Source organism: Carassius carassius, chromosome 48 (genome assembly GCF_963082965.1).
Source record: "Carassius carassius chromosome 48, fCarCar2.1, whole genome shotgun sequence".
Lineage (NCBI taxonomy): Eukaryota > Metazoa > Chordata > Actinopteri > Cypriniformes > Cyprinidae > Carassius > Carassius carassius.
In genome coordinates this window covers 24,066,717-24,210,895 of record NC_081802.1, presented here as the reverse complement: position 1 = coordinate 24,210,895, position 144,179 = coordinate 24,066,717, and the positions used below count along the sequence as shown (strand labels likewise).

Below are 144,179 nucleotides of genomic sequence, written 5' to 3'. Positions count from 1 at the left end.
CCCCCTAAACCTACTGTATGATAAAATATTATTATTTGTCTGCTAAATTACTACTGTAACATTACAATAGATGATAATGATGTCGTTTATACAGTATTTTGAGTGAGTGTGAGCAATGTGCTGCTGCTGCTTGACTAGGCAAAAAATGACGAGCCCAACCATTGCCAGTCACGACTAACCGATTCATGATTTATTAGAGATTTAATTATTGAATGGCGGATTCGGAAATAATCGCAGATGGCCAGTCAGCGCCTGATTTCTACAGACACGCAGAAACGTGCAGGATTCATAGACATTGACATGACATTTTGAGGCTTAATATTCACAGACACTCTCATATCGCGTTTTGATTCAAGTGTACTGACCTACTTTTGATTTATTCGTCCAAAATGTGGCATATTGTGTCCGCGTTAGGATGAATTCCATTTTTATGACTCGATTCTATGAACCAGTCTGTGTTTCCGCATCACGGAGATTATGAGCCGTATGTCTTAGTGCAATTTGGGAAGGAAATAAGCTGAATGTGGATGTGTGTAAAATATTCAAATGTAATCCCCTTTGTAATCGTTAAAATTTTCATAAGTAACTGTAATTTAATTAATCATTTTTTCTTAGTAACTGTAACTGATTACAGTTACATTTATTTTGTAATTAAATTACGTAACGCCGTTACATGTAACTAGTTACTCCCCAACACTGGTAATGTGTGTATATATACATATTTCCCTGAACTACATTTCAGATGCAGTTAATATATTTAAATGAAAACGAAAGGAATCAGTGGTATTTGATATCCTATTTTATTTTATTGTAAATATACAGAGATGACAATAGCAGTAGCCAAGGCGAGCTGACTGATGTTATCAAGTACGCTGCTGTCAATCAAACAATCATGGGAGGGGCCTCCGACCATGTGACGTCACATGGTCAGACGACTCGATTTGAGAAAGGGCTAAACATTTAATGATATTACAACACTTTGTGGTATTTTAGCATTATAAGGTAGTTGTGTGTACACACACTGCCAACACACATTTCAGTTCAAACAACTTGTAAAAGTGAATGTAGCATTATATGACCCCTTTAAGGAAATATCACTGCTCTGCTTACATGCTCAGGCCAACAAGCTCAAAATTAAAGGCATTTTTCCAGTGACAAATGAGAACTGTTTCCAGATGTCTGACTTGCCTTGCTTTTGTCAAGTAAACAGCAGCTTTCATTTTCTTCTCAACTTCTTGTGTTGACATTTCTACTACACACCACCGTTCCCCGCGGGTCTCCAGCCAAATTTTCTGACAGCCCACTCCTGCCCGCTGACTGGTGCGGTCACACCGGGCCCCGCACTTAAATTTATGCATTTAGCAGACGCTTTGAGGAGTAAACGGACTGAATGAGCCCCCCACCCCCCAGCCGGGAACGCTCCCTACTTTGCACCGGGCCACGCATCAGATAAGTACGGCCCGGTATACACTTAAAGGCTTCTCTCTGGTGTGAAGCCTCATGTGATACTTGAAGGTATAATAAATTGTAAAATCCTTTCACACAGGTTGCGTTTGGGAGGTTTCACTCCCCAGTGAATTCTCCTATGCCTCCTAAGGCCAATCAATTTATGGCACTCGTTACATATAAAACTTTTTCTCTTTTGAGTGAATCCTCATGTGTCTCTCAAGGGCAGCTTTACCTGCGAAACTCTTTCCACACTGATCACATTTGAACGGCTTCTCTCCGGTGTGAACGTTCATGTGATACATGAGGCCCACCTTGTTTGTGAAGACCTTCCCACATGTTTTACAGATGAAACGGCTCTTTCCAGTGTGACTTATCATGTGGGAGTCAAGAGCTGTTTTATATGTGAAACTCTTTCCACACTGAGTGCAGGTGTAAGGCTTCTCTCCAGTGTGAAGTCTCATGTGGGTTTTAAGACTTCGTTTTTCAGTGAAACTTCTTCCACACTGTTGACATACCAAACAGTTCTCTCCCAAGTGAATCTTCGAGTGGTTATTGAGGCTTGCTTTACAAATGAAACTCTTTCCACACTGATCACATTTGAACGGCTTCTCTCCGGTGTGAACGTTCATGTGATACATGAGGCCCACCTTGTTTGTGAAGACCTTCCCACATGTTTTACAGATGAAACGGCTCTTTCCAGTGTGACTTATCATGTGGGACTCGAGAGTTTTTTTATACGTGAAACTCTTTCCACACTGATTGCAAAAGTAAGGCTTTTCTCCAGTGTGAACTCTCATGTGGACTCTAAGATGTGCTTTGTGAGCGAAACGTCTTCCGCATTGTTGACATACAAAGCAGTTCTCTTCCGAATGAATCTTCAAGTGGTTATTAAAGCTTATTTTACGAAGAAATCTCTTTCCACACTGATCGCATTCAAACGGCTTCTCTCCAGTGTGAATGTTCATGTGTGACTTCAGGTCTAGTTCTGTTGTGAAGCTGTTTTCACATTGTTGGCATGCAAAAGGCTGTGGTCCAATGTGAACTTTCATGTAATTTAGAAGGGTTTGTTTTCGATTGAAACTCTTTCCACACTCTTGGCAGGTAAAATCTCTCTCTCCGGTGTGAGTTCTCATGTGTACTTTCAGGCTTGCAGTTTGAACATAACTCTTTCCACATCGTTGGCAGGTGTAAGGATCCTCTTCATCGTGGATTCTCATGTGTACTAGAAGGCTTTGATATTCACTGAACCTCTTTCCACACAGTTGGCAGGTGAAACCCTTCTCTTCATTGTGGATTCCCATATGGGCTCTAAGGCTTTCATCTTCACTGAAACCCTGTCCACAATATTGGCAGGTGTAGGGATTCTCTCCATTGTGGATTCCCATGTGGATTCTAAGGCTTTCAGGGTGAATGAAATTCATCCCACACTCAAAGCAGGTGAAATAACCCTTAGTTTGTTTTTCTTCGGAGGAAGTCTTTTCAGTCTGTGGGCACCTAAAAGAGTTCCCTTCAGTTTTGAAATGATTCTTAGTTGGAACTGTCTCTTCTATTTGATTCAGTACTTCATGTTCCTCTTTCAGCAGCATCATGCCTAAGACAAAAAGACAAATAAAGGTTTACCCCAGTTTGATGACATAGCCACAGACATCAAAACATTTGTATACATTTAAAGAATTAAAATCAACATGGATAATCAAATCCAAAAATATGTACAATAGACGCCGTAGTTAGTAGATTCAATAATCAAAGTGTTTATTGTAATGTGTACAGAAAGGTAAAACAAGTTTTTGTTGTACAATGAGAATTTCATTCTTTGCTGTCCACAATGAATACCAAAACAAGTGCAAAAACTATGTAAAGAATTAAAATATAAAAAATAAGAAACATACACACAATAATATAGAAATATATAAAAAATGAATAAAGACTATACATTTTATATTTAGATATATAATATTTAAATATAGACAATGTAAATATAGAAATATAAGCTAGGTATGTGCAAGTGTTAAAGAAGATATGTTGTCCTGATCTAGAAACGCAGTTTATCAACTGCAAGCCGTTCTATTGGCCGCGAAAGTTTCACTCGTTCATTCTGGTTAGTGTTTACATTCCTCCACAAGCACACGTGAGCTCAGCTTTACAGAAACTCGCTGATCAGATCACAGAGACAGAACACCAACACCCAAACTCTGTTTTAATCATTCTTGGGGACTTTATTAAAGCCAATCTCTCCCGTGAACTGCCAAAATACAGACAGCATGTTACATGTCCCACCAGAGACAGTAATATACTGGATCACTGTTACACCACAATAAAGGATGCATTTCACTCTGTTCCACGAGCAGCTTTGGGACGTTCTGATCACTGTCTGGTTCATCTTATACCGACCTACAAGCAGAAACTTAAATCTGCTAAACCTGTAGTAAAGACTGTGAAGAGATGGACCAGCGAAACAGAGCAGGATTTACAGGCTTGGTTTGACCTCACTGATTGGAGTGTTTTTGAAGCTGCTACCACCGATCTGGACGAACTCACAGAGACTGTAACATCCTTTATTAGTTTCTGTGAGGATATATGCATTCCTACCAGCCCTTATTTAACATTCAACAATGATAAGCCATGGTTTACAGCAAAACTCGGACACCTTCGTCAGGCCAAAGAGGATGCCTACAGAAATGGGGACAGGGTCTTGTACAATCAGGCCAGGAACACACTGAACAAAGAGATTAGAGCGGCTAAAAAGACCTACGCTAAAAAGTTGGAAGACCAGTTTACTTCCAACGACTCTACTTCAGTTTGGAGAGGACTGAGAGCCATAACAAACTACAAGACACCATCCCCTTTCACTGAGGCTAATCAACGACTTGCTAACGACCTGAATGAGTTTTATTGTAGATTTGAAACCCCCAACACCCACTCTGACCATCTCCCTACACAACCATTAACACCTCCTGCAATCCCCCTCTCCATACCTCCTGTTCTTCAAATCTGTGAAGATGATGTGCGCCAGGTCTTCAAGAAAAACAAAAGAATAAAAGCACCAGGCCCAGATGGCGTTACACCAGCCTGTCTGAAAATCTGTGCTGACCAGCTGGCCCCCATCTTTTCACAGATCTTCAACAGATCTCTGGAGTTGTGTGAAGTGCCTTCCTGCTTCAAACGCTCCACCATAATCCCCATTCCAAAGAAACCCAAGATAACAGGACTTAACGACTACAGTCCTGTGGCTCTAACGTCTGTCGTCATGAAGTCATTTGAAAAACTGGTTCTGGCTCATCTGAAGGACATCACTGGACCCTTACTGGACCCCCTGCAGTTTGCGTACCGAGCAAACAGGTCCGTGGATGATGCAATCAACATGGCATGGCATGGCACTTCATCCTGCAACATCTGGACAAAACAGGGACTTATGTGAGGATCCTGTTTGTGGACTTTAGTTCGGCTTTCAACACCATCATCCCAACAACCCTCCAGACCAAACTGACCCAGCTCTCTGTTCCTAGCTCTATCTGTCAGTGGATCACCAGCTTTCTGACAGATAGGCAACAGTTAGTGAGACTGGGGAAATTCATGTCAAACAGCTGCTCCACCAACACTGGTGCCCCTCAGGGCTGTGTTCTCTCCCCTCTGCTCTTCTCCCTGTACACCAACGACTGCACCTCTAAAGACCCCTCTGTCAAGCTCCTGAAGTTTGCAGACGACACTACAGTCATCGGCCTCATCCAGGACGGTGACGAGTCTTCTTACAGACAGGAGGTTAAAGAGCTGGCTGTCTGGTGCAGTCACAACAACCTGGAGCTTAACACGCTCAAAACAGTGGAGATGACTGTGGACTTTAGGAGAAACCCCCCTGCACTTTCCCCACTCACCATCATGAACAGCACTGTGGCTGCAGTGGAGTCATTCAGGTTCCTGGGCACCACTATCTCTCAGGACCTGAAGTGGGACAATCACATTGGCTCCATTTTGAAAAAAGCCCAACAAAGGTTGTACTTCCTTCGCCAGCTGAGGAAGTTTAACCTGCCACAGGAGCTGCTGAGACAGTTCTACTCAGCCGTCATTGAGTCAGTCCTGTGTTCTTCAATAACTGTCTGGTTTGGTTCAGCTACAAAATCAGACATCAGAAGACTACAGAGAACTGTTCAGAATCAGAATGAGCTTTATTGCCAGGTATGTTCACACATACGAGGAATTTGTTTTCGTGACAGAGCTCCGCAGTGCAACATAACAATAACACAATAACAAAAAACACAATAAGGAATAAAAAATACAAAAAAATACAAATAGGTGGGGAAGGATTGACAATATACAAATTGACAATGTATGGCAGGTATATTAAAATGAGCATTTATGTATGTACATGTATATTATGTGGAAAAGTTTTAACTGTACGCTAAGTATGTGTGTTGGATAAATAAGTGTATGTGTATATAAATATAAATATAAGTAGTGTATTGTGTTCCATGTATGTACATGTATATTATGTGCAAAATATTTAAGTGTACGCTAAGTATGTGTGTTGGATAAAAAGTGTAGTGTATATAAATATAAATAGTGTAGTGTGTCCCACAGTTATTATCAGCTGTTCATAAGATGGATTGCCTGAGGGAAGAAACTGTTCCTGTGTCTGGTCGTTCTGGTGCTCAGTGCTCTGTAGCGTCGACCAGATGGCAACAGTTCAAAGAGGGAGTGTGCTGGATGTGAGGGGTCCAGAGTGATTTTAACAGCCCTTTTGCTCACTCTGGATAAGTACAGTTCTTGAATAGATGGGAGGGTTGTGCCGATAATTCGCTCAGCAGTCCGGACTACCCTCTAGTCTTCTGAGGTCCGATTTAGAAGCTGAGCTGAACCAAACAGTTACTGAAGTGCAGAGGATGGATTCGATGATGGTGGAGTAGAACTGTTTCAGCAGATCCTGTGGCAGGATAAACTTCCTCAGCTGGCGAAGGAAGTACAACCTCTGGTGGGCCTTTTTCACAATGGAGCCAATGTGATTGTCCCACTTCAGGTCCTGAGAGATAGTGGTGCCCAGGAATCTGAATGACTCCACTGCAGCCACAGTGCTGTTCATGATGGTGAGTGGGGGGAGTGCAGGGGGGTTTCTCCTGAAGTCCACGATCATCTCCACTGTTTTGAGCGTGTTAAGCTCCAGGTTGTTGAGAGTGTACCAGACAGCCAGCTCTTTAACCTCCTGTCTGTAAGCAGACTCGTCACCGTCCTGAATGAGGCCAATGAGTGTGGTGTCATCTGCAAACTTCAGGAGCTTGACAGAGGGGTCCTTAGATGTGCAATCGTTAGTGTACAGGGAGAAGAGCAGTGGGGAGAGAACACAGCCCTGGGGAGCTCCGGTGCTGATTGTACGGGTGCTGGATGTGTATTTTCCTAGTCTCACTAGCTGCTGCCTGTCTGTCAGGAAGCTGTTGATCCACTGACAGACGGAGGTGGGCACGGAGAGCTGAGTTAGTTTGGGCAGGAGGAGGTTTGGGATGATCGTGTTGAAGGCAGAGCTGAAGTCCACAAACAGGATCCTCACATAGGTCCCCGGTCTGTCTAGGTGTTGCAGAACATAATGCAGTCCGATGTTTACTGCATCGTCCACAGACCTGTTTGCTCTGTAGGCAAACTGAAGAGGATCTAGCAAGTGTCCAGTGATGTCTTTCAGGTGGGCCAGCACCAGTTTTTCAAATGACTTCATGACTACAGACGTTAGAGCCACAGGCCTGTAGTCATTTAGTCCTGTAATTTTGGATTTCTTTGGGATAGGGATGATGGTGGAGCGTTTGAAGCATGAAGGGACTTCGCACAGTTCCAGCGATCTGTTGAAGATCTTTGTGAAGATGGGGGCCAGCTGGTCAGCACAGGATTTCATACAGGCTGGTGTAACGCAATCTGGGCCTGGTGCTTTTTTCCTTTTCTGCTTCCGGAAGACCTGGCGCACCGCATCCTCGCAGATCTGTATTGCAGGTGTGGGGGAGAGGGGGGATGCAGGAGGTGTGAATGGTGAGAGCGCTTGATTGGAGAGGTGTTCAGGGTGGGTTGCAGGAGTTGTGAGTGGTGTGAACAGTTGTTTGGAGAGGCATTCAGGGTTGGTTGCAGGAGTTGTGAATGGTGAGAGCGGTTGATTGGAGAGGTGATCAGGATGGGTTGCAGGAGCTGTGAATGGTGTGAACGGTTGTTTGGAGAGGCATTCAGGGTTGGTTGCAGGAGCTGTGAATGGTGTGAACGTTTGTTTGGAGAGGCATTCAGGGTTGGTTGCAGGAGTTGTGAATGGTGTGAACGGTTGTGTGGAGAGGTGTTCAGGGCAGGTGATGGGTGTTCTTTCAAACCTGCAGTAAAACTCGTTCAGATCGTCTGCCAGTCGTTGATTTTCCACAGTGCTGGGGGGTGGTGTCTTGTAATTGGTGATCTTCTTTAGGCATTTCCACACTGATGCGGAGTCGTTCAAAGTAACTGAGTCCTTATTTTTTCAGAATAATTCCTCTTTGCCACTTTGATCTCCTTTTCCAGTGTGTATTTAGCCTGTTTATACAAGACATTGTCCCCCTTCCTGTAAGCATCTTCTTTGGCCTGACGGAGCTGTCTGAGTTTTGCAGTGAACCACGGTTTGTCATTATTGTAATTTAGTTGAGTCTTGGTAGGAATACACATATCCTCACAGAAACTGATATATGATGTTACGGTCTCTGTGAGTTCATCCAGATCGGTGGCAGCAGCTTCAAAAACACTCCAGTCAGTGAGGTCAAAACAAGATTGTAAATCCTGCTCTGCTTCATTAGTCCATCTTTTTACAGTCCTTAATACAGGTTTAGCTGATTTTAGTTTCTGCCTGTAGGTCGGTATAAGATGAACCAGAAGGTGATCAGAACGTCCCAAAGCTGCTCGTGGAACAGAGTGAAATGCATCCTTTATTGTTGTGTAACAGTGATCCAATATATTACTGTCTCTTGTGGGACAAGTAACATGCTGTCTGTATTTTGGCAGTTCACGGGAGAGATTGGCTTTATTAAAGTCCCCAAGAATGATTAAAACAGAGTCTGGGTGTTGTTGTTCTGTCTCTGTGATCCGCTCAGTGAGCTCACGTGCGCTTGAGGAGGGATGTAAACACTCACCAGAATGAACGAATGAAACTCCCGCGGCGAATAGAACGGCTTGCAGTTAATGAAGAGCGTTTCGAGATTTGAGCAGCACGTCTTCTTTAACACAGTTACATCTGTACACCACCGTTCATTGATGTAAAAGCATGTCCCGCCGCCGCGCGATTTCCCCGTTGATTCTGCGTCGCGATCCGCTCTAAACAGCTGAAAGTCCGGCAGATGGAGCGCGCTGTCCGGTATGGTGTCATTCAGCCAAGTTTCCGTGAAACACAGAGCAGCAGAGTGGGAGAAATCTTTATTTGTCCGAGAGAGCAGAAGCAGTTCATCCGTTTTGTTGGGTAGAGAGCGGAGATTTGCCAGATGGATGCTAGGCAACGGCGTTCGAAATCCGCGTTTTCTGAGTCTCACGAGCGCGCCAGCTCTTTTTCCCCGTCTGCGCGTCCTCTTGAAGCGTGTGATCAGCGCAGCCGCTCCGCCGACAAGAATGTCCAGCAAAACATCAGAATAGTCGAAAACCGGTGAAATATCGGGAGATGTGTGTTGCCGAATATCCAGCAATTCGTCCCTGGTGAAACTGATTGCAGGAATATAACTAAAGACAGGACAAACTAACAAAAACACAAAAACAACTGCAGAGCACGTCACGGAGGCAGCCATCCTGTATCGGCGCCACTCGCGGAGGATTGTGTCCTCCGCGAGGACACAATCCTCCATTCGGACTGCTGGATTCGGAGTCCGGACTCCATTCGGACTGCTGAAAGGATTATTGGTGCTCCTCTGCCCACCCTTCAAGAACTGTACACATCCAGAGTGAGGAAAAGGGCTCAGAAAATCACTCTGGATCCCTCACATCCAAGTCACCCCATCTTTGAACTTTTGCCATCTGGCGGCGCCTCAGAGCCGCAAATACCAGAACAGTCAGGCACAAGAACAGTTTCTTCCCCCAGGCAATCTACCTCAGGAACAGTTAAATGTTCCCCACTTACGCAATGAAAATGCACATTATCCTTATATTTATTTGTTACTCCTCAATCCTAGTACATCCCTGCATCTTACTCAATCCTATTCCATTATCATCTACAGCACAACTACTTATACAATTTATTTTTAAATATTTATTAATATTTAATTGTGTATTTTAATTTATTATATTTTTGTCTCCGTGTATTTGAAGTGTGTCACTAAAACACCTTCCTAGTGTGTGCAAGCATACTTGGCAATAAAGCTCTTTCTGATTCTTAAGTGTACATTGTAGTTTTTGTTGCAATATTGATTACAACTCTATGATAATAATAGCAGCAGCGTGCAAAAGAGGAGCAATTCAGACCAACTAATCTATCAGATAAATAAGACTAGTCTATGTCCTCTGGCTATCTGTTTAAAAGTCTAATGGCTGAGGGAAAGGAGTCCCTTAAGCTACTTAGAAAGTTGTTACTTTAAATACACTTTCAATATTGAGGAACTGGTTAATTACAAGTGACTTATAAATGTACCATATGTCATGCAATGAAACTCTTTCCACACTGATCACATTTGAACGGCTTCACTCCAGTGTGAACATTCATGTGATACATGAAGCCCACCTTGTTTGTGATATTGCATCAGATATGTTGTCAAAAATATCAATAATGATAAATATCGGTACTAAAATATCTGAACGGTACCAATACTAATTTCTCTAAGTATGGATACACCAAAACTAGCTGAGTGGCCACGTTCACTTCTCTCCAAAGACAGGTTGATAAACACCACACATGACCGCAGTGCCTGTCTCGTCTCATTTGTGCTGGTTAAACAGCTAAAGTGAATAGAAAGATGGCAAGTTTAAGTTTAGCACTCATATATTTTCACTCGCTGAACACTCTGACTGAGCATTTCAGAGTTAAGTTCATCTCAATGAACTAAACTAAACTAACTCTATGAACTAAAGTATCTTGCAAAATGCCTAAACCACCAAAACATCTTTCCAAAGACCGCGATGCTTCAGAGAACTATAGTACTAACAGCCAGCTAAGTACAACAGGCGTAGGTGCTAATGCTAGCCCTGAAGGAACTCCTCTCTTGATCACTGAGGCTCTACTAAAGAGTATTTCTGCGGAGGTTGCAGAGGAGGGACAGCACATCCTACGGTCTGTAAACGAGTCGCTTGGGAAACTTGAGATTAAAGTAGATAACATGATAAAGCGCATTGATGATGTCGCGGCTACGATAGCGGCACTTGTTGCTTACCAAACCGAGGCCGAAACACGCATCTCCCAGCTAGAGGGCGACATCGTTCCGATAAAAGATTGATTGGATGCGTTGGAGAAAGCAAACAAGGAGCTGAAAGACAAAGCATCTGAACTGGAATGTCGGCAGAGACGGAAGAACATCAGGCTGTTAAATCTGAAGGAGTTTATTGAAGGGAGTAACCCGCTCACGTTTTTCGAGGCGTTCATTCCCAAGCTCCTGCAGCTACCCGTCCAGACTATATCCATTGACTATGCCTATCGGGGCATTGGAGCACCTAAAGAGGATCGCCCGTGTGCTGTAGTCATCAAACTCCAACACTCCAGAGACGTCTTAAATATTACGGCAGCAGTGAAACGCCTTGGGAATCTCCAGTATGAGGGTCGGCCACTGCGCATTGTGCCAGATGTACCTCCAGACGTTCGGGCTGCAAGACGGGCGTTTAACACGGTCTGCGCTGAACTTATTAGAAGGAACATATGTTTCAGGATGGCTTATCCAGCTACCCTGTTCTTTAAGGCAAACGAAGCGCAGAAGTCATTCAAGGACCCAAACAAGGCCGAATCTTTTCTTTCAGCCCTCACTTGACTGGTAAAGTAAGCACTTACATGAGTTTTTTATTGTCCCAACCAAGTTCATTACGGACAATCATGCGCGAATGGGGCACAGTTTGAGTTATACAATATAAGTTACATCCTAAATGGAGAGTTGGTAACTGGTCATTGTGAATGTTTGGATGGATGTTGTTTTTTTTTTTTTTTTTTTTTATATATATACACAGGGTGCCCCAATAAAAAAAAGTATGGTCCTAGCTTTTCTGTATGGCATGTATTTCTGCAACCGAAATATAATTTTCGCTTACAACAATGGGTGTGATGGACATAAATTGTAGTACTGAATATGAGAAATTTGAACATTACCTCAGTACCTCTACTAATACAAGCTGTGATTATTACAACCTTGAAGATCTGAAACAAAATGACTTTTCCTTTTCTGTAATGCATTTAAATATAAGAAGTCTTAAAAAGCATCATGACGATCTTGTTGCTCTTCTTGCTAGCACAGGAAAAAGTTTTGATATCATCGGTTGTAGTGAAACATGGATGTGTGAACAAACCCTCTTAGATATTTATACAATCGATGGATACTCATTGTATTGTGTTAATAGGCAGGGTAGAATTGGAGGAGGGGTATGCATGTATGTAAACTCTCACTATTCTGTGAAGGAGTGTCATGATTTGACAGTTGATGATGACCACATTGATTCATTATTCCTAGAAGTTAAAATGGCGAGTGGTGCATGTATCATCATTGGAGTAATATATCGACCACCAAACTCTGACTATGAAACATTTAGAAACCACTTTGATAATCTCCTTTTCAGTATAAACCAGATGAATAAAAACAGTATTATTATGGGTGACTTTAATATTGACATTTCTAAAAAAGATACAAGGGAACAGATTTTTTAAACATCCTCTACTCCTCATCATTCTATCCTACTATTGATAAACACACACGTGTTACAGAGAGAAGTATGTCCAAAATTGACAATATCGTAACTAATTTGCAAAATACTGGTTGTAAATCGGGTGTAATATTTTCTGACATTTCTGATCATTACCCTGTTGTATTCTTTACAAATTGGATAAAAAGAGTATCTGATCCATGTACTAATAGGAAGGTAAAAGTTCTTAATAATAAAACACTTGCAAATCTAATTCAACACCTTAAAAGTAAAAGCTGGGATGAAATATACAATGTCACAGACCCCAATTATGCTTATAATTTCTTAATTGATGTAATAATCGATGCTATCAACTTGACTATTCCAGAAAGGATATTTAAACATACAAAGGAAACTCATCCATGGATCAACAAAGGAATTCTAAATTCTATCCAGAAGAAGGACAAACTCTACAAAAAATACAGGAAGAATCCAAATAGTACTAATAAAACCTTATATACACAGTATAAGAATAAACTAACTAGTTTAATACGAGACAGCAAAGCGAGCTACTTCTCCGATCGTCTCAAAACTGCCTCGGGGGATCAGAAGAAATCTTGTAAGGTGTTGAATGAGATACTTGGCCGTAGTAATATATCCTCAGTCATCCCTGACACTGTTGTGCCAACCCATTCAAATAATTCTACAATACAAGATTCACTACCAGATTTGTTCAATAGATATTTTGCCTCTGTTGGAAAGAAACTGTCTCAACAATTTGGTCCACCAGGGGGTGTCAATTATAGAACATACTTGAGGAATAATTATCCCAGTTCTTGCTACTTTAGACCTACCTGTAAAATGGAAGTTACTAACATTATTAATAAAATTAAATGCTCTTACACAGCTGATGCTGATGGAATCTGTAGTTTGATCCTCAAAGCTATAGTGAATGAAATAGCTGAGCCTTTAGCCTATATAATTAATTTATCACTACAGCATGGCATAGTTCGTAAACAAACTAAGGTGGCAAAGATAATACCAGTATACAAATCTGGGGATAAAAGTGATCTTCAGAACTATAGACCCATATCAATTCTACCAACGTTGTCTAAAGTATTAGAAAGGGTGGTTTATTCACGACTTGTAGATTACTTAAATAAAAATAACATTAGTATCCTCACAATATGGCTTTAGGAAGAACAGCAGCACAAGTATGGCCATTTTAGATCTTGTAGAGAAAATAAATGATGCTTTTGAAAGAAAAGAAGTCGGTATTGGGGTCTTTCTCGACCTTTCAAAAGCATTCGACACTATTGATTTTCAAATCTTACTTGGAAAACTGTCGCATTACGGGGTCAGGGGTGTGGCTCTTCAGTGGTTCAGTGATTATGTTTTCGGAAGACGGCAATGTGTGACCTCAAATGGTATTGATTCTGGATTGGAGAACATAGGATATGGAGTTCCCCAAGGATCTATTTTGGGGCCAATTTTGTTCGTTGTTTATATTAACGATTTTGTACATTGTTCCTGTGATGTTCATAAAATACTCTTTGCTGATGACACAAATTTGTTTGTATCCCACAAATATTTGAATCATCTTGAAAAACTCTTAAATGATAGACTAACAGAAATAGATACCTGGTTTAAATGTAATAAACTATCACTAAACATTAGTAAAACCTTTTATATTGTTTTTCGATCAAGTAGTCATAAATTAAGTGATTGTGACATTAATTTAAACATAGATGGTAAAGCTATTCAAAGAGTGAAACCAACAAAATTTCTTGGAATACATATAGATCAATTTATAAACTTTAAGGAACATATTAATGAGCTGGTTAAAAAATTATCTAAAATTGTGGGTTTGTTCTTTAAAGTGAGACATGTGCTCCCATTAGACATGCTTTTATCATTGTATAGGACTCTGTTTGAGCCTCATCTGATTTATTGTAATATTATTTGGAATAACACTTATCCTACTTATACTGAGCAACTCTTGAGATTACAAAAGAAAGCCATAAGAGCTATTTCATGGTCCACACGTAACTCTCACACAAATGCTCTATTCTATAGACATGGCCTACTAAAGCTTCCTGAATGTAACTTTTATCATAATGCATGTACAATGTTGTCAACAGGTTAAACATTAGATTATGTGAGCTCATTCCATTATATACATCTTCTCACACACGCACTGAGAGAGTCTTGCATACATGCAGAATTGACGCACTACATGTATGCGCTAAACAATATTCTTTGTTGTATTTTCCTTGTTTTCCTGTAAAAATAACGGAGTTCCTTAGTAGTGGGCAGAACTAAACGGCAATCTCATTGGCTGGTGCTCAGCTACTGAGCAAATCAGTTTGACCGAATGCAGACAACCTAATTAATATTCATAAATCCATTACCGATGAGTCAGTCTTTTGTTCGTTATCTGGCTGGGCTCGGTGTTCATCTTCAGTTCTCTCTTCACAGCAGTTCAGTCAGTGTACTGTTTGAGTAAATGAATTACTCCGGGATATTGGTTTGTTTGAACTCTGAGGGAGTGTCAGCCACATTAAACAAGTTAACAGCTTAAGTCATTTGTGGATTAATGGGTATTAGAGATGCGAACCGTTTAAAACGATTCAGTTCGATTTGGTGAACTGGTTCAAAAAGATCCGTTTACATCGAATGATTCGTTCGTGAACCGGATATCACAAACTGATTTGTTTTGAACTCTCTCACAACAGACACGGAAGAGAAGACAATGCTGAATAAAGTCGTAGTTTTTGCTATTTTTGGACCAAAATGTATTTTCGATGCTTCAAAATATTCTAACTGACCCTCTGATGTCACATGGACTACTTTGAAGCTGTGTGTACGGTCTACTGTCCATGTCCAGAAAGGTAAGAAAAACAGCTTCAATGGAGGGACTGAGAGCTCTCGGACTAAATCTAAAATATCATAAACTGTGTTCTGAAGATAAACGGAGGTCTCACGGGTTTGAAACGACATGAGGGTGAGTTATTAATGACAATTTTTCGGGGGAACTAACCCTTTAACAGTGTACTTACAGGTATTTAAAAAGCTGTGCCATTGTAATTTTTTTTACAGTATTTATATACATATATACAGTGCCTTGCGAAAGTATACGGCCCCCTTGAACTTTGCGACCTTTTGCCACATTTTAGGCTTCAAACATAAAGATATAAAACTGTAATTTTCTGTGAAGAATCAACAACAAGTGGGACACAATCATGAAGTGGAAAGAAATTTACTGGATATTTCAAACTTTTTTAACAAATAAAAAACTGAAAAATTGGGCGTGCAAAATTATTTAGCCCCTTTACTTTCAGTGCAGCAAACTCTCTCCAGAAGTTCAGTGAGGATCTCTGAATGATCCAATGTTGACCTAAATGACTAATGATGATTAATAAAATCCACCTGTGTGTAATCAAGTCTCCATATAAAGTATAGTCTCAGAGGTCCGTTTAAAGCACAGAGAGCATCATGAAGAACAAGGAACACACCAGGCAGGTCCGAGATACTGTTGTGGAGAAGTTTAAAGCCGGATTTGGATACAGAAAGATTTCCCAAGCTTTAAACATCCCAAGGAGCACTGTGCAAGCGATAATATTGAAATGGAAGGAGTATCAGACCACTGCAAATCTACCAAGACCCAGCCGTACCTCTAAACTTTCAGCTCATTCAAGATGAAGACTGATCAGAGATGCAGCCAAGAGGCCCATGATCACTCTGGATGAACTGCAGAGATCTACAGCTGAGGTGGGAGACTCTGTCCATAGGACAACAATCAATCGTATACTGCACAAATCTGGCCTTTATGAAAGAGTGGCAAGAAGAAAGCCATTTCTTAAAGATATCCATAAAAAGTGTTGTTTAAAGTTTCTGTCAAACATGGTGGTGGCAGCATCATGGTTTGGGCCTGCTTTTCTTCAGCAGGGACAGGGAAGATGGTTAAAATTGATGGGAAGATGGATGGAGCCAAATACAGGACCATTCTGGAAGAAAACCTGATGGAGTCTGCAAAAGACCTGAGACTGGGACGGAGATTTGTCTTCCAACAAGACAATGATCCAAAACATAAAGCAAAATCTACAATGGAATGGTTCACAAATAAACATATCCAGGTGTTAGAATGGCCAAGTCAAAGTCCAGACCTGAATCCAATCGAGAATCTGTGGAAAGAACTGATAACTTCTGTTCACAAATGCTCTCCATCCAACCTCACTGAGCTCGAGCTGTATTGCAAGGAGGAAGGGGCAAAAATTTCAGTCTCTCGATGTGCAAAACTGATAGAGACATAGCCCAAGCGACTTACAGCCGTAATCGCAGCAAAAGGGGGCACTACAAAGTATTAACTTAAGGGGGCTGAATAATTTTGCACACCCAATTTTTCAGTTTTTTATTTGTTAAAAAAGTTTGAAATATCCAGTAAATGTCGTTCCACTTCATGATTGTGTCCCACTTGTTGTTGATTCTTCACAAAATATACAGTTTTATATCTTTATGTTTGAAGCCTGAAATGTGGCAAAAGGTCGCAAAGTTCAAGGGGGACATATACTTTCGCAAGGCACTGTGTAAATATATATATATCAGTCTGGCGAGGAAACTAAAAGATTTACTAGCCAATGGTGATTCAATTGCCAAGGTCGCTGTAGACTTGTTATATTTATCTTTAAATAAAAAAAATATACCCCCTTAATATTGTGGCAGGTTTGATCCAAAGCGACTTACAAATGAGAACAATAGAAGCAGTCAGGTCAACAAGAGAACAACAACAGTGTACAAGTGCCATGACAAGTCTCAGTTAGTCTAGCACAGAACACAGAGCCAGGGTTTTTCTTTTGCTATATAGATCCCCGGGTGAAAAACAAGTACACTTCCATTATGTACTTAGTGCACTATTTTCACAAACTAATTTTGTTCTTAACATACTACAACAGGTCCTTTAATACTTAAGATCATCTAAGGAGAGCAGTCTCAGTACTATGACGCGATGTGACAGAGATGATGACAGTCACTCACCTGCTGGAGTCTGTTCATCAATCCTGACCTCCTCTCTCTCCTCTTTAATCATCGACATCTGCAGGACAACAGTCACATTCATGAACACACACCCCACATCTGTGAGAGACGGTTAGTGACCTCTCATTAGCTCATCAGACGGACTTACACTCGATGAAGAACTGTTTCTTTGTGTCTGTTGTTCTCGAGCAGCGGATTCAAACAGTCACTGACGAGCTTCTGACTCCAAATTAAGTTTCCAAAAGCAGACTGTTTTCTGTCACTACACGCCAGAGAGAGAAATCGTACGCATCATAATAATAAAATAATTACTGTACGTGCAGAGTTTGTACGTACTACACGATAACTCGGTTTAAATCGATTTAACACTGAAAACACAAACCTTTCCACAGACGCAGGCCGATGACGTCACGCCTCCGCGCCAAAATAAAAGTCGGCTTCTTCTTTTGAGCTTTAATTAAGTGAGAATAATACTATGCACTTCTATTGAATTGACTTTCTTTTATAAACGTTATGATATAGTCACATATGATTTCCCTCAATGTCCATCCGTTTTAACTCTTTAGTGACTGAATCAGATTAAATCTTTTGTTGAAGGTGTAAGCAGTTTCTAGTTGACTGCAGTAAATGCATTATGATCTATTCTCAGCCCAGGTCTGGTTTCTCTGAACAGATAACACACACACACACACACACACACACACACACAACACAAATAGCCTTAGATTGAACTAAACTGAGTTACATTGTCGTACTCCCCTAATGTATTCATCACGATGTGAGAACTCACTAAGAGTGTTTGAACAGAACAGATGTGTGTATGGTTTCTCCTGTTGTGAAGGACTCTCCATCTGATTGTAAACTAGTTTAATCACAGAGTGATTGGTGGCTGTTGCACGTGTTCTGATTTCTCATCAGCGTTACATAAAACACTTTTATTAAGAGCAGGGTCAGAGGAACGATGTGTTCAAGGGAATCAACCACAGCTTCTCAAATGATTTAGGTTATTTTCCAGAAGTCTGATTTCTTTAATCAGCAACATCCATCATTGATAAGACAGGTTCAGTCCCGATTCAATAATTCATAATTCATATCCTTCCCAATATCAGCAAAATGTTACACAAAGTGTGTCCAAATACATTTGCAGTATAGTATCAATAACACTCAGTAAGTTTCTGTTTCTATTTGTCGTTCTATTTATACACAGTGCTTAGGATGAGGACTGTGGGGTTTTCTGTTGATGACGACCGCGTGGACGGATCAGAGGAGTAAGTGTGGACCTCATCAAGCCTCCAGCACCACCGAGGGGAAATGGTCGAGCAGCACACACGGTTCTTAGGTTAACCTATATTACCAACTGTATTGAGCCAAACAATGCGCTCATTAAACGTGACTGGTGATGTCTGGATAGGCACGATATTAAATAGCTGTAATAAAGTACTGTTGCTAACATATTTATTCCAGTCCAGGTTTATATAAGGCTATTTATTAATTGATTTTTCTTCTTCTAACGTTAGCGCTACATATTATGACCGTTCTAAAAGCTTGGCTTTTATTTTGATAGGCCATATTTACTATTACTTCCGGATCACATGGCCAACGGTCCGTGTATATTTTGGTCATTTGATTTTCTATTTAAAAATAAATAAAGATAAATGAGAAACGGTTTGATTTTCGTTTTTTCGTTTTGTTTAAGAAACGGAAAACGAAAATTTAGCTGCATTTTTCGTATTTTTGTTTGTGGGTAAAAAATGAGATGATGCTTTAATATTTAGGCGACAGCGGCAAGGAACCAAAACTCCATCGGTGACAGAATGGAGAAAAAAACCTTGGGAGAAACCAGGCTCAGTTGGGGGCCAGTTCTCCTCTGACCAGACGAAACCAGTAGTTCAATTCCAGGCTGCAGCAAAGTCAGATTGTGCAGAAGAATCATCTGTTTCCTGTGGTCTCGTCCTGGTGCTCCTCTGAGACAAGGTCTTCACAGGGGATCTGTATCTGGGGCTCTAGTTGTCCTGGTCTCCGCTGTCTTTCAGGGATGTAGAGGTCCTTTCTAGGTGCTGATCCACCATCTGGTCTGGATACGTACTGGATCCGGGTGACTGCAGTGACCCTCTGATCTGGACACAGACTGGATCTGGTGGCTACGGTGACCTCGGAACAAGAGAGAAACAGACAAATATTAGCGTAGATGCCATTCTTCTAATGATGTAGCAAGTACATCGGGTGTTATGGGAAGTGTTTCCGGTTCCGGTTTACCTAATTAATGCAGCCTAAATGTATCAGCTAATTAAAAAATATTGCATGAATTTATCAATCATTCCTCGGTCCTGATCAAAACGACTAGATGTATAAAAAGAATCCAAGATTTGTACTCTCTAATTGCCAAGTTCATATATGATTTCACTGATTTCGGGGGGAAAAAACACATGTTTTCAATATAAAAAGTGATTGTGTACTGGATCTTTTTTACATTTTATCACAGTCTTGGGCATGTAAAAGATTTGCAACAACACTGGCTTTGATGCATTTTTAGTTTTTGTGCAGCATCAGATTCTAATTTTTTCTCCCTCCATTTACTGTTCATGGCTGTTTTTGCCCCATTGACTTCCATTATATAGAAATGTTTTGATTGCAAAGCCATGACACCATATAATCATGCATTCTTGATTGTTGGTGGTTTTTCCCTGTTGGGAAGAAGTAAAATTTAACATTTTTAGTTTATCACTAGGTGGCACCATTTACCCTTTAGATAGGCCTGTGCAAAAATAAAGAAGAAGCTTCTGGCTTGTATATTGAGTTATATGGAGTATAACAGCATATTATTGTGTGTGTGTGTGTGTGTGTGTGTGTGTGTGTGTGTGAGTGCAAGAGAGACCTTTGTGCGCTTACCTTGATGCGTCTGAGAAAATCAAAATATGCACCTCAGCTCTCAGAACTACATTGAGTAAACAAAAACAAATTAAGTGTATTCATGCACCTGCTGTCTTTTGATGGTGAGAAGTACGGACGGACTATGTGTGAAATGCTTGTCTTTTCTAGATGGTAAAGCCAGTTTAAAACTTTAAAACCCTTCAGTGATGCACGTTTCCATTTTTTTCTGTAAAAAATCTACTCTATAATTTATTAGGAACCAAAATGCAACAAAAACTTCAAACTGCAGCTCCCTTTCTCGTGTTGCTTGCTGCTCTTCTCACCATCAAATGAGCTGCAGGATTGCATGCAAGTGTTTAAATCCACTGAACTTGTTTTTGTTTATTCTGTACTTCTCACCACCATTAAAAGACAGCAGGTGCATAAATAGACTTACTTTGTTATTGTTAGGTAAGTGCACAAAGGTCTCTCTCACACACACACACAAACACACACACACACACTATAATATGCTGTTATACTCCATATAACTCCATATACAATCCAGAAACTAATATTTTTTTTTGCACAGGCCCATATAAAGGGAAAATGGTGCCACCTAGTGATCAACTGTAAAAGTTAAAAATGTTACACCTTCCCAACAGTGAAAACCACCAACCATCAAGAATGGATGATTTTATAGTGTCATGGCTTTGCAATAAAAAAATACTGCCACGAACAGTAAATGAAGGAGAGAAAATAATCAGATGCTGCACAAAAACTAACAATGCATCAAAGCCAGCATTGTTACTAATCTTTGACAAACCCATGACTATGATAAAAGGTAAAAAAATATGCAGTCCACAATCACTTTATATTGGAAATAAGTCATTTTGTATTTTTTCCCCCGCAAATCAGTGAAATCATTTATGAACTTGGAAATTAAAGAGTACAATTTTTTTTAACATTTAGTATTTTTGATCAGGACAGGTTGATTAATTTATACAAAAAAGAAAATGTGAAAAATGTATTTATCTAATACATTTTTACAGCAGTTTAGTGGATGTTTTCATCCCAAACATAACGAAAGGGTAGTGGTTTCCCAAGTTGTTCCGCCTGAAGCGTATACATGCTCAATTTACAGATGTTGGCGGCCTCTAGCAGTTAGAATGAATCATCCCTCCTCACTATCTATCGGCAGGGACTCTCTCTGCGAGGAGGCAGCAGGTGGCCAACTATGATAACCCATGGAGATTTTCCTGCAAGAAGGCGTTTGTGTATCCCAGCAACTGCCCGCTTGCTCCCTCACCGAAACCGCTCGTTCTCCGCTCTGGGATCCACTGCTTAACCTGTCCTGGGATGCCCCTGGGTAGCCCAACACGCCCTGATCGTCAGGTGAGAGACCAGTAAGATTCTTCACTGGATGAAACCTGTCACAAGCATTGCGTAACAAACATACCTATTTTTTGGACCCTGACAACCCTAATCCAAGTTAAATCAACTCTCGTTGAAAGTCTCCCGAGATCCCATCTGACTACCTGTTGTTCTGGGACAACTTTAGTAAGCAGGCAGCCACCAAGTTACCTCCCCATTAACCATGGGACTGCACGATTGACCTGCTGCCTGCTGCTATACTGAAAGTTGCTAAAGCCAAAGTTTTTTTAATTTTAAATAACCCCAGTGTAGAGAAAATGTCTATATATTAAAGTGTTTCACTTATTTATCAAAATTCAAATGTGATAGGTCTCCTCACTCTGAAAAACTTTGCCTAAAGAAACACTTCTCTCAATCAAATCATTCAATCCTAGGTTTTTCTGTTGAAGATGGTAATATTTATGTCTTTGTCTTTTAGATAAATTCTTGGGATCCTACGAAAACTTTGTACCTGGACCATATCCCACAAATAAAAGATGCCAGAATGCAAGACAGAGGGTGGAGACAATTCGTAAATTTCTGGCACATGCTTTTAAAGGGAGTCCCATTAGTAAATGAGAGTCCATTTTAAAAGAAGACGTTTTCTTTGGGTAAGTGTCAAAATACTGTCACATGTTTAAATTTTGGTGTGCATCAAGTTAAATTCTACTTGTATAGCATTTTATACAATATTATGGTGACATGCTTGGTTAGTTTTGTTGTGGGATTTCTATGTTGTCATGGAGATTCTATGTTGAGGGAATGACACTTTTCTTGTGGCCACGAGTTTGAGTTAACAAACCTGCATGACCAAAGCAGCCCATGATTATCATAGATTCATTTATTAATAATTATTTTAAATTAATGAATTATTATATTAATTATTATAGAAATTATTACACTATTAAATTATTATATTAACTAGCAACCACCCCGGGTACCCTAGCAACCTCATTACAACACCCTAGCAACAGAGGGGCGAGTTTTGCCACTGCAAGCACCACTCACATTTTCTTCAGGAAATGTACATTCTAGTTGATATACTGTTCTAGCCTGTACGCATGCATGAGGTAATTTGGATTTTTACATATTCCTTTAATAATTCAATTAGTCTTACATGCATGGAGTAACGCTTTTTGAATCCTGATAGTAAAGGTTTTATTTTTGTGAACAAAGAAAATATCACAATCATGCATACTAAATCATAAATTATGATGTGCTCACCGTACTTGATGTCTTAATTATGGAGTAATGACTGACGGTGTATCTATCTATCTATCTATCTATCTATCTATCTATCTTCAAACTCATCTATCTATCTATCTATCAATCTATGTATCTATCTATACTAAAACTCATCTACACTAAGTAGCCATTCAAAAGGCTCTTTTTACCGCCGCGGGTATCGCTGCCGCGGCGTCTGTAAAGTGCATTTGCAGCCTTTGACCGCTGAGTGGCGCTTTAACCACAAGTTATCAAACAAGATGATTAAAAAAAAACAGTACTGTTATACCTAAATGCAGCTCCGCAGTGAGTCAGTGTCATGGATGGAGGACCTGTTAATATTTTCCAGTTTATATTTCCATCTCGTTATGCCACTGGTTTTATTTATTTTTTATTTTTTTCTTATAGAACTTATTTGTAAATAGAGCAGTCACTGTCTGTGTCTACAGCGAAAAGTGTGTCTAAACGTGATGACATCACACTATAGTGTCAAATCATCTGAACACAGTGTCAGAACATTTCATCATAAACAGAACGAGCATCAGTTCACTGATGGGGATCGAGTCCAGTGCATCCATCACTGGGTTCTGTTGTCTTTTGTTGGATCGTTCCACTCGTGTCCAGTGTAGAACTGGCGTACATTTTTTATTGTTTTATTTTACAGCCCTGCTTGTTTTAATGTTTTTATTAAATATCTGAATTGACTGCATGGTCATATTATCGAATTATTTACTGCCATGCGACCTACAAAAGTAAAGCTTGGTGAGTCGATGTACGAGCATTGCTGCAGGTTGGTTTTCGGCGGATGTGCTGTGCTTGTGTTCCCGCGGTCGTCTTCATTTCGTCGGGTGAAACATCTCTCTCACTCCGCAGCAGAGTCTGTGAGAAGCAACAACTTCCCCTCCACGCGCTCTGATACCAGAAACATAACATAGCATATAAAATAATAATAATAAAAAATAACTGTTGAGTTTCAAAGTGGCTTAAGCTATTTTGTGTAAACTTTTTCCCCTAAAGCCTATCACATGCCAAACTAATAACATTGTAAGCATTACATCTTTAATTGCTGCTTTCTGCTGTGAAAATTTTGTTTGTGATGAAAATAACAGTATATTTTTGTCAGTTTTTTTTATCTAAACAGATTGATTAACTTCAAGATTTCAAAATCAGATAGCATGCTGATAATGTAGTAGCACTGTAAGATTACATTTGTTTGAACGCATTATTGCGAAAGCGATTGAGTGTGAATCTGTTTAAATCATGCTTTAACCCGAAAATAATCAGTAAAAGAAACAGACAAACTCTTAACATCCCGCCCGACTCTTGCAGTCAACCTTTTGATCAAGCTAAATATGTTTAACATGAATTCTCGCTGAATATGCAGTTATATTATGGGCTGTTGGCATGAATTGTACTCGAGATGGAGCGCTCTTGGAGCGAGTGAAAACCACAACGCTCATATTCAAGTGTTTGTGCAAAAATTATTAATGTGCATTAATGACAGGGAGGCGCCGTCTCATCACTTTAATTTTTTTTCCTGATAATGAATTTATAATTTTTTAATTAATATCATGTTGTCTCACATACATTAAAAATATATCTACAGAAAGCTTGAAATGTTTTTTAACCCTTGTGCGGCCCTCATTTGGGAGTCACACTCAGGGTATTCACGGTCAAAAGTGACCGGACACCTGAAATGTAACTTCTTTACCCCCCAGTAAATTCAGTGGAATATTTTTTTATTCAATAATATTTTTTTCTTTTTTTGTTTTGTATTTTGAGAACATTTTAAGGTACTAATTAATATTTATGCAAGAATTATGTACAATTTTTCTCATAGAAAAATAGTACATAATTTTTCAAAATTATTTTTAAATTAATTTTGTATTTCAGTTTAAAACAGAGACTAGGCCTTTCAAATACAATTTTTTCAAGATTTTTAGCGCCAGCTGGTCAGAGCAAAGAAAGAAAAACATGTAAGTGCATGGTGCAACCAGTTATTACCAGTATAGGAATCCATAGAGAGGCTTGTGAATTCCCTTATTGTTTTTAGACATAATTGCTTACTCATATTAAGTAGTGGACTTGAATATATATTAATACATTCTAAAGAGTACTTTTTGTATAGTTTTAGATATTTTTTTGTTAGAAATAATGATTTCATGTATAAGTTGCATTAAAGTTTTTGCATTATGATTAAAATCAAACCTGAACATAATGTTAGAAAGAGAACACAAGTAAGCATTTAACCTTTTCTTTCAAATAAAACAGTTTATGTTAACATTTTGCAATGAACATGTCTATTTTTGTAAAATGTCAATGAACTAACAAAAGGAAGGAATAGTAATCAAAAGGAAACATCAATAACAAACAAGCTCAAATAACAGGAATGGTGCAAAGGACCAAGCCTGAGTTTCTAAGTGCACTGACAAACCTAAGAGGCAGCGCTTGCTTCTCATTGTTGTTTTACAGACAGCAGGTCATAGGTGTGTGTGTGTGTGTGTGTGTGTGTGTGTGTGTGTGTGTGTGTGTGTGTGTGTGTGTGTGTGTGTGTGTGTCAGTGTGTGTGTCTATGTATGTGTGTGTTTGTGTACACCCGCGCGCATGTTCTTGTGTGTGTGTGTGTGTGTGTGTGTGTGCGTGTGCGTGATGATTTTAGATTAAGGTATGATTTTGTCATACCTTAACTGCTGTTAGATTTTTCTGCATTATGACTAAATTATTGAATGAATTTCACATTCTCAAAACTTTGCTCTGTGTAACAGACACAGCAGTTCATAGGTGTCTATGTGCAGTGTTGGGAAGGTTACTTTGGAAATGTAATAGGTTACAGATTACAAGTTACCCTATTTAAAATGTAATAGTAGTGTAACTTTTTTAATTACTTTAATAAAGTAATGTAACTAATTACTTTTGAGTACATTTTGATTACTTTTATAAATTTCTAATGAATGTTAATTTGCAACTGTTAATCATCTATAACCATTTTACACCATGCAGGTTTAACCTTACAGTAGTGCTCAATACTGTCAGACTTTCACCATCCTTCATCACTTGAATTAAGATGATCACATTTGAACACATCCACCACACAATCAGACTTTAGTACTGCCTTTTACTTAGAGATTGATCTGAAGTTCAAAGCAGATTTAAAATCAAAAGAAATAGTTTATAGATACTGTTTTTGAAACCAAATCTTTGCATAACTACAGGCATCTAACTGCATCTTACAATGGTTTGGGGAAAAATAGTTAATAAAAGCAAATTAATAAAATAAAAGCATATACATCAACTCAAATACGGTTATCTAATAAGCATGTGTCCTATTTTGTGTACTAAACTCCTGAAACATTGGTGTCTTTTTGAAACACTGCTGTCTCTTTGTATATGATATGATGATAGTTTCTCAAAATAAGTAAAAAATGCTCATGAAGTGACTGTTCTAGAGATTAATTTCCATGAGGGTTTACACAGTTCACTCCGGTCTCTCTCTCTCGCATTGATTACTCGGAGTCTGATCCAAACCGTTCGGCGGAGGCGCGGAGAGCGCGCGAGCCCAACCATTGCCAGTCACGACTAACCGATTCATGATTTATTAGAGATTTAATTATCGAATGGCGGATTCGGAAATAATCGCTTTAGTATATTCGGCCTGCAATTATACAATAACAATATTAAAGTAGAAGGCCAAATCGTCTGCCAGGCCACCGGGAATAGTCCCGGTTCTCCTGATGTCCAGTCAGCGCCTGATTTCCACAGACACGCAGAATGTGCAGGATTCATATTCAGTCTTTTTGCGGCTTAATATTCACAGACATCAGTCCATATCGGGTTTTGATTCAAGTGTACTGACCTACTTTTGATTTATTCGTCCAAAATGTGGCATATTGCGTCCGCGTTAGGATGAATTCCATTTTTATGACTCGATTCTACGAATGTGTTTTCCGCGTCTCGGAGATTATGGGCCATATGTCTTAGTGCAATTTGGGAAAGAAATAAGCTGTATGTGGATGTTTGTAAATATTCAAATGTAATCCTCTTTGTAATCGTTACAATTTTCATAAGTAACTGTAATTTAATTACTCATTTTTTCTTAGTAACTGTAACTGATTACTGTTACATTTATTTTGTAATTAAATTACGTAACGCCGTTACATGTAACTAGTTACTCCCCAACACTATGTGTGATTATGTATGTGTGTGTGTGCATCTGTGTGTGATTGGATGTGTCAATATCAGACTTTTGATGTTTAATAGTGTCATGCCTTCACTACTGTGCACTTTTTTTCAGTTTTGTGATTGATTTGTAGATTGTGTACACAAATATTCTCTGAATAGTTGTGTTTTTGTCTATTTCCCATTCATTTCCTATGGCTGGTCATTTTTGACCGAAGACCTTGAGTGTTACTATTTTTTTTACGCCCACTTAGACTGTTCGAATCATGCCCCCATTTCATGTCATTCCAATGAAGCTGTGATTTTTAAAAATTTTAAATGTAAGATATTCCGGTCAGAAATGACCGAAGACCCCACAAGGGTTAAACGAAAACGAATTGTGTAATCTGTGAATGTTGCATTTCTCTGTCGGAGAGAGCCAGTACTGTGAATTTCATCTTCCAGCCGACAAGAAAACATTTGTTTATTAATAAATAATTAAAATGTCAAATTTTTCACAATTATTAGGCTACTTCTGCATGTGCTTTGTGGCAAACTTAATGGAGGTGCTTGAGCGCGGAATATATTAAGATTTGATTATGTAAATTTAATATAAACCTCTGATTAGTTGAATATAACAAACGAACGACTAGAACTAGAAAAATCTTACGTGGGGGCAGACCATTTTTTAGTCTATAACCAAACCAACAGTCCTATATAAACCGGTTCAGCAACTTTGAAAGCCTCATAAGACACTGTCCATATGAAAGAGCAATTCACACCTTTATCTCGACCCCCACAATCCATGAATAACTAGCCAAAACCCAACCCCCTCCAGCTGAACAGAATTCGGTCTGTTTTGGCTCTGAGGAACGGTGTGTTACTGGGCTGAAATATGCCTTCACTCAGCAGCACTACTCTTTGTATTCATTATATTCTCGCAGCCCATATTATTATTTTCACAAGACCATAATGATAATAACAAATCATCAATTAATAATTAATCATTATTTTACGAAAATCATTGTAATTTGTGATCGTGGATGTTTGAGGAAGGCTTTAAGACCAAGCGGAATCCTCTGTTCCCGCCTCACAGCGCACGGGTCTCGAGGCTTCACTGTCTGCGGTTTGATTTTACTAAATCAGATTGAGGCGAATACAACTTATTGATCATGAGACCAACATTTAGCAAGCAGGAAAACATTCATTCTAACAGAAGAAAGACGAATTTTATTGAGCTAATGCTGTTAGAGAAAGAAAGAGAGAGAGTGAGGGAGAGAGAGAGAACCAGTCTAGGGCTATTATTAAACTTGGAGCTCATTATATTGAAGTACAAATCCAAACACCAGAAACGTTATGCATTTTATCAATAATGAAATGTTATGAAAAGTATGTATTTTATTTATTCACATGCTGTATGGTTGAAATAATATTTTAGTTCACAACTTTAAGTTCCGTTGTTTATAAAAATGCTTTCTTTATTGGCTAATGTTTCATAAACCTTCAGTTGTTATGCTCTAAAATCCATGCCATTAGTAATTTCACAGTATTTTTACCACCTAAAGGACTAATCTTTAAAGTCACAATTCTATAATGGTCAAAATTACTCAGGCCAATGGTATTTTTTAATGACATTATTTTATTATTATTATAATTTTTTTTTTTTAATAATTGTAGCCTACATAAATAGGTGAAGCAAAACAAATATTCGGATCGTCCCTTATTTTTCCCCTTGTTTTCTTAAAGAATAAACATGTATTTTCTACAAGAATAAACATGATAACATATTATTAATTAATAAAAATAATTTAAATAATTAAAACCCTTTTTTTAAAAACTTGAATTTAAATACTATTAAACTAACTTTTAGTTTATAAGTAAAAAATTATAAAATGTCACAGTGCATGTTAAATAGTCTAAATTAACTTGTGTTAATAATATAATTAGAACTAACAATATAATTCGATTTTTTTTACATGAAAACCTTTATATCAAACATTTTTAAATCGTCCACAGCTGAGCATCGCGGGAGGCTGATCTGCGCCAGAGCGCGTGAAGTGAATGTGATGAACAAAGTCATTTTCAGATGCAATGGAAAAAAAAACCCTGGATAGCCTAAATTAGGCCCAGGCTCATAAAGGACCGGGTCAATGAATTCCTATGTTCCCCAAGGAACTCTGTTCCCCACCGACGTCTGTACTTTTGAAGACACTTTCACTTAGAATACACTTGTTTTAAATACATTTAAAAATCTGTTAATATTATATGTTAGTAGTTGTATTTTATCTGGCGGTTTCTATAAAAAAATAAAAATAACATTAACATTAAAAGTGTAACATTAATGCTTAATGTTATACTGTCAGACATGCAAAAGAAATCTAATGTATCTCTTGCTCTGGCTACTGTGTATAGACCACCAGGGCCGTATAAAGAATTCCTAAAAGAATTTGCAGATTTCCTCTCAGACCTTCTGGTTACAGTTGATAAGGCGCTAATCATGGGAGATTTTAATATTCACGTTGATAATACAAATGATGCATTAGGACTTGCGTTTACTGACCTAATAAACTCTTTTGGATTCAAGCAAAATGTCACCGGGCCCACTCATCATTTTATTCATACACTAGCAGTAAGATCGATTCCATGCGATAAAACTAAATCTAAAGATGTCGTACCTCAAAGTGATGATGTTACAGACCATTTCCTTGTATCGTGCATGCTGCGTATCACTGATATTAACTATATGTCTCAGCGTTACCGTCTGGGCAGAACTATTGTTCCAGCCACCAAAGAAAGATTCACAAATAACCTGCCTGAACTATCTCAACTGCTATTTGTACCCATAAAATCGTAGTCTTGAACGCAAATGGAGAAAAACTAACTTGGAAGTTTTTAGAATTGCATGGAAAAACAGTATGTCCAGCTATAGACAGGCTCTAAAAATTGCTAGGGCAGAGCATATACACAAACTCATTGAAAATAACCAAAACAATCCAAGGTTTTTATTTAGCACAGTGGCTTAGTTAACAAATTACCAGACGACACCGGATTCAAATATTCCACCAACGTTAAATAGTAATGATTTTATGAATTTCTTCACTGATAAAATAGATAACATTAGAAATACAATAGCGAATGTAGATTCTACAGCGTCTAACACTTTAGTTTCATCCAAAGATAAACTGCAGTGCTTTACAACTATAGGACAGGAAGAGCTAAATAAACTTATCACTGTATCTAAACCAACAACATGTTTATTAGATCCTGTACCCACAAAATTAGTTGTTACCTGTAGCCGAAGAACCGCTTCTCAATATCATTAACTCGTCGTTATCTTTAGGTCACGTCCCAAAACCATTCAAGCTGGCGGTCATTAAGCCTCTTATTAAGAAACCAAAACTAGATCCTAGTGTACTGGCAAATTATAGGCCTATTTCAAATCTTCCATTTATGTCTAAAATTTTAGAAAAAGTTGTGTCTGCTCAATTGAGCACCTTCCTGCACAAAAATGATCTGTATGAAGAATTTCAGTCAGGTTTCAGGCCCCACCATAGCACAGAAACTGCACTTGTTAAAATTACAAATGACCTGCTTCTTGCGTCAGATCAAGGCTGCATCTCATTTCTAGTCTTACTTGATCTTGGTGCTTTGTTCGACACCATAGATCATGACATACTCATAGATCGATTACAAAACTATACAGGTATTCAAGGGTAGGCTCTAAGATGTTTTAGATCCTACCTGTCCGATCGCTACCATTTTGTTTACTTAAATGGGGAGTCATCTCATTTATCATCAGTAAAATATGGAGTGCCACAAGGATCCGTCCTAGGTCCCCTTCTATTTTCAATATACATGTTGCCCCTTGGTAATATTATTAGAAAATACGGAATTAGCTTCGACTGTTATGCTGATGATACTCAGCTTTATATCTCAACGAGACCAGATGAAACCTCTAAATTATCTACAGTCGTGGCCAAAAGTTTTGAGAATTACATAAATATTACTTTTCAAAAATTTTGCTGCTAAACTGCTTTTAGATCTTTGTTTCAGTTCTTTCTGTGATGTACTGAAATATAATTACAAGCACTTCATACGTTTCAAAGGCTTTTATCGACAATTACATGACATTTATGCAAAGAGTCAGTATTTGCAGTGTTGACCCTTCTTTTTCAGGACCTCTGCAATTCGACTGGGCATGCTCTCAATCAACTTCTGGGCCAAATCCTGACTGAAAGCAACCCATTCTTTCATAATCACTTCTTGGAGTTTGTCAGAATTAGTGGGTTTTTGTTTGTCCACCCGCCTCTTGAGGACTGACCACAAGTTCTCATTGGGATTAAGATCTGGGGAGTTTCCAGGCCATGGACCCAAAATTTCAACATTCTGGTCCCCGAGCCACTTAGTTATCACTTTTGCCTTATGGCACGGTGCTCCATCATGCTGGAAAATGCATTGTTCTTCACCAAACTATTGTTGGATTGTTGGAAGAAGTTGCTGTTGGAGGGTGTTTTGGTACCATTCTTTATTCATGGCTGTGTTTTTGGGCAGAATTGTGAGTGAGCCCACTCCCTTGGATGAGAAGCAACCCCACACATGAATGGTGTCAGGATGCTTTACTCTTGGCATGACACAGGACTGATGGTAGCGCTCACCTATTCTTCTCCGGGCAAGCCTTTTTCCAGATGCCCCAAACAATTAGAAAGGGGCTTCATCGGAGGTTATGACTTTGCCCCAGTCCTCAGCAGTCCATTCACTATACTTTCTGCAGAAGATCAATCTTTCCCTGATGTTTTTTTTTGGAGAGAAGTGGCTTCTTTGCTGCCCTTCTTGACAGCAGGCCATCTTCCACAAGTCTTGTCCTCACTGTGCGTGCAGATGCGCTCACACCTGTCTGCTGCCATTCCTGAGCAAGCTCTGCACTGGTGGCACTCCGATCCCGCAGCTCAATCCTCTTTAGGAGACCATCCTGGCGCTTGCTGGACTTTCTTGGACGCCCTGAAGCCTTCTTTACAAGAATTGAACCTCTTTCCTTGAAGTTCTTGATCCTATAAATTGTTGATTTAGGTGCAATCTTAGTAGCCACAATATCCTTGCCTGTGAAGCCATTTTTATGCAACGCAATGATGGCTGCACGCGTATCTTTGCAGGTTACCATGGTTAACAATGGAAGAAGAATGATTTCAAGCATCACCCTCCTTTTAACATGTCAAGTCTGCCATTCTAACCCAATCAGCCTGACATAATGATCTCCAGCCTTGTGCTCGTCAACATTCTCACCTGAGTTAACAAGACGATTACTGAAATTATCTCAGCAGGTCCTTTAATGACAGCAATGAAATTGAAAAAAGTTAATTTTCATGGCAAAGAAGGACTATGCAATTCATCTGATCACTCTTCATAACATTCTGGACTATATGCAAATTCTATTATAAAAACTTAAGCAGCAACTTTTCCAATTTCCAATATTTATGTAATTCTCAAAACTTTTGAACACAACTGTAAGCTAACAGAGTGTGTTAAAAATGTAAAAGATTGGATGACCAATAATTTTCTCCAATTAAATTCGGATAAGACAGAGATATTAATTATTGGATCAAAAAACACTACACAGAATCTTGTAGATTACAATCTGCAACTAGACGGATGTAATGTTACTTCCTCTACAGTCAAAATCTGGGTGTTATATTAGACAGCAACTTGTCTTTAGAAAATCATATTTCCTATTTTATAAAAACTGCATTCTTCCATCTTAGAAACATTGCCAAGCTACGAAACATGTTGTCTGTTTCTGATGCAGAAAAGCTAGTTCATGCATTCATGACCTCTAGACTGGACTATTGTAATGCACTTCTAGGTGGTTGTCCTGCTTCGTCAATAAACAAGCTACAGGTCGTCCAAAATGCAGCAGCTAGAGTCCTTACCAGGTCAAGAAAATATGATCATATTACCCCAATTTTACAGTCTCTGCACTGGCTACCTATTAAGTTCCGTATCAGTTACAAATTATCATTACTTACCTATAAGGCCCTAAATGGTTTAGCTCCTGCGTACCTAATTAGCCTTCTACCAGGCTACAATCCATCACGATTTTTTGAGTTCCTAGGATAGCAAAGTCCACTAAAGGAGGTAGAGCTTTTTCACATTTGGCTCCCAAACTCTGGAATAGCCTTCCTGATAATGTTCGGGGTTCAGACACACTCTCTCTGTTTAAATCTAGATTAAAAACGCATCTCTTTCGCCAAGCATTTGAATAATGTATCTTAAATTGTGAGTATAGTTGTATCTGATCAAATGTGCATTCTTATTCTTTAGCTTGGGTTAAACTAATTAATTTTTACTTTGTTGGAACAGCAGCTATGCTAATGATGTCTCTGTTTGTTTCGCTGTTTCTGCTGGGTTTTTACATCCTGTGGTAACTAGAAATTACACAAGCTCCAGTCTGGATCCAGAACACCTGAGAAGAGATGATGCTGACCCTCAGAGGACCTCAGATGATGCTAACCCTGAATCAACAAACAGAACTAACAAATATTGCTACAAGTGTGACTGCATCATATAATATTTATTAATTATAAATAATATAAATAATGTTAATTATCTGGCTGACTACGACTTGTATAAATTTTTCTACAAATCCTGTCATACGTGCACAAACTGACAGTCACCACTTACAAGCTATTACTAAATATAGTAGAAACATAATTTTCTGTAAAGATGCTTTGTAACGATTTGTATTGTAAAAAGCGTATATACAAATAAACTTGAATTGAAAACTTGAATAAAACCTATATTTCCCTCAAGACCTAGTCATGTTTTTGTGGTTGTTTTCATTTAAACGTGTCTGCTTCTATTTTAGCCAATTTATTTTCAATAAACTAAAACAAAAATAATAATAAAAAATAGAAGGAAAACAAATACAGCTCGTTATCAGACTGTAAAAAAATACATATGCAATGAAAAAAATGGGATAAACACGAAATAAATAAGTAAATAAAATAAATTGATATACAGTATATCCACTTAGCTTACCTGTTGGGTTTACCTCTCTCATTCTGGACACATCCAAATGTTTCCATATTCGTGATGTTGCGTATTTGCAGCTAAACTATTATTTATTAGGTAAAATATGCTTTGTGGTTCACGTGTGTTTCAGTATCGACGGAAAAATATTATAATGAGCAAAAATATGCCACAGTAGACAGTGCAATTCAGCATGAGCAGCGGTTTACAATGAATATGTGCGCGTGAGGCACCAGCGCATAAAACAGCTGAAATATACCATACTCGATTTTTGCTCACACAGTTAATTCATAATTGGAGACAGTTTGAAAAATCAAGAACAATAGCAGTTAATAAGAATTCTCATTTCGTTCCTCATATGGAACTTGAAGGATTTTATTTATTTATTTTTGCTAAGAGCAAACCAGAATGAAAATATATATTTTTTTAATCCGTGTGTGTGTGTGTTCCTATATATATATATATATATATATATATATATATATATATATAGGAACTGTGACGATCGTGACACAGGAGAGAGTAGATCCAATCGCAGATGTTCTTTATTAGGGTTAATCCAAATCGTTGTCAAACACAAGCCAAGGTCAAAACCAAAAAGACTGTCCAAAACAAACAAACAAAGGAAAGGGACAGGAAAGGGAACTCGGAAAACGAGGGGTCTCGGAGGACGAGAAGACAATCAAGAATCTCGGAGGACGAGAAGACTGGAAACACGAAAGGTAAGGACTCCATACTGACAACATGGAAAGAAAGGTAATTATAGGGAGGCTAATGACAATTAAGTGAATGCACCTGGTGCAATTAGCAGGAGAGCAATTACTGTGATGAACGGACAAGACTGGAATTCTAGTGCCTATGGTGAGCCCACTAGTGGACACCCAGGGAAACAGAGACTAGACAGCGTGACATTACCCCCTCCTCCATGGAGCAGCTGCCAGATGCTCCACCCGAACCCAAGGGAAGACCAAAGACACCAAAGACCAGGAGGGAGGTGGAGCGGCAGAGGACCAGGGGGGGGGACGGAGGGCCAGGTAAAATGGGGAAAACAGAGACAAGACGACCAGGTAAAATGGGGAAACAGAGACAAGAGAACTGCAACACAAAACAAGGAGTCCAGGAGGAAGGTGGAACGGCGGAGGATCAGGGGGTGGGACGGAGGGCCAGGTCCTTAGAGGGAAACAGGAAGAAAGACACAGACAAGAAAGCCAGGAGGGAGGTGGACTGGCGGAGGATCAGGGGGAGGGACGGAGGGCCAGGTCCAAAGGTGGAAAACCGGCAGAAGAACGAAAAACCCCCCCACAAAAACACAAGTCCAGGAAGGACATAGCGTGACGCCCACCAGTGCGGAGCAGAAGACCACCACATCCGTGCGGTCAGAACAGCAGCCCCCAGGGCGGAGCAGAAGACCACCACAACCTTGTGGTCAGGACGGAAACCCCCAGGGCGGAGCAGAAGACCACCACAACCGTGATGTCAGGACGGAAGCCCCCCAGGACGGAGCAGAAGACCACCACACCCGTGTGGTCGAAACCGAAGCCCACCAGGGCGGCGCCGAAGACCACCACAGTGGGATCGGACTGGCAGAAGAGCAAGTCTGGTAGGGCAAGTCTGAAACATAGAACATGAACATGTTAAGGGTAACCTCCGTGTCCACAACAGGAACAGTCGGGTGCTCAGAGAGTTCGACTGAGACATGACGAGTCTCTGGAAGTTCCGCAGAGGCGAGGAGAGACTCTGGTAGTTCAGCAGAGACATGGAGCGGTTCTGGTAGTTCATCAGAGACGTGGAAAGGCTCTGATAGTTCAGCAGAGACGTGGGGAGGCTCTGGTAGTTCATTAGAGATGTGGAGAGGCTCTGGTAGTTCCACAGAGAAGTGACGAAACTCTGGTAATCCCATGGTGTTTATACTGGATTCCAGAAGATCGGTGCTGACTTGACTCTGCTCATGAAGTTTATTGGTGACTTGCATTTGTTCATGAAGATCATTGGTGACTTGCCTTTGTTCCTGAAGATCACTGGTGACTTGAATTCTCCCGTGAAGAACCCTGGTGACTTGACTCTGTCCTTGAAGATCACCAGTGACCTGACTTGACTCTTGAAGGTCAACGGTAACTAGTCCAGACTCTGGAAGGTCAACGGTAACTAGCCCTGACTCTGGAAGGTCAACGGTGACTAGCCCTTACTCTGGAAGGTCAACGGTGCCTGACTCTGGAAGGTCAACGGTGACTAACCCTGACTCTGGAGGGTCCACGAGCACCTGACTCGACTCTGGAGGGTCCACGAGCACCTGACTCGACTCTGGAAGGTCAACAGGAACTAGCCCTGACTCTGGAAGGTCAACGATGACTGACCCTGACTCTGGAAGGTCGACGGTGACTAACCCTGACTCTGGAAGGTCAACGGGAACCTGACTCAACTCAGGAAAGCCCACTGTTGCTGCCATCTTCTGCAGTGGCTCCGGGCTGGCGGCCACCTTGTGCAGTGGCGCTGGGTTGGTGGCCATCTTGTACTGTGGCGCTGGCTCAGCAGACGTGACGTGAACAGTCTCTGGATCAACAGACGTGACGTGAACACTCCTGGGAATCTCTAGGATTTTGGATAGCATGGAGAAATAATCGAAAAAGGTTTCAGCGGCCATCTTGGGCATTGGCGCTGGGCTGGCAGCCAGTGACCTGACTTCTGACATCTTGCATCGTGGCGCTGGGCTGGTGACCACTTTGTGCTGTGGCGCTGTGCTGGCGTCAATCTTGCCTCGCGGCGCTGGGCTGACGGCCATCTTGTGCAGTGTCGCTGGACCTGCGGCCATCATGGGCAGTGGTGCTGGGCCGGTGGCCATTCTGCGCCGTGGCTCTGGGCTGGTGGCCATCTTGTGCTGTGGCGCTGGGCTGGCTTCCATCTTGCCTCGTGGTGCTGGGTTGGCGGCCATCCTGTGCAATGGCGCTGGCTCGGCAGACTTGTGCCTCCTCTCCCCTCTCCGTCCACAATGGTGAGACGGCGGCTCCCATCCGAACCCAGGGTCGACGGGGGGCCATAGTGGAGAGTGATGCCGGACCTCCTCTCGACCACTCACTCCTGAGCGACCTCCCCGGGTCCCACGAAACACGACCAGGCGGGTACCCTCAAAACCATTTCCTCTATCCCACTCAGTGGCTGGGGAGGAAGTATCAAAAAACATACTGTTGGATCTTAAAGATGGAGTACTTCTGTGACGATCGTGTTCAGTGAGACACAGGAGAGAGTAGATCCAATCGCAGATGTTCTTTATTAGGGTTAATCCAAATCGTTGTCAAACACAAGGTCAAAACCAAAAAGACTGTCCAAAACAAACAAAAAAAGGAAAGGGACAGGAAAGGGAACTCGGAAAACGAGGGGTCTCAGAGGACGAGAAGACGATCAAGAATCTCGGAGGACGAGAAGACTGCAAACACAAAAGGTAAGGACTCCATACTGACAACATGGAAAGACAGGTATTATAGGGAGGCTAATGACAATTAAGTGAATGCACCTGGTGCAATTAGCAGGAGTGCAATTACTGTGATGAACGGACAAGACTAGTGGAATTCTAGTGCCTATGGTGAAGTGCCTAAGGGGAAGTGAGCCCACTAGTGGACACCCAGGGAAACAGAGACTAGACAGTGTGACAGGAACACACACACGGATAAGAACATTTAAGATTTTTATTCTGGTTTGTTTATATATATATATATAATTAAATTAACTCTTACTTTAAATTTTATAACGGTTTTTAAGGATGTTAAAATGTTTTAATATAATGCTATTGATGTTTTACTTGTCCTTTCATCTTCGTTTACAAACCGTCATTTTATTATTAGTCAGTTCAAAATTCGTCACTTTTTGGGCGGTATGCGCGGCAGTAATGACCATTTAGCTTGTCCTCCTACTGTATATGTATATTTATAAGTTGCTCCTTTTTCACTTCTGTTAAATGGATAGTTCACCCAAAAATGAAAATTGTCATAATTTATCCAAGATTTTCCAAATGTATTCCTTGATTCAAATTTCTCATAATCTTAATTGATTTGGTCTAAAGAGAGAAGAATTAATGATTATTTTAATTTGAAAACTACATATAAATTAGCTACCACTGTGTTAATGACTTAGCATCATTCCAGGGAGTCATAAGTGTTTTTTGTTATAACTTGATGAACCACTGAAACGATTTTGGATATATTATTTTACATATTTCTACATAGTGTTGCTTTAAGGACATTTTTATGGTGGCTTTTAATCTTGCATCAAATAGTGAACTGCATACTGTATGCAGATTTGCATTTACAAATCACCAGCAGTAAATATTGTGCTAGTACTAGTACTGAACTACAAGCAGCAAGACAGTTGCAAGCCTTTGATTAGAGTTATGTAAAGCTTTTGATGGGACAGTTAGGTCCTAGAGATGTGGTGACAACAGCTGCGCAGAGGGGGCCCAATTAGATTTTTTTGTCATGGGTCCCAAAAGTCCTGGCAGCGCCCCTGATTTCATCCATGGGTTGACTGCTTCGAAGTGAATCAACAAAGTTGCTGAAAACTGCCAGAAGATCGGCCTCCCCCTGAAGGGGAGTCACGAGGTCTCCAAGGTGATGGGTGTCTCCATGGAACCGCAAGTTAAGAGAAACACACTTTTTGGGTGTGGAAGAGGTTTTATCTGGTTTCCCGGTAACACCCCTTTTGGTTGGATTGACCAATAACAAGGCATATAGTTTCAGCGGGAAAGTGTTTCTTTGTCTCAGTGACACCTGATTTGCATATTATGAATGGTGTGATGAACTGGTTATCTGGTAACCCAAACTATGGTACAAATAGTATGAAGCATTTTAGGCTCACATAGAAGAGATATTTAGCTAAGGCAAACTGAGAGGTTTAATTAGGTACCAAGAAAGATAGAATCATAAGGTCAACTAACATGACTAATCACAACTATGCTAATATGAGCTGGGAAACATACAAACACACAGGAATATATTGTATACATTTGTAATGGCTTACATTCCAAGTTAAATGCAAGAAGGTCTGAGTGTGTGTGGGTGTGTGTGGGTGTGTGAGTGGCATGGTGAGGTCTTTTCCTCTGCATGCTTGGGCCATTGACTGATTAAGATCTCTTTGAAGCTTATGAGTCCGAGCTAGGAATGTAGAGGTGTTCCTGGTGATGCTCAGACAGGCTCTTAAAGGTGTCAGTGGCACAGTTGGATGCAGACTCATTGGCTCTAAGCTGTGATTTACATGAGGTCAGTCAGTAGATTAAAAATCTTTCTGAATATTAGAATGAATGTGTTATCAAAATTTATTTTAAAAAAATGTCAACAGGTATGAAATATGATCAGTAAGAGAAAAACATTGTTAATGAGAACAAAAACTTGACTGCAGCAGGTAAGTTGGGAAATTTATTTTTCTGAATGCACATTTGGAAGGGAAATTTATTCAAAAGGTGGTTTACTAGGATTTTTCTAGGCTTGATTGTGTTTATGGGGTGCAGTCTAACATGTTCATGCTTCATTTTTTAATGACATATTATTTTGCATATAATTTACCTTTATTCCAAACAATCTGTCCCTTCTCTGACAGACGTCTCAATTTATTTCCTGTTATTATGAAGCCCCTCCCTCAGAAATATGTGATAGGCTGAGATTGGTCAGCTGGCTCAGTGCGTTGTGATTGGCTAAACCACTTTGAGCGCATCTGAACACCCGGCCTCTCTCAAACTCAGAATGTGCTCCTGTTGTATATTGTAAACAATGATGTCCTCTATATTGCTTATCAATCTGAGCCCAACTGAGATCCAGAGAATATTAATGAACAGGATTGTGCAGAACCTGTGCAAGCACAGCTTTTAATGGTATGTTTGTTTGATGTTGTCTCATACTTTTAGATACGCTGTTGTTTATAAATGCTACTGCTTCTGTTAGCTTTTAATATATAGTTTTATTCTGATTAAAGCTTTAAAGGGGTCATATGATGCGATTTCAAGGTTTCCTTTCTCTTTGGAGTGTTACAAGCTCTTGGTGCATAAAGAAGATCTGTATAGTTGCAAAGACTAAAGTCTCAAATCCAAAGAGATATTCTTTATCGAAGTTAAGACTCTGCCATGTTCCCCTAAAATTGCTCATTCTAAAACGCCCCACGTGTCTACGTCACTATGTGGGAAGATTTGCAAAACGGCGCTCAAATGTTCATGAAAAGAAAGAAGGCATAACTTCTCTCTCACCGCAGGCACCATTTCGCGGAGAAGCTGTGTGTTTCATTGTGAAAGTGAAACTACTTTGTTTGGTCTTCCAAAAGAGCACAATATCTGCTTCGTCATGCCTAGCGCTGATCCGTGCTCGTCGCTGAGGAAATACGTGGAGTCCAGCCCTGGGTCGTCACATTTGGTTGCCGCAACCCCGGCCGCTCCTTCGTCGAATCCCCCGGCCGTTAAAACACAGTATAAGTCATTATAATTAGTAATTATGTTCCCACTGGATGCAACAACTGCCTTGTTTGTAATGGGTTTATTTTTTTTGTCCTATCATGACAGTGTTCTGACTGGGACACACCATAACAGTACATGTTTAGGGGCGTAACATTTCCCTCAGATGCTTGAAACATTTGGCCAATCACAATGCACTGGATAGCTGGCCAATCAGAGCACCAAGAAGGCTTGTAAACATCTATGCATTTCAGAAGCTGGAGAAACAATAATGTATATGTGGAAAATAATGTGTTTTTTGAACCTTAAACCACATAAACGCATTTCATTACAACAAATACACAAAATAATTGTATTTTTAGCATCATATGACCCATTTAATACAGCACAATAACCATATGCATATCCATGTATAACGCTTCTCATTGCTTTGTGAAAATACGTGTATAAATGGAACAGTTTGTTGAGCTGATCTGATGATCTGAATGAGTGAGAGAAAGAGAGAGAGATGAAGAGCAGGGCGAGGCTAGGAACAGGATTGAGAACCGCTGCTTTATTTTTGTTTTTGAAACTTATGAATCCATTAGAATCATCAGGAGACAGAATAGCAATAGATATATAAACAGATTTTTAGGTGCATCCCAGTTTTCTCTTCCTCTTCTCTAAAACATGGCCTCAGCCCTTTTGTTGCCTGTTTCTGGGGGCGGGGTTTATCTGGGTTTGTGACGTTACGGACCTGGGAAGAAGTTTGCTGTAGTCCCTTACCCGATGTTGTTGTAGGCATTAAACTGCCAGTATTTTAAAAGATGATATCTCCGTATGCATTTAACTTCCTGCAACTTTGCAGATATTATTTATGCTCAAACAGCAACATTAGACACTAATATTAAAAAAGTGGAATCGCAATCAACCACCTCTTTAATGGGCACATTTCAACTTCTCTGTTTCTGCCACAGGGCCTGCATCCCAAGGTAACAAGGATATGCACAAGCTTCAGTCTGAATCCAACCCTTGTGAAGATCTGAGATGAACACCTGAGAAGAGATGATGCCAACGGTGGAAGACTTCAAATGATTCTTAATCTGGAACAACATAACTACTTAATTTTGCTTAATCGTAAAGAAGAATCCCAATTGGAAAGTTTAATCACTAAACATATTCATTGCATTTAACCCTTTAGGTGCCAAGGATTTTTGGAAAGATGCTGTATTTTGACATCAAGATTTCAAAAGCTTGTGACTAAGGGCTTAAAGATAGAGATCTACTTTAAATTAGAAAAATGTTGGGCATGACCGAAAGTTTATGTGGGGTGTAAATATATTCATCTAATTTGCAAATGATGACGCCATCGGGGCAGCTAACTTGAATTTCATCATATTAAGGAAATAATAGATATTGAATTGATGTTTGAATTTGGAAGTTTTTTTTTATTTTATTTTTATCCTCATTCCAATTGATCAGAAAAGAGAAACCCAACAATAAAACAGGAGAAAGTACTAAATTATTTACTAGTTGTTTGGTCCAGTCCTGAAACATTTCTTAATTTCTCAAATAAATTAAGCCACCACTGTCATCGCTATTTCCAGCCCTATTTAGATCCAGATCACCCCTTCTGCCTCTACCACGTCAACATTTCAACACCAATGGCTGTAAGTCTCAGGTCCAGACTTTAACACTGTCTACATGCTGCTGATGGTTCATAGACTTCTATCCATCACTGATGGCCTCCACAAATCCCTGTAGAGGGAGACCGTAGATCTGGGACATGAAGTTCAATACAAAAAAGCAGTCCACTACAGTCACACTCTCTTGAACAACAACGCACAGCTCAGCGTGCTACAGAGTTATATTCAAAGACAAAGGCCTTGTGTGAGGCAAATAACATTCCTTCCATAACCTTCTGAAGGTTTTAGAGGGAAACGGAACAGTTTGTCACATGACTTCATATGTGCACTGTACAACCCTTGCTTGAATGCCTGCTATCCTGACATGGTATAGGAGTTATGCAAATGAATAACACATTTGCATAAAGTGGGATTCAAATTCCTTGTTTTTCTGTCTTTAGGAGACGACTTTATTTATTGCACACTTTGCAGATTTAAAGATGACATATTTAAAAATGGAAAAATTGGATGTCCTCAAAAAAAAGACTGGAAATGACTACTGTAACCAGTAGATGGCAGCAGAGGAGCACTTATTGGCTCATTAGTTATTTCCACCACACCCTAACATTCTTCTTTCTATTGATTTATTTTATGTATGGCTTACTATTTATTATTTATTTGCTTTTTATGCTTCATTATATTCAAGCATAAAGAATATTTCCCTTCTTGACTATAAAGTGCAACGTTCCCTCAAATGCCTGCATAACCCACAAGGTGACCTTATTCCAGTCTAACCGGAGCCGAAGCCTGACGATTTGCTGAAAGCACACACATCCTGTTTGAGCAGTACGTGAGTTCAGACTAATTAAAGGGACTTTCCATAGGCATAATAGTTCTTATACTGTTCTATCCGCCTACACTAACCCTACCCCTTACACAAAACTTAATGCATTTTTAGATATTTAAAAAATAACTACATTTGGTACGTGTTCAAGCCATTTAAAATAGAGGGACACAGGAAATGTCCTCATAAACCACCTTCACATTGTCGCGCCTGACATACCCATGTCATCATACAGGTTTGTGTCCACATAAACCAAATCAATCATTGTGACATATATAGACGTCCGTTGATGTTCTACCAGGTTAATGATATTTTCTGTAAGCTAACCAACCCCTAAACCTACCGATCATACAAACGTGCAGAACACTGGATTCGCATCAACAACATTTTTTGGCTGATTTATGAGCCTTTTTAACTAGTGAGGATCAGTCAAATGTTTCACTAATGGATTGAAAATGTATTTGCAGGCACTCACACCACAGAAAACCTCCACATTTTTAGTTTCACTTAATTTGACCACATGGGAATATGGTTATCCCACAGATGGCAACATTTATATGAGAAGCAAACTCTTACAGAAAAACATGTTGTAGTTAGAATACATACTGCATTTCTTTGAAAGCGGACACCTTTACTACTCTATAAACCTCTTTTTAAATATATCAGAACCTCTCTGATGTGTTTCTATAATTGATCTGCAGGTAGAACATGAACGTTTTAACCTGCACAAGTTATGTGGTCTTCCATCTGCTCGCCACCAGAGCTCGCCTTCCTATTATATTGACGCTCACGCTACACAGACTGTTTCACATCATCCTGGACTACATTTCCCATGTTCCATTGCACTGATTACACCCTCACCTGCAGCCAGTCACACACACCTTTAATACCAGGCTCTAACCACGGTTCAGGGATGAGTATTGTTTGCGTGTATCACTGTGTCAGTGATAGCAATGTTATGGAGTCATTCCGAGTTTTGCATAGTTCCTAGTCTTGTTCTTTGCCTCGCCTTTATCTAGCCTGTTTACCCTAGCTTTGTATTTTAGCCTGTCTCCTCGTTTTGTCTGTTTGCTACCTGCCCCAGATTACCCTTTGTATTGCCTTCTCAGACTTAGTTTGTACCTCGCCTGGACTATTGTCTGTGGATTATCTGTTTGGCTTGCCCTTTGTATCGACACATGCCTGTTTACCTGACTACTCTTTGGTCTTGCCCTCAATGTACCTGTTTTCCATTGTCCGACCCTTGCCTGTGTTGACCATGTCTTTGAATAAAGCTTTGCAGATGGATCCCCATGCCTCTCATCTCGTTCCCTCCGTATCAATGACATTACACCCCAAAGACAAATAATCCCTCAGGATAACAAGAAGCATTGTTTCTGAAACATGATCTGACACTGAAATGAGTCTGAGAAACAGTGTTGAACAAATAACAGTGCTTCAGTCTCTGTAAGGCACACAAAGAAAAACAGTGCACACTTACACACACTCGTTCAAGTTACAGTAACATTATCTCTTTCTCTTTGTGACACTGTTGTAAGATACTTCTACATAGCCAAGAACAAACACATAAAATGAAACAGCCATTTTTGACCTTTAATATCTTTTCTTTATGAATACAGTACAAAACAGAGTCATGTATTGTGAACGTATCCAACATTATTAAAACCCTGTTTCATCTGAGTTTACATTCCAGCAATAAACATTACACAGTCAAAAGACACATTTATAAATGCATAAATTAAACTGCCACTCAAACATTACAAAAAACTCAAACGAGGTACAAAAAACAACTTTTAGTGTTGTTGAAGATAAGAGTAGTTCAATCTACTAAAACTGATTGGGGTTTGTGTCTTATGCTTTAAACATAAACTCCTGAGTTTGTCATTTTCAACAAGCGTGAACTACTAAGCAAACTACTGAGTTCAGCTTGTCAAAGGCCCTGCTTATAAACCGAGCGGCAACCTCCCACTCTCTCTCGTGAGGCCAATAAGGAAGTGACTAAAACTGCAATTCATTGACTGGCCGCTTGAGGCCGGCTGCAAAAGAGAGTCAATCCCATGGACTCCCCATGTTAAAATGCCCAACTTTACAGCAGAAAAAAAACATGTTTTCAGCCTGGTGCAAAAAATGATTTTGGTCTATATAGCTAATTTTGCCCTTCATGACAATTGTGAGGGGGGTGAATGTTTTTATAACTCATCCATTTAAATTATATTAAGCCTTAAAGTTCTGCATAATTAAGGGCGTGGCCACTTGAGTGACAGGTGAATTGCAACTGCTTTCACAGCCATTGCGCTAGGTGGGTGTGGCTTCAGCAACCAACTCCCGCCCTTTTGCCCATTTTCGATTGTCCGGGAGAGTCGCGCGGCAACGCGCTGCCAAGATTTGAGGATCAGAGTATGACTTAAGCAGTGACCCTTTCTCTCTCTATTCTTCCATCTATCCATTAAAGAAATATTTTCCTCTTTTTAGTCATTTCTAGTCAGACCTTAGATTTTGTTCTGTCCATCAAATCTGTGATCTGATCCTCTCTACACGAAAATCTCTCTCACACATCATTAATTGCCTGTAAAATCTTAAAATTTGGTAGCTAAATAATTTACTTAACTTTCTATAATTCATATCAAATCTATAATTTTTTCCAAACTAAACTCAATGAATTAGATTAAAATCATGTTAATTTAGTCCATATTATTGCGTTGTCACTTTACTCGAGCAGGAGCAGCACTGCGAAAGACGTAACGCTAAAACACGCGCAGCACTGCTGCTAATGCGCTGCTTGTGTGTGTGTTATTAGATGCTTCTACGGCTCCTATTTGATGAATGAGGTTATGAAGGCATGCCAGCATTGCTCGGGTTCGACTCTATCGTGCTCAACAGCGCCTCCTTCTGCTTCTCCAGTAGCGCTGGCAGCTGGCTTTTCTTTTCTGCTTCGTCGTCTGCTCTCTGGTTGAGCGGCAGGTAGGGCACCAGATGCAGAGCGCCGGAGGGCGTCACACCGTTCACACACGTGTAGAAGTCCTGAGTGGGCGGCGTTGTGGGGGCGGGGCTTAGGATCATGCTGTAGTTCATGCCTGGGACAGACGTGAGCTCTGGGTGGGCAGGCCCAGGGTATGGAGGGGGCGTGTCTTCCTCACAGTAGGGGGTGGGGCTGCGGCAGTAAGGTGCAGGAGTGCAGTTGGTCTGAACAGACTGTTGTCCGTCAGGGCAGGTGACGTACTGCTTGATTGGCCCAATCAACACACACGGTGTGATTGTCCTGATCAGCACATCCTCCTGTATACCGTCAGACTGGATGCTGCTGGGTGTCACAGCCGGACTCGTGTCCTCGCTCACATGGGAACATGTCTCCATGCAGTACTGTGGAGACCTATAGCCGTGAAAACTGGAGAAATGCTGATCGATCTCATCAATCTTCCCCTTCTGTTGTGACAAGAAAGAGCAGAAGCTGAAGCTTCAAATTAAGTTCAAAGTAAATCATTCAACATTGTTGTGCTAGTTGTCATAACGTTGCTATGCAGTCGCTAAGCTATGCTCTGATCTGAACACTAATAATAACTCAAACAGTGTAACTCTGAGCTGGTGTGTGATGTCTGACGGTACTTTTTGACCTTCAGCGGAGCGGGTTCAAGTCCTGGGATGCGCGGTTTGGGAATCGCTGGCAGGAAGAATGATTTAATCCTGCTGGAAGAACACAAGCAGTAAAAAAAATCCATGAGACAGTGATACAAAACCCACAGAACTTAGCTAAACAAGGACCTTCCATAGACTTCACTGACCTCTTGCCTCGTGGGATGTTCCCCAAAGTGAAGATGATGAAGATCATGATGGCGATGCTGGTCACAAGGATCAAGGCCAACATTTGATCTGAGAGACAGACAGAGACACACTTAGAGCAGCAGCTATCAGTCATGACAGATGGGTTGATATATGTGTAAGTGTTTGTGAGTACCGGACAGAGCTCTGCCGTTGATGGTGACGATGATGGACTCACTCCATACACTCCAGTGTTTGTTGCTGGTGGTGCGGCAGCGCACACTGAACTCATACCTTCCCACCGGCAGATCCAAAAACTCCACATGAGGCTCGCGCAAACGCTCCATTCCCTACAGACCAATAGAAGACAAGTTGTTTGTCTCCATTCCTGTTTCTTCCACAGTTATCATGAAAATAGAGACATGATAAGCAGACTCTGTGTGTATGTACCCTCCAGTTGTCTGGCTGAGCGAGGTTTCTGTAGCGCAGCTCGTAGACCAGCATCATCAGTTGCTCATGCACCAGAGACTCAATCGGATGCAGCCAGGACACTAAAACACTGCGGCCGACTTCACCGATGCTCTCGTTCAGCATGATGTATGTCAAGTTAAAGGGTGGGTCGGTCTCCACTGGGGACAAAGAACACGAGACTCATTAACAAACATGATGATGAGCAAACCTCAGGAGAAACCTAGAACAGAAGAGTTCACAAAGACACACTAAGCTGTGAAAGCCTGAACGTTTACAACCATGTAGAGGCCTAATGTAGGGTCAGTATTTGGACAGTATGAACAGAGAGCAGTAGTTTGATGAAAACTCTCATAGTGCTTGTTATATGCTATGAAGTATCCTTCACATCAATGCCAATAAAAAAAAAACTTTATTTTACAGAATAATCAAAGTATATAACCGTATATTAAACTGTATGTGTGAATGGTTGAATAAGAAAAATCGAGCTGAGTGCGAACAGTCTGCAGGTCTGAGCTGAGCTCAGTGGATGAAGCTAGAGAAGCTTTTTCAAGAGCTGATGCCAGCTTCATCATATCCTGATGTTTTAGAGCATGTGTAATATTTAGTGTAAAGCATCACCTATCTCGACCACGTCCAGGCAGTGTTTCTTAGAGGTGATGGGTCCCGTGTGCGTGTTTGCCGTCACGTTCATACAGTACATCTCCCAGACCTGAGTGTGTTTGGCATCGAAGAAGCAGCTGTTGATGCCGCCGCTCACGTAATCAGGACACTCCTGAGGAGCACGCTCACTGCGAGGAGACATGACGTCTGTTCACTATTCACAGCTACATGCTACATAACAAACACTAATCTGGTGAAAATGATGATAAATCAGAGCGAATGAATGTTACACAGATGTATTAAAGGCACGGTGTGAAATCTCACCCCATGGTGTACAGGAGTGTGTAGGTGACGTTGTCCTGATTAGCGATCGGATGCCACCAGCAGGTGAAGATCTCCATGTTGGGCGAGCGGCAGCGGTAAATATACGGCCTTTTGCCATCTGCGATGGAACAAACAAAGACTGAAGATCTCAGAGAAGACATCTATTGCAGCATAGCAGAGACAAATTACATGAAGCAACTACAGTGGAGTCAGAATGAACACAGAATGTATAGGTTGTACTGTATGTTAGCTTGCTTATTGTGCCCAAGAGCATAATTTATTTAAGCACATATGCCCTTATTAATAAGAAACTGTGCTTCTAACCTCAGGTCCAGAGCTGTAGTAGCTATGTAAGGTTGTGACACTGTTTGCTAATGTTCATTTAAGCAATATTTTTGGGAAACACAGAATCGTTGAACCATGATGGTAACAACGGTACTTGTGACCATAGTTGGCTAACGATGCTTTTGGGAATCGCTCCCCAGAATTAGGGCTGTCACTTTTAGTTTCGAAAATCGATTGCACTATTAATTTTAAAAGAACTAACCAATTAAAAAATATAGATGATACCAGCAATTTTACGCGCCTGTAAGACCCAGTGATGTTGAAAGCGACCTCTTATGCTGTGTTCACACCAAACGCGAATAGAGCGTCTGGCGCAAATGATTTCAATGTTAAGTCAATGTAAAGACGCGTTTACACGCGTCTGGAGGTCTCGCGGCGCGGTAGACACGAATTCGCCTCATTCGCACCTCTAGAGAGAGATTCTGAGTTATGAAAAGGACCATTGCAAGCTGACAGCGGCCGGCTTTTGTGAGGGAAAATTGGCAGTAATACCCCCACCTTGAGCAGCTGTACCTGAGTGTCCCTGGGACATCAGTGCGATCGGAGCACGTCTTCTTTTTGAACAGTTGTTTGAAATGGATTGAATCATTATTTAAAATAATCTTGGAGATTTATGAATTGCCTAACTCATAAATGCAGCCGGGTTGAAGCCTGCAGTGATTTTTCTTTTGTTATGGCAGCCGTCCCCTCTGCAGATATATTTTTCGAGCATGTTGCACTCCTGTTGCTGTTTGTTATTCTGCACGAAACTTCATGCCAATAAATAAGAAATATTGCTGACTTGTGTGTTTCCAGCGCTCTCTTTACGTTCGTCCGTTATTTGATGTTAAAAAAGGAAACGTCTTTTTTTTAGACATGGAAAATCGATTTTACAATCGATTCAATGAACTCTTATGTCTTAAAAATCGAAAGTGATTTTTTTCACAAAAGTGACAGCCCTACCCAGAATGGTGCCGAAACATCTCAAGTGTTGATGTAGATGTTGTCAATGATATTTCCAGCTCTTTGAGTTGATGTGGTAATTTCTTACCGCAATATCAAGCGTGAAGATAATAAAACGTTATGAAGAAGAACATCTTATTGTGCTCAATTACAGTTTTTTACAACAGCTTGGACGCATTAATACTTAAGTCACTTATTTACAACAGCAGTCTATGTGAGCTAAGCTGTGAATCATTGCTTTTGGCACAAAATACATCCCTTGAATGACTACAGCTTTGAAAGGACATCAATTAATTTGTCACACAAACAATGCCAAAATGATATGTACCTACAGCCAGTTAACATGTTTACATACTCTTTAAACAACAGTTAAACCTAAAGGGATAGTTCACCCAAAAATGAAGATAAGCCCATGATTTACTCACCCTTTAGCCATCCTAGATGTATATGACTTTCTTCTTTCAGACAAATACAATCAGAGTTAAAATAAAGTCCTGGCTCTTCCAAGCTTTATAATGGCAGTGTATGGTGGTTGAAAGTTTGAATCCCATAAAGTGCAGAAGTCCATCATAAAAAGTGTAATGGATGCCTTGTGAAGAGAAGCGATGCACTTGTGTAAGAAATGGGTCGAGCGGATGACATATTCTGGCACATCACTTTTTATAATGGATGGATACACTTTATTAGATTTCTACTGGACTACTGAACATCAACAGCCATCGTTTCAGATCACTAAGGCTTTCCAGTCTGTGTTGGCATGGACCTCACTGCTGAGAGACACTCATCTTCATAACCAGTCTACAGGATAGACGTCCCACTGCCACATCTACACCATTACCACTGTTTGCTTTAAAAACATTAGTAAGTGTCTTAATTATCATGTATTTCCAAGCTAATGGTTACTGGGGATTAATGTTTAAGCTCTTGTATGTTCAATTAATTTGGGAGCAGGAACCCCAATATGGAACCATACCGCCAAAGATAAATTGATTAATAAACTCAAGTAACTTGCCAAAGTGGTCCTGTCTGAACTCTGACTGGATTCATCTGAAAGAAGTCAGCTTGAGGGTGAGTAAATCATGGGCTAATTTTCATGTTTGGGTGAACTATCCCTTTAAGTTCGAAACCTAGCAAAACTGAATATGACAGCAATTTTGCTACATTTCTACATTAATACCACAATGACATACTGTAAATTGTAAATCATATATTGAAATACCATCAGAATAGTTAGCTTAGTCACATTCAAGAATCCTGATAGATTTACACTACTATTTTCATTTGATTCACAGTTATACTGTTCTGACCTGCTGAATTAAATGTGCTAATCAGATCATACTGACTTATTTAGCTACAAGTTTAGTTGCTGACAGCAAAACATTAAACACAAAACGCTCCATTAGTGTCTTCAGTGTGAGATTATGACATGTGCGCTCATGCTAGCAGCTACACACTCCTACAAACACAGACACAGAGAGAGCGCTGTGACAGAGGAATCAACACAGCAATGAGCAGCTAAAAATCATCTGAGAAGCTCAAACCGGCGATTTGAGATCTCAGATATACTCACGGTCCGTTTTCACATTAAAAAGTCAATATAAAAACATTTAATACATGATGCAAAGACAAGCTGCATACTAAGAGTTAGTAAGATAGTAGTTATGTTTAGATATGGGGTAGGTTTAAGGGATCTAGAATATGGACATGCAGAATGAGGCATTAATATGAGCTTTACAAGAACTAATAAACAGAAAATATGCTAGTAATAGTTAATAGTGAGAGTATGCCTAATACATTTACATTTACAGACATTTTATCTTGTAGTATATTCAATTTATTCCTCAAACGCCCATTACTTGGTCTTCAAAAAGTCTTCAAATTAAAATGTCTTAACTTTTCCTTCATAAAATCTGCACAAACCCTGTATTTACTTATTTACATCTCTCAACACACACACACACTCTCTCAATGTGCTATAGACATGCTTTAGCGGGTGAGTTAAGGACTCTGATCTGATGGTTTAGTGTTTACTAAGTGCTTTATTTACTTACATCAGTCTGTCATCATATGTTGACGTCACTCATGAAAGATAAACCTGAGGAAAGCTGAAAACCAGAGCGGATCAGGCCTGATGAAATATGATCAGAACTACTAGCCCTTTCTTTCACACAAAGGCACAAACAGATCGTTTTGAACAGTGTGGGGAAGGTTACTTTGGAAATTTAACAGATATACAATATAGTCAATAGTGTATTTATGTAAATAATTTAATTTGATTGCTTTTGATTTACTTTTCTAAATTAAAATTTCTAACTAATTGTGAATAAAATAAATAACTGTGAATTACCCTGAAACATTTAAAGCAGGCAGGGTTCATCTCTTGAATTAAGATTAAATTAATTCATTTAAAGCACAGCCGCCACAAAATCAGACTTTAGCGACACTTTAATTTGAGATCGTTCTGAGGTTAAATACAGATTTAAAATAAAAAGATAAGCTTTAATAGCTATGATACTGTTTTAGAAATCAATTCTTTAGATAGCTATGACGGGAAAAATAAAGCATATACATAAACCCAAATATGGAATAAAAGTGTGCTACTCTGTGTCCTAAACTCCTGAAAAACTTTAGAGCAATCAATCTGATTTATGAAAGGAATCAATCATATCTGTATGTGTGTGTGAAAATATTCAGATGTAATCCTATAACCATTAACATTTCACAAGTCACTTTAATTACACATTTTTTCTCAGTGCCTGTAGCAGATTACAGTTACATTTATATTATAATTCAATTACATAATTCAGTTACATTTAACTAGGTACTCTATATTTTTTTAAAGTTTTATATTTGAAATTAGGAGTTTATTGAGGAAAAGCTCGTAGTTAATGGTTTGTTAATAGCGTGAATTAGACCTTAAAAGAAAGAGTGAACAGATTTTTCCCTTGTGTCCCCACATAAGATGCACTTTTCTAACTCGTCTGTTTTTATATTAAACGTGATTAATAATAAAAGAGATTCGGACATAAAGCAGGTCTTGATGTTTCTCTCACTCTTAGGATGTGTTGTCCATGGATGGCAGAAGCCTCATATAAGCTCATATGTATTCACGATTCAGAGTCAAAAGATCATGATCTCGATTCAAACACACGCGATCTTATTCCTAAATGATGATAATTCTGATATATAAACATTTCAAATCACATTTGAATATTTAACAGCTTCACAAACAGTATATTTATAAGTTGTAAACATTAAATTTTTGAAACAATTGACAGCAAATTTCTGAAAGACATAGTGCAGCACCTAAAATCATCAACCTGCTATCTTGACACACAACCGCATCACAGCACAGAGACAGCACTCATTAAGATAATAAATGATGTTCGCTTAAATTGTGACTCTGGCAAAATATTGGTGCTGTCGATCATAACATACTACTAGAGAGACTGGAAAACTGGGTCGGGCTTTCTGGGATGGTACTCAAATGGTTCAGGTCATACTTAGAAGGGAGAGGTTATTATGTGAGTCTAGGAGAGCATAAGTCTAAGTGGACGTCCATGACATACGGAGTCCCACAAGGCTCAGTTCTAGCACCGCTCTTGTTTAGCCTGTATATGCTTCCCCTAAGTCAAATAATGAGAAATAACCAAATTGCCTATCACAGCTATGCTGATTTACGCCCAGATTTACCTAGCCTTATCTCCAAATGACTACAGCCCAATTGACTCCCTCTGCCAATGCATTGATGAAATTAATAGTTGGATGTGCCAGAACTTTCTTCAGTTAAACAAGGAAATAACTGAAGTCATTGCATTTGGAAACAAAGATGAAGTGTTCAAGGTGAATGCATACCTTGACTCTAGGGGTCAAACAACTAAAAATCAAGTCAGGAATCTTGGTGTGATTCTGGAGACAGACCTTAGTTTCAGTAGTCATGTCAAAGCAGTAACTAAATCAGCATACTATCATTTAAAAAACATTGCAAGAATTAGATCTTTTGTTTCCAGCCAAGACTTGGAGAAACTTGTTCATGCCTTCATCACCAGCAGGGTGGACTATTGTAATGGGCTCCTCACCGGCCTTCCCAAAAACACCATAAGACAGTTGCAGCTCATCCAGAACGCTGCTGCCAGGATTCTGACTAGAACCAGAAAATCTTAGCATATCACACCAGTCCTCAGGTCCTTACACTGGCTTCCAGTTACATTTAGGATTGATTTTAAAGTACTTTTACTCGTATATAAGTCACTAAATGACCTAGGACTGAAATATATTGCAGATATGCTCACTGAATATAAACCTAACAGAGCACTCAGATCATTAGGATCGAGTCAGTTAGAAATACCAAGGGTTCACACAAAACAAGGGGAGTCCTCCTTTAGTTACTATGCTGGACGCAGCTGGAATCAGTTTCCAGAAGAGATCAGATGTGCTAAAACACTAGTCACATTTAAATCTAGACTCAAAACTCATCTGTTTAGCTATGCATTTATTGAATGAGCACTGTGCAATGTCCGAACTGATTGCACTATATTTTCACTGTTTTTTTTTTTATGTAAAATCATTTTCTAACTGTTTTTGAATTCATTTTAAGTAAAAGTTTTAAAATTGCTTGTTTTATTTTTGTTATTTTTTTTCTTCATGATTATTTTACTTTCTTTTATGTAAAGCACTTTGAATTACCATTGTGTACGAAATGTGCTATATAAATAAACTTGCCTTGCCTTGCCTAAATAATAATGAAAGTACAGGAATAAAAGTCCGGATATAGACTCTGATGTTGTGATAAAGAGTAGCAGACCTTTAGAACAAATGTTATGTTTCAAATAAAGAGATGTGTATGGTACATTATGCCAGTGATGTCTTCGTTTAAAAACACTGGACGAAACAATCTTCATTCTCTTATTTCAAGTGACTCTTTTCCATAATTAATTCTTTTAAAATAATAAATATTTTCAAATAGACTCATTTGTTAAAATGTAGACATCAAGTAAATTAGACAAGATTATTTTGTTTGGTTGTCTGATGTTTTGTTTTCACAATCGTCAGATCTCTATTGTAAAAATCAATTATTCAAAGCCATCTAATCAATGCTATCAGTTCTGTTTCTAATATTCAGATGTAGACTAGTGTGTAAAATGTACAATCTATCAGACGTTTTGTAGTGCATCAATAAGGATTTGGTCCAATTATTCTGTGTTATAATGCTTCTCATCCAGTGTGAAGAGTTCTGCAAACCACAGCCCAATCACCAATGACTCCTCCTCCTCCAGCACACACCTCCCTTTCGTTTGGTTTGTTCTGTGATCCGTGACGAGGTCTTCACTCACCTTCCTTGGACGACTGCAGCGCTTCAGTGACGGTCATCCAGTGAAGCTCCAGGAGCAGAAAGCACAGCATCACGCGTCTGCAACACAAAACAGCACTGCTACACTTCACTGCATGAGCTGACAGTACACACACACACAGGTGTAACAATAAATCCCACATCATGCAGAACTTCAGAGCTACACATCTTTAAAAACACTGAGATCTGTTGACAAAGGCTGATAGGAACTGGAAATACTTGAACCCTCATTATGTCACACGGACTCGAATGCACAGCTTTCAGTCACGTGACCGTCTCCAAGACCTGGAGGGTAAAACATCCACAGAAATGCAGGACAAGCCTGGCAACACCCCAGCTGCATCACCACCTTCATTTTTCTAATAACTCAGAGTCTGTTATTCCTTACTTCAACGACTGGTTTGATCTCAGAAAACCTACAACAGCCTAGAATCACTGAACCGATATATGACTATTAGTTAACTCTAAACACAAATAACACACAGTTGACATTAGAAGTGAAGCGAGTTATTACATAATGATGATGAAAGACAAACATGATGAACATTAAAGCCTCTCTCCATCACATCAGATCATGTCGACTGGAGAAACCCAGGAAATGATTCACAGTGACTGTAGCTTCCACATCGTTTCCTCGAAGCACCAATCTTTGATCTAACTGTGTTACACAAAAGCAGAGTGATGACATGCATGAGTTACAAAAGCATCTTTAATGCTGTTGTGACTGCGGCTCTGGCGTGATATGTGTTGTTGTGAGGTATGATGGGATTGCTAATGCTAGTCAGGATCTGTTTCCTCTAAGAACGCTGTTCATTGAACTCGGCCCAACACTGCGCTCGCAGTGACATTCATAACAGAACGAAAATGATTATAGTTATTATAATTATTATAGTTAATTATTAGCCGTTCATTACAAACAACATTTATTTTAAAGGGGTGCAGTCTAACATCTGTTAATGCTTTGTTTTCTGGTAGTTAAGTGACCTGAGGTTGACTTTTGACATGTGAGAACACTTCCAGTGAAAAAAACAGTGATAAAACACTGATGGTACGAAGCTTAAGAGTCTCAACAGCGGGAATCTCACAAACACACACACACACACACACACACAATGAATTCATTTACAAAATATATGTAGTATAATTACAATGAAGCCTGATAGTTATGATAGTTACACACTTTTTACATCACATTCTCATTGCTGTAATCTGTCTGAATAACTTCCTAAATACATAATGAATACCTTTAACACAAACACAAGAATCAATTCTAAAACACACTTCAGTTTATAAAACTGTGCAGTCCAGTAAAATGTGTTCAATAGCAATATAAAAAAGCTTTGTAGAATATTCCAATAATTACGGTTTTACTTAAAGAGCAGTCTTAGTCAATATCTGTTGTCTCTCTATGATTCAGGTCTTATTGAAACAGTCTTATCTTATTCTCTTATATGTGTTATATATGTCACAAAAAACCTCCAACTGGATGACATCCTTCAGCCATATTAACACATGATATGAAAGATCTGTCATCTCAAAGATAGATGGGGTGTTTTATGTCCAAATGGGATCCATGACAGTGACGGACATGTTAATTTTAACATACTTCAGCATATTTACAATGAAAGAGCACAAGCTATCTGTCACAGAGCCAGCTATATTTGCCAGGTTTATTAAATCACTAGATTAGAAAGCAAGCCAGAGCAGGAGAAATGCAGAAAAGAAGCTGAACGGACCTGTTAGATCAGCAGGATTGAGTCCGATAGAAAGCGCTTCAGACAGAGTCCATGTTCAGTTCTCATACCTCTCGCCACTTTAACAGCTGAACGCCTCTACCTTGATGAACCCAACACTTCTCTCTCCACACTCACAAAGGTACACACCTGCTCTTGTGTTCATGAAGATGAGCTTACAGGGGAGATAATGGAGTAATCCTGATACAGCAGCTCATATGACAACAACTTACAAACACACAGCGGAGAGATCTAGAAACTCAGCAGGTCCCTGGGAACGAGACTAAAACCTGTCAGACCAGATTCACTCCCACACGACACAGTGCAGGAAGCTCAAATCAATAACTGCATACTACACAAACTCACTGCACATCTGTATGTATTGGGTTTGTTTTAGTCGCATGATGATGTTCATACAATTAAAGCTTATTTATGCTGGAATGTTTGTCCTGACAGAAGCTGAATAGAGAGAAAAACAGCAACCATCACTGCAAACGCAGCAGGATTTATCTGAAAAATCTCACAGAACGGAGCCATTTTTATGTGAAACCAGACCAGTGTTCACTTGTGTGTTTATTATTAATCAACATGAATGATTAAATACACAGGAGTGCAATGTTTACATCAATGACTACAATAGGTGCATATGTACCTTTAGGAGCTTGGCCACTAATAATAGCATTAATACATTTTATAGAGTGTCTATTTAAACTAAGCTCAAAAAACCCACCCTGATGGCAGTGTCACGTTTGGTGTTACTGAACACACAGGAGAGAGAACCAATTGCGGGTATGTCTTTATTAGGGGTTAATCCACAGAGAATAAACAGTCCAGGCGTGAGTCGAAAACCAGAAGAGCAATCCAAACATAAACTAAACAAGACGGCAAGGCAAGGCAAGATGACGGACAAGAATTAACGTTTAACATTAAACAAGGACTCCGTGACTAAGACTCAGACAGACCAGGTATAAATACACAAAAGGATGATGGGGAAACAGGAGACAGGTGGGGAACAATCAATTACCTAAACAAGGAGGAAGGTGACCAAATAAGGAGACAGGAAGTGATAAGGTGACAGACACCGTGAGAAAGGAGGACATCTAGTGGAAACCCAGGGACACAACCCAGACACTGTGACAGAACCCCCCCTCTACGGAGCGGCTCCCAGACGCTCCACGACAGACACAAAACAGACCAGGAGGGAGGCGGACAGGTGGAGGCTCAGGGGGAGGGATGGAGGGCCAGAAAAGAAAGACATTGGAAACAGGCACCAGAAAGTAACCACAAAACAGGAAGACCAGGAGGGAGGAGGACTGGAGGAGGTTCAGGGGGAGGGATGGAGGGCCAGACTACAGAGAGGAACAGGGACAGGAGTAAATACAAAAACAACAAACAAAAAACAACATGAAGCCCCCCAGGGCGGGGCAGAAGACCACCACGTCCTGTGGTCGAGGCCAGAGTCCTCCAGGGCGGGGCAGAAGACCACCACAACCGTGTAGTCAGGGCAAGCGCCCCCCAGGGCGGAGCAGAAGACCACCATGTCCGTGTGGTCAGAGCAGAAGCCCCCCAGGGTGGAGCAGAAGACCACCACGTCCTCGTGGTCAGAGCGGACGCCCCCCAGGGCGGAATGGAAGACCACCACGTCCGTGTGGTCAGAGCGGAAGCCCCCCAGGGTGGAGCGGAGGACCACCACGTCCTCGTGGTCGATGCCAGAGTCCCCCAGGGCGGAGCGGATGACCACCACCCCCCTGTGGTCGATGCCGGAGTCCAACAGGCCCGAGCAGCAGCCCACCCAGTGACTTGACTTGACTCTGAACGTCCAACGGTGACCCGCCCTGACTCTGGAAGGTCATCAGTGACTGGCCCTGACTCTGGAGAGTCCACTGGGACCTGACTCGACTCTGGACGGTCAACAGGAACTGGCCCTGACTCTAGACCGGTCTTGGGCACCGAATCGGGAACGGCATCGGGCACCGCCTCGGCCTCGGGAACGGCATCGGGCACCGCCTCGGCCTCCGGAACAGTATCGGGCACCGCCTCGGCCTCCGGAACAGTATCGGGCACCGCCTCGGCGTCGGGCACCGCCTCAGCATCGGGCACCGCCTCAGCATCGGGCACCGCCCTGGCATCGGGCATCGCCTCGGCATCGGGCACCGCCTCGGCCTCCGGAACAGCATCGGGCACCGCCTCGGCATCGGGCACCGCCTCGGCCTCCGGGACAGCATCGGGCACCGCCTCGGCCTCCGGAACAGCATCGGGCACCGCCTCGGCTTCGGGCACCGCCTCGGCCTCCGGAACAGCATCGGGCACCGCCTCGGTCTCCGGAACAGCATCGGGCACCGCCTCAGCATCGGGCACCGCCTCGGCATCGGGCACCGCCTCGGCATCGGGCACCGCCACGGCATCGGGCACCGCCTCGGCATCGGGCACCGCCTCGGCATCGGGCACCGCCTCGGCTTCGGGCACCGCCTCGGCATCGGGCACCGCCTCGGCCTCCGGAACAGCATCGGGCACCGCCTCGGCATCGGGCACCGCCTCGGCCTCCGGAACAGCATCGGGCACCGCCTCGGCCTCCGGAACAGCATCGGGCACCGCCTCGGCATCGGGCACCGCCTCGGCCTCCGGAACAGTATCGGGCACCGCCTCGGCATCGGGCACCGCCTCGGCCTCCGGAACAGTATCGGGCACCGCCTCGGCGTCGGGCACCGCCTCGGCGTCGGGCACCGCCTCAGCATCGGGCACCGCCTCAGCATCGGGCACCGCCCTGGCATCGGGCATCGCCTCGGCATCGGGCACCGCCTCGGCTTCGGGCACCGCCTCGGCATCGGGCACCGCCTCGGCCTCCGGAACAGCATCGGGCCCCGCCTCGGCCTCCGGAACAGCATCGGGCACCGCCTCGGTCTCCGGAACAGCATCGGGCACCGCCTCGGTCTCCGGAACAGCATCGGGCACCGCCTCGGGAACGTCCTCTGGGCCTTGAGGAACGGTAGACGCCTGTCTCCTCCTCCTCCGTCCTCTATGTTGGCGAGCCGGTGACACCTTATCTGGAGACTCAGGCGTTGAGTCGGCCATCTTGTGCTGTGGCGCTGGGCTGGCGGCCATCTTGTGCTGTGGCTCTGGGCTGGCAGCCATCTTGTGCTGTGGCCCTGGATTGGCGGCCATCTTGAGCAGTGGTGCTGGGCTGGGGACCGCCCCACCGGAAGAGACCGGAGTGGCTGGGGCATTCCACAGAAGCCGATGCTGCACATAGTACACAAACTCCCAGTAGTCCAGTGTCTCTAAATGTACCATCTCCTCCTGAGACACTGGATCATCCAGCCCGCCGTTGAAGTAGTCCTTCAAGGCCGCATCGTTGTATCCCATACCCTCGGCCAGGGACCAGAACACCTGTGCCAGGGCACCCACCTCATTGCCCTCTTGGCGGAGAGCGATCAGCCGGAGATACTTAGCTCTCCGCTCCGCCATCTTGGCTGGGGAACGGGGAAAAAACATACTGCTGGATCTCAGTGTGACGGAGTCCTTCTGTCACGTTTGGTGTTACTGAACACACAGGAGAGAGAACCAATTGCGGGTATGTCTTTATTAGGGGTTAATCCACAGAGAATAAACAGTCCAGGCGTGAGTCGAAAACCAGAAGAGCAATCCAAACATAAACTAAACAAGACGGCAAGGCAAGGCAAGATGACGGACAAGAATTAACGTTTAACATTAAACAAGGACTCCGTGACTAAGACTCAGACAGACCAGGTATAAATACACAAAAGGATGATGGGGAAACAGGAGACAGGTGGGGAACAATCAATTACCTAAACAAGGAGGAAGGTGACCAAATAAGGAGACAGGAAGTGATAAGGTGACAGACACCGTGAGAAAGGAGGACATCTAGTGGAAACCCAGGGACACAACCCAGACACTGTGACAGGCAGAGGCTATTTACACTAACTCAGCCCACCAGTGTGTGCTCGGACCAGCTAAAGACCAGCGTAAACCAGCTAAAGACCAACTTAAACCAGCTAAAGACCAGCTTAAACCAGCTAAAGATCAGTTTAAACCAGCTAAAGACCAGCTTAAACCAGCTAAAGACCAGCTAAAGACCAGCTTAAACCAGCTAAAGATCAGTTTAAACCAGCTAAAGACCAGCTTAAACCAGCTAAAGATCAGTTTAAACCAGCTAAAGACCAGCTCATGACCAGCTAAAGACCAGCTCATGACCAGCTTAAACCAGCTAAAGACCAGCTTAAACCAGCTAAAGATCAGTTTAAACCAGCTAAAGACCAGCTAAAGACCAGCTTAAACCAGCTAAAGACCAGCTAAAGACCAGCTTAAACCAGCTAAAGACCAGCTCATGACCAGCTTAAACCAGCTAAAGACCAGCTTAAACCAGCTAAAGATCAGTTTAAACCAGCTAAAGACCAGCTTAAACCAGCTAAAGATCAGTTTAAACCGACTAAAGACCAGCTAAAGACCAGCTTAAACCAGCTAAAGACCAGCTAAAGACCAGCTTAAACCAGCTAAAGACCAGCTCATGACCAGCTTAAACCAGCTAAAGACCAGCTTAAACCAGCTAAAGACCAGCTCAAACCAGCTAAAGACCAGCTCATGACCAGCTTAAACCAGCTAAAGACCAGCTTAAACCAGCTAAAGATCAGTTTAAACCAGCTAAAGACCAGCTAAAGACCAGCTCATGACCAGCTTAAACCAGCTAAACACCATCTTAAACCAGCTAAAAACCAGCTCATGACCAGCTAAAGACCATCTTAAATCAGCTAAAGACCATCTTAAACCAGCTAAAGACCAGCTCATGACCAGATAAAGACCAACTTAAACCAGCTAAAGACCAGTTTAAACCAGCTAAGAACCAGATAAAGATCAGCTTAAACCAGCTAAAGACCAGCTAAAGACCAGCTTAAACCAGCTAAAGACCAGCTTAAACCAGCTAAAGATCAGTTTAAACCAGCTAAAGACCAGCTAAAGACCAGCTCATGACCAGCTTAAACCAGCTAAAGACCAGCTCATGACCAGCTTAAACCAGCTAAAAACCAGCTCATGACCAGCTAAAGACCATCTTAAATCAGCTAAAGACCATCTTAAACCAGCTAAAGACCAGCTCATGACCAGCTTAAACCAGCTAAACACCATCTTAAACCAGCTAAAGACCAGCTCATGACCAGATAAAGACCAACTTAAAGACCAGCTTAAACCAGCTAAAGACCAGCTAAAGACCAGCTCATTACCAGCTTAAACCAGCTAAAGACCAGCTTAAACCAGCTAAAGAACAGCTAAAGACTAGCTTAAACCAGCTAAAGACCAGCTCATGACCAGATAAAGACCATCTAAAACTAGCTAAAGACCATCTTAAATCAGCGTAAGACCAGCTTAAACCAGCTAAAGACCAGCTCATGACCAGCTTATGACCAGCTTATGACCAGCTAAAGATCAGTTTAAACCAGCTAAAGACCAGCTAAAGACTAGCTAAAGACCAGCTCATGACCAGCTTAAACCAGCTAAAGACCAGCTCATGACCATCTTAAACCAGCTAAACACCATCTTAAACCAGCTAAAAACCAGCTCATGACCAGCTAAAGACCATCTTAAATCAGCTAAAGACCATCTTAAACCAGCTAAGGACCAGCTCATGACCAGCTTAAACCAGCTAAACACCATCTTAAACCAGCTAAAGACCAGCTCATGACCAGATAAAGACCAACTTAAAGACCAGCTTAAACCAGCTAAAGACCAGCTAAAGACCAGCTCATGACCAGCTTAAACCAGCTAAAGACCAGCTAAAGACCAGCTCAAACCAGCTAAAGAACAGCTAAAGACTAGCTTAAACCAGCTAAAGACCAGCTCATGACCAGATAAAGACCATCTAAAACTAGCTAAAGACCATCTTAAATCAGCGTAAGACCAGCTTAAACCAGCTAAAGACCAGCTCATGACCAGCTTAAACCAGCTAAAGACCAGCTAAAGACCAGCTTAAACCAGCTAAAGACCAGCTAAAGACTAGCTAAAGACCAGATAAAGACCATCTAAAACTAGCTAAAGACCATCTTAAATCAGCGTAAGACCAGCTTAAACCAGCTAAAGACCAGCTTAAACCAGCTAAAGACCAGCTTAAGACTAGCTTATGACCAGCTAAAGACCACCTGAAACCAGCTCAAACCAGCTAAAGACCAGCTTATGACCAGATAAAGACCATCTAAAACTAGCTAAAGACCATCTTAAATCAGCGTAAGACCAGCTTAAACCAGCTAAAGACCAGCTCATGACCAGCTTAAACCAGCTAAAGACCAGCTAAAGACCAGCTAAAGACCAGCTTAAACCAGCTAAAGACCAGCTAATGACCAGCTTATGACCAGCTAAAGACCACCTGAAACCAGCTCAAATCAGCTATAGACCAGTTCAAACCAACATACTAGCTTCAAGTCCTGCTTAACCAGCATCTGCTGTTTTGTTCAACAGGGAATTGATGGGAGGTAGAGTGATTTTCCAGCTCTGCACAGAAGAAAACAAACTGACCTTTACTGTCCCAGTGGACACATGAACAACACAGATGATGCTGTAACTGGACACACATTAATGAAGACATCAGATACACTGAGATGATGAAAAGTTCAGCGGCTCCAATGGGACAAACAAGCCTTTTCATCTCAACACCAATCAGCAGGCTGTGTCTCATTAATTTGCTCAACTTTGAGCAGTAAATATCTCACTCATGTTCTCCAGTGAACCCCTGATTTCGGTCAGTTGATGGAAGGTGTCATGTGTAAAGCTCTCTACAAGCTCTGACGATGTTCAGAGATCATGTCATCTTTGGTTCTGTAGTAGAGTCAATTAATCAACAGGATCGGTTCTGGAAACAGATTGACCAAAGTCTCTTTATTCAGCTCATGTCAGCTCAGTTTAGGGGTGTGTGATCTTGACAAAGAAAGATTATTATAAAAAAACTAATTCTCGATAACGCTAATTAAATAAAAAGGTGTTTTGTGCTGGCCTGACATGGATAAATACAATATAGCCTATTTCAGTGCTGTATGACAAATTAATAAAGAGGAGTTTCACAAAATGGTTGTTTTTCATCCAAGAAGAGAACAATGCTTGTACAAGCAAACAAAATGCTGTAGGCATCATTTACTCCAGCAGATCTCTAGTGCTCTGTGTCTGACAGAAGCTTCTGTTTGTGCTTGCTGCTGTGTCCATCTCTCTTAATTCATCATCTGTATATTCTGGTTCCAATAAGGAAGGCTGGGCAAAAAAAATTAAACTCATTATTTTCGGTTTCTTTGTGCAAAAAAAAAAAGGTATTTAGCACAGTTCAGTTCACTGTGTTTGTATAAATGCAACAACTACAAACAAACCAAAACTAAGAAGAGTGCCCTCTGGTGGCTATACGTGGGCACACCAACTATACACATGACAATGTCAAGTTTTGTGTGTGTGTGTGTGTGTGTGTCTTTTATCAGATTTACCAACTGTTATATCTTTAGTACTTTCCTTATTTTAAGTAGCCAAATCTTCTGCTAGCAATACAGTTGGAGAGTTTTTGACTGCATCAATAATTTGGCTATATTCCACAACATCACTTGCCTGTGATCAAAGATAGTGAGAGCTGATTTCGTACAGGAATTGTAAAATCAAGAGGGGTTACCCACATTCATATTGCTCCATGTGTGTGTCCACCTATGTTGCTTAGTAAGGAATGTGCTTGTAGAGGGATCATGTAAATCACATGGAAACAACATTATAATATCTGATTGGCTGGTAGGTGGCAATGTTCTGCAAATCTGTTCTTCCGAGCCCAAATACATATCTATTGTCATGATTTAAATACAGTATATATATCACTTATCTGGTGGGCATTACAGCCCTTACGGAAATTAACCATGGTTTTACTACAAATAAAACCAAAAAAACATGGTTACTATAGTTAATCTATGGTAACCACAAATTAACCATGGTTTTGCTAAATTAACCATAGTTTAACCATGGTATTTGAAGTAAATCTGTGGTTATACAAATGGTAGTCAATACGCAAAAAAACCATGGGTTACTACAGTTTTACTATAATAAAACCATGGTTATTGCTACTTTTAAAAGGGTCTTACTTTTAAATGCATCCAATTCTAAACCCCCCTGGAGTCAAGCCTGCTCTTCTGGTCTGGCCAGTTTAAAATGCTAACAAATGACCCCCTCTCATTAACAACTGTGAGGTTAGTTCTTGTGATTTCAAGGGTTGTAAAACCTGAGTCGTAGGGGGTTGGGGCCCAAAGTAGGCAAGGCAAGGCAAGTTTATTTATATAGCACATTTCATACACAATGGTAATTCAAAGTGCTTTACATAAAAGAAAGTAAAATAATAATGAAGAAAAATATTAACACAAGCCATTTTAAAACTTTTAAAATGATTAAAAAAATTTACTTAATTAAAATGAATTTAAAAACAGTTAGAAAATGATTTTACATTAAAAAAAAAACAGTGAAAATATAGTGCAATCAGTTCAGACATCGCACAGTGCTCATTCAATAAATGCACAGCTAAACAGATGAGTTTTAAGTCTAGATTTAAATGTGACCAGTATTTTAGCACATCTGATCTCTTCTGGAAGCTGATTCCAGCTGCGGGCGGCATAGTAACTAAAGGAGGACTCCCCTTGTTTTGTGTGAACCCTTGGTATTTCTGACTGACTCGATCCTAATGATCTGAGTGCTCTGTTAGGTTTATATTCAGTGAGCATATCTGCAATATATTTCGGTCCTAGGTCATTTAGTGACTTATATACGAGTAAAAGTACTTTAAAATCAATCCTAAATGTAACTGGGAGCCAGTGTAAGGACCTGAGGACTGGTGTGATATGCTAAGATTTTCTGGTTCTAGTCAGAATCCTGGCAGCAGTGTTCTGGATGAGCTGCAGCTGTCTAATGGTCTTTTTGGGAAGGCCAGTGAGGAGCCCATTACAATAGTCCACCCTGCTGGTGATGAAGGCATGAACTAGTTTCTCCAAGTCTTGGGTGGAAACAAAAGATCTAATTCTTGCAATGTTTTTTAAATGATAGTATGCTGATTTAGTTACTGCTTTGACATGACTACTGAAACTAAGGTCTGTCTCCAGAATCACACCAAGATTCCTGACTTGATTTTTAGTTGTTTGACCCCTAGAGTGAAGGTATGCATTCACCTTGAACACTTCATCTTTGTAGGGATGCACTGAAACAGTGTGTGACACCACAACAACACAATATTTAATTTGTTGTGATTAAATAATTTAGGTGATATTACATTATTTATTCAGGTAGATTCCATTAAAAAAGCAAGCCTCCTTTTTTTATAATGTAAAAGGAGCTCATTCAAATACTGAGGTGCTAAACCATTCAGGGCTTTATAAGTAATAAGCAATATTTTAAAATCTATGCGATGTTTGATAGGGAGCCAGTGCAGTGTTGACAGGACCGGGCTAATATGGTCATACTTCCTGGTTCTAGTAAGAACTCTTGCTGCTGCATTTTGGACTAGCTGTAGTTTGTTTACTAAGCGTGCAGAACAACCACCCAATAAAGCATTACAATAATCTAACCTTGAGTTCATAAATGCATGGATTAACATTTCTGAATTTGACATCGAGAGCATTGGCCGTAATTAGTTAGTTTTATTAGTTTTGTTATTTAGTTTCATTAGTTTTTCAAATTGGTGTGTTTCACCGGGCTGCGAAGAAATTTAGAGCTGAGTATCATCAGAATAACAGTTAAAGCTAACACCATGTTTCCTGATGATATCTCCCAAGGGTAACATATAAAGTGTGAAGAGTAGCGGCCCTAGTACTGAGCCTTGAGGTACTCCATACTGCACTTGTGATCGATATGATACATCTTCATTCACTGCTACGAACTGATGTCATATAAGTACGATTTAAACCATGCTAATGCACTTCCACTGATGCCAACAAAGTGTTCAAGTCTATGCAAAAGAATGTTGTGGTCAATTGTGTCAAACGCAGCACTAAGATCCAATAAAACTAATAGAGAGATACACCCACGATCAGATGATAAGAGCAGATAATTTGTAACTCTAAGGAGAGCAGTCTCAGTACTATGATACGGTCTAAATCCTGACTGGAAATCCTCACATATACCATTTTTCTCTAAGAAGCAGTGTTAATTTCGTTGACTAAATATTTTCATCATTATTTTCGTCACAAATATATTTTTGCGGAGAAAAATGAAATGAAAACTAAAAAAGAAGTCACTGATGGAGGCTAAAACTATGACTTAATTGATTGACATTATCGTCAACGAATAAAGGAAGAGACGAAAATAGACTGTGACGAAAATCCAATCAGCAGACGGGAGAAATGCGAGGAATGAACAAAAGAACCAATCTGCAAAACAGAACAGTCGAGACCGCATGAGAAGAGAACCAATCAGAGCCTGACTTATTGAGACATGAAGCGAAGGTATTCAGTCTTTGACAAAGCTCCTGGGAAGACGGCATTCGAAGAGATGATGTCTAAAAGAGCGACAAAATGTCCACAGCCGGGAGAAAAGGACTTGTGGGCTCACTTCACGTTTGACGACGAACAAAACAAAAGTGTAAAGCATGCGGAGCGATCATTCGTGGCAAGAACACAACCAATTTGAAAAGACAGATGAGGCACCCGGACATTTTCTCAAAGATAAATAGTGAAAAAAAATAGTGAAGTGACATTCGGCCAAGTATGGTGACCCATACTCAGAATTTGTGCTCTGCATTTAACCCATCCGAAATGCACACACACAGAGCAGTGAACACACACACACACACACTGTGAGAACACACCCGGAGCAGTGTTCATCATTTATGCTGCGGCGCCCGGGGAGCAGTTGGGGGTTCGATGCCTTGCTCAAGGGCACCTAAGTCGTGGTATTGAAGGTGGAGAGAGAACTGTACATGCACTCCCCCCACCCACAATTCCTGCCGGCCCGGGACTCAAACTCACAACCCTTCGATTGGGAGTCCGATTCTCTAACCACCAGGCCACGACTTTCCCCGTTCACAACGATGTTCTTTTGTTTATTGAGCTAAACGAAATTGGAAGACTGCTGTGCATAGATGTTGTAGCATTAAATATTACGAACTGAAAAGTACTGTAAAATAGCCCCTTCTTCGAGTTAGATGAGAGCACCATACGAATACGTAAAATTATGCTACATACATTTGATTAATACTAATGTTTAGTATATTTCATAATGTTTTACTTGTTGACAATATCACAAATATTTCTAGATTAGTCATGTGAAATGTGACTGTTCACATCCTATCATTATACATACTCATCTAGCAATATTGTGGTATTTAAAACATACAATATTGCTAGACAAATGAATACCTTATAAAATCTTGTTACTTTTTTTATCCACCTAGCTGCCAACTTATTAAATATTTACTTGTTTCACTCTTTTATTTGCGTTTAGTGCTTTAATATTTACTGCTTGTGCAAATAAAGTGATTGCAATGAATAAATAATATAAACATAATTTATAATTTAAACTATTTTCTTTTTTTATGTCACAGCTGCAGAAGTCTCCTGATGAACGCGGAACCATGCGCAAAAAAGGCAAAAATGTCCAATCAAAACCTTGCAGAAGCACTGTTAGGTACTACAAAGTACAAAAGCAATGCCAGAGAACAGCAAGTAAAAGAGGAGGCTATAGCAAAATGGATTGGACGTTCAGGGTTACCACTGACTACAGCAGAAGATGAGGACTTTATTCTCATGATAGAAACATTTGATAAGAAGTTATTGTTTACATTACCATTACAATGTTTGTTGCTGCATAAAAGCTTTTGAATTGAAATAAAGACACAGTTGTGTTGAAATAAAGTTGAATTTGTGTTTTACATATTTTGGTTAAGTTTGTTTCCTATACCAGCGGGAAAAAATTGTCTAGTAAATCTGTTATTGATTTTAGTATTATTTTAGTCGACTAAAATACCAAGCAATTTTAGTTGACTAAAATAAAAAAAAATCAGATGACTAAAACTTGACTAAAACTAAAAAGAATTATAGTCAAAAGACTAAGGCAAAAACTAAATTAAAATTTCTTGTCAAAATTAACACTGCTAAGAAGGAATATAATTGTGTGGATACCACCTTTTCTAGTATCTTGGACAGAAAAGGGAGATTCGAGATTGGTCTATAATTAACTAGTTCTTTGGGGTCAAGTTGTGGTTTTTTGATGAGAGGCTTAATAACAGCCAGTTTGAAGGTTTTGGGGACATATCCTAATGACAATGAGGAATTAATAATAGTCAGAAGAGGATCTATGACTTCTGGAAGCACCTCTTTTAGGAGCTTAGATGGTATAGGGTCTAACATACATGTTGTTGGTTTAGATGATTTAACAAGTTTATACAATTCTTCCTCTCCTATAGTAGAGAATGAGTGGAACTGTTCCTCAGCCACCCCAGGAGGGATGAAGACCATCTCTTTTCACCAGCTCGTCCAATTGTTTATGAAACCTATCTATGTTATTCTGTGGGCACCACTTAGACATCCAGCCATTGAGTTATGACAGAAGCACAAAGATTGTTGCTATTATTGGGGGGCAGGTGCATTACAAATAGTAAATGCAAACGAAGACGTGAAATTTTCAAGCATACTGAAACGATGGAGTCATCACAGGACATGGAATCCATTTGCAAGCTTTTAATATGAAACATCTTGGTCGTACAGGCAGGGGTCAATGACAGCGAACACAGCAGAGAAGGACAGGCAGATCGTAGTCGGTGCACAGGAGGAATGTCAGGGTATCAAGCAGAGAAACACAGTCCAATAAACAAGCAATAATCCAGGAGGCTGGCAGCAGTAATCATAAACGGGAGACAGACCAAATCAGCAACAGGCAGACAATAGAAATAGTAAACGCTCAGAAATGCAAACTGTAGTAAGACAAGACCTCGCAATGAACACAAGAAAACTGCCAGCTTAAATACTAAAATCCAATGAGCTGCAGCTGGAGAGTAATCAGAGTGCAGGGATGGGGCTTGTGGGAAATGTAGTGCAATAGTCACTGTGTGTGTGTGTGTGTGTGTGTGTGTGGTTGTAGGAAGAGTGGCAGGTGCAGGGTGAATGGGAAATGGAGTTAAATGTATATGTGAAGTCCAGTTTGCAGTGCCCTCTGCTGGCCATGATGGACACTCTCACTTGGGATCATGACACATGCTATGATTTCTGCTAATAATCCAACATATATTAAAAACAGTCAATTTATTTAAGCCCATGTGTCTTACTAACAAGAAACTATGCTTCTAACCACAGGTCCAGAGCTGTAGTTCTAACTATGTCAATTTGCACTGTCCAATGAACATCTCAGATTTTCTTCATCATATCTGCCCTCTTCTTCAGTCTTACAGTAACTAAAAGCAGTAACTAAATCAGCATACTATCATTTAAAAAACATTGCAAGAATTAGATCTTTTGTTTCCCGCCAAGACTTGGAGAAACTTGTTCATGCCTTCATCACCAGCAGGGTGGACTATTGTAATGGGCTCCTCACCGTTCTTCCCAAAAAGACCATTAGACAGCTGCAGCTCATCCAGAACGCTGCTGCCAGGATTCTGACTAGAACCAGAAAATCTGAGCATATCACACCAGTCCTCAGGTCCTTACACTGGCTTCCAGTTACATTTAGGATTGATTTTAAAGTACTTTTACTCGTATATAAGTCACTAAATGACCTAGGACCGAAATATATTGCAGATATGCTCACTGAATATAAACCTAACAGAGCACTCAGATCATTAGGATCGAGTCAGTTAGAAATACCAAGGGTTCACACAAAACAAGGGGAGTCCTCCTTTAGTTACTATGCCGCCCGCAGCTGGAATCAGCTTCCAGAAGAGATCAGATGTGCTAAAACACTAGTCGCATTTAAATCTAGACTCAAAACTCATCTGTTTAGCTGTGCATTTATTGAATGAGCACTGTACAATGTCCGAACTGATTGCACTATATTTTCACTGTTTTTTTATTTGACCATAGACAGTAACAGAAATGGACACAGCGACCCCATTGGATTCAACGGAGACAAGTGAAGTCTATCAGAAGCACTTACTTCCTGGAGGTGGAGCGTACTGCGCAGACTCAAACTGAGCTTGATGACGTAGATGTCACGTGAGCAACCTGTAAGTCTTCTAATCGCTGTGCCAAGAGAAATCTGAATCACCCCCCGAATCTTGCAGAGGTTGTTGAATAATTTTGTTCCGTTGCTTTTATGGACTCTCTAAGGGCTTCTCCCTTTACTTCATGCCTCCACGTCCCCCCGATTGCCTCATAGACAGTAAAAGATTGCCTGCGAGCTTCTCCTCCTGTCTGTACGGTAATTTCTCTACTGTGCGACATAGAGTCGCTGGTTATGACGCAATCATTAGCCTGTTTTTTACAAAAACTGCTCCTACGGGAACATAACGTAAGATACAAGGTAATGGAGCCTTTTATACATTGTCGTGTATCTTTAGAAATAATGAATGGACAAATGGAGTCTTTAAACGCCTCAGATGTAAAGTTATTCACTGTCAAAGTGACGGCAAAATGAATGGGAGTCAATGGAATGCTAACAGCAGGTGGGGGTCCGCTAGCCACTGGCGGCGCACAGGAGTGCTTCAATAAAATATGAAACCCTGCCCCCCTGGTTTTTAGGGAGTACCAGTGTGTTTGCAGGGGCGTAACATACTCAAGTCATTTTACTTGATTACATTTCTGAAGACAAAACAGTACTTCTTACTCCTTACTCTTTTATTTCATCTTGAAAAGTACATTGTAGTTTTATTTTGTCTTCTGCACCAGTGATCAATGTTTTCACACATCAAGCACACACACGTTTATACTTCAGTTATATCTTTCATCTGGTACTTGTCTGGCTTCAAAAGTGATTTATCAGTCTTTCTGCTGATAGAGCCATTCTTTCTGTTTTGATAATTGAGTGCAAACAAAATCAGAGATGAGAATTGAAGTACTAGAAATATTTTTTTGTGGGCTTTTTTGTTTTTTATCTCAAATTAAATATTACAAATTAAATTAACATTGTATGTTAAAGGGGTCATTGGATGCAAAATTAACGTTTACCTGTTGTTTGAACATGAATGTGTGTTGGTAGCGTATGTCCACAACCACCCTAAAATGATAAAGATCCACCCAGTGGTTTCTATAATCTACTAAAACCATTACGCCTTTCTCAAATCAAGTCTTTCTCAGATTGTTGATTGACAGTGGTGTCTTACTTTAGCTCCGCCCCCTGAGTGACTGTCATTATTGTAAACCAGAGTGATTGAGGTGTTTTGTTGTTGGATGTAATGAACATAGCAGTAGTCATTTACTCCTGACATCTGAACACGCAGTGGACTAGCTCTGTTTCTGAAGGGAATGTGCCCTGATCTACATAAATGTGTTTGTGTTCGCACAAATCATTCATGATCCAGCTTCACCTCCAGAGGAACTGAGTGCAAAATTCATAGAAAAAAAGAAAACTACAAATCGCCTTTCCTAACAACACACTACTTAGCAAGTTTCTTAATGAATGCACCTAAAGTTTACACCAAAACGGCTCGCTGTGACGCTGTTTGTGACAAGGTTAAAGGGTGTTAATTTACACTATCATTGAGAAATTATAATAAAGTGTGTTACAGATTTTCATTAAGACCCTGAAGAATCAAATTAACTTTTGGAAAATGGGCATCCGACTGTCAATTCATATTGTTTTAAATATTAATAATTACATGATTTGCAGATTAAATAATCCAATTAGTCGCAAATAATTATTTATCAATATTTGATGAGAAAAACTGTAAATGCCCCAAATAAACAATGAAAAGATTAATAATCCTTTGAGACAGTGACATTAAATAGACAAAACAAAGAAGTGGCATAATTATTCATTGTATGTTTGTATTGCATCACATTAAGTGACGGGTCTCTCTACGGCTGGAAGAATCAAGTCACTTAGAGTCAATGGTTGATAAAGATGGTTAATAACAATATTAACCCTAATAACAGGTGGATAAACAATATCAATATATGAAGGGATGTGGCTGAGAGAGACAAAAGCTGAACTGATTGTGCTGTCCCAAATATCTCTGAAAACAGATTGGTAAGATCCACACAAATGAAGGTAAAAAGATGATCAGTATGTAGATTTGGTCATAAGGCTGTATTAAGTGTTATATCTAATGCACTCTTTCCATGCCTCAACTTTACTCTCTGTCCGAGCTGATCTTTCATTTTCATTTATGATATTATTAAAAATGTTCTCAAACATAGTATGTTTGGGTAAAAAAGATTAACTAAACTAATGACACCTAGTGGCGTGAAGGCATAATGAAAAGCGGATAAAGACACACAAATGCAGACACATGCTGGAGGACTCTTTCATAATGTTTGGTGGAGATGATGCAGCTCAGTACGGTTCCACCAGCAGCTGTCGGGAACACATTAAATCTCTGATACTCTGGAGGAGAAAGCTCCTGGGGATTTCCATTCAATGTCATCAGAAACCAGGTTTATCAGACAATCTACTGTACTCTTCTTATTTCTGGAATATCACTGATCAGCTTTTGTTGTTCACAGCTCAGGGATACAAGATGTCATTCCAATCTGTGTGATACTGTACCACAAACAGGAAAGCATCTGATCTTTTCATGTGTCTGCACATTCTGGAAACAGTCCAAGCTCCTTGTGTCTGCTGTCACGTGTTTTCCAGTCTGCAGTTGCTGGTTGTGAAACTGAAACTAAGAGAGAAAGTGCAGATTGTTGTTTGCTCAGAGCTCAAATCAGAGACCAGGGACTGCCCCTAACTCACTCTCCACCAATCAGCACCCAGAGTCTGGAGCGGAGGGTGTGTCTAAGAGACACTGCTAGAATATCAGGAAGCTAGGACATGAACACAACTCAGACTGAAGTAAGACTGGAGGGAAGTAAATCAGGTAAGAGGCGTTCCTTCATTCAGATCATTCTAGCACTTGTGCTGCAAACAATCAATGTTCAGTGTTTCACAGTCAGCAGCAGCACATTCTTCATGTTTGGGTTTGATCCTGCAGTTGATCATGTGTGACCCTGTGTCTCTGAGATTGTGCTGGTGATTTAATTTAGCACTCAGTGTGTGTGTGAACTCTACAATCTGACTTATCTTGATAGATGATCTGGGGGCTGTTTCAGAGAAGACCCTGAGAAAAGCAGGGATTAAAGTCCAAAACCTGGCTTGAAATAACCGAACAAATCACTCGGGACTAAAGTGGTTCATGAACGACAGTTTGAGTTCACACAATCTCACTAATTCAATCCAGGCTGAATGAGTCAGGATAATTTGATGTGCATCTTATTCTTAGGCAGTCCTGGATCACATCGATTCACCATCACAAACAGAGAATATAATCTGTGCCGTTTAATGCATTTGAGACCTTGTGTTTTCATCAGTCTATAACTGACACGTCACAGGTGTATTTCTCATCTGACACATGTACAATCTTAATTCTACATATAAGTGTGTTTTTATGATAGCAGGAACTGTGAATCACATGTAAGCTGGTGCAGTACAGCCCTAATGACTAGCTCAAATGAGGTCATGTGTATCATATAATGCTGCGTTCCAGGCAGGTTTTTGAGCCCGTAAGTCACGATTTCAAACCACGACACAACTTTATAGCGTTCCAGGCAAGTCACGCCAATCTTCCTGAGCGCAAGCAACTGTAGCTAGATTATTAATTTTATTGCAATGTTATATTGTCCTAAAATCGTTTTTTTAACGTGCACCACTTGCGTAAACACTGCATCCATAGGCAATATTATCCATAGAGGCTGGCATTGTTGTTTCGCAGGCTATGTGACGTCAGAGTTCGTAACTCGGAGTACATCTATCTAGTACGAGTTCACGGGTGGGAAGTCACGGGTTTGACTGCTGTTCCAGTGCACTTTCACGGGTAGAAGGTTGGAAAAACACGGGTTACGGGTAGCCTGGAATGCAGCATAAGATCTAGTCTGTTTTAATGTTTTTAAAGCTTTAAAGAGCAGTTTTACATCGTAATGTTCTACTAATAACCATAAAGTCTAGCTGACATAAAACCAGAGAGAAAGGCTGCGTAGCACATGTAGCAGCATGATAAAATGGTTTAATATATCTTTAAACAAAGTCATTAAATCTTGGGCACAATACATTAAATACAGTCGGTTGTAGCCTATGTTTTTGTTTGATTATTTAAGGTCTATTTTCTGTATGCTCGTATTTTTGAACTGATAAGGTCCAATAACAGTATGTGAGAGAGTCAGTGGTGATATGGATGTGTTCCTGTTGCTCAGTGTTGGAGGAGCTCATCTGAACCTGATAGTTAGCCTGCTCCTGATTAGGTTAGTTTCCCAGCATAAGATACCACACTCACTGAGCTTGAGCTATAGTCATTTTGATTTATGAAGCCAAATCAAGTCATATTTGGTGAACTTGTTTTATGAAACAGCCCCTGACCTTCAACAGTCCTTGTTTATGTGACATGATGGACTTGTGTAGTACCTCTCTAGTCAACCAGTATCAGCTGAACCCAGTCTGGTTCTAGTCTGTAGCTGGACACACACAATCTGACAGTGTCTCTTTCTTTCTTTTTTTTTTTTTTTTTTTTGTAATTTTTTTTTTTGTTGTAATTTTTCAAGGAGAAATACAGAAAGCAAGCCTTCAATATATTGCTAAATCAAAGACACTTGAAAGTTTATGCAATTACATGTATATTAAAACAGTATTAATAATAATGAAAAATAAACATATACATATACACATAAAAACAATTATCAATACAGAGTATATTCTCTCAGGCCTGGAAAGAAGTTTTTACAAGTGTCACCAATGCTTTGTTTCCTCCTCTTAACAGTAACTATATACAATAAAACATGGGGAGCTATTACTTACAGAAGATTCCAAAAATTGCCATATTCCAATAGTTAAAAAAAAAAAAATTAACCTTTCAAAAGAGGTTTGGGCGTACTGGTTTAATGTAATCAATCCATTTACTCCATATTTGGAGGAAGTCTTCCCTTAATGCTCTTAAGGAGAAAGATAATTTTTCCATCACATGTATATTATGTGTTATATCAATCCACTCCTTCACCGTGGGTGACTCTGGTTTTAACCATTTTCTGGTAATTGCTTTTTTACTAGCTGCTAAGAGAATTAACAATAACTTCTTATCATTTCTGTTCCACCTCTCTGAGGGGATATTACCCAAATATAAAAATTCACAGGTAAAGTCAATCTCTACCCCAAAGACAGCCGTCAGAGCTCCTTTAATCTCATGCCAGTATTGATTCAATTTCTGACACCCCCAAAAAATGTGATAATGGTTCGCTTCCATTTCCCCACATGATCTTCAGCAGCTAGTACCCTTCCCTTGATGTTTTTTCTGTGATGGTGTAGTAAAAAACCTGATAACATTTTTCCAACAGAATTCTCTACATGTGGCTGAACTTGTGGATTGCCACTGTGCTCTACAAATTCTGCCCCAGTCTTCATTTGAAATAAAAAAAGTCTCCTTCCCTTATCCACTTGTCCCTTATATACAGAGTATTTTCAGGTAAATTTTGGAAAAAACCCTTATACAACTTTTGAAATGATCTTATTACATGGCTGAGCCTTGGATACTGCTAGGAAAACCTGTATTATTCCTGACTCAGCCCTTGACAGTACTCCTGGTTTAATTTTACTTTCTAAATAATCCCTCACTTGAAGACATCTATAAAAGTCACTTTGGTTAAGCCCAAATTTTTCCTTTAGTGAATCAAAGCTTTGGATTTTACCCTTGTCGAAAAGAGTGTAATAATTTGAGATTCCTAATTTCTGACAGTGTTTCTATGTGTCTTACTCCGCCTGCTTGTGTAGTTTGTTGTGAAAGTGTGTTGTATTTGACCCAAACCGAGGAAAGGCTGCTCGTGCGGGGAGTTCGTGCACTGTGTAAAGCAGGATTATTGGAGTAATGGTTGAAGTGAATGTGTTTGGGTGTCCAGAGGCCATGGACAAACCAGTGTGCTTGATTGACACGGCGTCCGATGGGAAGCTGTGTGTCCAGCACTCAGCGTTGCAGGTTCTGGAGCAGATCCAGCAGCCCGTGGTGGTGGTGGCCGTGGTGGGTCTCTACCGAACTGGGAAGTCCTACCTGATGAATCGACTGGCAGGGAAGCAAACAGGTCAGCAGCACTGATGTCATGCAAACGCTTGTACCCCTTCAGATAAGTGCATGCAAGTCATTGTGGGGTTTCTGGTGTGTGGTTCTCAGGGTTTGCACTGGGCAGCACAATCGAGTCCAAGACGAAGGGCATCTGGATGTGGTGCGTGCCTCACCCCAATAAAGCAGGAACCACTCTGGTGCTGCTGGACACCGAGGGACTCGGAGACGTGGACAAGGTGACAAACTAAAGTACTTCTGTCATATATTATCTATATGGCTTTCTGTCTGATGGCTGGTCAGTTGTCCAGGCCTAGTGGCCTGTTTGTAGTGACCGACCCAATCCAAAGAGATATCACAGTGTACAACAATCTCATAATCACAGATGATTCAATATCAGGAACTGTGTGTCTGTTATGGGCTGTGGTCTCATGTCTTCATGTCCTGTTTGTCTCAGGGCGACTCAGTGCATGACACCAGGATCTTCTCTTTGGCTGTCCTTCTGAGCAGCACTCTAGTCCTGAACAGCCGAGGAACTATTGACAACAGGGCTATAGAGGAACTGCAGTATCCTTCTGATCAACAACAAGTTTGTTTGATATGAGAGCTTGCCAAGTATTTAGGTTAATAGTTTAGTAATATGTAAATAAGAAAGACTCCAAGTAAAGCTATCCCCAAATTATAGTTGTCTTTTGTAAATTGGCCATTAGCTGGGATTGCTCTTGTACAGCTCTCCGTGGTTTACAATATTGCAGTGAATGTTCAGCAGTCCTTTGACTCACACTGAACAGATACGTCACTGAGCTAACGGAGTACATCAAGATCAAGTCACCTGAAGAAGTTGTAGATGACGGAGAGTTTGTCAAGTTCTTCCCCAGTTTTATCTGGGCTGTGAGGGACTTCACTCTGCAGCTTAAAATCAATGAGAAAGATGCAACAGAGGATGAATACCTAGAGTTTGCTCTGAAGCTAAAACTAGGTAATATTTAACCCTGAATTTTTTTATTTTTTATTTTTTATTTAAAGAAATGGACAGTGAACAATAAACATTAACCTCAAAGGGAGAGATGCATAGTGCCAGGTTTTAGCTCAAGAGCTCATTTTCACCCTTAGTCCCTGGGCAGGCTGATGTTAAGCTACAATATATAAAACATACATGAGTAATAAGATTTACACTTGCCTGATAGTTTTATTACCAGCTTTGTCAGAACATGTGCTTTGTCATTCTGTTAGCAAACAAAACCTTTGTAGCCACTTCCAGTCAATGATTTTGGCTCTCTGTGTTTATCTCCAGTGATAGCCAAGATCATTGACCATTAACATGTTGAAAAGCTAGCAGTTTCTTTGATGTTACAGTTTTCACTGTGTATTTTGACTGAAGGACTGCTTTGTGTTTTTTTTTGAAGGTACCTCGATGCAAGTGAACAATTACAACCTTCCAAGAGAGTGCATTCGTAAATACTTCCCATCTCGGAAATGTTTCACCTTCCCATTCCCAACCAATCCAGACAATGTCTCTTATCTGGAGACACTGGACCCAGAGGAGATTTCAGAACGATTCTTGGAGGTCACGAATCGTTTCTGCCAGTTTATCTTTGACCAGAGCCAAGTGAAAAATCTGAAAGATGGACACACGGTCACCGGCAGAGGTAACTCGTAGATTCATGTATGAGTGACTAACCCAAGAGATCAAACCATTTCTATAGCGCTTCTTGCATTTCACAAGACTGGGATGACATGTTTAACAGTCATCATCATCGTAAATCCTCGAAAGTTTTTTATATTTGTAAAAAAAAAATGTATGTACATTGTTCTTTGTATTATTATCGCCTTTACATCAAATTACGAAAAAGCAGTTCAGACTAAAGCGAGGGTGTATCTAATACAGCGTCTATGGGAGGGACGGTAAATTTGACATCGTTCTCTCTTCTAACTGACGTTATCAGTCGCTCTCAATTTTTTTTCCTTTTATTGAAAGTCATGAAAACATTATTGAGTTTTCCTTTTGATATTTGAGCAAATGGGAATGCAAAAAATATTTTTGTGGTACTCTCCCATTCACTGCGCTTCAAGTTAACCCAACTATGACGACTTCGCTGCGGAGAAACCAGGAAATGTGGAAAAGGTCCATACACGTAATGTACTTGTTTCAAAGCAGCTTTATAGAAAATAATACTGGCATGTCTGTAATGCTTTAACTTTAAGCAGTTTTAGATCTGGGCGATATGACTTATGTTAATGATATAAATGGTATGGCATGAAATGCAGTGTTGTGCTGTGTTTAGAGAGTTATATATGGTATTAAAAGTAACGTCTTGGTAGAGAAAGAATACATACTTGGTTCCCTGAGATATGGGAACGAGTACTGTGTCTTGCTAAGACGCTTTAGGAAAAGACTTTTTGGAGCCTGCCAGAATGGGCAGGGCATGTGGTTATATAAACAGGTGTTCTCCACAGGATTTGTGAATGCGAAATTTGATTATTCATCAAATTCTGGCTTTACTTTTTTAGGTATAGGTACAATAATTGAGCTTTTCCACAAATCAGGTACCAACCCTAGATCTATAGAAGTTTGAAAATGTAAGTGGAGAACTCCTCTAAGCTGTTGAGCACAGTGACTCAGTGTTCAACCACATATACCATCTGGGCCTGGGGCCAGCGGTGTAGCCTTCAACTGTTACAAAATATCAGATAGATTCAATTTAATATTAGTTCTTCTAATAATTTTATCTTTAAAAAGTCCCATCTTGCTAACATTATCTATAAGAAGTGCCATCTCATCACGTATAGCAGAAGTACTTAATTCAGCCATACTCTTAATTCCTTTTCAGGCAGCTTTAAGATTACCTTGCAAAAACACACCCTCAATCTTATTTTTATAATTATTTTTAGCTATTTTTACTGGCCTTTCAACTTCCCTGCTTATCTGTTTTTTCTCCTCATAAGTTCCTGAGTTAAATGGTCTCTTCTTCATATTCAGCAAACCTGAAAACTCCTTCGTAACCCAAGGTTTATTATTGGGATACAAAATTATCTTTTTGTAGGTATGACAGTATCAGCACAGAAAGTAATATACTTAGAAATGGTAAACACCTGTTCATTAAGATCACAACATGTGTTCAAAAACATATTCCAGTCTGTGCAATAGAAACAACCCTTTACAACTTCAATATTATGATCAGATGATCCAAGAGGTGGTAGTGGCAGAGACCTAAAAGCTCCTAGATTCGGTCCATAACATCGATCTAAAACTTAATCAGCACAGGAAGCACATGTAACCTATCCAGGGCCGTGCACAAAGGGGTATCCCAGTGGCTAGAGCCATTGGCCTTTTATCTTCATCAGCTGCAAAAAGCCAGTTCTACATTAAATGTGAATTCAAAGCTCCAGCAAGCCAGCAGGCAAATCATCATATAGAATATTTAGCACAGTCGTTCCCAACCTTTTTCCACTCGTGGCCCACACAACCAAACAAATAACTGACCCAGTTATTGTTGGGTTAATAACTTAGCACTCAGAAGCTAGATTGTTAACTGTCTTTATTGAATGAACTTGCAATGGTCAGAAAATAACTCGAGCTTGCACCGCTCAGCAAAACTACTGTTGTTCTGTAGCATATGCAGCAAAAATATCTAAGATAAATTGGCAGTTTATTCTTAAACCAATCAACGAGCTCGAATAGTGGAAGCATAGTTACAGTTTAATATTAATTTTGTTATTTAATTATATATATGAAATTGTTATTGTTATGACTTAGACATTTTTACATATATGAACAATATTAATATTTCTTTTAATAGTAATTGGTGGCCCACCTGCAAAACCTACAGGTTGAAAACCACTGATTTAGCAGTTTGACTAAACAGAGAGTTTGTTGGCCATTAGTGACTACAGGTGAAAAGATATATCTGTAACGATGAGCCAGAAACGTTCGGATCCATATGCAGAACTTTTATTAAGAATGGTCAGACAGGCAATAATCAGTAACAGCGTCAGGTATGTCAGGGATAACCAGTATCAGTAACAGAAACGAGCAGAATGTCGGGGCAGGCAGCAGAGAATCAGAGTCGGTAAAACAATCCAAAGGTCAGGTACGGCAGGAACAAACACGAGGAAAAACGCTCGGAAACGTCAGGCTAAACAAGACTTCGCAATGTGGCTGTGTGTGAGTGCTGCTTTATATACGTGTATGTGTGTGTGTCTGTGTGTGTGTAAATGAGGTGCAGGTGTGGCAAGGAGATTAGCTAATGAATGAGGTGCGGCAAGGTAATAGTGATGCAGAGGCTCATGGGAGATGTAGTTTGGGTGTGGTGCAACAGATGAGAGGGGCTAGTGTCCAAGTGATATGGTGACATCTGGTGGTTGATGGGTGGAATGATCCTGAGTGGAGTGCCCTCTACTGAAGTTCATGGGCACTCCAGCTAATGATCGTGACAATATCTTATTATAATGTGATGAAAAGCATTTTCTGGTTCTCATCAGAGAAAGATTTGGTGCACTTGTACACTGTCCCTATCAAATAAACTACTAATAATATCTATATGATAAATTAAACTAGTAATATCACATTAAATACCAGTTTATAATTCAGAGATTTAACTTAACTACAGTGCCTTATGGTGGGGTAAATTAAAATGCTCAATTTGGCTCACTTTTACCCATAGCTGCCATTTTGGAAAAAAAATAGCTACTGTAGCTTACCAGTTCAGGCTAATATTTAATTATTCTAAATGATTGACATGGTTTTATTGCTAAATGATCTATATGTATCATGTATATTTTTAGACCTGGATAAATTTGCTTTGATGTAACAACCATTACATCTGTTATTACTTTAAGAAACCAAAAACTGTTTAAGTAATAGGTGCCTTCCACTCCTCCCGTGTTTTTCTCCTTATCACAATCTGGCAGAAATGATGGGTGGTTCCAAAATAAATGGTCACAACAGTAAAAGTGTATAGTGGCCAAGAAACAGCGGGGGGGGGGGGGGGGGGGGGGTCAACTTACCCCACTCTCCACTACTTCCATTGATGATGAGGCAAAAGCATGCTCAGAGAGCGAGGGATAGCCCACTCTAATCAATACATCTACAATAAAGTCTGAAAATATTACAGAGCTGTCTTTTCTTTTAATTGTATATTTGTAACAACTGTATTATTGTATTAACAAGCACCCATTCTCTATTGCCCCTTTTTCTTGGGCCTCCACGTCTTTCCCCAGTAGTATCTTTATCTCTGTCCAGCAAAAGGTGTCCCTAGATCCATAAAGTGCTATTAGCAACTGAGTCTTCCAACCAACTTTCAATAAATGCCATTATATGCGCGTTTCTGTATTTGTGCATAAAACTCACATTGGCTTGTTATTTATCCAGTTTATGTTGATTTGAGCTTACATTGCCTAAAAGTATTCCAGGCAATGGAGTTAATCTTTGAGCCCTCTTTAATCTGCATCAAACTCCCCCTTGGTTCCCGCATTTCATCCTAACTCTTCTTTTTGGGCCTCAAGAATTCGCAGCAGGCTTAATTAATTCTCCAGGAATATTCCAAGTGTAATCGACAGGAACGGCATTAGAACGCAAGCCCAACAGGAACTCTCTGGTCATCACTGGCACGCTCCACCAAGACTCTACCATGAACCAAAACTGAGATTGCATTATTTCCCCAGTTGATCAGCAGCAGCAAAAGCACAATCTTTCACAATCAATTTAACAAACTCATTAATGTACAAACATTGAAGCACGCACGCAGCTCTGCCAGTCCCCACATGAGCAGCACCCAAGCGAATAGGACAGAGAGGGGAGATCCCATCTCAGCGGAATGGTATATGAGCTGCTCCCAGCGAGCGCAGGTTGAGTTGAGCCCTTTCCAGGAAGTGCTCTACCAGAGTGAAGAGACACTTTGAGGAGATGCCTCCCTGGCAATTTATGTAGAACACCACAGACATGGTGTCCGATCGGATTAGCACATGGTGCGATTGTAGCCATGATTGGCAAGAAGAACTGACTGGCTCAACAAACTGCTAGCATATCTAGACAGTTGATGTGAAAGCCTTTTTCTGTCATTGACCAGTGGCCAAAAGTTAGTATGTCCTCGCACAGCGCCCCCAACCTGAATTGCGGGCATCTTTTGTGGCAACTGTCCGTCTGCAAACCACACCTATGGTCACACTCTGTTCCTTCTAGCTGGAGTTTTTCCAGGGGGCCAGGGCTGTCACACAGGCCTGATTCACCCTGATCTACAGGCGTCCATGATGTCGCGTATGGGATGGAACCTGTGGTGCCACTGTAGTGCTGGCAATGCTGCCGTCTTGAGGCCCAGCATCCTTTGAAACGCTTTGAGAGGGTGAGTGGAACCAATCTTGAAGGAGGTCGCCAGCCTCCGTATGGCCAGAGCCCATTCCGGCATGACTTCTGCTCTCATTTGGATTATCTCATGATATTCACTGGTTGAGTAACAACAAGCTTTTGGCAAAATTGACCCTGACACCCAGGCACTCCAGGTGGCTGAGGAGAAGGGTCCTGTGTGATATTAATTCTGCCTCTAAATGGGCCAGAACAAGCCAGTCATTGAGGTAGTAGAACTGCGCCTAGCACTTCGTAAAAGTGCAGGGGCCCAAAGGGAAGGACTAAGTGACTCCTTCGAATGCGAATCTCAAGAAAATCCTGTGATGGGGGCTATCTGAATGTGAAAGTATTCATCCTTCAGGTTCAGAGAAAAGAACCAGTCTCTTGAACGAATTTACACAAGGATCTGTTTCACCTTTTATCACCTCTGACGTGAGTGTCTTGCTTTCCACTAAGTTGGGGACCATGCCACTGAAGCGCAGGGGTCTTAGAGTGAATTGGAGTTAGCTCAATAGGAATTGAGCCTTACGAATTGTAAAATAGCCTTATCGGGCTGAACGGCACATAGCTGAAATTTTGCATAGCTTGGGACGATTTTTGTACCTTTGTAAAGCGCTCGACGAATCCTTCAACCACTGGCCCAAAGAGACCCTTGGGAGAGACTAGAGCATTGAGGAAGAGGATCTTATCTTCCTAGAGGATCCGCCTCCTTGATCTGTTAACGTCAGCTACAAATGGCGCTCGAGCACCATAAGGCTGGCCATCGATCGCCTAAGTGGTGGTCTTGGTGGCATGCAGAGCCAGGTCGGTTGCACTCCTCAGGTCCCTGAGGGTCACAGAATCCAGGCCAGATTCATCAGAGGATGCAAGGATCTTGGCCTGAAAAACCTGAAGGACCGCCATTGAATGAAGCACTGAAGCCACCTGTCTAGCTGAAGTGTAGGCATGTCCAAGGAGAGCTGAAGTGGTCCTACACGGCTTGGATGGGTGAGCGGTCTTTTCTCTCCAGCTGATGGCCGTGGGCGGGTAGAGGTGCGCGGTTACTGACTACTCTAGGGGTGGTGGCTTATCGTACCCTTTTTCTTCAGCGCCATTGATGGAAGTGAGGGCAGATGAAGAAGCAGTACGGAGGCAGGCAGGGTAGAAAGTGCACCATGATCTGGTGAGCTCATCATGGACCTCCGGTAAGAATGGAGAGGAACGCTGATGAGGGGCCAGGCGGTGCGCCAGCAGGAACCATTCATCCAGACGGCTGTGGGATAGCTCCTCTGGCTGATACTACTCTAAATCCAGCTCTTCGACCGCTTTGGAAAGGATACACAGAAGCTCAGCATCCATCCTGTCTTTGGTGGCACTGGGCGTGGACTATGGCGAGGGGTCAGTCACTGAGCCAACAGCTCCTCTGCATCCGATGCTGCTAATGACATGCTGTTGTCAAGTAGCTCATCCTCACTTCCCCCAAATGAGATTAGGTCGTTCACACCACATAATGCTTTATGGGGTGTGTTGGCAGTTAAACATACTGCATGGCTGGCTACTGCATTCAATATTGATAGTAACCACAGTTCAAGTACCACAAGCTTTTCAACAAATACTTTATTGGTGTATTTGTGTCATCTGTCACTTACATGCCCTCATTTCATTCCAAACCTATGTTATTTTGTGTGTAATATAGAAGAATTTAATCTGAGAACTGTCTGTAGTTTTTTGTACATACAAATGGAAGTCATTAGTAACCAAAATGGTTTAACCCAAAACAAAAAATAAAATATTTGTTTTTTTAGTGAATTATGCTTTTAATGCTCTGGAATTAATGTTTTCCATCTTTGCATATTTATTCATCAACAACTTAATGACATAAAGCTTGAAAAACTCTGTTTCAAAACTAAACTAATAGAATTGCGTCCATTTATTTTTGACCTTACTTATGTTTGACTCTTCTGCTTTCTTACAGTTCTGGGTCATCTTGTAAAAACCTACGTAGACACCATCGCCAGTGGAGCTGTGCCATGTCTGGAGAATGCTGTGATCGCAATGGCACTGATTGAGAATGAGGCTGCTTTTCAGGAGGGGCTTGAGGTGTACCAGAGTGGAATGGAGAAGCTGAAGAAGTCCTTCCCTCTGGAACTGAATGAAATCACCTGTGAACACCAATGCTTCAGTCTCATGGCAACACAGACCTTCATGAAACGCTCCTTCAGGGACAGTGATGGGAAGTTCTTGACATCTTTAGAGGTAGGTGGGAGTGGACATGCCACATTACAACAATAGATGGCTTTAAGTCACCTTATGGAAAATGACATGAGCTAAGACTCCAATAACAACATGGGTAACGGTTAACTCAAATTTCTAAAAAATGGGCAACTTTTGTTGCACAGATAAATGCACTTTGGTATTCTTGTAGAGAAATAGTCTGAGAGTCAGAAGATTCACAGTTCAAACCTGGTGTATTCTGGCTATGTGTCAAAGTGACCTTGAGCAAGACACTGAATGTTCCCAATGGTTAGGATATGATGAATAATACCATTTTGTAAGTTGCTTTTGAAAAAAGGCATTGGGTAAATAACTAGATGGATAGAAATGTACAGAAAGTGTACAGAAAACTCAAATGATGAGCATTAAGGAACCTTCCTGTTTTGTTGTGCTGTTTTAGGAAGCCATCAATCATCAGTTTGACAGGTATCTCCAGGACAATGAGAAGGCCTCTGAGGCTAAATGTGAATGTCTTCTATCAGTTCTCTCTGAAGCAATGACAGAGAGGATCAATCAAGGGTTTTATGCCACAGCTGGTGGGTACAATCTCTTCTGTCAGGACCTGGAGGACATTGTGAATCAGTACAATACACTTGCCTATCAAGAAGTCAAGGTGATAAATGTTACGTTAAAGCAATAGCACTAAGCATCTTCAGATATTAATATTTTTACCAACAGGTTTACTCTTTCTGTGTTTCTTCACAGATTGCCGAGGTGTTGGAGAAATTTCTACAGCAAAAGGTTGCAGTCACCACAGCCATTCTGCAGGCTGATGATAAACTAACCGAAAACGAAAGAAGGATTTGCGGTGAGAGCTTTGTGTTTTCAACAGTAAGCCCTGCACATGAGAATATGAATAGAATCAACCCAGTAGCACAGTTAGCATTAAGGTAAATGAAAGGATGGTGCAAGGGAATTAAGAGTAAGGGGATGGATGGATGAATGCTTGTTTTGAACGCTCATCTTCTCAGTGTGTCAAACAAGAGGTATGATGCTGCTAGCATGTCTACTTCGCTGAACTTACAGCATGCATGTCTGTTTCTTGAACCACTTGTGTTTTGGCTGACCAGAGGAGAGAGAGCGGGCAGTCCTTCTGGAACAGGAGATCAAGACCCAGGAAGAGAGGCAGCGTCAGCTGGAGGAGAAGATGGTGACTGAAGAACAGAATAATGAGGAGAGGGTGAGACAGGTCATACAGAAGATGGAAGAGGAGATGTCCTTCCAACAGCAGGAGACGCAGCGCGCCATGGACAGTAAGCTGAGGGAACAGGCTGCCCTGATGGAGAAGGGCTTTCAAGAGAAAGCCGACAAAATGGCCAGCGAGATCGAGCAGTTGAGAAGGAATAATAACGAGGTAGAGGACAGGAAGTCCAGGGAGTTTGCACAGAAGATAGCAGATCAGGAGCGAAGAAACGCACAGAACTTGGAAGTGATGAGGCAACAGCACAGACAGCAGATGGAGGCGATCAACAGCAGACCGAGACCTTCATCTCCAGGCTGTTCTATACAGTGAAATCTGCTTTTACACAATAATCTCCCTGAATGCAATATCCTTTTTGACTTTATAGTTACAAAGCTTTTTATTTGATGTCATAGCTGTTTCAACTTCTGCATGGTAATGTGTGAGCGCTGATCATCCGTTTTTCTGAATGTAATGCTGACATGGTAACCAACCTTATTCAAGGAGAACAGTGTTAGCTATATGGACTATGAATATGTATGTATAGAGATTAACATTGTAAAATAAACTGCTGGACATGCACCAAGCAACACAGAGCTAAAATGTGTTTTGAAAAGAACCAGAATAGCATTGTTTTACTGAATGGCCTTTAAATGGCAGGAGGCGTCATGCAGATCACACAACAGGCAAAGTAACTCATTTCATCAACATAGCCTAACTTTTACAGAAAATACTCACATGTAACCCCCCTTTGCAATCATTTTCACAATAAGGTGGGAATGATTCCTAAGGCACCTAGTGAACATCACATAATGATTAATAGATCATTAATTAACATAAAATACTTACAAATGCTAATAAACTTTCAATTGCGATCAAGTGCATATGATCATGCACATTATATACAAATGATTTTTAAATGATCTTATACACTGACTGACAGCTTATTTATTAGTGTGCATTTGAATGCTTGCAAATGTGATTAAACTGGTTGCTTAAACTGATTAAAATATAATCAAACACACTTTTTTCATTTACAAATATTGTATAAAGGTCAGTACATTTAAGCACTTTTAGACACTTTAATCCATGTTGACATGATTAATTAACTCATAACCACAGTCTGTTGACACATTTGCATGCACACTTCTGCTACTTAAACATATTTGCACATAGTTTAATTATTTGCTCAGCTTTTTGCTGTTTCAACATTTAAACCGTTCATTATTTTGAAATGTTGATGAACATTTACTATGAATCATTTAGTATCAAGTATTCTTTATAGTGCTCAATTTTTATGCTTTTAAGCTCTATTCCTTTTTGAATACTGTAAAGTAACTGTTCAAACATTACATGATTTTAATAAATGAACAAGTATTTTCTTTCTCTCTTGGAAATTGTTCTTTGTTGATGTGTGATGAAAGGAATATTTTCTGTTTAAGGATATTGTCTACTGAGTCAATAAAACAAGTTTTGCAACAAAATGCGGGCTTAGTTGTTGCTGTTGTTTTGATGTAGTTGTTTTCAGTCAGTCTGAAACTTTCATGTTACTGTACTGAACTAAATAAAATCATTTTTGGGTAAGACATTTTCCAAGAATTTTAAGAACACTTGACATAAATTAAATGTAACAAGACCCTTATCTGACTGAGGTAATAATGATTTGTCATAAAATTAATCACACAAATGTTATAGGCCTTTATTTCAGATGGGCTACCTGTTATTTTAATTGTATATCTAAAAGTGCTTGTTGGTACATTTTACCAGTACTTACCATAACTTTCAAAACAAAAATGAAAATGGACAATATATTTATATTTTTCTTTTTCTTAAATTATTGCATATTTTTCCTAAGTAAAACGCAAGATTTGGTTTTCAAAAAGGCTTTTTCCAAAAGGTACATCTCGAAAAAGAGGGGTCATCATATAATCAGGATGTCATATTGGGGTCAATGAGGTCATTGTTAATTAAATTGTACAAGATGTAAACTTTTTGCTTTTAAATTTTCCACTTTGCTGACTCAGATTTTCTGAAGTCAGGACTTTTAGCTGTTTGCTCCTATTCCCATCTTTTTGTTGCTGTGTTCACTTTATTTATTCATTGTCTTCAATAAAGCTTATTTGGGAAAACATCTTCACCCTCAAATCTATATTTCCATTACAGCAATCAGACATTTATTTCCTATGTTTATGGATAAAAAACATTAAAAACTATAAACACAATAAAGACACACCATGTTGAAAGTTTTTGTCAATAATTGAGTTAAGTCACCTTTATTTATATAGCACTTTATACAGTACAGCTTGTGTCAAAGCAGCTTTACAGTGTCAAATGGGAAAATAGTGTGCCAATAATGAAAGAAGATGATAGTAAAGAGTCAAATGTTTCTTTAAAGTCACTGATCATCACTGATGTCATCATCCGGCTCAGTTCAGTTCTCTGACAGCAACAAGTCAAGCAACGTTGGGACATCATATAACGAAGATGGAGAAGTCCAAATTCTTTTTAATCATTTTTTTTTCTTTCTGATGCAACAGTCCTAACAAATTTCTTACAATATCCACCTCACATTTAATTTAAGGTGTTGGAAAAATAGTGCCTTTCTAACTCATAATGAGATATTTGAAGAATTTCAATCTAGGCTTTAGTCATGACATAGAACTGGCCTTACAAGAGTTCCTAATTATGTTTTAATTGACACAGATCCTGGTAACTCAGATATTTTAGTTGTGTAAGACCTGTCCTCTGCCTTTGACACAATCGATCACACAATTCTTATCTCCAGATATTTTTTTTTATGCTGTACTGTATTAAAATGGTTTAAGTCTTTCTTAGCTAACAGAAAATTCTCAGTTACAACAGGAAATTTTACCTGTTCTACAGAAAATCTCGCTTGTGGAGTTCCTCAGGGCTCTGTCCCATCACCAGCTCTGTTTTCACTATATATGCTTATCCTGGGTTCTGTCTTTAGGAAACATGGGGCTTCTTTTTATTGCTAAGCTGATAATATGCAAATTTAACTATCTAAGGAATAATCAAACAGCTTTAAACTCTCTGTTTGCCTGTTTGTAAGTCGGCTTTTTAAAAACTTTTTTTTGAATATAGATTAAAAAGAGGTTTTTGTTTTTGGCCTCTCTGTTTCTTCGGGAATTAACATGATTGATCTTGAATATCTACAAACTTTTTTTGTCTTGTGAGGAATTTAGGCATGGAGCTTGGTAACTCTCTGAAGTTTTATTGAAACATGTTAGTTCTGTGATTGGATCTAGTTTCTTTCACTTCCTTTTAATTAAGACGTTTCTATATGAGAAGACCTTGAAAGTTGCTTTGTCTTTATTGTATTATTTATTATTTGTGTTGTACAGCCTTGTTACAGTTTTAAATGTTCTTCAGAAAATAAACATCTGAATTTAATTTGCTGAAGTGGATTGGATACATTACTGTGCATTTTAAAAGCACTTTGAGAAATGAGAAGTGAGTCAGCATCTCCTGTGCTGCATTAAAGCTGTCCTTCATTCCCTCATGAACACATCTCTCAGTGTCTATTATTACACAATGATGCAGTGGGATCCAGTCAGACAAAGAAGTGATAATGGAAACCAAACTTTTAAAATAATTTATGAAAAATGTAACAATAATATTTTAAATGATTTAAAGAAAAATGAGAATCAAACAACAAGTCAAAAGAAAAGAAACTATACTGAAAAAGATGTTCACAATATAAATATAAGTATACTGTTGTTGTTCTCTTGTTGACCTGACTGCTTCTATTGTTCTCATTTGTAAGTCGCTTTGGATAAAAGTGTCTGCTAAATGATTAAATGTAAATGTAAATATAAACAATAAAAATATAAAAATGCAATAAATTTCTTAAAAAAATGCAAAAGCAAAAACAAATGTTGACAGCCAAGCATAATCAAGCAGAAGTACTATTCAAACCTAAGAAAGATTAGATAAATCAAGGGCTATTGAGGGATGTGAGCAGGGATAGATATATGGTTGAGCAAAGGTAAGACTGCGATGATTATATAAGAAGAAACCAGTTCACTTTTGGATTCAGATTTTAATTATTAGACAAACTCCTTGTGTGTGTAAACATACTTGACAATTATTTTAAAAGGCCAATAGAATCCAAACTAGTGATCAGAGCTACCGATAAATGTTGCTATCAAGATGCATTGCAGTGGGAAAAACACATAAAGAGGAATATAGTCAGTGGAATCAGGCAGATCAATAGACTTTCAAGAAAGCGTTATAAGAGTGAATTTAATTTTTAAAGGATGGCATGATGGTCAGAAAGAAAGAAAAACTGAGATACGAAAGACAAATTAGCAATAGCAAGGTGTAAGATGTGACCTTTGTAATGTGCAGATCAGTCAGTATGTTGTAACAAATCAGAAAACTCACTAGAGACAGAGCAACCTTTGACCTTAACTGAGTTTATCATTAATCAAGTCTTCCAAAAGAACTCCACGGATAATAAAAACAGTAATTAAATGAAGACATGATCCCACATTCATACAGCTCCAAAGCTCGAATACTTTATAGCCATTAAAGTTAATCAGTAAACACTAAACAGCCCAGTAGTATAACAATCATATACTTTTAGCTGATGCTTTACCCATCCACTGATTTAGCACATTCAGTTTATGAGTGAAGGAGTTCCCTGGACTCTTGTGTTGTTAGTGTCATGTGGAACTGATGGAGTCATGAGAACACATTAAAGTTTCCCAATTCTTCTCATAGTCTCTGATACTCTGGAGGAGAAAGCTCCTGGGGATTTCCATTCAATGTCATCAGAAACCAGGTTTATCAGACAATCTACTGTACTCTTCTTATTTCTGGAATATCACTGATCAGCTTTTGTTGTTCACAGCTCAGGGATACAAGATGTCATTCCAATCTGTGTGATACTGTACCACAAACAGGAAAGCATCTGATCTTTTCATGTGTCTGCACATTCTGGAAACAGTCCAAGCTCCTTGTGTCTGCTGTCACGTGTTTTCCAGTCTGCAGTTGCTGGTTGTGAAACTGAAACTAAGAGAGAAAGTGCAGATTGTTGTTTGCTCAGAGCTCAAATCAGAGACCAGGGACCGCCCCTAACTCACTCTCCACCAATCAGCACCCAGAGTCTGGAGCGGAGGGTGTGTCTAAGAGACACTGCTAGAATATCAGGAAGCTAGGACATGAACACAACTCAGACTGAAGTAAGACTGGAGGGAAGTAAATCAGGTAAGAGGCGTTCCTTCATTCAGATCATTCTAGCACTTGTGCTGCAGACAATCAATGTTCAGTGTTTCACAGTCAGCAGCAGCACATTCTTCATGTTTGGGTTTGATCCTGCAGTTGATCATGTGTGACCCTGTGTCTCTGAGATTGTGCTGGTGATTTAATTTAGCACTCAGTGTGTGTGTGAACTCTACAATCTGACTTATCTTGATAGATGATCTGGGGGCTGTTTCAGAGAAGACCCTGAGAAAAGCAGGGATTAAAGTCCAAAACCTGGCTTGAAATAACCGAACAAATCACTCGGGACTAAAGTGGTTCATGAACGAGAGTTTGAGTTCACACAATCTCACTAATTCAATCCAGGCTGAATGAGTCAGGATAATTTGATGTGCATCTTATTCTTAGGCAGTCCTGGATCACATCGATTCACCATCACAAATAGAGAATATAATCTGTGCCGTTTAATGCATTTGAGACCTTGTGTTTTCATCAGTCTATAACTGACACGTCACAGGTGTATTTCTCATCTGACACATGTACAATCTTAATTCTACATATAAGTGTGTTTTTATGATAGCAGGAACTGTGAATCACATGTAAGCTGGTGCAGTACAGCCCTAATGACTAGCTCAAATGAGGTCATGTGTATCATATAATGCTGCGTTCCAGGCAGGTTTTTGAGCCCGTAAGTCACGATTTCAAACCACGACACAACTTTATAGCGTTCCAGGCAAGTCACGCCAATCTTCCTGAGCGCAAGCAACTGTAGCTAGATTATTAATTTTATTGCAATGTTATATTGTCCTAAAATCGTTTTTTTAACGTGCACCACTTGCGTAAACACTGCATCCATAGGCAATATTATCCATAGAGGCTGGCATTGTTGTTTCGCAGGCTATGTGACGTCAGAGTTCGTAACTCGGAGTACATCTATCTAGTACGAGTTCACGGGTGGGAAGTCACGGGTTTGACTGCTGTTCCAGTGCACTTTCACGGGTAGAAGGTTGGAAAAACACGGGTTACGGGTAGCCTGGAATGCGGCATAAGATCTAGTCTGTTTTAATGTTTTTAAAGCTTTAAAGAGCAGTTTTACATCGTAATGTTCTACTAATAACCATAAAGTCTAGCTGACATAAAACCAGAGAGAAAGGCTGCGTAGCACATGTAGCAGCATGATAAAATGGTTTAATATATCTTTAAACAAAGTCATTAAATCTTGGGCACAATACATTAAATACAGTCGGTTGTAGCCTATGTTTTTGTTTGATTATTTAAGGTCTATTTTCTGTATGCTTGTATTTTTGTACTGATAAGGTCCAATAACAGTATGTGAGAGAGTCAGTGGTGATATGGATGTGTTCCTGTTGCTCAGTGTTGGAGGAGCTCATCTGAACCTGATAGTTAGCCTGCTCCTGATTAGGTTAGTTTCCCAGCATAAGATACCACACTCACTGAGCTTGAGCTATAGTCATTTTGACTTATGAAGCCAAATCAAGTCATATTTGGTGAACTTGTTTTATGAAACAGCCCCTGAGCTTCAACAGTCCTTGTTTATGTGACATGATGGACTTGTGTAGTACCTCTCTAGTCAACCAGTATCAGCTGAACCCAGTCTGGTTCTAGTCTGTAGCTGGACACACACAATCTGACAGTGTTTCTATGTGTCTTACTCCGCCTGCTTGTGTAGTTTGTTGTGAAAGTGTGTTGTATTTGACCCAAACCGAGGAAAGGCTGCTCGTGCGGGGAGTTCGTGCACTGTGTAAAGCAGGATTATTGGAGTAATGGTTGAAGTGAATGTGTTTGGGTGTCCAGGGGCCATGGACAAACCAGTGTGCTTGATTGACACGGCGTCCGATGGGAAGCTGTGTGTCCAGCGCTCAGCGTTGCAGGTTCTGGAGCAGATCCAGCAGCCCGTGGTGGTGGTGGCCGTGGTGGGTCTCTACCGAACTGGGAAGTCCTACCTGATGAATCGACTGGCAGGGAAGCAAACAGGTCAGCAGCACTGATGTCATCCAAACGCTCGTGTCCTTCAGATGAGTGCATGCAAGTCATTGTGGGGTTTCTGGTGTGTGGTTCTCAGGGTTTGCACTGGGCAGCACAATCGAGTCCAAGACGAAGGGCATCTGGATGTGGTGTGTGCCTCACCCCAATAAAGCAGGAACCACTCTGGTGCTGCTGGACACCGAGGGACTCGGAGACGTGGACAAGGTGAAGTAACAAATTTACCAAATTACTCAAAGAGTCCAATAACACTTTCACTTCTGCAGCAGAGATAAAGGTGACCAGATGTTAATGTATAATGTAAAATTAATCTCTGATGTCCCTGGAGTGTGTACATGAAGTGTGAGCTCAAAATACCACACAGTGGATCCCTGCAAGGCCCGCAAATACAGGCCCTAGTTCAGAATTACCACCCGAGTCCGAAAAATACAGGCCCTAGAATTACCACCCGATTAATCACCACAATTGCCCCGCTTCTCTCTAAACAGACTATACTACAGCTTTACCTATTCAAGTAGTTCAGTTTTGTATGTAATGGCAAAGTGATTATATTTCCTTTAGTTCATTTATATTAATGTTTGGAGCATTTTTTTTTGGTCATTAAATATAAGTTTACATTAGTCATTAGCAAATACCTTTATCCAGTAGAAGACAATAGAAGCAATCAAAATCAACAAAAGAGTATATATAACCAAGGACCTACAGCCATCCTCCATGGTGGACAGCCAAGGTTTCAGGAGTTTATCAAACACGCTCGAGCCAAAGTATTATTATATTAGTATTAAATCCCATCACAGTACTACTTTAGTCAAATAGTATTACCAGCTCATAATCCCCAAAACCTGATTGTCTGAGAGTTCATTTTTGTTTTAGTTGTTCAAATTGACAAACTAAACTGAACCTTTTTTTATTACTAAGTCTGATTATTTTTTCCTGGTTCTGAAAACTGAAAACGCTATACTTGAAGGTCCAACAGTCTTTTGCACTTTAAAGTTGATAGCTAATCTACGAGGTAGTTAGATTATAGCGTAGATAATGTTAGAAAAAATAATGATGTTACCTGTTACCTCATACCTCCAAGCACCAGTTATGATACGAGGATAAAGAAAAGAGGACTGGATATGATGTGGTTAATTTCTTCTTCATCATTGTAATGTTCCGTGTTAGATTATATTTGTGAGTTTACCTCTCTGTGCTCCCTCTCTTCCTCTCCCCTTGTGCTCTGTGTTCTCTCTCTACTCTCGGTAGTCTCGCCTCTCTCTGTCTCAGTGTATACACACAGGCGCACATAGGTGTATTACTACCTAGGGTTCAAATGGTGACAGTCGGTGGAGGCTTCTTCGACCCAGGTTACTGAGTTCAGTCTGTCCTTTTGCCAGATGTGCTCCTAATATGGTCAAAACTTCCTCCTGCTCAGATTCCCATTTTATATAGCGTACAGATGCAATCTACATCCTCTGGGCTCTAGAGGCAGCAGGAAGGAAAACCCTTTGTTTGCTAGACATTCCTATATGATGTACTGTGCAATTCTTATTGAATAAACCAGCCACTACACCACACTTTACAATCTATATATGTAATCTACTGATGTATGGCCCATGTCTTCATGAATGAGGAACTGAGTGTTTGGTGGCGAGAGATAACGGGGTTAATTAATTAACATTCTGCCACTCACACACCTATGGTTTTCCAAGACTTGTTTTCCAAGTCTTCATTTGCCTTTTTTTTTTTTTTTTTCTTTATAAATAAATTCAAATATATCAATGAATATTTTATCATGGACTTCATACCATGATATTATTGTATCGTGAAATTTTTATGTCGTTTCACCCCTATTACATATAGTCAATCTAAAATAGTGAAATGTTTTATTTTAGTCATGCATTCAGCATGTTGTTGTCTTTTGAGAATGGGCAGATGTTTTCAGTCTAGTGCTAGCTTGCTAGTTTTCTGTAAAGTGGAGGTGTGGGCATCTCAACCTGCTTAAAGAAAGAGCAGTAAATGTTTTAACCTGCAGTTGTGTGAGCACCTTTCACTGAGTTGAATGTGAATGCAATTTCAAGGCTATTCCCAGTTTATTATTCTCACTTCACAAATGTGGTTCTGCATCTCAGGGGGACTCGAAGCATGACACAAACATCTTCTGTCTGGCTGTGTTACTGAGCAGCACTCTGGTCTACAACAGTCGAGGGACGATCGACAACAGGGCTGTAGAGGAGCTGCAGTATCCTTCTGAACACTTATCTAGATTTTAATCTATTTCTTTATTTATTCATTCATGTATTTGTTTAATTGCAAAAGAAAGAGATGGTTCAGATGTTTACCTCCATTTCACACAGGAGAATTTGCAAATGTGCTTGCTTTGTGAATGCTTTATCAAAAATATATTTATATAGTTACATGTACTCCAGTGTAAAAACATGACTGGTAGAAGTTAATTAATTTTAATTGCAATATTCTATTATGCAGTTTTCCATTATCAGAATCATACCGCCTTCAGAATGACAGCAGTTTAATAAGAGCTGTATTTCCTGTGTTGTGTCAGAAGGGCAGAGTGTGTGCAGCGCTGCTTCATTTAACTGCACACACTTCAGAAATGAGTAAGCTCTTTTATTTGGCCAGGAGCCAAATGGTCTGTGAAAATGTAGGGGAATTTCCTGATGAGATCTCCCAAGGATAACTTGTAAAGCATGAAAATCTGTGGTCCTAGTACAAAGCCTTGAGGTACTACATACTGTACTTGATGCAACTGATACAACCACAATGTAACTGATGAGAGCAGTCTCCGTGCTATGATACAGTCTAAATCCTGACTGGAAAACCTCATAGAAACCATTTTTCTCAAAGAAGGAACATTTAAATTTAGTCATTTAGCAGACGCTTTTATCCAAAGCAACCTTCAAATGATTACAATGGAAGCAATCTTCAATTGATAACAAAAGAGCAACAATATGTAAGTGCTAATGACAAGTCTCGGTTAGCCTAACGCAGTACATGTAGCATGGTGTATATATATATATATATATATATATATATATATATATATATATATATAAATTTCACACACACACAAAGATAAACAAGTAGATAGGATATAATTTTTTTTAAAGCTTTTGTATTTCACTGTAATACAACAATAACAAGATATCGCGAAAAAGAAACACACACACATAGCTCAGATTATTAAATAAAACTGGACTATCCCATATATAACAGATTACGGAAAGAGAGAAAAAATAAATTAATAGGGCAGAAAAGTTAAATGGCTAGACAGTTACACAATTACAATATTCCTTGTAGTATAATAGGGCGAAGATGAGGTTCTCCAGATATAGAGTCCAGACTTTATAAAACAGGCCTGTTTTTTGATGTAATACATAGGTAAGACACCTCAGGGGAATCAGCTCAAAAATTATCATATGCCAACCTTTAAGTGATGAACATTTATCACTTATCCAATTAAGTAAAATATTTTTTTTTCTGACAGCAAAGGAGAGAATATTATACAATTTCTTGTTAGCAGACGAAACTATGCATTTATTAGGTATACCCAATACCAATGAGACTGGGTCAAAATACAAACTGTATATTAAAAATCTTTTCCATTTCCTCCAACACCAAAAACCAATTCCTTTACAGTTTGTTACATGACCATGAACAATGTGTTAAAGTACCTTCTTCAGTTTTACTAATGGAATCATGTTGAACAGTCACTTTGTGTTCATACCTAAACAAACTATGTTTCAGATATGTTTCTGAACTAACAGAGTGCATCAAGGTCAAATCACCAGACGAGGATGTTGATGATTCAAATGAGTTTGTGAAGTTCTTCCCTAGTTTCATCTGGGCAGTGAGAGACTTCACCCTGGAGCGAAAGATTGATGGCAAAGACGCAACAGAGAATGATTATCTAGAGTTTGCTCTGAAGCTGAAACATGGTAATTTAAATATGGTACAAAAGATTATTTTAAGAGCCCTCACAATCACCTTCACAATGAGCTCTTGTAATGAGTTTTTACAAACCTAATAGTTTATCAACAAATCTTTCTTACACCTATATCACTTATTATGGTTCTATTTAAGATCCATGTTTTTTTTTAAGTTTGTTTAAAAGGACTTATCTAAAAAAAGACAGACATCAGTTTTTCTACTACTGAAAATGACAGCATAGGATGCAACTTTAAGCTGGAAATCTCCTAGTCAGCATATCTACTCCCTGAACCAGTGTTGTTCATCCACAACAGATTCTGCACATTTTGTATGTGTCTCTTACACTTCAGATATTTGTTCTATTAGACCCTAAAGTGCTTTACAAAGTGTACATCACAGGATCTTTTGCCAAGATTACCATTGGAAAGGAGCACATATATTCAATTTAAAGGGCATTAAAGTGTGTGAGATCTGAATTTAAATTGTATTCATTTTGCAATTAATTGTATACACCGGTGTATATTGTCACTTCTCTAGTAAGTTTTGTCTGTGTGTGAAGACACTACAGGCCTCTGCATAGTGGAAATCCTGAAGTGAAGTAAACTTCAACAGATTTCCCCTGCTCAGGGAGTAGTGAGCAATGAACACCGTGTAGGGACCATGTCAATGGGAGCACAGTTAAGCTCTTTATTAAGCTTTCTTACAATGAGTTGGTTTTCTGAATTAGGTTTGTTGAATAAGAGAGACATGCAAAACATGCAGAGCAGTGGTATTTAGTAACTCTAGGTAAGGGCTGCCCAAAACGTCTGGAAGACCACTGTCTTGCAGAATCTAGCTCCAGCTTGCCTCAACACGCCTGTCTGGAAGTTTCTAGTGTGTCTAGTAAGACCTTGATTAGATGTACGGATGTGTTTAATTGATGTTGGAGCTAATCTCTGCAGAATACTGGTCCTCCGAGAGCAGGATTGGACACCCAGACAATAGCACAAATTTATAATACATGGTGGATGCAAAGGGTTCAAAATGGAGGAAAAAAATGTCTTTACAAAACTCTAGAACTGAGAAAAGCTACAGCTTGTTCATCTCTTCTAGGAACATCAAAAAAAGTGATGGAATACAACCTTCCCAGGGAGTGCATCCAAAAATTCTTCCCCTCCAGGACGTGCTTCACGTTCCCGTTTCCTACCGCCCCAGAGAACGTGTCTCGTCTGGAGAGATTGGATCCTGCGGACCTTTCCACGGAGTTCCTGGAGGTTACAGGACGTTTCTGCAAGTTTGTCTTTGACAAGAGTGAAGTGAAGAAGCTGAAAGATGGATACACAGTCACTGGCAGAGGTGATTCAGAAGGACATTTGAAGAGCTTGCACATGTTCTTTCAGTGGAATATCTGTTGCTCAATCATTTTGTTTGACTTCTTTCCTTCTTTTTTTAAAAGTTCTGGGTCATCTAGCGAACACATACGTAGACACCATCGCCAGTGGAGCTGTGCCATGTCTGGAGAACGCTGTGATCGCCATGGCACTGATTGAGAATCAAGCTGCGGTGAAGGAGGGCCTTGAGGTGTACCAGAGTGGAATGGAGAAGCTGAAGAAGTCCTTCCCTCTGGAACTGAAAGAGGTCTCATCAGAACACCAACGTCTCAGCGGCATGGCCACACAAACCTTCATGACTCGATCTTTCAGGGACACTGACGGGAAGCACCTGAAGTCTCTAGAGGTTAGCTGGATCTCTCTCTCTCTCTGAGGAGCTGATTTGAGTTTACTGATTGAGAGATGTTCTTTCAGAGGAGTGAATGAGATCTGGACATTCTGATGTCATTCTGTGCTGACAGTGTTATTCCAAATAAACAAGGCAAACCAAATATAAAGCCCCAAGACACCAAAGAACTGAAACATTGTCTGTATGTTTTTAGGAAAAAGTGAATCAACTCTTTGATGGATACCTGTGCCAAAATGAGCAAGCTTCAAAGAAAAGATGCGAGGATCTCCTGTCATTCCTCTCAACAACAATGAATGAAAAGCTCAAACAGGGCATCTATGCTAAATCTGGTGGCTATGATCTCTTCTGCAAGGATCTGGAGGACATTGTGAAGAAATACAACATCCAGACCAATAAAGAAGTCAAGGTCTTGTCTATATTGCACAACTTAATGTCCTTTTAAAACCTTGTGCTCTGATATACCTTCTAAGGTCTGTGTGTGTGTCCACAGGCTGAAGCGGTCTTAAAGGTGTTTCTGAAGCAGAAGTCTGTGGATTCTAAAGCTATTCTGCAGGCCGACAAAAAACTGACTGAGAAAGAGAAAAAGATTAAAGGTAGGAGTTCCCCATTCATAAACTCTGACCAAGTTACTTGTGACAGAAGGGATCAAAGGATTAGGTAGTAAACTTCAAATGCAATAAGTAGCAATAAATGGTATGAATGAATGATGTTTTATTGCCAGGTATGTTTACACATACGAGGAATTTGTTTTCGTGACAGAAGCTCCGCAGTACAACAGAATGACAGCGACAGAACATAAAACACATAATAAAAGAATATAAAAATACAAAAAATACAAATAAGTAGACAAGGAATGACAATTTACAAATTGACAATTGTAGGCAGGTATATTACAAAAATGCAGTTACGTATGTACATGTATATTATGTGCAAAATTTAAGTGTATACTAAGTATGTGTGTTAGATAAATTAAGTGTATGTGTATATAAATATAAAGTGTAGTGTATTCAGTGTGTATCAGCTGTTCATAAGATGGATTGCCTGAGGGAAGAAACTGTTCCTGTGTCTGGTCGTTCTGGCGCTCAGTGCTCTGTAGCGTCGACCAGATGGCAACAGTTCAAAGAGGGAGTGTGCTGGATGTGAGGAGTCCAGAGTGATTTTAACAGCCCTTTTGCTCACTCTGGATAAGTACAGCTCTTGAATAGATGGGAGAGTTGAACCGATGATTCGCTCAGCAGTCCGGACTACCCTCTTTAGTCTTCTGAGGTCCGATTTAGAAGCTGAGCTGAACCAGACAGTTACTGAAGTGCAGAGGATGAATTCGATGATGATGGAGTAGAACTGTTTCAGCAGCTCCTGTGGCAGGTTAAACTTCCTCAGCTGGCGAAGGAAGTACAACCTCTGCTGGGCCTTTTTCACAATGGAGTCAATGTGAATGTCCCACTTCAGGTCCTGAGAGATAGTGGTGCCCAGGAACCTGAATGACTCCACTGCAGTCACAGTGCTGTTCATGATGGTGAGTGGGGGTTGTGCAGGGGGGTTTCTCCTGAAGTCCACAATCATCTCCACTGTTTTGAGCGTGTTAAGCTCCAGGTTGTTGAGAGTGCACCAGACAGCCAGCTCTTTAACCTCCTGTCTGTAAGCAGACTCGTCACCGTCCTGAATGAGGCCGATGAGTGTGGTGTCATCTGCAAACTTCAGGAGCTTGACAGAGGGGTCCTTAGATGTGCAGTCATTAGTGTACAGGGAGAAGAGCAGTGGGGAGAGAACACAGCCCTGGGGAGCTCCGGTGCTGATTGTACGGGTGCTGGATGTGTATTTTCCCAGCCTCACTAGCTGCTGCCTGTCTGTCAGGAAGCTGTTGATCCACTGACAGACGGAGGTGGGCACGGAGAGCTGAGTTAGTTTGGGCAGGAGGAGGTTTGGGATGATCGTTTTGAAGGCAGAGCTGAAGTCCACAAACAGGATCCTCACATAGGTCCCCAGTCTGTCTAGGTGTTGCAGAACATAATGCAGTCCGATGTTTACTGCATCGTCCACAGACCTGTTTGCTCTGTAGGCAAACTGAAGAGGATCTAGCAAGGGTCAAGTGATGTCCTTCAGGTGGGCCAGCACCAGTTTTTCAAATGACTTCATGACTACAGACGTTAGAGACACAGGCCTGTAGTCATTTAGTCCTGTAATTTTGGATTTCTTTGGGATGGGGATGATGGTGGAGCGTTTGAAGCATGAAGGGACTTCGCACAGCTCCAGCGATCTGTTGAAGATCTTTGTGAAGATGGGGGCCAGCTGGTCAGCACAGGATTTCAGACAGGCTGGTGTAACACAATCTGGGCCTGGTGCTTTTTTCCTTTTCTGCTTCCGGAAGACCTGGCGCACCGCATCCTCGCTGATCTGTATTGCAGGTGTGGGGGAGAGGGGGGATGCAAGAGGTGTGAATGGTGAGAGCGCTTGATTGGAGAGGTGTTCAGGATGGGTTGCAGGAGCTGTTAATGGTGTGAACGGTTGTGTGGAGAGGTGTTCAGGGCAGGTGATGGGTGTTCTTTCAAACCTGCAGTAAAACTCGTTCAGATCGTCTGCCAGTCGTTGATTCTCCACAGTGCTGGGGGGTGGTGTCTTGTAATTGGTGATCTTCTTTAGACTTTTCCACACTGATGCTGAGTCGTTCGAAGTGAACTGAGTCCTTATTTTTTCAGAATAATTCCTCTTTGCCACTCTGATCTCCTTTTCCAGTGTGTATTTAGCCTGTTTATACAAGATATTGTCCCCCTTCCTGTAAGCATCTTCTTTGGCCTGACGGAGCTGTCTGAGTTTTGCAGTGAACCACGGTTGGTCATTGTTGTAATTTAGTTGAGCCTTGGTAGGAATACACATATCCTCACAGAAACTAATATAGGATGTTACGGTCTCTGTGAGTTCGTCCAGATCGGTGGAAGCAGCTTCAAAAACACTCCAATCAGTGAGGTCAAAACAAGATTGTAAATCCTGCTCTGCTTCATTAGTCCATCTTTTTACAGTCTTTACTACAGGTTTAGCTGATTTTAGTTTCTGCCTGTAGGTCGGTATAAGATGAACCAGAAGGTGATCAGAACGTCCCAAAGCTGCTCGTGGAACAGAGTGATATGCATCCTTTATTGTTGTGTAACAGTGATCCAATATATTACTGTCTCTGGTGGGACATGTAACATGCTGTCTGTATTTTGGCAGTTCACGGGAGAGATTGGCTTTATTAAAGTCCCCAAGAATGATTAAAACAGAGTCTGGGTGTTGTTGTTCTATCTCTGTGATGTGCTCAGCGAGTTTCTGTAAAGCCAGACTTACTTGCGCTTGCGGAGGGATGTAAACACTAACCAGAATGAGCATAGAACCGCGGCGAATAGAACGGCTTGCAGTTGACAAACTGCGTTTCTAGATCAGGACAGCACATCTTCTTTAACACAGTTACATCTGTACACCACCGTTCATTGATGTAAAAGCATGTCCCGCCGCCGCGCGATTTCCCCGTTGATTCTGCGTCGCGATCCGCTCTAAACAGCTGAAAGCCCGGCAGATGGAGCGCGCTGTCCGGTATGGCGTCATTCAGCCAGGTTTCCGTGAAACACAGAGCAGCAGAGTGTGTGAAATCCTTATTTGTCCGAGAAAGCAGGAGTTTGTCCGTTTTGTTGGGTAGAGAGCGTAGATTTGCCAGATGGATGCTAGGCAATGGCGTTCGAAATCCGCGCTTCCTGAGTCTGACGAGCGCTCCCGCTCGCTTTCCCCGTCTGCGCGTCCTGAAGCGTTTGATCAGCGCCGCTGCTCCTCCGATAACAATGTTCAGTAAAACGTCTGAATAATTGAAATCAGGAATATTGCAGGAATATAACTAAAGACAGGACAAACTAACAAAAAGACAAAAACATATGCAGAGCACGTCACGGAGGCAGCCATTCTGTACCGGCGCCAAGTCAAGACGTAGAAGCAGTTTCTCGAGTCCAATCATAATTTTTCTTTCAGTGAACAGTTAATAACTGCATCATAGATTTCAGGAGGTTATTCATGCCATTATCATTATGAATCAAGAACCGTGTGATTCAGGCCAATACCTGTAACTCCTCAGGCTCGGTTTTAATGGTTCTAAGTCAGGTGTAACTAGAACCTGAATGTTACATGCAGTATTTTATTAACTCAAACAAGCGCTCCATGAATGAAAACAAAGTCTTCAGCAGAAGTGTAATGAATAATTGAAAATATTTACCTTGCAGTTAATATCTGCCTTACAGTAAAATAGACTGTTAATCTCATGGTTTGAGTCTTTTCTCTATCTGTAAAGCATCTCTTTCCTTCCTCTTGTTTTTGCGAATGACCAGAGGAAACAGAGAAAGCCATACTCCTGGAGCAGGAAATCAAAGCTAAAGAGGAGGAGCAGCGACAGTTACTAGAGAAAATGGAAGCAGAAAGACAGAGTAATGAAGAGAGGATGAGACAGATGAAGGAGAAGATGGATGAGGAGATGAGGTTTCAGAGAGAGGAGGCCGAGCGTGCCATGGACAGCAAACTGAGGGAGCAGGCCGCACTGATGGAGAAGGGCTTTAAGGAGAAGGCTGATAGGATGAGCCAGGAGATGGATGAGTTCAAGAGACAGAACGCAGAAGCTGAGAGTGATAGAGCTCGAGAGTTTGCAGAGCTGTTGGAGAACGCCAACAAGAGACACGAGGAGTCCATGGCTATGATGATGCAGCAGCACAGTGAACAGATGAAGGCTTTACAGAAGCAGATGAGTGCGCGCCCCCCGGGTGGATGTTGCATCTTGTGAAGTGCATTAGCTCTGTACCTCTACATATAACAGCATTGAAAGTATTGTCTATTTTTCCTATTTAATATTGTAAAGCGGTTTAACACCATCTGTATTGTGTAAGGATCCACTCAGATTGACAGGGAAAAGTATAATGCATATAGGTCTTTTACTTGCGCTTCTGCAAAGTTCAGTTAATTTATCTGTTCATTTTAATCTAGCTCCGTGTTCAATTGCACTCCAAATTCAAGTGATCATTAAATTAAGGAAATATTTCTAATTAATATATAATATATTATAATATATAATACCTTTCAATTATTCAGTCATTAATGACCCAGTGTCACTTAGTAATTGACTTGGCCAATGGTGAAACAAACCAGTTCTGGTCTGACTTGGCAAAAAGCTAAATCTTGACAAGCCCAAAAATCTTGATAATATTTTTTTTTTCTTCTAAGACAAATTAACTAGCCGAGAATTAAAAGTAATGATTATTTTGCTTGTTTAGGGAAGAACTTGAATTTTCTTGCTTAGAAAAAAAATAATAATTTTAATGATTTTTTTTTTCCAATGAATTAGTAAACTTTTTAAAGTGAACATCGTCTTAACACAGTACTTCCTAAAACACAAAATTTCAAGTAATATTTCCTTCCTCGTATCCAGTGTAAATCTCCAAAATTGAATGTGTAGGTTTTTTTCTTTTTTTGTTTGTTTGTTTTTATACATAAAATGATGGTAAAAATTTGGTAAAATGTGAATGACAATGTAAAAAATAAAATAAAACAAGATGCCGATAAACTGCATGCTCTCTGTTTAGTGGCTTCACTTTCCTTAGTACATTAGTAGTCAGTGGTGCACTTCAAATCTTACACACATCTTCCAGATAATACTTGAGAGGAATGCAAGTACGGTTCTTAAAACTGAGTGCATTATATGATGTATAATCCACAATTTGATCTGCATTCACTATCTCAGTGGCTTGAGCAAGGTTTGGAACCTCAATGTCATAAGATACAAAATCACGACTGAAAACAACTGTATTATAAACCTGATATTCAAAGCAGTATAATGAAGGATCTGCAATGTGTATGTCTTTTATGAGCCTAAATACAGGAACACCTTCAGTTACATCGAGTACTTGTTGCCACTTAGCCACTTTTCTACACCCAAAAAATCTCTCATTTTATCCTGCACATTTGTCAAATTTTCCACTTCAGATGCAGGAGCCAGTAGGACATCTTTTGAAAAAATTGGGTGATTCTCACGACTGGTATTTTGACAACTCTCAAACATCTGATTGTGTCTAACCAAAGACTTGCAAACCTAGAAGACCACTGTTTGAAGAAACCGTGTTTAGATTCAAACCTCATACACATGTGTCTCAGCATTGGACCCCAATCTTTAATCTGCTCAGGAACATGTATCAAATAGTATTGCTTTGGTGTTGTATTGTTCTTAGGAAATAACGGTTTCATGCTGCATAATAAACAACTTAAGCTTTGCTATAGTTGTTAAAGAAATAACTGGTGCAAATAAGATCTGAACAATCTCTATTAAGTCAATGATGACTTGAAAGTTTCCATCTCTTTCACAGCTGGATGGTAGGATCTTCAAGAGGACAAGCATTTGCCCAGATGATTGCTTCAGTTTGTTGTCATTTGAAGATAATATGGAGACAGTAAATAGTGCACAGACACTATTTAACTAAACAGAGATGACATAACTGAATCCAATGATGAACTGCCTTTAACTATCATTTTTTCATTATTGACACTGTTTTGCTAATGAATGTTGTTCAGTTGCTTTGACGCAATGTATTTTGTTTAAAGCGCTATATAAATAAAGGTGACTTGACTTGTATGTATGTATGTATATGTGTGTGTGTGTGTGTTAAGTGAAGTATTTTACATTTGATTATGCAATATCTGTACCTGAAAACGGTGCTATTTATGAGTTAGTGTTTATTGTGGTATTGAAATTGGAATTGTGAAATGAGATTGCAGCTTATTTACAAAGAAAACAATAGCAATTTTATTTTTATTTATGTATTTATTTTTTTATTCAGTTTTGAACCCTAGCATTGAGCTCTGCATGTGAATATATAAGCCAGTCTACTCCAAGGATTTTTAAAGGCCTTTGATTATGTTAAGAAAAATTAATTATAAATCACTACACAACGTTCTTTGTCTTAATTACTCTTTTATTTTACTGTAGATCAGTGGTCTTTATACTAGCCTACTATAAGCAGTTCCGAGGTAATTTGTGTAAATTAATATTAAAAAACACAAGTGTTATGTTTCAGCACATTAAATATTTACAGCAGAAATTGTGTACCCTCAACATAAATATTTCTATTAGAATAATAAGAAGCACATAAATTAAGACCTTTAGGTATTTAAAATAAAGCCTGATAAAATCATTTGCATTTTCTTTGTTTATTATTTTAATAGTTTTTTCTTGGTTTTGATAGTAATACATTCTAATCAGATTTTACATGCAGATTAATGTATGTCTAGACATGTAGTGTGTGTGTGTGTGTGTGTGTGTTTACATGCATAGTGGGCCGGTCTGGGCTGATTTTTTTTGTCCCAGTCCAGCCCTGGATATGCCTCAGGGCTGGAACTATGCACAGTGTTTATGTGACTCAACGAAGCTCTTAATGACAGTGCAGCAGATAACACAACAGCAAATCATTTACGAGGAAAAGGCGAATCCGTCTTACTATTTTTACCCTATTCTCTGTACGTGTCTGCCCCACTGAGAGCAATCAGAAGAAAGCAAGTGATTCAAACTTTTCGTCCAATCAAGGTGGAAGAATACTCCATCCTACATAAAAGACCCAGCTGAAAGCAAAATGCCATCAATTTCCCATGAAGCAAACCCCTGGCCACATTTAAGCGATCACTTTGACTTCAAGTGCAAGAAAGGCAACAGCTTTATTATGCAGTGTAAGCTGTGTTTGCCCACCTCGACTGGACTCACAGCTTATAAAAACTCGACATCAAACCTGCGCAAGCATGTTGAGGTAAGTTAATATTACCTGTATCTTTAGTTTACATAATTGTTGAACTGTTGCGTTGCATCAGTGCGTGCCATTTTCAGTGTTGTTTAGCACGAGGGTCGGTGATTAACAGGCAGGCCAAAGTTGTCATTGCACAATAAAGCTAGCGTTATTTCCAGTGTCACGATTTAAGTGTCATATGAAATAAATGAAAACTGTTATATTTTAGACTAGATCTGCTGATGTTGCGTTAGATTTAAACATTACTGTATAACATTATAACATTACTGTTTTGATTCGTCACTGTGGAGTTGTTCAGTTGTGCGCTCACTGAGTTCTGAATCTGCTTTTGTGAATGACTTGTTTTTCTACCTAGTTTATAACACTACATTGTACACTACACTACAAGTGCGTTGTAACGGTCTAATAATTAGATTATTAAATTATTGTTACTTTTGTTTTATTTTGTATTTTCCTTAATTCTTAAGAGTTATCTAAGTCAAGTCAAGTGTATTACCACTAAGAGCCACTTGAGGGCACTAGATCATGGTGGCTACCAGAGATAAGCCTAAAAGCCCATGAAGAAGTCAGTCAGTTTGGTAGGAACGCGGGGGAAAACAGCGTGGGGAGATTTTTGTTTGATGGATGGCGGCAAACGCAGCGAAATAGATTATGTCAAAATATAAGAAAAATCATAATGGAAATGGACCAGAGACACTAGTTAGTGTTGATGATACGGATGTGGAAGATGATCAGATGGAGTTAGGAAAGACAGGAGAAGAGAGGAATATAGACTTAAGGGAAGATGTGGGTACAAAGAAAAGAAAGAAAAAACATCAGATAGAGGTAAGAAGTTCAGGTGAGAGTGGAAATGAACAGGAGGTGAGGAATGTTAATTTGGATGAGTTGAAGGTAATATTGAAATTTAAAGAGGGTGGTGGAATACAAAAGGTAAGTCCAATTGCATTAACGAAAGAGTTGAGGAAGGTAGTAGGAGAAATTAAGATTGCAAAGGTGTTAAGCAATGGAGATTTGATGATAGTTTGTAATAGTGAAGAGCAAAGAAAGAAAATGTTGAAAGTTAAAGTAATGTGTAAGCAGGAAGTGGTGAGTAGTAAGATTGTAGGACATAGGCAGTGGGTAAGTGGAGTAATATCTGGAGTGCCATTAGGAGTATCTATGGAAGAACTTAAAAGTAATATCAACGGAGGGAAAGTAGTGGGTGCTAGGCGATTGTTTATGAACAGAGAAGGGAATAGAGTGGAGAGCCTTTCGGTGGAGCTTAGGTTTGATGGAGTAATTTTGCCGGATAAGGTCAAGCTTGGATTTATCAGTTACTCAGTAAGGCCTTTTGTGCCCCCTCCTTTAAGATGTTATAATTGTCAAAAATACGGGCATGTGGCTATGGTGTGTAAGGCTAAGAAACGATGTGCAAGATGTGGGGGGGAGCATGATTATGGCAAATGTGAAGGAGCAGGACCAAAATGCTGTAACTGTGGAGGGGATCATAGTGTTGCGTATGGAGGATGTGAGGTGAGAAAGAGAGTAATTGAGGTACAGAATGAGAGAGCTAAGACAAATATAACATATGCAGAAGCTGTTAAAGTGGTTGATACAAGGAATAAAGAGAAGGAAAGAGAGAGGGATGTGCAAAAAGAGAGGAGAAGTGAGGAAACATCAGAGGTGGAAGATAGGATTACAGAAGAGACAATGATTGTAAGTAAAGTTAATTTCTTGTTGTTCATAGCTGAAGTAATTAATTGTACTGCACAAACTGAAAAGAAGACAGCTAAGATTCAAATTATAGTCAAGGCAGCAGAGAGATTTTTGGGAGTTAAGGACATAACATGGGTAATGGTTAGGGATGGGCTGATTAATGAGACACAGTCAAGTCAGGAAGCATGGTTTGGATAGGATGATTTTAATTTTACAATGGAATGCGAGAAGTCTTGTGGCTAATGGATTGGAGTTTAAAAGTGTTATTAATGAGATGGAAGTTAAACCTGATCTGATATGTATACAAGAGTCATGGCTTAAACCTAGATTTGATTTTGTTATTAAAGGATATGTGAGTGAGAGGAGAGACCGAGAGGAGGGTAATGGTGGAGGGTGTATTACTCTGATTAAGGAAGGAATGCAATATAGATCATTAGGCAAAGGTGTAGCACAAGAATATGTTGTAGTGGAGGTATGGGTGAATGGAAAAAAGTATGTAATAATAAACTTTTATAATCCTTGTAAGAAATTAGTGTTGAGTGAGTTAGAACAAATAGAGGGTCTTAATGAAGAAAGGGTAATTTGGTGTGGGGATTTTAATGCACAGAGTATGTTATGGGGAGGTTTAGTGACAGACTGTAATGGAGTGGTGCTGGAAGATGTGATAGATCGGAGGAATTTGGTATGTCTGAATGATGGGGGTAGTACTAGAGTAGATGTGGCTACAGGTAAGGAGTCTGTGCTAGATCTAACAATGGGGTCTGATTCAATTACAGGGAGTGCTGAGTGGGAAATATTGCGACAAGATACTATTGGGAGTGATCACTATCCAATAATGATATATGTTAGTGTAAATGTGAGAGGAAGTAAGGTGAATCAAGGAAATATTGGTAGATGGAGGTTTGATAAAGCAAATTGGGAAGAATTCATGAGTCTGAGTGAAGAGGGATTAAAGAATATTATAATAGAATCAGATAGATCTGTAGAAGTGATAAGTGATGATATTGTTAATGCCATTCAAGGAGCAGCAAATAAATGTATACCAAAAGGGAAGGAGGTAGGAAGAATAAGATCCAAGTTCCGTGGTGGAATGAAGAGTGTGCAAGTGCAATAAGAAGGAAAAGAAAAGCATTTAGGATAGTTAAGAAAACACATAATTTTCAAGATTTAATAGAGTATAAAAAAGCACAAGCTGAGGTAAGGAAGATTGTAAGGAAAACTAAGAAAGAGTATTGGATGGCTTATTGTGATGAAATAGGGAAGAATACACCAGTGGAGGAGGTATGGGGCATGATTAAGAAAATGAAAGGGATTCAAAAGAGTAATGGATATCCAGTTTTAAGTATGGAGGGAGAAATAGCTGTGGAGGATGAGGATAAAGTGGAAATGTTTTTAAAGGCATTTATTAAAGTAAATAGCTCAGAGAATTTGACAGAACAGAGTAAGAAAATGAGAGAGTGTGTGATGAAGGAATATTCTGAAATAAAGAAGAAAAAGGAGGCTGAAGATAATTTGTTAGATGTATCATATTCTATGAGTGAATTAAAGAATGCAGTAAGAAGAATGAAACAATCTACTACAGGAGGGGATGGAATTAGTTACTGTATGATGAAGCATTTTAGTGAAATTGCTATGGAAGTGATTTTAACATTTTATAATAGAGTATGGATGGAAGGTATAATTCCCCAAAGTTGGAAGGAAGCATTAATTATACCTATTAAAAAGCCTGGGAAAGATCCAAGTAATCCTATAAATTATCGTCCAATAGCTTTAACTTCTCATTTATGTAAGGTAATGGAGAGAATGGTAACAGATAGATTGACTTATCATTTGGAAAAAATGAACTGGTTTTCTTCTTATCAAAGTGGGTTTAGGTGTGGTAGAGGGACTATGGATCCAATAGTATTATTAGAAGATGAAATAAGAAAGGCATTTATAAATAAGGAAAGTGTAATTGCAGTTTTCTTTGATATAGAAAAGGCCTATGATATGTTGTTGAAAGAGGGGTTACTAATAAAGTTACAGAAGATGAGTATAAAAGGAAGAATGTATAATTGGATTAAAGAGTTTTTAATTGGAAGAAGTATTAGAGTAAAGGTGGGCGGAGCTATATCTTCAAGTGGAATAATTGATAATGGTACACCTCAGGGCAGTGTAATAAGTCCACTTTTATTTATTATTATGATAAATGATGTTTTTTCAAGGATTGACAGAAGTATGGGGAAATCATTGTTTGCTGATGATGGGGCTATCTGGTTTAGAGGAAAGAATATAGAGTATAACATAAAGAAAATGCAATGTGCGCTAAATGGAGTAGAAAAGTGGTCAGGGGAAAATGGTTTTAAGTTTTCAGTGGAAAAGACAAAAATAATAGTTTTTACTAAAATGAGGAGGAATATGGATGTTAAGTTAAAATTATACAAAAAATAGTTAGAGCGTGTAAGTACAGTAAGATTTCTAGGAGTTTGGTTTGATACTAGATTAACTTGGAAAGAGCATATTGAGAAAATGGTCGGAAGATGTAAGCGAGTTGTGAATGTAATGAGATGTATTTCAGGTCAGGAATGGGGAGCAGATAGATTGGCTTTAAAAACTATATATATATCTATGATAAGATCTATAATGGATTATGGTTGTATTGTATATGGTTCTGCAAATAAATCTAATTTAGTTAAAATAGAAAGAATTCAATCTCAAGCATTAAGAATTTGCTGCTGAGCATATCCATCTTCTCCAGTTTCGGCTCTTCAGGTAGAGATGGGTGAAATGCCTTTGCAGATAAGAAGACTGCAATTAATGGCATCTTATTGGGCAAATTTGAGAGGACAGAGAGAAGATCATCCAACAAGGAAAGTAATGAGTCCTAGTTGGGAACATGAGAAGAGAGAGTGTAATAGTTTTGGATGGAGTGTGGGGAAATTAGTTCGAGATATGAGATTGGAGGAGGTTGGATATGCTCCAATAATTCCTTTATCTCCAGTACCATTATGGGTTATGCCCCAACCAGAAGTAGATTTAAGTTTATTAGAAAAAAGACAAAAGGAAGGTTCATATGAAATAGAAGTATATAATGTAAGGGAGTATATTGGGTCAAGATATGGGGAATATATGCACATTTTTACAGATGCTTCAAAGGATCCAAAAACTGATCATGTGGGTTCAGCATTCATTATTCCAAAGGTTAAAGTGTATAAGAATAAAAGGATATCAGATTGTTTATCGGTGTATACTGGAGAGATGTTTGCAATAATTATGGCAATAAGGTGGATTAGGGAAGTTAAAATATCCAAGGCAGTAATATGTTCAGATTGTAGTTCAGTTCTAATAAGTTTGAAGGAGATGAAGTCAGAAACCAGACAGGATATGGTAATAGAGATAATTCAAGAATTATATTCAATCAAACAAACTAGTTTAGAAGTACAGTTTTTGTGGGTTCCAGCACATATTGGGTTGAGAGGTAATGAGGAGGCTGATGCATTAGCAAAAAAGGCAATAAAAAGAGATATAGTAGATATACCGATTTTATTTAGTAGGTCAGAAATTAAGTCAATTATTAAAAAGAATATTCTGAAAATATGGCAGCAATATTGGGATAATGAAATAAAAGGTAGACATATGCATCAAATAGAGCCAATAGTGGGTAAAGGAAGAGTATCAGGTAGGCATAGGTATGAGGAGAATATGATTACAAGATTAAGATTGGGGCATACAAGATTGAATAGTACATTGCATTTAATAGGTAAGAGTCCAACAGATTTATGTGAGGCATGTGAAGTTAGTGAAACAGTTGAGCATGTAGTAATTCACTGTAGGAGATATAATGTTGAAAGGAAAGAGTTGAAGGAGGAATTAAATAATATAGGAGTTAAGTTTACAATTCAAAATGTATTAAAGTCAGATAGGAGTATAATAAATCTAATGGTAGAATATTTGGGAAATACTGGGTTAAATAAGCGCATTTAAATTAGGGTGTTTTTTTTTTTTTCCTGTCATAGGGGCTGAGAGTGGACGGAGGAGCTGAACACGCAGCGCCGGATGAAACTCTATGAAGCCTCTGTGCGGGTAAATAAAGGGTGTTATGTTGGTGAGAGGTTATAGTATAGGAAGTGTTAATGGTCCATTTCCAAGATAGGTGGCGGTAATGCATATATCTGTCTGCGATCCGCCGTAAAAAAGTAAGAAGAAGAAGAAGAAGAAGTCAGTTTGGTAGAGGGAAACCACATGGTTGATTTGGATGCTACCTGCTAACTAATTTGAAATCTGTCCTTTTTTTGAGAACTTATAGAGTTTAAGCTCAAATGTAAGTATTGGCTAACTATGTCATTATCTTGATGTATTGGTAATTATCACTGATGTTATATATTTTGCTTTCTTTGGTAGAAAGGATTCATTTTTCTTGACTAGTACTTATCTCTATTGGACCATACCATTTTTGTTGTACTATTTCATGATCCACTACATGGATGACAACTAGAAGCAAGAAGTAGTGATCTATTCATTGACTATCATTCACTCATCACTCGTATATGGACTATTGGATAATCATTGCATCGCTCTCAAATAACCATTGTGGATATATTCTCATTTCATCAACATCATCTGTTCAGCTCATCCAAAGACTGGACATTGAACATTAAGTTACAATTATTATTATTTCACAAAAACAGAGAAAAAGACTGCTGGTTTCTTTAGGTTGTTTATTGTTGGGGTAATTATATGCACAAGTAGAATAAAATTGAGAATTAGTGAATATTTGCTGAGTGAAGTGGTTTGTGTTTCAGTACCATTTGTTTTTTTTTCTGCTAACCCCCTCAGAGTAACGCCTTAAAGAGAAAGGGTTTGTTGCAGCGTAATTGCACTGGGTGCCACAAGCAAAGGTGGATAAGCTCATGATTAACTTCATTTTTGAGGGTTTTCATCCATTTTCTTTGGTTGAACAACCTTCTCCTTACACTAAATCCTCAATGCAAGGTCATATCCAGAGCCACTCTCCGGATCAGAGTTGATAAAGATGCCAATCGGCTGAAGAAGACTTTGTTGTCACACCTTAGTAAAGTCAGCTATGTTTCCTCCTCTACTGATTGCTGGACTGCGCTGGACAAAGTTACATAGGGGTGACAGCTCATTGGATAGATGAGGAAACCTTGGAGAGGAGATCCACCACACTTGCTCCAATCAGACTAGGTGGAGAAAATCATAAGGATCATTCAAGAGAATGGTGAAGATGCCATCAGAAATGTCTGTGAAGAACTCAAAGTGAAAATGTGAGTTTCTAAAAATATATCATTTCCTAAGTATGAAATGACAAAGGTCCCCTTTGTATTTCTGTTTTTATATATTTGTGTAAAATTGTGAAAATACATTTCCATACTCAGCTACACATTGCACGCCTGTTTTTAAAAGTTGCATATGTTTTATGTCCTGCAGGCTGAGTCCCGCTGAAATAGTTTTCCTGACTGAGTCTTGCACTGTTATGAAACCTGCTGTAAAGGCACTGAACATTCTTCAGTCTGAGACCAACACACACATGGGGTGGCTCCTGCCAGTGATCTTACAATTACAAGCAAAACTCAGCAGACTGGAGACATCCTCCTTATCAGAGCAGTTCAGGATGGTGGTGGGATGATGCTGCCGCAATCCTTCTGCCAAGGTTCAAGAACACCTGGACTGAGAGGGGTGAAATCATAGAAGCAGGTATGATTTCATTGTCTTATATCATAGTGTAATCAGTTGGTAATGTCAAGCCCAGTTTTGTCTACTTTGTTACTACTCAATACTAGTGTTGTTAGTGCAGTGGTATTAATCTTTGCAGTTTCTGCATTGACACAAATATTCATTATGCATTGTTGTGTGTTGTCACTGGTCTATGTGAGACAACATCTTGACCAGATGGCAGAGGCAGCAACATTCATCAGATGAAGATGATTTCTTCTTCCCCATGAAGTCCAGAAGGTCACAAGGTACAGGGGAGCTAGATGGGTACCTTGCTTGTATCTCAAACCAAATGGATCTGCTGAACTCATTTCCACACACCAAAAACCTCTGTCTCCAACTCAACACTGGTCCTCAGCCGACTGTGCTGGACTATTTTTCACTGCAAAGTGGCAAGGATGAACTCTGCTAACTTTGAAAATCAACTGCTGCTCAAACTTAACAAAAGGCTCATATAGTGAGGATGAACACACAAATACACTGTAAAGATATACAGAAGGGCAGGGAAACATGTTGTTCATTTGACGGTTTGTTATTCGACAGGTCTGTTATCTGAAAATGAAAAGGATGCTCTACTGAATCCAGTTCACAGCCATATTCAGTGGTTGTATTGTCTAAAATGTTTTATGGGATGATCTGCAATAATTAACTCATATCTTCCTAAATAATTTATTACATTTTTTACTATTGCATTTTAATTTGTTCCTTCAATTAAAAACTAGTTTGAGATTTATATCCCCTTGTCTTTTTTGAACGTCACTAGAATAAAAAAAAGTAACTTTTACTCTTGAGTAAATTTTTAATTAGGTACTTTTTACTTTTACTTGAGTAGATTTTTAGACTGGTAAGTTTACTTGTACTTCAGTAAAGTTTAACTTGAGTACAACGTTTTATCTTCCCAGAGAACTAATAACTTCATAATTCATATAATAAGTGATGCAGGACACATGACTAGCAGTGTCTCACACGGTGCACAGAAGTATGAGGTCTCATGAAAACCAACGTTTGTTAACAGGAGCAAAGGAAGCAAAGTTTCCTTACTTTAGCAAAGGAAACCAGTCTCTTCTTGGCTCATATCGACATCCTCTCACATTCATCTTTCCAAATCCTGGATTTGTACTTCTAATTCATGACCATAGTTTTGTTTTGCGCTTCAGTGTGCGTCACTTCTGAGAGCTGAGCTCACACTTCATCCTCCCAGAGCTGCTTCAGTGTACATCAGTGAGCACACGCTACATTAAAGTCTTTGTTACGGTTTCAATATGAATGTTTTTCTTACAAAAACACATCGGTTCACTACAGAAGGACTCTGTTCACCCCCCAGAGCTGTGTGAGACAGTTTTTTTATGGATGGTCACATTTTGTTTAACTCCTTTTGGACAGAAGCATGTAACACCTGCTGAGTGTCATTAAACAGCTTGAAAGATCAAAGACAGTTTTTAAAACAACTCTGACTGGATTCGTCTGAAAGAAGACAGTCACATACACCTAGGATGACTTGAAGGTCAGTCATTTATTGGCTAATTTTCATTTTTGGGTGAACTACCCCTTTAAGTTAAAATGGGTTATATTTCTTGCCATTGTTTAAAATTTACACAATACTTTTGTACATCTAACATTTACTGTTAAATGACACCAACAAGTACATTTTACTGTAAAATAACCAAGTCTTGAAAATATGAAAATATCCAAAAAGTGTGATCTTATTATTTATAAGTGGTCCAACTTCACTTAACTTAAAGCAGATAAAGATCATGTATAAATAATGACAACAAAAACAACAACAATAATAATATAAATAGGTCTATTCTTTCTCAAACCTCCATAAGGTCAGATATCAGATCAGATGAATGTGTAATATGACACATTTGCTTTGTAACATCAGTATGGTTATTTTAATGGTATCCTTTAGAGAACCGTTGATAAGTAACTTTGAGACTACAGGTCAGCTAGCAGTCATTGGAGTAGAAATTATATGCTTGTATAAATGTCTGGTAAATATCTGCGTCTTAAGAGCGTGTATATTTACCATTGGTATCCATCTTTGTTTTGCGTCTTCCTTCATTTCATTTTTTTTTTTTTTTACATATTCTGCATTCTGCGTTTTTTTTTTAAGCTATTTAGTTATTTTTCTGTTTCCTTGTGCTCACAGAGCGTTAGTCCCACTGTTGGACTGTAGATTCTCCTAACCACAATATATATACATATAATAACCACGTAATTAGAAATGGACCGGACATGGCTAGTCTACAACGCAACCACAAACAAGTGTTCTCTATGGATTTCATAACTGCTAATAAAAACAAAGGAAAATCTGAAAACATGATTAAAATGTTAAATGATTTGAGAATGACTGGTGAAAGGCCAGTGATGAATTTTATAACATACTGGTTTGACGTAAATGAAGGGGAGGAATGATTTACGGCGGTAGACTTCATCTGTGTGGACAGAAGTCACTTTTACAAGACGTTGACTCTGAATCTGCAGACGGTACAGGAGAAAGCACGGCTGACCGAAGGATTCAACGTAGAAGAGTACCACCCAGTCGCCTTGTTGAGGAAAATGATGGCGGTAGATTATCTATATTAAGTTCTAGCCATGTGATGATAATGGATAGAGAGAGAGGACTCAAATGCGACTGCAATGATAAATGTCTTTTAATGAAACAAAGTCTGGCCACAGGTATTCCAACAAAAGCAAGGGAGAAATAGACAAACAGAGGTTGACCCGTAGACTGGGTACCACAAATGAACTAAGAAGACCTCTGTGGCAGGGGTGACCAGCAGACCGGTGAGGCGGAGGTTTACGAGACTCAGGAAGGGGCCAGCGGTCGGTGCTCGCAGTGCGGGGAAGCCGAAGCAGCTTTCAGCAGGTAAGGTTCTGAGGGTGCAAATGGTAAGCACAGCGTAACTCCAGTAGTGGCAGATAAACTATTACCCAAACCCCGTTTCAACAAGACAGGATAGGACAGGACTAACGTGAAGACGCCAATGGTAGATACACATCAGTGACATCAAACAATCTGACAATGAGACAGGAAAAGGAGAGAATAGAAGTAGCCAAGATAATGAGACAGGAGAAACAGGTGGAGGGAAATGAGCCTAATGGGAAGTGGAAACAGCTGTTAGTAAAGAAACGGAGAGTGATGGGGAAAAGGGGAAGAGTACCAGCAGAGGGAGACACAGAAAGAAACAAGATCATGACAGAATCATGACAGTACCCTCCCCTCAAAGAGTGCCTCCTGGCGCTCCAGCGGAGGAACTCTGGCGAGACCGGAGGAAATCATCAATGAGCGAGGGGTCTAGGATGTCCTTGGTAGAAACCCAGCTTCTCTCCTCAGGACCATACCCCTCCCAATCGACCAAATATTGGTGCCCACGCCCCCGACGGCGCATGTCTATGATCTTGCAGACAGTGTAGACCGGGGAGCCCTCAATACGAACGGCAGAGAAAGACGCGGGAGGGGGGGAGCGGGAGACCGGCTTTATGCATGAAACGTGGAACACCAGGTGAACACGACGAAGATTAGGTGGCAAGCGAAGTTTGACGGCGACAGGATTAATGATCCTGACGCTGCGGAATGGTCCGATAAAGCGGGGAGCCAGTTTACGAGAATCAGATTGGAGAGGTAAATTGGAAGTATATAGCCATACTCTCTGACTAGAAACATAACGAGGGCTCTTGACACGCGATCTATTAGCAGCAACGCACAAGCGTCTTTTCAAACGACATAGGGCAGATCTAAGCCTCCTCCAGGTTCGCTTGCAGCGACTGATAAAATTTTGAACGGACGGACAGTTAGAATCGGTCTCCTGAGACGAAAATAAAGGAGGTTGATAACCGAGGCAACACTGAAAGGGTGACAGACCCGAGGCGGAGGATGGAAGAGAGTTATGAGCATATTCGGCGCAGGGGAGCTGTTCGGCCCAGGACGTGGGGTTGCGAAAGGCTAGACTGCGGAGAATGCGGGCGACAATCTGATTGGCTCGCTCGGCCTGACCGTTAGTCTGGGGGTGAAAACCCGAGGATGGGCTAGCAGTGGCACCTATGAGGTGGCAAAACTCTCTCCAAAACTGCGAGGCGAATTGCGGACCCCTATCAGACACGACGTCGGTGGGTAACCCATGAAACTTGAACACATTATCAACCATAATCTGGGCAGTCTCCTTGGCAGAGGGGAGCTTGACAAGGGGAATGAAGTGAGCCTATTTAGAAAAGCGGTCGACCACGGTCAGGATGACCGTATTACTGGCCGAGGGCGGAAGACCGGTCATAAAGTCGAGGGCTATATGGGACCACGGGCGAGAGGGAACAGGTAGCGGCCGCAGGAGACCAGCAGGTGGGGAATTGCCCGCCTTGGTCTGACACAAATAGAGCAGGCGGCGATAAAACGACGCACATCACGGTCTAAGGTCGGCCACCAGAAACGCTGGCGGATAAAAGCGACAGTGCCCCGAACACCGGGATGAGCAGCCAATTTAGAGGAATGAGCCTCTAACCACTGTCGCCACTCACCCAATGCCAGGCGGATGGCGAGCAGTTCGCGATTGCCGACATCATAATTACGTTCTGCGGGGGAGAGACGGTGGGAAAAGTATGCGCAAGGGTGTATCTTGCCATCAGATGCTGACAGCTGGGAAAGAACGGCCCCCACCCCTACCTCGGAGGCATCGACCTTGACGATAAACTGTCTCGAGCTATCTGGAGTGAGGAGGATAGGCGCGGATGTAAAAAGAGTCTTCAGACGGTCAAAAGCCACCTGCCCCAGACCATCTAAAACTGGATTTAACGGAGGTTAGAGCGGTCAGCTGTATTCTTCCTCCTGAAAGTCATGCAGTGTGAATCCTCCTGACGCCGATGCATCGTGCAGTGTGAACACACCAGCAACTGAATGTTACCCAAGATAGTCACGCAGTGTGAAAAGAACAGTGACCCGACTACTTTGAAAATCGTGCAGTTTGAACTCGGCTTAAGCCGTCAGGAATCGGTGAGAAGAAAGTGAGAAAACACGTGACAATGTTTATTTGGTTTCACTTTATTTTGATGGTCCCTTTAACACATTCTGTTGTCTAGAAGTAACACTGCACCTACATGTCTACTCACTCTTAGAAGAGTATTAGTAGACTGGTAGGGTTAGGGTTAGAATAAAGCCTAGTTCACACTACATGATTTTAAGCCTGATTTAAGCCCGATTTGCAAATTGTTGAGCTTGCCAACAGGTCAGGGTGTTATCGCGTGCAAATCGCGGGGGATTAGCGAGTGATGAACGCTCGCCAATCTGTTATTATGAAAGAGCCAAAGACGCTCACAGACGCCTCGCAGACACATAATAATCTAGCATGCTAGATATCCGGAGCTGTCGCACGACTCAACCTCATGTGATGTCACAAACTACAGCCAATCAGAGCAAGGCATGGGTTGAGGTCACCGGGTTAATACGCGGTCAAAGAAGCACGGAAGAAGACGAATTTACAGAAAGATGAGCAACATGTCGTCAAGAAAGCAATGGACTCAGGTTTTGGAGCAAAATTGAATCAAACTGTGGCAGGAGCATAAATGCCTTTATGATGTTGGACATGAGATGTACCAAAACCACTCCGAGAAAGAGAAAAGGTGGACGGAAATTACAAACGCTCTCAAACAGCCAGGTGAGCAAAATGTTATCTTTACATCATCTAAATATTATGGGTTGAAATGTAAATTAAATATTTTTACTGTAATTCGTTTTATCGCGTGATTTTTCGTGACAGAACGTGGTTTGTAGACAAGATAGAATCTTTAGGTGACAGAGTTGTTGTCAACTCGTGTAGTGCGTTATCTCCTGTTGCGGATCAATCACATTGTGTCGTGTGGTGTGAACAGCTCAACAACTTGAACACTCCTGATTTCACAGAGAGCAAGTCATGTAGTGTGAACTGCACAGTTCAGCCCGACGTTTTAAAATCATGTAGCGTGAACTAGGCATAAGTTGACATGTAGTTGCAAAGTTACTTACAGTCAGTAGAATGTCTGTTGGAGGACCATCACAATAAAGAGTTACTAATTAGAAAATAAGTTGACATGTAGTTACAAAGTTACTTACAATCAACAGAATGTTTAAAAGGGACCATCAAAATAAAGTGTTACCGTTTATTTTAGTATACCACCACCAAAACAAAAAATAATCATGTAAAACCCAGTAAACCCTGAGATTATCAAAATATGTATATGGGAACATGTATGTATAGCTACAACTAAATTAACGATATCTTAAATATTTTCTAATTTCACTAAACATTTCATTAAGTTTCATGTACATTTGTATTAAACATGGACCTTTGTTCATTAAAAATGCTTTTTATGCCATTGTATGCTCACTTTTTAAATGTAAGCAACTAATTTATACATGCAAACTGGGTGCGGGTGTGGTGAGAAGTTCGTGCTCGGCCAGATTCGGCTCGAAGTCGTTCATCTTCGGATGCGGAGCCGCGCGCGCTGTTACAAAATCTGCCGTTCACACCGCCAGGCGAAATGGGCCCTTGCGCACCCAACGCGCACGACCGCGATGACGTCATTTTTGCCGCGCGCACCTTCGCGCTCGTGCGGACGCGTCGAGTATGAACAAGATGACCGCTCTACTGCTGACTGCTATTTCATTTTACTGTGTTTACTTCCACTTTGATTTGTAGCATGTTTCAGAGTGTTTTATTTTCCCTGTTACCATTCGCTCTTTGAAATGTATGTGAAGAGTGTGCTTAACTGAGAGGAAATATCTATAAAAGACTTGTGGAACTACCAGTCCGTTTGCACTGTCTTTACTATTCTTCACCTGGGCAGACTTCAAACTCTCTACAATATGTACATAAACACTGCTGACTCTCACAAACACCTATCTAAAACACTCACCAGTCATGAGACCATACTTAAATGTGTTCATGCATAAAGCTATGGGAGCACACACAATACAGGCCTACGTTTTGTTTCACATTATTAATAACAGACTCACGTGTGCCTAATGTAATCGTCTTTACCTTGATTACAGTCGTCATCCATCACAACTTTACTGGAGAGACTGGTTTGATTTGGTCAGCGCCAACAGCTCTTGATATAATCTCTGTGATGATGATGCAGTTCATGTGCCACAGAAATCACCTCTTGGCAAACAAAATGCAAACGATTGTAATATCCCCCTCAACAACTGTCCTCTTTGATACAGTAATTTAACTAAAATACATCAAACTGATTATTGAAAGCAACAGGACCAAAATAATAACAAGAAGTTGAATACATTTCTTATTTTGGTTTTATTTAAGTAAAAAAAATAATAATAATAATAACAAAAAGCCCGGTACACACACAAAAAGAGAAGAAGAAAAGCAAATCAATAAAATTCACACTTGACTTTCAGCAGATCAAAAAATACACAGTTTGCATAGCTATCTTAAAATGAGATTGATTGTGCTAACATTAATCATTGTAGAACAATGTTATTCAACTCAATGAGAGTCTGGTCACTATAAAGGCTGATGTTCTTGTGCAGCTCTCTCAGACATGTATATTATTTCAGGTTAACATGATTCGAATTGCATTCAGGATTTTCTGTAACTGGATAATTTTGTCCCTCAAGTCACTGAACTCGTTGGTAGATTCGCCCTGCGCAACAATTCCTTTAATTTCTCCAGTCAAATTTATAGTAGCAGAGATCTTCGCAGCCAGTCCACCAACGTCATATATCCGTATGAAATGTGATAATTCATAGGCGGAGGCAAAATATTTACTTAAATAACTGACCTTGTGATTTGGGTTATTAATGTCGCTCAGTATTTCCATAGTAAGCCGATCAATGCCTTTCATCTCCCTAGACATATGGAAGAGTTTATTCTGAAATTTATTCAGTTCAGCATCAAAGTCTTCTCTAAATGTTGACTCCATGCTTGATTTCTTTGAGTTCCAGACTGCACCTCCAGCTACACCACCTGCGGTCACTGCTGCTCCTGCTGCGCCGAGAGCGGCAGAAGCCCCCAAAGTAAACGGAGTTAAAACGAGTCCCACACCCATCATGACTCCTCCAACTATTCCTGAGTTTTTCCCATGCTTAGAGCCTGTCTCTGCACGTTTGTAATTTTCTTCATATGTTTTCTGGATATCACACAGTCTGTCCATGCTCTGCTGGATTTCAGGGCAATCATTCTTAACGAGTTCAATCAATTTCTTTTCGAGACATTTAAAAGAATTTCTAGAGAGAAAAAATATATAATATATTAGAATTTACAGTATTTTTATACAGTATTATTATCTAGAATTTGTTTATTAATGGTAGCTGAGAAACCATTATTTTTAAATGATAATAATTTATGCTACATAAATGTACTCTACTTCAAATCTTGTTTTTATTAATACTGCTTCATAATACAATAATACATTTTTTAAAACACTCAATTATTCTTTGAATCAAGTGAGTAGTGCACAATAACATTCTCTTACGCCAATCTGGGAAGATCATCATCATCCATGTTGCGCCGGCGGGGGTTATTTTGAAATGCCATTGTTGCTACGATTAATAAAACACAAGTTCAAACATATTTGTTAGATCAGATTATCCCATATTATAGATATAAACAAAACAGAATTCCAAGGGTTTTATTCAAACAACAATATTTATTTGATGCCCTTTTCACAAGATGTAAAATAAGTCTCAGATGTCCCCAGAGTGTGTGTGTGTGTGTAGTTTTAGCTCAAAATACCCCACAGATATTTTTATATAGCATGCTAAAATTGTCACTTTTTGAGGGTGAGCAAAAACACACCGTTTTGTGTCTGTTCCTTTAAATGCAAATGAGCTGCGGCTCCCGGCACAGGGGGCGGAGCTTCAAGAGCTTGTGTCCTTTTACCTCACACACACACACACACACACACACACACACACACGCACTGAACATTTCAAAAATGTTTAACCTTTTATGTTCAAACCAGAGTCAAGAAGAAGTGACAACATGTAGAAGCAACAGGACATTTCTGAAAGTGAAAGTGACATGACATTCAGCCAACTATGGTGACCCATACTCAGAATTTGTGCTCTGCATTTAACCCATCCGAAATGCACACACACAGAGCAGTGAACACACACACACACTGTGAGCACACACCCGGAGCAGTGTTCATCATTTATGCTGCGGCGCCCGGGGAGCAGTTGGGGGTTTGATGCCTTGCTCAAGGGCAGCTAAGTCGTGGTATTGAAGGTGGAGAGAGAACTGTACATGCACTCATGCACTGAATGGTTAGTTGATGAATTGTTGTAGCTGATGTGTAGTTATCTTCTACTCATTGATTAGCATATTCTGTCTTGATAATCTATAAATTGTGTACCGGGGGTGGGGTTTATGACAATTTTAGGGTTTGTGATGTCACTAACCCGGGAGGAATGTTTTGTAGTCTCTACCAGCCGTTTGTTGTAGTCCTTAAAAAACTATTTCTTTAAAAGCAAATATCTCCCTTTGCTTTGAACTTTGAGCATTTGTGTTTGCTCAAACAGCAACATTACACACTAACTAAAGTTAGAAAAGTGAAATCATAATCAACCCCCCCCCCCTTAAAAAATGTGTGTGTGTGCTTTTTACAGTTAAAGTATAATGCAGTCTGTTCAAACTAGATAAAAATTTAACATTTTGGCAGATCTTTTTATTCAGTTATTGACAAAATTCAAGTGTATCAAGGAAGTAAATCAGTGACACTATAAAAACACTGGTATTGTTGCTGCTCTTCTGTCAGCTTCTGCATATGAAATATATACATTCCTATGCATGTCATTTAAATGGTTCAACCTCAACATATCCACATGTAGGCCTAAGCAATGTAATCAAGAATATGTAACACAGTAGAATACAATTCTTCAGATATTGGGTTATCTCATTTTGTTTGTTTCTGTTTGTTTCTGATTGTTTCTAATTCAGAGCTAAAAATGTGATTGAAATATACATTTCAAAATAGTGATGTATAAAGGTGGTGGTTCCTTTAAGAACGTCGTTCCTATTTCAAGTTTGATTTATGTGTACATGTGGAAAACGTGGCATTAACCATCATGTTAGGTGTTTCTTATTGTATTGGTTTATGCGAGTTAAGTCCCGCCCTCGCTGGTGTTTTGTGTAACTTGAGTGGTTGTTCGAAAGAGACGATATAGTTGAAATTTACAAGTGTGGGAGTTGAGATAGAGATGTGAATGTGAGAGATGCGTTTGCGGTAAGAGAGTGATTTGATTGACGATTTACAAGTTTAAAAATATTTAACTGTAATGTAGATCAGAGGTGAAGCACTGACACAGAGATGAATCGCTTGTGTGTGCTTCTTTGAGATTGCCGCGAGTGTTTTACGGCGGTTTCCAGTGTTGTTATCTGGCGCAAATACTTGCGCAAATACAGGCTGTTTAGGTTAAATATCAATGCGCATATCCGCGCATATGAACGCGTAAGCTAAAACAACAGTTACCAGACAAAAGACGGTTATTGCCGTTGTTTTCCTTTTCAACGAGGGAGACCTTGAGGACCAGATAGCGCCCCAATACAAAAATAGGGATTTTGCGCTATTTCCTTATCACTTCTCGCATGTGTTTGAATACGAAACGTAATTTGCGGACCAGACAGAAGTTGTCGGCGATTCTTCCTCCTGAAAGTCATGCAGTGTGAAACCTCCTGTCGCCGATGCATCGTGCATTGTGAACACACCAGCAACTTGTTACCCCAGATAGTGACGCAGTGTGAAGAGAACAGTGACCCGACTACTTGGAAAATCGTGCAGTCTGAACTCTGCTTTAAACTTAAGTTTTATTAAAGGTAAAGCACACTTTTGATGGACAAAATAAAAATGATTTCCTACAAAAAGAGCACAAAATGCACAGCTTAAGCATGTCTAGTGTGTTTTAACAAGAACTGGATTATGTCAGAATAGAAAATTAAAAATTAAAAATATGTATAGAAGATTTACCCATTTAACCAAAAACGTGTTTTTAATTATTAATTTTGGGTGAAAGAAGCCTATGGTGTAATATATATATATATATATATATATATATATATATATATATATATATATATATATATATATATATATATACAGTGCCTTGCGAAAGTATTCGGCCCCCTTGAACTTTTAGACCTTTTGCCACATTTCAGGCTTCAAACATAAAGATATACAGTAAAACTGTAATTTTCTGTGAAGAATTAACAACAAGTGGGACACAATCATGAAGTGGAACAAAAATTATTGGATATTTCAAACTTTTTTAACAAATAAAAAACTGAAAAATTGGGCGTGCAAAATTATTTAGCCCCTTTACTTTCAGTGCAGCAAACTCTCTCCAGAAGTTCAGTGGGGATCTCTGAATGATCCAATGTTGACCTAAATGACTAATGTTGATTAATAAAATCCACCTGTGTGTAATCAAGTCTCCGTATAAATGCCTTGCTCTGTGATAGTCTCAGAGGTCCGTTTAAATCACAGAGAGCATCATGAAGAACAAGGAACACACCAGGCAGGTCCGAGATACTGTTGTGGGGAAGTTTAAAGCCGGATTTGGATACAGAAAGATTTACCAAGCTTTAAACATCCCAAGGAGCACTGTGCAATGTAACGTATGACAGACACAGGATGTAAACGCAAGGCGTATTTATTGATAAACAGCAAGAAGGTCAGAATAACGAGCACAAGCACAGGAGACACAGGCGGCGGACACAAGGCTGATGGTGGATGACGCAGGGACTTCGGTGGACAGCTTGTGGCGGTGCTCAATCCAGTGATGATCCCTTGTATCCCGGTGAGTGAGTAATCCACGTGAAGTAGTTATAATCCAGTGTTGCGTGACGATCCAGGAACGAACGACGAAGACAGGAAGACTAGGCAGGAACAAGGACACAGGAACAGCACGGGAGCACACCGGGGAGAAAACAACGATCTGACAACATGAAACACCAGTTACTGAACTTATATAGGGACAAACAATTGAAACCAGCTGGAGCTGCTGATCATCGCTGATCAGTGACCACGCCCACACACACACACACACACACACACAACAGCACGCAAGACAAAAGAGAGATAGTGAATTCATGAACCGTGACGATACCCCCTCCCCTAAGAACGCCTCCTGGCGTTCCTTGGCGGACTTACCTGACGATTGTAATCATCGATAAGAGAGTGATCCAGAATGTCTCTAACGGGAACCCAACTTCTCTCCTCCGGACTGTAACCCTCCCAGTCCACCAGGTACTGAAATCCGCGTCCCCTCCTTCTCGAGTCCAGAATACGATTAACCAAATAAGTAGGTTCCCCATCTACGAGACGCGGCGGGGGAGGAACTGGGACAGGCGGATTAATAGGTGCCCAAAACACGGGCTTGATCTTGGAAACATGGAAGGCGGGGTGAATTCTCCTGTACGTAGGAGGAAGTTTGAGGCAGACTGTCACCGGACTAATGATCTTGGTGACAGGAAACAGGCCATAAATTTTGGGGCAAGTTTATTAAAGACGGAGCGGAGAGGAATGTTCTTAGTAGAAAGCCACACTTTTTGACCAACGACGTATACAGGAGGCTTTGACCGGTGGCGATCGGTCTTGGCCTTGGTGCAGGCCCCCACTTGGAGAAGAGTCTCACAGGCTCTAGTCCAAGTGTGGTGACACCTCTGGACGAAGGCGTGAGCAGAGGGGACCGCGACTTCGGATTCCGTACTGGCAAAAACTGGTGGCTGGTAACCTAAACTACCCTCAAACGGAGTAAGGCCCGTAGCTGACACAGGTAACGAGTTATGGGCGTACTCCACCATAGAAAGTTGTTGGCTCCAACAGGAAGGATTCTTGGAAACCAAACATCGCAATACTCTCTCCAAATCTTGGTTGGCTCTCTCTGATTGACCATTGCTTTGGGGGTGAAACCCCGAAGAGAGACTAACCGTTGCCCCCAATAATCTACAAAACTCTTGCCAAAATTTGGCCACAAATTGGGGACCCCTGTCGGAGACCACGTCCAACGGGAGGCCATGTAACCGAAAGACGTGATCTATGACAGTGACCGCTGTCTCCTTGGCTGAAGGTAATTTGGGCAAGGCAATAAAATGAGCCGCCTTCGAGAACCGGTCCACGACCGTCAAAACGACAGTCTTGCCCTGGGAGGGCGGTGACAAAATCTAGTGCGATGTGGGACCAGGGTCTCGAAGGGACTGACAGCGGTTGTAGTAACCCATCCGAGAGTCGGTTGCGGTTGGACGTCTTACCAGTGGCACAAACAGAGCAAGCCAAAACAAAATCACGGATATCACGAGCCATTAACGGCCACCAGAATCGTTGCATAACCAAAAAACTGGGTACGACTGACTCCTGGATGACAAGCTATACTGGAGCAATGACCCCACTGAATGACTTCAGACCGATACTCCTCAGGCACGAATAACCGGTTCGGTGGGCAATCGGGCGGAGGCGTTACCCCTTCTAAGGCCTTCATGACCCTCGATTCGACCTCCCATCTGAGAGTGGAGACCACTAATGTCTCGGGTAAAATACACTCGGGGGTAGACGGGCGTTCGGAATGGTCAAAAATACGAGATAAGGAATCAGGTTTGATGTTTTTGGAACCCGGGCGGTACGAAAGAGAAAAACGACCAAAAAAAAGTGCCCACCGAGCCTGCCTAGAGTTGAGTCTTTTAGCAGTTCTAATGTATTCTAGGTTCTTGTGATCGGTCCAAACGATAAAAGGTACCCCAGAACCTTCTAACCAGTGCCGCCATTCCTCCAGTGCTAACTTGACTGCCAACAACTCCCGGTTACCAATGTCATAATTACGTTCGGCAGGTGATAAACAACAAGAAAAAAACGCGCAAGGGTGAACCTTATCGTCTGTGGCAGAACGTTGAGAAAGAACTGCTCCTACCCCCACCTCTGACGCGTCGACCTCCACCACAAACTGCCGTGATGGATCAGGGGCAACGAGGATGGGAGCCGAAACGAAGCGGCTCTTGAGTTTGGCAAATACAGCCTCCGCTGTATCGGACCACCTGAACGTCGTTCTGGGGGAGGTCAAGGCGGTCAGAGGAGCGACTAGTTGGCTGAAGTTACGAATAAAACGTAGATAAAAATTGGCGAATCCCAGAAACCTTTGTAGGGCCTTACGGGAATCTGGACTTGGCCAATCTATCACAGCCTTAATCTTATCAGGATCCATACGCACTCCCTCAGACGAGACGATGTACCCTAAAAAGGGGACGGACTGTGCATGAAATACGCATTTCTCCGCCTTGACAAAAAGCCCATTCTCTAGCAACCTCTGAAGCACTCGTCTGACGTGCTGAACGTGTTCCTGGAGAGAAGAGGAAAAGATCAATATGTCATCCAGGTAAACATATATGAATTGATCGACTATATCTCTCAACATGTCATTGACGAGTGCCTGGAAGACCGCGGGCGAGTTGGAGAGCCCGAAGGGCATAACCAAGTATTCAAAGTGCCCTCTGGGGGTATTAAATGCGGTCTTCCATTCATCTCCCCTCCTTATGCGAACCAAATGATAAGCGTTTCATAAATCCAATTTTGTAAAGATAGATGCTCCCTGCAATCGTTCGAAAGCTGAAGACATCAACGGTAAAGGATAAGTATTCTTTACCGTGATGTTGTTCAACCCTCGATAATCAATGCACGGTCGCAGAGACCCATCCTTCTTCCCCAAAAAAAAGAACCCCGCTCCCGCTGGAGATGAGGACGGTCTAATGAATTTGGATGCTAGAGAATCAGAAATATATTTCTCCATAGCCTCCCTCTCTGGAACAGAAAGTGAATATAACTTGCCCTTGGGCGGAGACCCACCTGGAACTAAGTCTATAGCACAGTCATAGGGACGATGTGGAGGAAGAGAAGCAGCCCGAGACTTACTGAACACTTCTCTCAGGTCCTGGTACTCCTCGGGCACGTTAGACAAATTCACCACCTCCTTCTGGAAAACAGACACAGGTACAGACGAACACGCAGACACCAGACATGACTCATAACACTTATTACTCCACATGGAAATGGTGTTGTGCCCCCAATCGACTCTGGGATTGTGTTGTGTGAACCAAGGATGACCAAGAACGATGGGTGCCAGAGGTGAACTTATGAGGAGGAATGTTATTGTCTCATTGTGGTTGCCAGATGTGATGAGAGTGATGGATTCAGAGGCATGTGTAATGTTGGAGAGCTGTTGTCCGTTGAGAGCATTGACGGTGATCGTGTGAGTGAGAGGGGTAGTGGAAATGTGGAGATGATTAGCCAGTTCAATCTCCATAAAATTACCTTCGGCCCCTGAATCCAATAAAGCTTGGGTGTCGTGAGTGTTGGTTGCCCACCTTAGTCTTACCGGAAGGAGAGTAGATGATGATGTTGAGGATGAGGTCTTCCCGGTGGAGATCCCGCCCGATAGTAGCCTCATATTCACTACCGGGCTTGGTCTTTTAACGGGCATGAGTGGATGAAGTGGCCCGCCCTCCTGCAGTAAAGGCACAGTCCATGGGATCTCCGCCGTTCCTTCTCCTCCCGGGAAAGCCGAGCTCTACCCACCTGCATGGGTTCCGGATCGTAGGGGGGGCTGACCGTATCCGGGATTTCAGGACGTCGATTCTCCATGCCGCGAACTGGATGATCTTGTTGGAAACGGCCCATTCGGTTCAGCCGAGCATCTACTCGAAGAGCTAATTCGACGATCCCATTGAGACTAGTAGGAAGGTCCAGCATGTAGATCTCTCTCTGAATACGGTCAGCCAACCCATGCAGGAATCTGTCCCACTGCGCCTCCTCGTTCCAACGGCACTCTGCAGCCAGGGTGTGGAACTGTATGGAATACTCCGACACCGAACCGTGACCTTGGCGAAGATCGGCGAGTAGTCTGGCCGCCTCCCTACCCGCCGCCGCCCGATCGAAAACCCTCCTCATCTCCTCGGAGAGTGCCTGGAACGAGGCACAGCATGGGTCTTGATTCTCCCACACCGCCGTTCCCCAGAGAGCCGCCCGGTCGGAGAGTAGCGTTAACACAAACGCAACCTTGGATCGCTCTTGGTTGAACGTCTGAGGCTGTAATGCAAAGTGCATAGATCATCGGGTCAGAAAAGTTCTGCAAAACTCTGGTTCACCTGAATAACCTTCGGGTGTTGGTAATCTCGGTTCGCGCCGCGACTGCGGCTCTGGAAGAGGGGGTGGAGTCGGCGGTGTGGGTGGCGCAGTGGAGACTCGGAGCTGTTGAATCTGCTGGGTAAGCTCGGACACCTGCGTCACAAGCGCTTGGACCGCCCGCCCTGTGAGGGAGATGTTTTCCTCCTGAGAGTCCATTCTAGCGATACTTCGAGCCGCAAACTCGTCCCATGTAGAAGCGCCTGCTACATCCATAATGGGTCAGATCGTTCTGTAACGTATGACAGACACAGGATGTAAACGCAAGGCGTATTTATTGATAAACAGCAAGAAGGTCAGAATAACGAGGCACAAGCACAGGAGACACAGGCGGCGGACACAAGGCTGATGGTGGATGACGCAGGGACTTCGGTGGACAGCTGGTGGCGGTGCTCGATCCAGTGATGATCCCTTGTATCCCGGTGAGTGAGTAATCCACGTGAAGTAGTTGTAATCCAGTGTTGCGTGACGATCCAGGAACGAACGACGAAGACAGGAAGACTAGGCAGGAACAAGGACACAGGAACAGCACGGGAGCACACCGGGGAGAAAACAACGATCTGACAACATGAAACACCAGTTACTGAACTTATATAGGGACAAACAATTGAAACCAGCTGGAGCTGCTGATCATCGCTGATCAGTGACCACGCCCACACACACACACACACACACACAACAGCACGCAAGACAAAAGAGAGATGCAAGAGATAATATTGCAATGGAAGGAGTATCAGACCACTGCAAATCTACCAAGACCCAGCCGTCCCTCTAAACTTTCAGCTCATACAAGGAGGAGAATGATCAGAGATGCAGCCAAGAGGCCCATGATCACTCTGGATGAACTGCAGAGATCTACAGCTGAGGTGGGAGACACTGTACATAGGACAACAATCAATCGTATACTGCACAAATCTGGCCTTTATGAAAGAGTGGCAAGAAGAAAGCCATTTCTTAAAGATATCCATAAAAAGTGTTGTTTAAAGTTTGCCACAAGTCACCTGGGAGACACACCAAACATGTGGAAGAAGGTGCTCTGGTCAGATGAAACCAAAATCGAACTTTTTGGCAACAATGCAAAAAGTTATGTTTGGCGTAAAAACAACACAGCTCATCACCCTGAACACACCATCCCCACTGTCAAACATGGTGGTGGCAGCATCATGGTTTGGGCCTGCTTTTCTTCAGCAGGGACAGGGAAGATGGTTAAAATTGATGGGAAGATGGATGGAGCCAAATACAGGACCATTCTGGAAGAAAACATGATGGAGTCTGCAAAAGACCTGAGACTGGGACGGAGATTTGTCTTCCAACAGGACAATGATCCAAAACATAAAGCAAAATCTACAATGGAATGGTTCACAAATAAACATATCCAGGTATTAGAATTGCCAAGTCAAAGTCCAGACCTGAATCCAATCGAGAATCTGTGGAAAGAACTGATAACTTCTGTTGATTCTTCACAAAAAAATACAGTTTTATATCTTTATGTTTGAAGCCTGAAATGTGGCAAAAGGTCGAAAAGTTCAAGGGGGCATAATACTTTCGCAAGGCACTGTATATTGTAATGGAATTTATTTATTTTCAGTAGGCATTACAGAGGAATGTCATATGGTTTTATCATTTGCAGTCTGATATGAGAAGGAGGAACTTCTCTGAAATGTATGCATGTTTATAAAGTGAATGAAGTGAAGGAGCGAGACACTGGGAACGGCTGGGCAGAGGTCATCTAGTTTGGGGGCGATAAATCGAAGCTGGCAGTAATGGGTCCTTGGTCTGTGGAAAACTACTAGGAAGAGCAACTGAAGACCTTGAAATGGGTATAAAATGTGCACAGCCCTCCCTATCTGGGTCTCACTCACTTCACAGGGTAACTTCTGTGTGGTGACGGGGAACTTCTTGCAAGAATAAATACTTTAATAAAAGACAATTTGACTCGGAGTGACTCTTACGCAGTGATGATGTTTAAGGAGAATATTTTGCCACAACAAAATATTAAAAAATCTAAAGTAGCCAGAAAATATGATATATAAACTTTCTTTTAGTTATTATGTAATACAAAGACAGGTAGCCTTTATAGTCTCTAGCACTACACAAATCAAACCCATACTTTTTTTTCATCCACAGAGTTTGCTGTCTTGTAAACATGGAAGGACATGATCTGAGCAGTTTTCTTGGTTGTGTTTGTGGTTCACTATTTACATGTGAATGTTACACCACTCCATTTTAACGAACTTCCAAGACTATCAAGTTTATAAAAACAAATATAGTCATCTTTGTAAAAAAAAAAAAAAAAAACGGTCACATTGGAGCCGCTGCTGTGACGCTGTAAACACTCTAGTTGTGAAACGGCCGAAATTCGCGCATGCGCAACAGAACGCCCTTGCCGTTGTCGTATCAGACAGCAGCTGTTTCCCAGCTAACAAAAATATGTCCTAAGAACGTTGTGGGAACATTGACTTGAAACGTTCTAAAAATGTTGAAATGTCCAGTTTGCGAAACGTTGCTGGAATGGTATCTTAATGTTAGAAAAACATTGCTGGAACGTTAGCATAATGTTGGTGGAACGTTATCTTAAGGTTAGCATAACGTTGCCGGAATGTTAGCATAACGTTGCTGGAACATTATCTTAAGGTTTGCATAATATTCATGGAACGTTATCTTAAGGTTAGCATAATATTCATGGAACGTTATCTTAAGGTTAGCTAACGTTGTTGGAACGTTAGCACAACATTGCTGGAACATTCTTAAGGTTAGACTAATGTTCAAGGAACGTTATCTTAAGGTTTGCATAATGTTGCTGGAACATTATCTTAAGGTTAGCTTAATGTTGCTGGAACATTAGCACAACATTGCTGGAACATTATTAAGGTTAGCATTACGTTCATGGAATGTTATCTTAAGGTTAGCATAACGTTCATGGAACATTATCTTAAGGTTAGCATAACGTTCATGCAACGTTACCTTAAGGTTAGCATAATGTTCATGGAACGTTATCTTAAGGTTAGTGTAACATTGCCGGAACATTGGCATAACGTTGCTGGAACATCATCTTAAGGTAAGCATAACATTCCTGCAACGTTCTTTCCCCCAAAATGTTATTAACAATACAACATTAAAAGAACATTAAAATGTCCACTTTCTTTCAAGTTAAAATGTTATTTTAAGGTAATTCTGCAGAATTTGTACAACTTTATTTTTTATTAACACAACCATGTGAATTATAAGCGCACACTTTCATATGATTATCATACATTTTAAACACTACATTATAGCTTAAAAAAACAACAACAAATATTTTCGTATAAGCATTTAAATGTAATGAAAACGGTGTTTAATTTACCTTTATTTTATTTTACCAGGAAATAATCCCATTGAGATTCAGAATCTCTTTTTCAAGGGAATCCTGGCCAAGACGGCAGAATAATAGTTCCATTTTAAAAATACATATACAAACATTTAACAGAAAATGACATTTTGGCAATTTAAACATCATCTTAACATATTCACCAGCAGCACTCATTAACAGCACATGTGCATTTAGTACTCAAATAGTTCTTTATCCTCATTTTAAATTGTGTCATTGTCGGTACATAGTCAAATTTTAGCTTATTCTGCAATTTATACCAGGAAAAAGGTGCAAAAACTTTAAAAGCACGTTCACCTAAGACAGTTCGCATTCGTGGAATATCATACATGATTTGGCCATATGATCTAAGATTACACGTCCTGGTAGTGTCTTTTGGAGTCAGAAGAGAACATAAGTAAGGAGGCAATTTACCAAGTATGGCCTTAAAAAGAAAAATATACCAGTGTTCCAGCCTGCGATTGTGCAGAGATGGCCAACCAACACTCTCATACAAGTTGCAATGATGAGTACGAAAATTGGAATTAGTCACAAATCTTAGTGCTGCATGATATACTGAATCCAGCATTTTCAAAGAAGCTTTGTTTGCATGCATATATAAAATATCACCATAATCCAGCATTGACATAAATGTTGTTTGTATAAGTGTTTTTCTTGTACTAAAAGAGAAACATCCTTTGTTTCTATAATAGAAACCCAACTTTACTCTTAGTTTTTTTGTTAGACCCTCTATAAGCTGTTTGAAAGACAAATTTTCTTCTAAAAGGAAACCAAGATATTTATAGACTGATACTCGTTCAATTACTTTCTCGTCTAGTGCAGCAATTTGACTAGCATCTTCTGTTTTCCTTGATTTAGAAAAGCACATCATTTTAGTTTTATCAGAGTTTAGTACAAGTCTCAATTTCTGAAGATTCTTCTGAATAATTATAAAGGCAGATTGCAGATCCTCTATAGCACTTGTCAAGGCTGGAGCAGAACAATACAGAACAGTATCATCCGCATAAAAATGACATTTAGCATTTGTTACATTTTTACACAAGTCATTTATATACATAAAATGGGACCCAAAATGGACCCCTGGGGAACACCATTTTGTATAAATAATGAGTTTGAGGACACACCACCAACATGAACACTTTGTGTTCTGCCACTCAAATAGTTGCCAAACCATTTGACAGCTTTTGGAGACATTCCAATATCCACAAATCTCTGAGACACAACATAGTGGTCAACTGTGTCAAATGCTTTTGAAAGATCTAAAAACAGTGCAGCACAATAATCTTTAGAATCGATAGCACTTATAAAATCATTTAACACTTTCATAGTGGCAGTGACAGTGCTATGATTTTTACGAAAACCAGATTGCGAATCATGTAAAATATTTTTTGTTAATAAGTAGTCTTTTAACTGGTCACTTATAAGCCCTTCTAAAACCTTGGCTAAAGCAGATAGCTTAGATATAGGCCTATAATTATTTGGGTTTGATCGGTCGCCACCCTTTAATAAAGGAGTGACATATGCTGACTTCAAAACACTTGGTATTAATCCAGTTTCAATGGTCAAGTTGAAAATGTGTGTCAAAGCTTCTGCAATATGTTCAGCAGCAATATTTAAAAAGTATGGATCCAACCCATCTGGACCAGAGGATTTCTTAGTATTTAACCCTATTAGAGCATCATACACCTCCTTTGTTCCAATACAAACAAGATCAAAATCAATAGGTACATTTTCCCTAGTCAAAGAGTCATCCTCTTGTCTCTGATGTTTTGTTGAATGGTCAAACAACAACCCAGAAGATATAAAGTGCTGATTCAGGGAATCTAACATACTTTTCTTGCCTGTAATAATTTTATCGTTTAACTTCAATATATTTGGCATAACAGTGTCCCTAGCGTCAGAAGACAGTGATTTTATAACTTTCCAAAACTTTGAGGGATTATCTGAGCTATCACATAATTCATTTACATAAAAATCTGATTTTGCTTTACGTATTTGAGAGACACATTTGTTTCTCAGGTGCCTAAAATTTTGCCAGTCTGAACTATTTTTGGATTTCTTTGCCATTGACCAAGCAAGATCACGGTCATGAATTAAATCAAACAATTTCTCTGAAAACCACGGATTATCACGGCCTTTAATTTTATATTTCCTAAAAGGTGCATGCTTGTTTATAATATTCAAAAATAGTGACATAAAATATTTCAACGCTATTTCGGGATCTGGTATCAAATTCACTCTGGCCCAGTCACAAAGATTAAGATCAATACAAAAGGCTTGTTTACAGAATGACTTCAGATTTCTCTTAATTATAGTACGCTGTTTACATTTAGATATCCTGGCATCTCTCACACCTGCAATAACGCAGTGATCACTCATATCATTTGCAAAAACAGCAGTAGCTTTGTATTTCTTCGGCACATTTGTTAAAAACAAATCAAGAAGCGTAGACTTGTCAGGATGTTTAGGATTTGGCCTAGTAGGTGAGTCTATAATTTGAGTCAGATTTGCTGAGTCACAAAAACTTTTAATTTGATCAGATGCAGATGTTAGCCAATCCCAATTTAAGTCTCCCATTAAAGCCAATTCTGTATATTTTATAGATGACAAACAGTCAGACAATGAGGACAATGTTTCCTTTGGAGCAGAAGGAGGTCTATAGCATCCCGCAACTGTCAAAACATAATTCTGCGATAACTCAATTTTTAACACTAGCAATTCAAATTGTTTAGGCACAGACTTGGATAATTGTACTGTTGCCTGTAAACTATTTTTTACATAGATCGCCACTCCTCCACCTTTAGCACGACGATCAGTTCGAAATAAATTCTACCCCTCCATAAAAATGTAACTATCAGGAGTGGATCTACCCAGCCAAGTCTCGGATAGCACCATAATATCAACATTTGTCGATTTGGCCCAAATTCTGACCATATCAAATTTTGGTAATAGACTTCTTACATTTATGTGCACAAAACCAATACCTGACCTCTTTAAAAAATCAGCAGGGGTTTGCAGAGATATATCTGTCACAGGACCTGGGTTAGGTTGCACATTTCCTGACATCAGCAACATAAGTGTAATTATACATTTCAACATACAGTGCTTTCTGCAATTTTTAAAGTCCCCACTCATTGTGATTTTGGGCCAATAGTTTTTTGATGGAATAAAACAGTCATTTAAAAGGAGAAGACTTAAAAGATGCTTCAAGTCTCCATGTTGTGAAAACAGGCTCCAGTCATACATCCAGCTCCCCTGACTGGCAACTGGATCCTGTGCATGGCCAGTCATCTTTGACTGTGATAACATATAAAATGCATTTGAAGAAACGTTATAGTTACTCACTGGGACCTCCCGGTGCACTTCATACTCTGAGATTTTAGGCAGACAGAGCAAAAACAGCAAGGCAAGAGTCATAATTGCCATGATAGACATGCACACCACAGAGCAGGGTAGCCGGGGTATAGTTTGAAGAAACAGAGCAGGGTATTCGGAGTGTAGCTAGTAGAGATCCAGGGTTATAGCTGATAGCTAGTGAAGACCCAGGCTGCAGCTGGTAGCTGATGGAATGGAGGCCAGGCTAAAGCAGGAGGCCAAGCTGTAATTAATGTAGACCCAGGCTGTAACTGGTAAAGTCAGAGTGATACAGCTTTACACCAAAAATGTTGAACACAGAGATCCAGGCAAATGCGTTGCTCAGCAGCAGATGGTTTGTAGTCAAAGGGCCAAACTGTTTTAACACAGCACATGGAATAGTTGTCCAGTTAAAAATTGTTAATAAGTTGTGTGGTAAACCACGACTTTTCAATTGGGTTGCACCAAACGTTGTTTAAGGCAAAAAATAGTTAGAGAAGATGTTAAAATCCATTAAAAAAACAAATTAAAACTAGTTAAAACAAACAAACACTAAACAGGACAAAGGATAAGCTGCCATCTTGGAAAGTAATAAAATTTAAGGGTTAGTTCACCAAAAAATTCTGTCAGTTATCACTCACCCTCATGTTATTCCAACCCCGTAAGACTCTTCAGAACACAAATTAAGATATTTTTGATGAAATATGGGAACTGGCTCACTCCTCAATAGGCTTCTAGGCAATTTTATTTTGGCGAGTTTATCAAGTGACGACAATAATCATTTTTATGCACAAAAAAAAACAAAATAAAGACTTCATTCAACTATTCATTTTCTTCCGTATTGGCTTCTGAGTGACTTCACTAGTGCTGGGAGAAAAAATCGATTCACCTAGGTATTGTGTTGTTGTTTTTTAAACGATCTTAAAATATATTATTATTTTGTTTATTACAGAATCGATATTAGTTCAAATTAAATTGCTTTATTTTTGTCTGTGCTTAGAGACGAGGTTGACCGAAGTTAGTCACTTTCGTTCCAACAAAGGATGAAATGTGTTGTTAAATTTTGAGTGTCGAGTAACGTAATATCCCTTTCAAGTGGACGCGTATAAGCAACGTGAGATTGAATGCATTGATAAACCATCACGCTACTCATATACTGGGAGAGAGATAAGACAATAGAGCTGCACGATTCATCTTTAAAAAAATGTGATCTCGATTCAAACCCCCACACGATCTGCTTCCATTTCGTCTGTCTTTTAAACCTTTGACAAAATCATATCGCAACATTTAAAGCTGTGCTGACCCGGAGAGAGTCGTCATGAAACAGCTTCACAATCAGTCTTTTCAACCTCATAGTATCATTATTTCTGTGATACAATAGGCTAGTTCAAATTATCATAGAAGTACTAGGATAAAAGTTTAAATTTCAAATATAAACACTGATGTTTATGATAGCGATCAAGATAGAGTAAAGCCCCAATCACACAGAATGAGCAGTGAACTGCGTTTTTTGTTGCTAGGCAAAGACAGAAACAGCTGTCCTGTCAGTCAAGTAAATGTCAAATCAGACTTTTATTAACTTTGTTTATTTTCTGTTAACATTGTGATAGTTACGATTCGTGAAGTTGTTAAGCTCCTGCTATCCCGCGAGAGCACCACAAGTTTATCCTCCATCATCGCACTCTCTAGCATCCAAAACAACTGTAGCTTTCATCACTACAACGGAAGACCCGCCTCTCTATTCATTCGGTTCGAGTTGATTTTTTTTTTAACTCCAAAAACGTGAGGCGCAGCCGGCGGTTAAACGTGAGGCACCTGGGGTGCATAAACACAAGGGAATGTTACAAAATGTATTTGTTATTGAATCATTTATTAAAGAGAATGTAGTACTAACTGTATAATGCTTCTGAAATAAGTCAGAAAGATGTGATGAATTGTTTTTGTAAATATGACTCCTCTTATACATCATGTAGCCTATACATAGGGTTGGGTATCATTTCATTTTTAGCGATTCCGGTTCCGATTCCGATTCTGCTTATCGAATCCGGTTCTTATCGATTCTTGTTTCCAATTCCAATATTTTTTGGAGGGAGAAAAAAAGGGCAAATAAATATTTCTACCTTTTTATTCTTGCCAATTTTAAGCAATAACCAATAAAATGGCTAAAGTGAACGGACTCTCTTCATATAAAGGTGTTGATTACATTACTCCAGCAGTAGACTCGAGAGATTCGTTCAAAAAAGGTAAATCATTCATTCATTAAACAAGTATTTATGAGACACTGAATTAATTAGTGTTTGAATTAATTATTCTATTATATTAAACTATTAACTAGTTTAAAAAAAATAGACTATTAGACTGAACATGTTATTCTGAGTAGTTGTCTGATGTATGTAATTGTGATCTCCATTTTAAACAAAACAAAAATGATTTTAAGCCACATAGATTACTGAATTAGGGACCGTTCACATATTGAGTCTAAAAACCCATGGAAAAGCACGGCCGCGCCACTTTCTCCTTCTTTCCACAAGTGCTTGTGCTCCCGTGGCGTCTGTCGTTGCTATGCAACCAACCATTTACTGGGCTACTAGATATATTTATGGAGATGAGAAATAAAAAACTGCCCTGTTCAGCCGAGCTTTTGATGTTACAGAAAGGTTGTTGTTTTTTGTCACTTGACCTGCGCACCGCTTGCGCCATTCTGAAAAGTTGAGATGTTTTCATCTCGCCGAGGCATAGGCGCGCCTGCAGAAACGAGCACCAGGCACCGTATGCTCGTTGCGCCCACGGCCCATGGCGCTTCTATTATGAACGTGCTTGCCACGCGCCTATATTTGAAATAACGGATAGTCAGGAATCGTACTGTATTTTGCTACACTACTTGTTTTTAATCATCAACGAACACCACCAACCACTCGGTGAGTTGCACAGTTTTGAAAACGAAAGTTATTAGGGTTGTTTTAAGGACATGTTCTTGCATGCCCATAGACAGCCACTCTGAAGTGGTCAAAGGCGACTCTAAACAAGTCTAAAAGTCGAGACAGGACCCATCGTCAACATTTCTGTGTCCACCACTCTAGTTCATCCAAAACAAACCAGAAAAGAGACTCAAAGTGCTAAATACCAGAATTATCCTTTAAAGGGACACTCCACCTCTGGAAAGATTAATGTGTATTTAAATTGGGTCATTTATGTAGAAGAAATGTGAAATTATTTTTTAAATTGGAGCTTTCTAGACTGAGAAAAGCAAGAAAATGTATTTTTGGCTTATGTGGATGAAAGACAACAACTCAGGACGAGGCCCTAGCCTCGTCCTGCTCGCTACAGTAAACATGATGAATGGCGACTGTAGAACGCAAAAGCGGTGGCATGATTACTGATGAGCGGCGCTGGTCTAGTGGGCTATCTCTCACGGAGGAGCGGGTATTTTTTTAGCAATGGTAAAATGCACATCAACCACTTGTTTAGCGTTCACGTAAACACTACATTCAGATTCACCGATCGGAATGAATTCAGTTAGATTGAAACAAAAGGTGTGCATGTAAACAATGAATGGCGACCGTAGAAAGCAAAGCCGAATCCAGGACATTTAGGAAGATCTCGATGGCCGGACATGCAGGTTTCTGCTGGTGAAATCAAACGCACTGGCACTGATCTGTGATAGGTCTGTTAGCATATTAGGTCCAACCCCCTATGGGCGGGTTTGAAAGGGTGGGAACTAATGCTTGTAGTCTTAACAGAAATCCCCCCCCTCTTACACTTCCTCCTACAATGACGCAAAATGACGATTTTTGCGTCTTTGTAGGAGGAAGTGTAAAGAGGTAAATACAGATATCTCTCTTCTCAGGGGAAAATGAGAAAATGTTGCATGACCATTCAATAGTATGACTGGATTTCTAACTTGACTTGACTTGACTATGAATTTCTTTCTTCTGCTTAACAGAAAGGAAGATATTTATAAGAATATCAGTAACCAGGCAGTTTTTGGGTCCCATTGACTTCCATAGTATATTTTTTTCCTACTATGGAAGTCAATGGGACCCAAAAACTGCCTGGTTACTGATATTCTTCTAAATATCTTCCTTTCTGTTCAGCAGAAGAAAGAAATTCATACAGGTTTGAAACAATATGAGGGTGATTATATGATGACACAATTTTCATTTTAAAAGTGAACTTCTCCTTTAATGCAAACGGGCGGAGTGTTCCTTTAAGGGGTTGGAACAACATGAGGGTGTATAATTACTGACAGAATATACATTTTTGGGTGAACTAACCCTTAAATATAAGTAGTGTGGGGGTGCCAAACTAGTGTAGCCCAGTGCTAAAAAGCATTTAAGTTAAGTGCTAAATAATTTAGATTAATTAAGGTTCATAATTATAAGTTAGAACTAAAGAAATTATCTTAAAGATATACAAAAATTAGAATTTAGAAGTAAGCTCAAGAAACAAATTTATTGTAGTTCATCTCCATTCTATTCATTTTGAGTAAGTGAAAGGGATTATGGGAGTTTTAGTTTTTTATACAATTGTTTGTTTTAAGTATGTGTCTAAATTTATTCTAAGGGTTTTTGTTTAAATAATTTCATTGGTAAAGTGAAATGTAAAATGTAACGTAATATTTTGATGTTTGGTAGTTAAAAAAGTTATTATATGACTTTTGTATGCATGGAATGACGTGAGGTGAAAGGTCGACAACCGGGAAAAAGAGAAGAGAGACTGTATGTAGCTGAGCAGAAGTTGCATCGAGAACGCGCTCCGTGTTTTAGTGTTTGAACTGTAAAATAGAACGTGACAAACGTTGTATATTTGCCAGTTGGACTTTGGTTATGTTTGTGCACAAAGTCGGACTGAATTGTGAACTTGGAAACCAAAGACTTTGTAGTGATTGACGTTTTGCCAAAGCTAACATTTCGCCGCCGAGAAGAAGCCTGTCGTGTGAGTGATTTCCAGTCCATGGACATCGCGTGTGAGAGACTGCCTGCCTGTGACGGTGCGGTAATTTGACGGATGAACAATCATTTGGGATTAAGGTATCTAATTGTTTTTTTTTCTTGCTCCAAAGGGAGTGAAGGGGTCATTTTGTTTATTGGCCACGCCGAACACACGCAACGTTCCAGGCCTGCAACGGTTAATTGTTATGTTTTAGCTCCTTTGCCGGCTAGGACTGGGGTGGGTGAATCGCGTGTAGTGTGCGTGTGAGGGTGGGCCCGCGTGTATGTTTCATGTTGATGTGTTATGTACTGTATTTTAGCCTACTGTTGAATGTTAGCTAAAGTGATGCTAGTGTAGCCTACAAGTTTCTAAGCTCTTACTACATTTTGAGGATATTGAGGTACGTGTAACCTTTTGATTTATTTTACATTTTGAAGATAATTCAAACTTGAGGTTTGAGGTGATTTAATTTTATTCAATAAGCTAAGTGAGTATTTATTAAATACTTTTCTTCAGTGATACATCTTGTATCTTTTTTTTTTTTATTATAGTGAGAATTCATTCTTTTGGTGAATTTAATATTTTATTTATTCAGTAAACCCTATTTTTATTGAACATTTTAATAACTGAGTCCTGAGTATTTATTTAGTGTAAGATATCATGGGGTAATAGATTTAATATGTAAATGATATTTCATGTGAATATGGTTTAAGTCAGTTACACAAAAGTAAGTACACAGGGTTGTGGTTTAAAAGTTTATTAGTTATTCAAAGCACATGTAAAGTTACACAAACAGACAGTTAAACAGTTCGTCAGCAAAAATTCTATATATTATATACATTTTACTGGGATTAAGTTAAGAACCCAGGAACGCCCTTTAGTACCAGGAGATAGGCCTAGGGGGCGCTACACAAATTGGAGGCACCGCTGGGATACTTTTGCTGTCATTTCCTTCCTGTTAACGTTGATGATGATCCAGAAAGTACTAAGTTGAACTTGCATAGCTGTCTTTGATCTGGAGTGAAAAAAAAAATGGAATTAGGAAACAGTTCTGCTTTGCAACAAGAGCTGCTGGATTGGTGTAACGATGCATCGGTTGCATGCATTACTGTTGTTGGATGTTCCAGCTAATGCTGCCATAGCCTTTATTGAGAGCACAATTAAAACTGTGAAAATATTTGGCAGGGTACGTGTTCGTTCTTCGAAAAAAGGTCCGTCTAAAACAAGTTTGCTGGTGCTGTGTGAATGTCGTGAAAAGATTGATCCTTCTCGTGTCCCTACTGATGTATTACCTAAGGATGGCGATCCTCCATGGAAGATTGTGGTTGTCAGAGACAAAGAGCCTGGTCCTGATGATTTTTTAGCAAAACTCAGAAAACTTCTACAAGATGAAGGCAAATCCATGACGGATGTCCAAGCTTTGCTTTCCCCTTTTCCTACTAGTTCTCCTGAAGCAGTAATTCATGCAGTTGGTGAGCTCCTGGAAAAGACAACGAAGCATTCTAGTGATTCCGAGTTTCTCCGTCGAATGGAGAAGTCATTGACCAAAGTAGTTCAGAGAGGTGGACTACAACCTGCACAAGTTGACCGGGTGAGAATTGAGCAACTTCTTCGTGGCGCTTCGAGTCCGACTGCTGAAGTTACGGCTGAGAGAGAGAAAAGAGTCCCCGCCTACTTTCTTGAAACTACTGAACGAGATTCGGGAGGAGGAGGAAAATGAAGCCGCCCAGTGTAAGCTTGATACAACGGTGAAATCTGTGATCCCAAAAGCGTCGCCACCACCGAAACCAACTGAAATTCAAGCATTAAAAGCTGAGGTCAAGGAGCTGCGTGCCAAGCTGGAAGAGTCACGCAAGGCACCGGAATCACCTGAAGCCCCAGAACAGAAAGCAAAGATGACTTCTGAGAGTGCTGAAGCACGAATAGAACCTGAAGTACAGAGCTTGAAGACTCAAGTCCAGCAACTGCAAAAACAGCTGACTGTAATGAAAGTAGAGGGCAGTCCAACCCCAAGAAGAACGACATTTCAGCGGCA

General features: G+C 40.2%; 3 protein-coding genes and 1 long non-coding RNA gene across 6 annotated transcripts; 2 read left to right on the top strand and 2 right to left on the bottom strand.

Moving 5' to 3' along the window:
- Positions 1-2,814: 2,814 nt before the first annotated feature.
- LOC132131781 (uncharacterized) lies at positions 2,815-17,692 on the bottom strand. The gene is made up of 3 exons (XR_009428947.1): positions 17,405-17,692; positions 17,257-17,314; positions 2,815-3,040 (listed from the first exon to the last, which is right to left on the bottom strand). It is a non-coding gene; the product is annotated as an uncharacterized LOC132131781 (long non-coding RNA).
- A 27,490-nt stretch (positions 17,693-45,182) lies between these two features.
- LOC132131197 (growth hormone receptor-like) lies at positions 45,183-56,498 on the bottom strand. Of its 2 annotated transcripts, none has more exons than XM_059543199.1 (9): positions 56,318-56,498; positions 54,565-54,641; positions 47,945-48,062; positions 47,639-47,808; positions 47,000-47,178; positions 46,746-46,899; positions 46,573-46,660; positions 46,405-46,474; positions 45,183-46,216 (listed from the first exon to the last, which is right to left on the bottom strand). In XM_059543199.1, the coding sequence occupies exons 2-9, from the start codon at positions 54,632-54,634 to the stop codon at positions 45,623-45,625; spliced, it is 1,443 nt and encodes a 480-aa protein (XP_059399182.1). In that variant the 5' UTR covers positions 54,635-54,641; positions 56,318-56,498; the 3' UTR covers positions 45,183-45,622. The 2 variants fall into 2 exon arrangements, with proteins under 2 accessions (XP_059399182.1, XP_059399181.1); XM_059543198.1 differs by having other exon boundaries at positions 46,405-46,477; positions 56,318-56,497.
- A 19,777-nt stretch (positions 56,499-76,275) lies between these two features.
- LOC132131637 (guanylate-binding protein 4-like) lies at positions 76,276-87,707 on the top strand. Its single transcript, XM_059543697.1, has 9 exons — positions 76,276-76,503; positions 76,593-76,720; positions 76,939-77,048; positions 77,273-77,460; positions 77,888-78,130; positions 84,779-85,059; positions 85,478-85,690; positions 85,783-85,885; positions 86,148-87,707. Exons 1-9 carry the CDS (start codon positions 76,293-76,295, stop codon positions 86,588-86,590), a joined length of 1,920 nt encoding a protein of 639 aa, XP_059399680.1. The 5' UTR covers positions 76,276-76,292; the 3' UTR covers positions 86,591-87,707.
- Positions 87,708-91,366: 3,659 nt separating this feature from the next.
- Positions 91,367-104,185, top strand: LOC132131510 (guanylate-binding protein 4-like). Of its 2 annotated transcripts, none has more exons than XM_059543552.1 (10): positions 91,367-91,489; positions 93,299-93,478; positions 93,567-93,694; positions 95,602-95,711; positions 97,235-97,425; positions 98,510-98,752; positions 98,853-99,133; positions 99,330-99,542; positions 99,627-99,729; positions 103,483-104,185. In XM_059543552.1, the coding sequence occupies exons 1-10, from the start codon at positions 91,444-91,446 to the stop codon at positions 103,926-103,928; spliced, it is 1,941 nt and encodes a 646-aa protein (XP_059399535.1). In that variant the 5' UTR covers positions 91,367-91,443; the 3' UTR covers positions 103,929-104,185. The 2 variants fall into 2 exon arrangements, with proteins under 2 accessions (XP_059399535.1, XP_059399536.1); XM_059543553.1 differs by lacking the exon at positions 91,367-91,489 and adding an exon at positions 92,751-92,906.
- Positions 104,186-144,179: the final 39,994 nt, after the last annotated feature.

Coding starts and splice junctions, on each gene's coding strand:
- LOC132131510 (XM_059543552.1), top strand. CDS start 91,444: ATGAACACAACTCAGACTGAAGTAAGACTGGAGGGAAGTAAATCAG. Junction 91,490..93,298: donor ACTGGAGGGAAGTAAATCAG/GTAAGAGGCGTT, acceptor TTGGGTGTCCAG/GGGCCATGGACAAACCAGTG. Junction 99,543..99,626: donor AGACCAATAAAGAAGTCAAG/GTCTTGTCTATA, acceptor GTGTGTCCACAG/GCTGAAGCGGTCTTAAAGGT.
- LOC132131637 (XM_059543697.1), top strand. CDS start 76,293: ATGGTTGAAGTGAATGTGTTTGGGTGTCCAGAGGCCATGGACAAACCA. Junction 76,721..76,938: donor GACTCGGAGACGTGGACAAG/GTGACAAACTAA, acceptor TGTTTGTCTCAG/GGCGACTCAGTGCATGACAC. Junction 85,691..85,782: donor TTGCCTATCAAGAAGTCAAG/GTGATAAATGTT, acceptor GTTTCTTCACAG/ATTGCCGAGGTGTTGGAGAA.
- LOC132131197 (XM_059543198.1), bottom strand. CDS start 54,634: ATGCTGTGCTTTCTGCTCCTGGAGCTTCACTGGATGACCGTCACTGAA. Junction 47,179..47,638: donor CCTGGACGTGGTCGAGATAG/GTGATGCTTTAC, acceptor CTTTGTCCCCAG/TGGAGACCGACCCACCCTTT. Junction 46,217..46,404: donor TTGAACCCGCTCCGCTGAAG/GTCAAAAAGTAC, acceptor TTGTCACAACAG/AAGGGGAAGATTGATGAGAT.